The following is a 142796-nucleotide window of genomic DNA, read 5'->3' as shown; positions in this document are numbered from 1 at the left end:
AAGGAAATCGAAAAGGAAACGAAATGAAAGGAAATATTGTTGAGGACAGTCTTACTTGTTGGTCCCTGCCCTGCGTGCCGCGGCTCGCTACAAGCGACGTGCGCCGTGGCCCCCACGGCTGACGGCGCTGCAGCTGCAGGGGCCCACGCAACGGGTTAGAGATACGGCGCGGCGGGCGGTATGGCGTCCCCGTAGCACGTCACGTACGCAGGTTGGTAGCTACTAGCCCGAAGCGCGCGCGCGCCCATCCGTGTTGGTGATGGTGTCGCAGCCCCAGCGTCGCGCCAGACTAAAGATGGTCAACTGGGCCGGGCCTAACGGGCCAGCTCGCGGCACGAGAAAATTGGCCCGGCCCAGGCACGGCACGGCACGAAAGTAAATGGGCCGTGCCGGCACGGCACGGTTAGGCGGGCCGTGCCTGGGCGGGAGCCGCGGCACGCCGGGCCGGCACGGCACGGCCCATTTAAGTTTTTCTATTTTTTTAAGGTTTTATATAATTTATTTATCCCTAATACATAAAGAGATCCTTAACAGGGTGGTAGAGTCATTGCTTCCCATGTATGAGGTCTTGAGTTCGATCCCTGCATTCGGCGGTTTTTTGATGTTTTTCGGGATTTTCACGTGTTAACAGGCCGCCAGGTCAGAAAAATACTAATGGGCCTATCGTGCCACGGGCCGGCACGGCACGACCCGATCTTAAATGGGCCGTGCCTGGGCTGCAACCACAGCACGTGGGCCGGCACGGCACGACCCGTTTAGCTAACGGGCTGTAACGGGCCGTGTCGAACCGGGCCGCCCATTTGGACATCTTTACTCCAGACAACCCGAGTCGTGCGCGTTCGCAACTCCTGCCGCCGCGCTGACGCCGAATCGCTTCCGCTGTGCCTGCCGCGGCGTGGCAGCACAACGCGTGTGGTACGGACGGGTGCGCGGGCCTTTTCGTTGTGGCGCCGGTTTCCTGAGCTCATTCGTATTGGGGCGTGGGCGTGGGCGTCGTCCTCTTGCTGTCTGTCTTGCTACGCAGTTAAAAAAGCTTGGGTGTCTAGCACTCGTTGGGTACACGATCTTAGTTCCTGCGCTCATTACTGTTGGAGTATGACATAGTGTGTTGCGCTTCGTTCTAAGTTTGGTGCTAGATGGCTATTTGCCTCATGTATTTTGTATTTTTCTCCAGATCAAAATTTTTACACGGAAGACTATAACTATTGTTATATACTAGTCCAACCGCAATGATTTAATTTAACTAATAACTACCATATCAACTTGTTCACACCTACCGGATGTACGGTCTGGCCCCTCCATATATTCATCTCTCTTCCACGATTCATTTCCGCCAATTAATTGTTGTAACCCAAATTTAGCTGTTTTATGGAATGCTTGAGTTGGCTGTTGGTTCTTGATTTGTTCATTTCATACAGGATGAATGATAGAAAACTTCTGAAGATAAAGAATAACAAGAAATTTATTTGCACTGTTGGATCTTTGGACGCGCGACTAAACAGACATCTTAAGTAATCATTATTCTATAAACGTGAATTTCACAGGGAAGCTAGCTGGTCTACACCAAATGAGTAAGTTTTTCGGCCCACCGAGCAGTGCTCAAGATGCCTAATTGCATGGAACCACCATGGTTCAACCCGTGTTGTGTGAGGTTGAGGTGTGTTAGGACACATTCACTTGGGTTCATGCGGAGGGTATGGTGTGTGCATCGTTCCTATATTGAGTTAAAAAATATATTTAGTTGCAGTCGCATATTTTGAATTTCTGATAGCGTTTGGAATATCATTCGAGTCTATCCAAGAAGTCCTCCGCTGAAAGTGGTACTCAGTTTACTAGTTGACTGTTCGTGTCTTGATCTTCCTGATCAATCGGCGCATGAACAGGGTTGAACTCTGGCCATTGACTTGCCGATATCAATTACTCCAACAGGCAACCAGATGCATTGATGTTAAACTACTCAAGCAATCATGTCCTGTCTCAATCAAATTCAGGCAACAGTTAGCATTAACCCTCAAGAGAGCAAGTCAGCGCCTGTGCCATGCGACCAATGAATAATGATATGGAAAATTTATATTACGCGGCAAAACACCAGTCAAGGGGTTTGGCATCAGTTCTACTTCTACCAACTAGCAACCAAGAGTCTATTTGCATGTAGTCTATTTGCATCTGTACAAAGTCAAGAGAAACAGAGAGTCCAACATGGACATATCTCAGGACAATCAGTACGAGTATCAGTATGTCAAGCATGGAAGTATTGCACTTGTTGGACCGTTATTGTTCAAGTTTTGACGTTGAATTTGTCAAAAAATCGTACGAGTTGGATGAGAGGCAGATTCGGGGGTTATAAAACTTTGACTTAAACCTGAAGTCCATAAACTTTGACTTGCATCCGGGGTGTTAAATTCTTTGGTGTGGTCTGTCGGGTTTTATTTTTCTTAATATAATGGACAATTTTCCTTCTAGTTTTCTAAAAAAACTCTGACTGATAAAATGCGTACGGTATGTCACTATTATCTTCGACAGTCTGCAGAGTTCAACACGTCTAAATTCCACACGGCGACATAGATACGCAGTAGAGTCATTTTTTTTTTTTTTTGACGATCAGAAGAGAGCAGAGACCACTTGTATCAATATGAGAAAAACAGAAAGAACAAAGACAAATTCCAGCAACACAAGAGTACTATAACATGCTGTAAGCAGATATTTACAGGCTAAAAACTCTACATACGTGTAGAGACAAGTAGCATCATATCGAAGTCTTCGATTCGAGCTTCTGGTCTCTGGTGTGACTACGCGAAGATCTTCGTGCCGTGTCCTCTGCTGATTCGATCTGGGGCACCCTCTCGGCCCTACATTCTCTCTAGACACTGACACAGCCTTGGCCCATGGTCACTAAAGCTTGTCTTAACCCCGCCCCAAACAGACCACGATCGTGCATACCCATGAACGCCAACACGGAGGGGCATGCGAGCACGCACATGATATCGAGTCAAATCTGGTGAGCTGCACGCGAGCACCGTCCTTCCGTGGCCGCACCGATCGCGAGGTACCGCGAGGCCGGCCGGCCTGCTTGGCGACCGTATGATCAACTTGGGCCCTCGCCGAAGGGTTGTCCACTTGTCCTGTGCAAAGTGGACACTCGCCGCCGAGACCGGGCGTTACGACTTACGAGAAGTCGTCGCGAACCATGTGGGTTCTGGCTGCAACATGCAATGCCAGTGTGGGCGTTGTTCCGTAGGGCCTCGCTCCGGGATCGTGCAGGAACACACGGCGTCATGTCATGCACGGCCGGGCGCTCCTTTGATAAGCCTCGTTGGATCAACGCTTGATGGTACGTACGACGGTCAGTCTGAACACGTATGCGCGTATCGGAAGCAATTACTGTGCCAATGCGACGGCCGGCGGCCGGGTCGGTTGGTTAGTTACGACGCGGGGACCATGCCGGGCACATAGGGCCGGCCGTGCCGTGATGGTGGCCTCCGCATGGCCAATGATGAGGCGTGGCAGCGTGACACCCAACGTGGTGCTGCGGCTCTCGTCGCTCACCCATGGAGGCTGTTCCACGGCCGGCCCGGCCGGGTGGCGGGGTGATATGGACCGTGCAAGCGGCGTCGGGAACATGGGGTTTCACGGTGTTCGGAGGGTAGGGACGTCGCGCGGCGCTGTTCGTCCGTCCACGGACAGGCTCAGGTGCGTGGCTCTCCTGCGTTGCATGTTACACCGCTCGCACGGTGAGTTCTGACGTGCGCCAGCCACATGTGCCGTTGCGTTGCTCGATCCTCGCCGGTGGAGAAAGTTTTTGTTGACACCCGGTGATCCACTCTTACATTTCAGTATTTCACCTCTTCGATGCCTGAGTATCTGACTTTCTGAGTAACCAAGTTTGGGTCATTCCTCTATTCGAAATTCTTCAGATCAACTGATTTGGTCATTTGGCCAGGGGTGCGCTTGTTGCTCCATTTTCCTCCTAGAGTTGCACAAAGTATTTATTGGTTTCATTATGGTATTTCTTTTCTCACGGAGGTGAAATCCGACATTTACAAATTTTCTCATGACACAACACAAATGTGTTGGTGGCTTGTGAGCAACTCCTAGCTAAATAGGAGTCACTAATCTCTAAGAGAAACAAATGCAAATGAAGAAGCTTGAAAATAATACATAGTGCTTAAAGATCTACTTTTTTTTTTCTTTCTAGCACTTAAACTCTCTTTTCAAATCACTCTCTAAAGATGAAACACTTTCTAGGAAGAGGAGAGTGGCTTTTGCTTCAGAGATGTGCTTATATTCGAAATAGGTAAGCTGAGGGAGTGGAGGGGAAGGGGTGCATAAATAAACCCCTTAAAAAACTAGTTGTTGGACATCTTTTCAGCCCCTATCGGAACATCCGATCTATACAATCGGAACATCCAATGCATTCAAAATGATAGGTTTGAACTTCATTCCTCAAACTAAACCTTGAAAAAAAAAACAACACATCAACACATTCGATGTAAATGGATCAGAACATCTGATCCAGGAATTAATTCAAAATAGAGAGTACTATGTTCGCGAAAACCGGATGTTCTGACCTTGATCGTAACATTCGATCCACCTATTAGAACTTCTGATGTAGGATTTTAAATCAAACCTGAGAACTCCAAGTTTTTGAAAATTGGAAGTTTCAACCTACATCGGAACATCTGATGTTAAATTAAAGCAACCCGAGAACCCAGGGTTCTCAAATTTTGGACTATCCGACTTGATCAGAACATCCAATTTCACTAAGAAGTATTGACTTAGTGGCCGTGTTGTGAACTTTATCTCGCACTTTAAAATGAGTGTAGATCTTTTTAGCATTAAGTTTATGACTAAACTACTGCGTTGCACCCATCTTAATAATATGATAGTCCTATACTCAATTTCAAAGACAAAAGAGTACTTTATAAAGATAAAACCGTTCGATGTCTTCTTTCTTCAATTTTTAGGGGTCGCTAGCGTCATGATGCTTTCATCAATAGGACTTTCACCTATTCAAATACTTATTGAATACATTAGTCCCTTAATTTCTTGTCGTCAATCATCAAAACTCACATAAGGAGATTAGATGCACTTTCAAAGACATGCACCACCGGATGAATACAACACTTAGCTGGTAGCAACAACTTGTATGCCACCTTCCCGACACCTTGAGTCACCTGAAAATGCAAAATATTGAAACGCCAACTTATGATTAGATTAACGACCAACTGAACTCTGTATATACGGCTGAATTGTGAGGAACTATCCAAATAGTACTCCAATTAATTATCAGTATGATTATTTGTTTAATTATGACCATGATGATTAACCGGAAAACCATCCCGGTAGTCCCGGCATGTGTTTTGTGCCTAAGATCGGAACACATATCTTTCCAACATATAGCATCACAACAAAGTTTAAGAAAGACCGAGAATTAAATTCTATTACAAGTTCTTAAGCATTCGACCACTTACAATAATTTACAACAAAAAATTAGAGAAACTACGCGATGAAAAAGTAGCATCTATCAACACCAAAAGTTAGGTGAAGCCATATACAATTAGGCTTCACCCAAAAGCAGGCCACACGAGTAGTTTGCACTACTCATTCTCGTCACCTAAATTGACGGGCGTTAAGTAGCCAAATACAAGCTCCTTCTCACCGGTAGAACCTAAAATAGCAGCGTGAGTACGAAGGTACTCTAGCCTGACTCCAAGGAGAATTCATTGAGGTATTAGCAAGGAATCGACCAAATAGTTAAGTAAATTTTATAAGTGAAATGCAACTTGACATACACATGCGAGCTTCTATATTTAACCACATGTATCATTCTATCCCATAATTATTACAAGAACATATGTAACTGGAACCGTAATAACATATCTATAAATAGAACCAGCTCAACCATATCCCAACATACCATACCACAACATCCCACATTCGTGACTCTACGACCGATACAGATGGACATAATCATCCCCATGACTGAGAGCATGGTAATTCGAATTGTTCTAACATCCTGCGGGGGTATAACTTTACCTACACAACCTGGGCCCATCCTCTTATCCCAGAGACAACCTTTCTCAAACACGGGACTGCCCACTTGCACATGTCTCTATAGCACTGGAGTTACCGCGAGCGTATCCTGGACACCTCCGACTCCCCGCCATCTTGCTTCTCTTTTATTTTTTTCTTATGCGTCATAGGGCCAGAAGGCAAGCGTCAGCACAACGTATGATACTCAGCTCATTCGTCCATTATCCGAATATGTGGTTGTACAGAATGTGCTAAAGCTAACGGCATCGACGGATGGTGCTTAAATGATGCAAGTGGTATATGGCATCCAAGCTCCTCTCCCGACCTACCCCTAGCACCACCCACATCTTACCTCATCTTTACATCTCATACAACCCACATCATTATCATTGTGTTTATAAACAATAACTAAGCCCTAAGCTCACGAACGACGGCTAAACATTGCTCGACTTCTATCGATGACCTAAGCATTGCTAAGCCTATCAAGGAAACTTGTAAGTTAGACATCAACAATGTTATCAAGGCTACAAGGATATGGATAATCAATAACTCAAGGTAGAGGTAATACAATTCATCAACATAGGTTATACCCATCTAAACCTGACAGTGGACTCACTACTCATACATAAAGTGTAATTTATCAAGTTATACAATACGAGATCCAAAGTAATAGGTTGAGTATGCTTAGATGCTTGCCTTGCTGCTCTAACAGTTGCCTGATACTCCCAGCGTAACACTCACAGAACTCCGGTAGATTGGCGTCGCTTCACTCGTTTGGACTATCGGCACAACGCTCTCTAAACAAATCAATAATGCATTGCGTAAACAAATGAACGATGGAAAAATGTGCAAATGCTGCATGCTTAGATAACAATAGAGATCCATATTTCAAAAATATTTGCAAAAGATCACCAAATAATTAGGGTTTCGAAGTCTGAAACCCCGGATAAGGCAACCTAAGTGCATATAGATTTGAGTGGCTGTCGATCAGACCAATGTTAAAGTGGCGGTCAGACCGTCGGTGTGCAGAAGGTTTTCAAACTGACCTTATCTGGCAGTCAGACTCCTGTGTGGAGTTCACTCTAGACCTTCCAGTCCTAACTAGCGGTCAAACCGACCCTATCAGAGGTCATACCGCCAGACCCTATCGGCAGCACCATTATAGGGTCACCGGCGAGGACTCCGGTGAAACCTTCGACTACGAAGTATACCAAAATGCTCTCTGGGACTAGTGGAGTGCTTCTAAAGTGATTTGGTCAACATTCACCTAGCTAAACTCAAAATACCCCGTGGATTGGATCTAGGGTAGGTGGACCTTGGGTCTAAATGATATGAGGGTCAAATTGAGCTTGGAAACAATGAGAAAAAGGTAGAGGATACCTCACCTTAGTGTATGCCAGCTTCTGAATGGATCAATCCACTCCAAAGAAGCTCCGATTTGGAGATTGAGCTCTAGGGTGGCGTGCAGGCTTGAGGTTGAATGAGCGTGCCTCCAACGAGGGAGAAGACGGGAGGAGCTCGAGGAAGTCCTCTGGAAGCTTGGGGAGGTTCCCACCGTCGATCTCTGATCATCGTGGACGTCGTGGTGGAGCTCCCTTCTCTCTCTAAGGTGGAGTGGGGAAGAGAGTGAGGGAGTGGGTGTGTGTGTGAGCGCGCAAAAGAGAAAGAGTATACGATTCACTTAAGTCGAGCCTCTGCGCTCCGACGATCAGATCGTGGGAAGTCCCGATCGGATCGTGAGAAATCTACGTGGCAAGCCTACGTGATTGCGCCCGGCGGTCAGACCGTGAGTAGCCCTAGTTAGACCACGGGAAGCAATTTCCCAATTTCCCCGGGTTTTCTTTCTTTTCTTGTCCCCAAGGTATTTAGAGTTTTCCAAAATGGGCTCTAAACTATCTCTAAGTACTTTTGAAACATGTTTACACTCAAATTATCAAACGAATACGTATAACATAATGTCATGATGACTATGAATACTTAATCACGCGGTTAGCGTTTTGGGACGTGACAAACCTCCCCCCCCCCCCCACCCTAAAAAGAATCTTGACTTGAGATTCAACAAACTCAGGGGACAAGTGATGGTGGTGAAGTGGAAGGGAATCTCCCACAAGTGGAAAATAATTTTGTTGAAATTCCTCGACGGAACAAAATGATGGTCACGTGACCTTCACATGAGCTGGCGGTCAGACTGTAGCTAGCCTCGACGGAACAAAATGATAGTCACAGGACCTTCACATGAGTTGATGGTCAGACCGTAGCTAGGCTCAGTCAGACCGCGGCTCGATTAGAAAGTGGAAACAATAGTTACACCAGAGTCTATACAGAGAACTTTAGGCTCTGGCGATCAGACTGATGTTATGCTGGCGGTCAGATTGCCGACCAATGGTCAGACCACGAGCCTGAGGCAGTCACCCGAGAATAGAGAGTTTTGGGCTCTAAAAACCTCTGACGGTTAGACTGATAGATCAACAATGATCAGACCGCCAGGAGTAAGGTTCTCCCACTTGGATAGTTTCTAAGTGCAATACTTTAGAAACAAACTTTGCATTCAACATGGTGATAACTATAGACATGTGAAACACTCCAATTCATCGCCAAACACCACGCCAACTCATAGCCACTTGGTTGGGCATCTGTTGTTGGGACGCATTCTCCTCAACCCACGCCACGGCCTGGGCTCCCCTGCTCAATCTTATGTTGTAGCCGGTTCTTGCCTTGTCATCCCATGAGCAGTGACACGTACCAAATGGTGTTTGAGGAGGCCGCGGTGATGGTGGCTACGCAAGACATCCTTCGGAAGCTTCACAATTGCTTTCAGGTATAACACATGATTTTCTCCAGAAGCAAAGTCCTAAGTGTCTCTGTGAATTCAAGAGGAAACATTTTCTAGATGTTGGTTCCTTTGGTGTAGCAATTTAATCATAGAACAACGAGTCAGATAGGTCTCGATGAATTAGCCAGCTACTGGAATGGTTCCTCGAGTAGTTTGTGAAGCCAGTTGATGACATGAGGAGAGAGGCAACACCCAATGGTTAGAACCAGCAAGAGCTGCTCAACACACAAGGCCAATGAGAGTGATCTGAGTGCAAGGATGGCCTACTCTGGGTGTAAGGCATACATGGCAGCGCACATGAGCGCTATCTACGTATTTGGGGAGGACATTGTGCACAATCTACCTCCGATGCCCCGACTGCACTCAATGAGGTGGACGGCGGCGAGCAGGTCGGCCTTTGCCAAGAGGAGGTAGTGCAGGGACTCCGAGATGGGGAGGTGGCAAAAATAGCATATGAGGAACGTGATGAGGCCCTCAAGCAAGTGTTGCGCAAGGGTCGTCCATTTCAATCTGTTGTTGTCTGTCAGCATTGGAGGGAGGTAGGAGATGCTACTGTCATCCGTGGTGATCTTGGACATTGCTGCATCCCTCCTCCTTCTCTGTGACTCTATCGGGGCCGCCACCGCCTTCTTATTCCTCTTCCTCTTCCTCCCCTTTTTGCTTCTCTTATCCTCCACCTCCTTCCCTTACGCATCGATGTTAGGATCGGGCAAGGGCTTGAAGGAGGAGACGGTGTTGGCGATGATATTGGAGATGTGGTCCAGAACGCCGAAGTAGACGTCGACATCAATTAGGCACAAGATCACCACTGGCATCTCCTTAACCAGGAGCTGGTTGAGTGTACCCATGGATATGCCTGAGCAGCACTACATGAAAAAGAGACATGGGTGATAGGTGATAACTCTCATGGGTGACGGGTCCTGCACCTCTCATCCCGAACGCGTCACTGATGAGTAGTTATGGATGACGGGTACAAACCCATCACCAATGTGGTCATAGGAGATGGGTCACAACTCACCAATGAATATCATAGGTGACGGGTCGTAACAATGACCCGTCACCTATAACTGAATATAAGTGACCGGTCGTAACAGTGATTCGTCACTTATGACTAATGAACATGTTCTGTATTTTTTAGACACAAAAAAGTCAATATATATATATATATATATATATATATGTATGTATTTCACACGAGAGCCACCTAATATAAGGCCCATCGTATATACCCAATCCATATCATTTTTAAATATATTTCGGTCTTTACATTTCGTGGGACTCAAACCCGCACCTAGGACCTCGCGCGTGACTCCCATACCACCTCAGCTATCACATGCTTGTGCTAGAAACTGGTTATGTTATCCTTTTAACCTTCGTTGTCAAAGGTCATAACTGTAACCCGTCACATATGTAAGTCATAGGTGACAGGTCACCGATGATATTTTTCCCGAAATGTTGATCCAGAGTGCTTTTAGTAAAAAAAAAAAGGTATAACTTTTGTATACAAACTATAATTTTGACATTTTTTTGACTCTGCAGACATCTATAGAAAAAGTTACATCCATTTCTCCCCCACTTTATCGAGTTCGCAGAATTTTTCAAGGCTAAAAGTAGCTTGAAATATTGAGTTCTCGCCCCCGAAAGTTTCTACACCATTTTTGAAACGTTCGTTTGTGTCCATAGCCATCACCTCTTACATCAAATTTGAGCAAAATTGTACAATAATTCCTATTCTAGTGCTGTTGAGGTGAGAAAAATAAGAGAAAAATAAAAAAATAGCATCATATACATATATATACACCCCTGATGAATAGAGAAAAATAGTATAGAATACACATATATATGAGTATATGTTTGTACTACTATACATATATACACACACATGGCATATACCTAATGCACTTTTGTACCACATGAAATGATAGTTATGTATTGATCAAGTTATTGATGATGAGTTATAACTTGACTAGTCACTAATGACTGGTTAGGATGACCTGTCACTGATGAGTTAGTCTGATCCGTCACTTAAGAGTCGTAATAGCTGACAGGCCACATCATATATGACTGACCTAGGTTGACCCGTCACTTATGATAAGTCATAAGTCATAAGTGACGGGTAACAAAGATGACCCGTCACTTTTATCATTAGTTTTTCACGTAATGCAGCTCCGATAGTACAATGCTGCGGACCGTCACCATCGACGAAGGGGTGGAAGTGGAATCGGAGCTGCCGTCGTTGATGTTCATTAGAATCCGAAACAACAAGAAGGGGGATTCAGCTGCGGTGGTGTCTGCTTTGTATAGCATGATGGATTGGATGATCTTCCCAAGGTTTGGTGCCTCGATTGGATGATCCAAGGATGATGGAGGGCCCTATTGCATGCGTGAGCATGCCAGGGTTTGCAAATTCGCTAGGTGGGGGACTCACGGTTTTCACGAATATTTGGCCGAATTCAACCGGTCAACCGTTGTTGAATCGATAATTTGGTAACCTATCGAATTCAACTGGAAACCAATCGAATTCAACAAAAACCAACAGTATTTATCACATTTCATTTGGGGTCGAAAACAGCTCGATTTTCTATGAAAACCGCTCTAATTCCATTGAAAATCGTTTGGTTTTATCAAATTTTAGTAAAGTTCAAGAAAAACCAAAAAATAGCTCAACCTTACAAAATCAATAACTAATTCATCTAGAATTCAAATCAAGTTAAACAAATTTTATTTATTTTCTTGCGACATGATCTACGTGATAAAAGTATTTATACTCACGAAAAAGTTGTATGTTTCATATAAGAAAATTTATTTGCTAAACCTAGTTAAATGCATAGTAAATTATTTGCTAATCCAAAAATCATGAAACCAATTTCTATAGTCTTCTTATATGATCCTTTATCTTCTAAATATACATGAAATCATGACAGAGTTATTGTAACATGCAGGATTAAGTAAATGTGTTGTAACTAGATTAATTCATAACTAATCCACCACAGCCCCAAAATTAGGAAACCACTTTTATTAGTTTACTTAAATAATTCTTTACGTAGGAAAAATAATGGTACATATGAAAAAAGTTTATTTTACAGTGTTTTTTAACATGTTCACTTTATGCTTGTGAACTTTGTAAAAATCTTGGAGAAATTAATAAAACTCTAAATGAAGTGAAAATAATTTTATAGATCATTTTAAGGTACACCCTGCACACAAAAATATGTGTTTGTTTGTTAATACACAAAAATATGCGTTTGTTTGTTAATATTTTCCTTAGCATGAGTTAATAAATGAGTTGCACACATTTTAAAGCATGCCTTTTCTTTTTATTTCTAAACTTCCTCTCTATGAAATGTGATGCAAAGGACATTATTTTTGAAAAAAATCACATAAGATCTCAGAATTGTCTCTAGTATTTTTTTTAAAAAAAAATTGAATTCAAATTCGAAAATGATCGAATTTAGAATTCGGTGGGGACCAAATTGATCGGTTTTCAACGCACTATGGGTTCTTTTTTTCTTTTCGGTCCGTGAATGACAAGCATGTTCCTAGTTCTTTGTCCATTGCTGTTAATGGGCATGTCTGTTAGGGGTGGAAACGAGCCGAGCCCGATGAGAGCCGAGTCGAGCTCGACTCGGTTAGATGACCAAGCTGAAAAATAGGCATCGGGAGGGCAGGCGGCTGCGCCGAACAAAGAGACAGTGACCACATGAGGGCATCGACGGGAGGGTGATGGCCATGGGTAGGTGGGAAGCGACGATGTGCAAAGAGGCAGTGGGCAGGCCGTAGCGTCAGACAGATAGACGGCAGCCACTGGTGTGCATTGACAGGAGGGCGCTGACGCTAAGCGGAGAGGAACCGGGCGGGTGGGCGGCAGCCACAGGCGAAGAGGAGGTGAGAGGGTGGCGGCACTTGGCAGTCGATGGCCACGAGCTTGTGGGGGCAGCTTCGGGTGGAGAGACGACGGCCATGGGCGGGCGACAACCACGGGCTTGCGAGCGGCGGTGCTGGGCAGAGACTCACGATGCGCCTATGGAGCGGGACTGAGAAAGTGAGAATCAATGGACTCTGGGTCTCCGGCTCTCTGCTCCCCCTTATCCACCGGATCTCCATCATACTCCTGAACGTCGATGGCAGCAAGGTTCCAACCTCATCCCTTGTTCGATTTTGATTCTGCAACTCTCCCCATGTATGATTTTGACACCGATGTCAAGGGACGAAGCTCTGAGCCAAAGGCCTGTCGATCAGAAGGGATGGAGCTCGGAGGACGACATGAGTACTACGAGGGCGCGGGACGACACCTTCGATGTATACCGCTACTAAGGCCTGAGGAGGGAGGAGAGGTCTAAGGTTGGGACTCCTTGTCCACACCACGGTCATGGCGACCGCTGAGAGGTCTACAGTAGATTGGTTCTTGCTGAGCTCGACTAGGCTAGCTCGCGATCGTAGCTAACGAGCTGTTCACGAGCTAGCTCAGACTCGACTTATTTTGAGGCCAAGTTAGAGAGGTGACTCAAGCTTAACTAGTTTAGCCTTTGAACTGAGCTGAGTCGAGCTAAGCCTTTTTTAAGTCTGAGCTGGCTCGCAAGTATGGAGTTGTATTTCCGGCTCTAATGTTCGTGGACTAGAAAAAACTGACGGCCATTCCTACTCGCGGCGCTGTTCGTCCGTCCGTGGACAAGCTTAGGTGCAAGGTTACATGTATCAATCGCAGGGCTAATTCTAGCATGCACCATATAGTCCATAATTAAATATGCACCATAGCGCCCCTATGCTACCACTCTTTGGATGTGCCAAAGAGATGACATGTGCCCGCATAGAGATACGTCCTTGTTTATCAAAATCTCGCCGTGCTCTTAGCGTCCCTGGTCTAGAAGTTTGGTTTCTGAAACAAAATCGTAGGTCTTTATGATACAAGCAGTCGAAGTGACATTAAATTTATTAAAAAATATTTTGTTGATAGTATCTATTTAATAGTCTGATCTGAATTTCTATTGATTGAATCTGTCATACGAGGAGATGTAAAAATTAAAGATTATGATTAATTATTTGTATAAAAATAATTTTATGATACGAATAAGTAGATATGTCTGTATCTGCTGTATCAGGTTGTGAAGTGAAACATTAGGCCATGATGAAATCATATGTTTACATCTATCGGATCAAACTAAAACAGTGGATGTGGATGTAGCAAACATATCCTTAGAAAAATTATAGGGAAACATCTTAGGTCATGTATGTAATTTTGGTGATTAATAATAATATAGTCAATGATACTAATATGTTTGTCAATTATATACCTTAGTTGGTCTCATAGATGCAATACACATGAAGATGACATTGCAGCCGGGATAAAGATTTATGGAATTGGAAGAAATCCCAAAGAAATTGTTCTCACCGGATGGTCTGATACTCGAAGTGTACGCACCGGATCAATTCTTTGAAAGAAGGTCGAAGCTATTGAAGATTGTAGATCAACTCATCAGATGTTCCGGTTTTAAAGGTATACACACTAGATAGTTTCACTGGAGCATTTTACATAAAGAAGTCAGGACAAAGAGATGAATGATTTGGACTTCTTCTATGAATTTTGATGTGATCAAATGGGATGGATCTCCGTATAATCATGTAGATAATCAAAATTCACAAGCTTTTCATAGAGCTTAAGATCATCAAAATCGGAGTTTGGAAAAAAAATTATGTCTATAATACATAATGTTATTCTGCTAAAATTTACCTCATCGGATAATCCGTGCTCACAACAAAAATAGTTTAGTGCTATATCGAATAGTCTGGTGCTCATAAAGTAAAACAGTCCAGTGCTCACAGAAAGTTTAGAGCGGAGTCTAATGCCTCATCGGATTATCCGGTGTTCATAAAATGAACACATTAGACTATTATTTGCAGAGGGCTCCAAAATAGACATATGCACACATGATGGTCTGGTGCATTTTTCTAGTGTTTAGAGAGTCATCATAGGATAATTCTGAGTGGGTTCCAACGGCTAGTTTCTTCTATTATACCCACCGGATGATCTGCCATTAGTACTACTGTTGTCACCAGATCATCCGGTATTCACAGTTTTTCTGAGCTGTTAGGGCCATGGCTAATTGACGGGTTTAAGACTATAAATACTCCTCCACTCAATCATTTAAAGATGTGGTATGCTGCTAGAATCCAAGGAACCTTATGTGCACTTGAGAAGATATACAAGCCATCAAAGTGTTTAAAGTGATAATCCAAGACGATTAAGTACAAGATTAGAGAGTGATTAGTCATTACATGCATAAAGAGACTTGTAGCTATGTGCTGCGATTTTGAGAGGGGATCAAGGAATGATCCTAACTTGTACTAAGAGGTACACCAGCACCTTAAAATCTTGATGATTCGTCAGGTAAGCTTGTTGACCCTCTGATTTGGTGTGGAGCGATGACAAAGCGATTGTACGAGGACGCAGAGATCCTTATCTTTGTGGTTTAAGCTTCGAAGTGATCATGGCGGTAAGTGACCGAAAGATAAGCTAGTAGTGAGATCTTACCTTGGTGGCTTAGTGGCTCATCTAGCTTGAGGTCTTGCCTTAGTGGCCTGGTAGCTCAAGAATCGTAATCAGGTGTCGATTGGGAGCATATTTTTTATGGAGCTTCAACATGGACAAGGGTAGTATTTATGTCATTGATACTACGAGAAAAAAATCTCTTATGTCAAGTTTACTCTATCTACCTTATTTATATTTTTATATTTACATATTTGTAATCTACTTTTGCGTATTTATCTTCCTAAGTAGTTTGCTATGATTGCCTATATGTTGTAAAACTCTTTTGAGCGGTAGAATACACATACTAGATAAACATTACATACTTGTAGTATAACTTTATGTATTTATCTTCCTAAGTACTTTGTTAAGATTAGCTATAGATTGTAAAACTCTTTTAATCAGTATAGTAGACATACTAGGTAAACTTATAATATAGGGTTTGATATAGACTTATCTTGTGAAGTTTTTGGAATTAATTAAATTTTAAGATGTCCTAATGCACCTTTTTCTTTGAACATCACCGATCTCTACAATAAACAACCAACATATTTTTTATTAAAACTATATATATCTACCTAACCAGACACAGAGTTTCGAGTAACCAAACACACTATAATGAACCTCACTCCTCTCGAGCAATTTCCCTTAAGCCATAGTTCCAATTTTTCCTCTATTATCACAATAAAAAAAAAAGTCCAGAACAACGTACCTCCCACTGCTATGCGGGCTCGGCTACTCTCAAGGCCCATCTGCCATGTCCGCGCCTACCAGGTAGCTAGGATGAACAGGATATAGCACAATACCGACATGGAGTCCTAGGGCATGTTGAATAAGAGAATTAATTACGAGGAGACAATTCTACAGACCACCTCTACAATGGCTTGTTTCTACTTTAATAACTTACTCCATAAATTATTATTTTAATATTTTAATGTACGGTGGAAGAGTTGTGGAAAGAGCGAACATGGGTGAGGCTTAACCCATGTTTTGGACGTCATGTACAGTCAGTCTCTAATTCAAGAGTCGAACTCTTTTATCTTCTATATTATTAGAAAATTTTGATATATTTGGTTCTATTTGTTTCAAATCGTAAAAACTAAATTGTAATTAAAATTTAAAAACTGAAATAAATAGTTGGGTTGTAAAAGTTGATTGTGATCGTAATCTAAAAGCTTAAACAAATAGCTGATTATAAAAATTAGATTGTTACTATCTAATACTTATAACAATTCAGTAATACACCTTCCACAGATTATAACAATTTATAATACAACTTTTACAATCTAAATTTTACAATCAACAATCTTCAAGATATTTTTTACAACCTTAAACTAAAATAAACATACTTTTATACTTGAAGACACCTATCGACCCTTGCTCTTATAACCCTACAAGACTTATCACATCAACTCGATAGATGCGCTTCACATTAATTTGATTGACATGGCATGTCTTGGCACCCTATACCCTCATCTCACGCTGCTGCCCCTAGGTGAAGGCCGGAGAAAACTCGATTTCTCAAGAATTGCGTGGCGTGGCCACCAACGCGAACCACCTGAATATGCTTGTTTATTTGAAAGAGAAGTTTGCAAGAGCATACACTTAAAACAATTTAACTCAGCAGATACACACAAATTGTGAAGAATTGCCACATAAAAGAAAATAGAGTAGAGTGCATTCAGAAGCTGTACATATTATTTAACAGATTGTATATAGAAACTTTCTATTACATGTACGTATATACATAGAAGAAAACTTGTTTTGTAGCTGTTCAAAATATCCTTTGAGCAAAAGAAGTTTGTAGCGGTGCAAAAATATGCTGATCAAAAGAAGTCCTTATCAGTTACCAAAAGTTATGGTCCTCGCTGGTGTTAGCAAAAGTCTTGCACCAAAACATTGTTTTGATCTTGATCTGCAGCTGCAAATAAACTACACAAGGCATAATAACTATGTTTTTCTACACGATTTTTTTTAGTATTTGCATATTCTTTTAGCAGTATAGCAAGTATAAAACAAAGTATGCTCAGTTGAACTGCACAATTTTTTATGTAAATGAATTAAGGACCGAGTCAATTTTCAATACTGATATATTTTTATGTACCACAAGTCCAAACTGGTTACTAAAATAAAGCCATGCATTTTGTAAGGACATATAAGAAATAGAAAATACGACTCATAGCTATAATTTCCATTATGCAAGAAGGTAATAGCGTTTTGACACGTATAAGGAATTGAAAATATGTACCTAACTAACCAAGTTTTGTTAGTAGCAAATATTTTCTATGATTCATTTCAGTTATAATTATAACCAGGCTTGATTAAAGAATGCAACAAAGTTGAACAGATGCTATATCAGGGAAAGAAAAGGGAACAAAACAACAAACCAAAGCCAAAGGTGCTAAATATGAACCGAGGGGCAGTGCGAGGCCACATGGCTGGCCTCGAGAGCCAAACGGAGACGTTGAGAATATAGGTGTATAATTAGACCAAATGAAGACGTTCAATCCAGTTCAATTTGGATCATGGGCTTAGCTATCTGACTTTACTTTTAGGCCGTTTCTTTTGAAAAAAATCTAAAATTAAATAACATACGTGACTGTATTTACCGAAATAAATAACATATCATCGTATTTATAATTTTAGTATCCGTATTAGACACCTCATTTACCAAAAATTAACTTTCGATACAATATACGTCGAAAAAACGCGGATCCGACTATATTCGGCACACAAGATGCCGAATATGATATTGCAGCACATATTCGACGCCTCATGTACTAAATATCAGATGTATTCGGCACATGAGGTGTGAAATATATGCTACAGTATAATATTCAACACCTCGTGTGCCGAATATAGCCTGTCACTTCGGTGCATGCGGTCACATCCTGCTTTTGTCGTGTCGCCGTCGCTTTGGTGCTTTGCTTTCAATGTGAATGGCCGACATGCATGCATGCTTGTTGCTTTCTTTTGCTCGTTAGTGCGTTGTTTTGTTGCTTTGGTGCGTCGCCTGCTATAAATTGAAGAGTGAGCAGGAGCAACAGAGGCGAGGAGCAGCAGCGTAGCGCGAGGCAAGGAGAGTAGCAACGTAGCTCGAGGAGACGGGGCGAGGAGCAACAACGCGAGGAGACGAGGTGGAGCAATACGAGATCAGTTATATTAAGTACTTAGATTATGTAGGTAATTAATATAGATTAGTAATAATAACTAGAGTAAGTAGATTCTTTAAGCCGATCAATTAGATTTGATAAATTATATTAAGTTTATAAATTAGAGTACTTAGATTATGTATGTAATTAATACTTAGATTAGTAATAGTAAGTAGAGTAAGTAGATTGATTAATTTGTTAAATTATATTAAGTTGATAAATTAGAGTATTAAGATCATTTGAATAGTTTGATTATATGAATTTAATTAGTTAGTGTAATTATATTATTAACTTAGTTTAATCAGTGTAATTAGATTATTCACTTAGTATAATTGTATGCACATCGTTAACCATTATAATTAGAGTATTTACGTAATTTAATTAGAGTTATATAATTAATCAAAAGGTCACATATTTCTACTCAACAGTCAACCATGTTCCGTGTTCCAAATGTGAAATTCTCAATCAACCATGTTACAATGTTCCGGATGTGAAATTCCCAGTCAACCATGTTCCGATGTTTCGAATGTGTAATGTCATATCAATCATGTTTCGATAATTCTGGATGCGTATTCTCCTGCTAATCATATTCTTGTGCTCCAGATGTGCAATTTAATTCTTGTGTTCATATCTCATGTGGGGAGATGCTAACCCCAATTACTCAGTTTTACCAGTAAATAAAAAGGAAAAACATATCGCCCATCTCAGACCGAAACTAATGTCATACTGCTAGTTTCAAGAAAAAGGAAAAACTTCAATATTTCTCGTTCTTCAATGATGTTGTTGATGTGTATATTCTTCTGGTTCCACACTGTACTTGCTGAGTGTTTTTACTCACTCTTGTGTTTCATTTGGTTTTTAGCTACTACTGATCAGAGCATGAGAGAAAGGGGGAAATAGCATCACATAGTAGCAATGGTCACACTTAAATCATTTCATAGTTATCCTCATAAAACTTTAGCGTCTTACTTGGTCAACTTGGTTAATTGCAGCTTGTGGCTATTTTGGTGCACTGTATTTGATCTATGAGTTGTATCGAGTATTAGTTTTAGACTATTACGATTATCTTTTGCTTAATAATATCCTACCTATGATGTTTGTGTAGTTATCGTGTGTACGGAAACTACAATTTCAAAGAAAACTCTGTCAAAATTTTGAATAATTATCCAGCTTGATAGGTTTTTAGATGAGGGTTGGTAGCACCCGAGTTTGTTGAAATCCGAAACATTATAGTTGGTATCAGAGCCAATAGTAGAACCTTGAGAAGTAGTTAATGGTTAACTTAAGCTAATTGTTATTAAAACTTGATATAGGTTGAACCCAATTAAAACTTGATACACTATGCACAATAGGGTCGGTTTGTATGTGCATGCATTGTATTTACGTTTCCATTAGGAATTTTGTTTCTCTTATGTGTTCCGTTGGGACGATAACTTTATGTTAATCATACTCTTGTTAACATTAGGTTGATTGGAGATATGCCTCCAAGGATGATAGGGGCTCGTGGAGGTGCCTGTGGTGGCTGCAATGCTAGCTATGGTTAGGGTCGCACTGGGTGTCATGGCAGCAAAGTTAAGGGGACCGAAACATGTGGTGGGAGGAGATCAGGAAAGGGAGGTTCATACAGATCACTCCGTTGTTGGAGCTGGAATCACTAGTGATGCCGTAGTGGTCCTTGCAGTTTAGAGGATGACGTACCCAAGATGGATCTCCATGTGATTAGACACCTTTGATGGGTCAGGAACCGCCAAAAGATGTTATCGATTTGCTACGCAAGATGGAGAAGGTTATGAATGGGTGTCGAATGACGCCCGAGGAGAAGGTTGAGCTCATTCCTCACCAGCTGTCTAGTCAGGCCGACATCTGATGAGATGGAGTACTTATGGCGTGGACGCCTGCTCGGGGTAACCTCGCCTAGAGGTCTTTCTACAACAGTTTATGGCCAAGTACTATCTATTCTCGTTCAGAGATAGGATGAATGATGCGCTGAACCATATCCAGCAAGGGAGCAAGGCCGTGGATGAATATGAGCAAGAATTCAGCAATATCGTTCATTTCGTGCCCAGTGTGACATGTGATGAGCGTGAGAAGGCAAGGAAGTTCTTTAGGGGACTTAATGCACGCTATCGAGAGGTGATGGGAAGAAATTCGCCCATCACCTATATTACTACCATTGAAGAGGCTAGAGGAATGGAACTGGAGATTCAGCTTACCACGGAGCAACAGAGACATACAAGGAGTACAGGTGCCCTAGGTGACGACTACAAGAGGGGTCCCCATGGGGGAGGAGAGTCATCCCAGCAACATCCTTCCAAGAAGTTTAGGCCAAATTAGCAATCCCAACAGATGGGAACCTAGTCTTTCTCGACACCACATCCTTTGGGAACCTCGTATGTGCGTCCGGTTCTAGGACAAAGCCTGATTTGCTTCAAGTGTGGTTAGACTCACCATTCCTTAGAGTGTGATTTTTCTGTAACGTGTTGTGTCTGTGGCAAAGATGGACATATGGGGTTGGTCTACAAGAGGAACCCAGAATCTCTCATTAAGTGGCAGTGGTCTAGTTCTTCCATTATGTGATCCTCAGCTGCCAGTTCCCCTCAAGAGTCAGTCCATATGATGGTCGCTTCCCCAGCACTATATCCACAGCTTCCTCCTCAGTACCCGCCTCTACCTCCAGCCTCCTACTAGCCTTTGCCCCAACTTCCTGCACCACCTGCCCCGCTCCAGTTACCGACACCACCTACTGGTTCATCACCACCAATAGGTCGGGAAAGGTGCTACTTCTTCGACTCCTGCTGGAATCTACACCATGTCTACCACTTCTTCTCTTGGTTGCGCAAACGTGGTCTCAAGTATCATTCCCTTTAATTCACATGATGCCTTGGTTTTGTTTGATTTCAGGGCTACCTTTTCGTTCGTTGCACTCAACCTTGTTAGAAGGGCTACAATATCCAGCTAGAAAATTGCTCAATTTGTTCAAGTTAGTTCTCCGGGAGATCGCCTTAATATTCCTTATTTCGTTAAATCCGAGTTCTACATGGTTCTAGTAGTGAGGCCTAGCGTAGTTACATAGTGATTAACTTTCGAGGGTGGTTACCTAATTCTGTCCTTGTGAGTGACACCATAACAAAGTTCTGTAGTGATTTTGTCTCCCCTAGCATTCAATATGTCCCCTCATCCATATCTTTCGAAGGACCTTCTCCAAGAGTATTAGAAAGAGCAATTGGATGGTTGCTACCAAGTAGTTGAAATGTCGCAGTGACTAATTGGAATCCTTATGGGCTATTCGAAGCTAAATGGTTCAATACACAGGTTGTTGTCCACCATGAGTGGAGACCTTTTGATAGTCTCGATTTGTGCTTAAATACCATGACTATGGGATGCGTGGGATTAAGTTTGATCTTTTTTTCCAACATGGTGGTTGAATAGGATGTGCAAGGGGATGGTCTGATCAACCATACCACTTGCCCATTTTATTCATCCTACATGAACATCTACATAAGTTCGTAGTGGTGTTCTCGTTCATATCAAGTTGTTTTCCCTCCATGAGTAAATGTGAATGATGAATTCAAGGATGAATTCTATTGAGGGGGAGGGGGAATGTAATGCCCCAAAATTGTAAGACCCTGATTTTCAAATTTTGTAATTTTCTAAATTGTTCTAGAATTTAATTAGGGTTTGAATAAATAGAATAGGTTAAAACCTATTTTGTAAAATAAAATCCAATTTTAACATAGGATATATTTTCATGTGATGCATTCGTGTTGAAATAGGCATTAGGGTTTATTTGATTTTATTTGGATTTGATTTGGTTTGGATTTGCTTAGTTTGAAAAGCAAAAGGAATAGCGGAATAAGAAAAGGAACCTAAACTACCCGACACAATCCCCTCTCCATCATCCGGCCTACTCTCTCCCTCCCCCCCTCTCCTTCGGTCTGGGCCGGCTAGCCTAACCAGCCTGCTTCCCCACCCACCTGCTCTCCCGCCTAGGCCACGTGCTAGCCCAGCTCGCCAATCGGCCGAGCTCGTCATGCCACTTGCGCCGAAGATGCCCCACCCCATTATGTCTTCATCCCACGCCCGCGCCTCCATCTCCCTCTCCGATTCAATCGCACCATTTTGTCCGAGTAGGAAGTCATCGTCGCCTGGAGTTCTGACCCACCCCACAACCTCTCTCCCCGCCTATATATTTTCCCCGCCGCCCTCAGGTTTTCCCCTTGCCTCAACTCACTGAAACTTGAGCTCAATCCGCTGAGATCTCTAGCGCTTCATCGGCATAACCGTTGCGTCGCTCCAGCGCCGATTAGCCTCACTCGAGCCACCCAATTGCATCGTCGCTCCTCGCTGAAGCTCCTACCACTCTCAATTTGGTTCCCCGATCACCGGAACCATCCTCCCGTCAAGCTCCAATGCTGAGCCGTCGCCCCGACCGTTGCTGACTGCCTTCCCGTGCCGCGTCGCGCGAGGTGAGCTCCCAAACGGAATCATCGAGCTTCCCTTACAGTGTTCCGCTGCTGGCGATCGCTCATCGTGCACCGGAGCACCTTCCGTCGTGTGTTTCGGCCATGCATCGTGTGTCCCACTCGAAGCCACCTTGTTTCTTATCTCCGACCACCCCCTTCTCTCTGTACCACAACCTCTATCACAGAGAAAAGGGGGTTGCCGTCAATTTGCCCCACCCGTCGCCGAGCCATCCCGGCAATATCCTGAGTTGCTTCAGTCGGAGCTCGCTATCGCCAGAGCCACTGAGCCCATGGGCTGCTGCCCCAGTGCAGAGAAGCCAGCATCGAGAGGAAGGAAGTGAAAGAAAAGAGAAAGAGGAAAGAAGGAAAAGAAAGAAAAGGGAAGGAAAAGGGGATTTTTCTGGGATTTTGTCAGGTTTGTTCCAAATTCCTGGTTCATGCTACAAGGATTTGGAAGTGTTAGTGCTAGCGGTGCGAGACCGACCTCTCACCATGGTTAAGGCAAATGCATGACGAATCATGCTTTGGCACAATTTTGCTCGTTGGTTGTTTCTACTAATTCCTTTCAATTATGTTTATCTAATATTCGACTCTTCTTATGATCATGTGATTCAATCTCAAGAATGCGTTCAAATCAAGATTTTCGTTCCAGATTGTTCTACTTTAACCGTCAACCATGTTCCAGTGTTCCAGATGTGAAATTCTCAATCAACCATGTTTCGGTGTTCCAAATGTGAAATTCCAAGTCAACCATGTTCCGGATGTAAAATTCCATATCAGCCATGTTTCGATGTTCCGGATGTCAAATTCCCAGTCAACCATGTTCCAGTGTTCCTGATGTGTAATGCCTTATCAATCATGTTATGGTAGTTTCGAATGTGTACTCTAATGCTAATCATATTTTTTCTGCTCCGGATGTGCAATCTCATGTGGGAAGGTGTTGGCCCCAATTACTCAGTTTTAAGTAAATATAAAGGAAAAACATATCATCCATCTCAGATGAAAACTAATGTCTTATTGTTAGTTTCAAGAAAATGAAAAACTTCAATATTTCTCATTCTTCAATGACATTGTTGATGCGTCTATTCTTCTGATTCCATACTATACTTGCTAAGTGTTTTTACTCACTCTCGTGTTTCATTTGGTTTTAGCTACTACTGATCACAGCATGAGAAAGGGGGAAATAGCATCATGTAGTGGCAATGGTCACACTTGAATCACTTCATAGTTATCCTTGTAATACTTTAGTATCGTACTTGGTCAACTTGATTAATTGCAGCTTGTGGCTATTTTGGTGTGCGTCTGGTCCATAAGTTATACCAGGTATTTGTTTTCAACTGTTACGGTTATCTTCCACCTATTAATATCATGCATGTGATTTTTGTGCAGTGATCATGTGCAGGAAAACTATAGTTTCAAGGGAAACTTTGTCGAAATTTCAAATAATTGTCAGAGTCAACAGGTTTTTAGATGAGGATTGGTAACACTCAGATTTGTTGAAATCCAAGGCGTTACTGATACAAATTTAGTTACTAAATTAATAATAGAGGTACCTTCTATCAAGGTACAACACCCATCAAGCATATATTTCATATAAATAGCCTAACTGATCTTCTTATTGTATCAAGAACATAACATACATATAGTATGCACATTATGAGCTTAGGAAAATAATAAAAAATAGAGTATTTTAATTCAACATACCAATTAAGCACTTACCCCAACAATAAGTGCCACATTTGTAGGGTTCGTGCAGGTTTCAATCCAGCAAGAGCAAAACTTAAGATCAAAAGAAATGAGAACATCAAGCACCAAAAAAGATGGACGTGTTGAATCATTAAGAAGGTTTGAAACAAATTTTACTAGCTAAGGTTTGAAACAAATTTTACCAGTTAAATCCTATGACCACAACATACATTGCCATTTTGAAACCGAAGAACTTGTTTTGATATCAAAGTTATCTATTTTTGTCATGTAAGTGAAATAGCCATATGTAAATAAGAATTGAATTATTAGTAAGGGTTGTTGTACATACTTATTCATCAATAGGTATTTGGCAAATTTGTGATAGTAAAAAGCAAAGTATTATTAAAGAGGATTGCATGAACATGTTCATACACAAGCAGGAGATTAATATGGAGGGCACAGGATTCCATTATCTTTCACACTTTTATGCATATTGTGCAATGAATCTTACCATGATTTATCTTTGCTATGGAAATATACAGCATATGTATACAAGTAGTTACAAAACAAATATATAGTAAGGAAAAAAAATCCAATCTTATTACTTAGAATTGTACTAAGATGGATATTGTAGTAATTTCATACACTGTACACACAAAACAACTAATTACAATCAAGAGTGTCCAATAATCTAATATTATGAGAATATAGTGAGTTCTAGTTTAAACAAGTTCTAAACCCTGATGAATATTCCATATCCAAAATCAATATCTCAAAGTATATCTAAAAGTCTTCACATATGAAACTATGTTGATCAATGCACAGCTCCATTGCATATGTGATTGTGCTTCCCAAGCATAAGGTCATCTTCAACCGAATTCTTTTGTGTTTCTTGTTTCTTTCGCGGAGGGGTTCTCGTTCATTTTAACACTAACAATTTTACTTTGTGGTCCTTATCATCAAAGAATTCCAATTGATATTCTTTTCATCCTAAGATTCTCTTTTATTTACCTTCACAAATTCACTCAAAAAAATCTATTAAAAATGGAATAAAAATAAAGAAAATAAGAATAGAAAGAGGAATAAAAAAGAGAACAAAATAAAAAATATATGGTTAGAGATGATCTAATAAGCACATTGTGCTTTCTAGATTCTTCTATATAAACCCAAATTATGTCCAAATAATTTGGATTGCATAGCCATTCAGTTAGAGAAATAGTATCTTGATAATAAATTTGATAGTTGGAATAGTAACTTATAAATCTTACAAATTCATATAGTAGAAAAAGAAAGAGCTACTAAGGTGCAAATCCCTCTAAATTTAAACTCAAATTATTAAGTTAATTGAAATACAATAATTGGATGATAATAGTTAATAAAAATACGATATTCTGCACAGCTTAAGTAGATGGAGTAACCTGATTATTTGTATAATCCTATCTCATCCCTCTTGAAAAGAGGACTGAAAAATCTTGTTGCTTCTATGTTCATACAAATCTAAATTACCAGCAAAACCAGCCACCAAAACTAAACTAAACAACTTCGAAACGAGCAATCCAGATTCCAGAACAAGTCACAAATCGATGAACTCTAATCTAATCCCCCCAAAACAATCAGACCGCTCTCCCAAAACAGAACAACCCTGACCTAAAATCCCACCAGCAAACCTAGAACCAAAACAAGATTTCGAGATTGGTAGCAAGCAAATTACCTGAATCGCAAGATCAAACCGGACCCTGCCTTTTTCTCGGCCCCTCTCGCGGGACGCCGAGAACGGCCACCGCCACATCCTCCTCGTCGCCGCGCTGGGAGCTGCAGGCGCAAGGGAACGGCGCAAGTGCCGGATCCGGGCAAGGTGGGCGGCGGCACAGAGGAGGCGGAGGTCGACGGGGTGCTTGCCACGCGTAATCGCGTCCAGCAGGCGCCCAGGCCCCGACCACAGCGTGCCGCCCCGCGCACCTCCGGCAGGGGTGGTGGCTTGCACGGGCGCGGGAGCCGGCGCGGCGGACAGACGCGATATTTTTACGCCTGCTCCTGAACGCTTGAGAATACTCCAGAGAATGCGACCTCGTCAGCTTTCCAGACGCGCCTGCTCCTGCCTGTGAATCGATCGATACAAAACTCCCGCGGGGCAAACGCGAAACTTGCGTGCATTTTCCGCTATCTCGCCACGTTCGATTTCCCTTTCCCCCCCCCCCCGCCCCCCCCCCTAAAATTCGGCGGCCCGCAAAGCCCAGCCACGTCCCACCTCCCTAGCGCTGAGCCCCGTGCGCGGCGCCGTTCGCACGCGGAAAAACACCGAAAAACCGAACCCGGAAGAGCAGCCCTGGGCAAGCCCGCGGCGCGGCAGCTTGCCAAAAATTGGGAGGCGATAGCAGGAAAACCCCAACCGCCCGCGCGGGCGAGGGAAGCCGAAAAGGCGCCGCGCCCGGCCCTTCCCCGCCGCGGCCGAAAACTCAAACCGCTCCCACCCCCCCCCCCCGCCCCAAAAAAATTTAGCTGCCGCCCTCTTGCCTACCTTAAAACCGCTGCGTCCCGAATCCCCTTCGCCCCGCGGCCGCGTTGCGTTCAATTCTTCCGCCACGCCAGTCGCCACCGCCCCGCGGTACCCCATTCTGTCCGTGCCCGCGTCTCGCCATGGCCTTCGTCGTCCGCTGTAAGCGCTCCCGATCCCCGCCGCGTGGTTTTGACTCTGCCCGGCGCACGCGCACGCGCCCGCTGGTGGAGATGGAGGAGTTCTGCGTTGGAAAGGGCAAGGCTGGGATGGCGCCGGCGCTACCCGACGACATGCTCCTGGAGGTGTTCAAGCGACTGCCACCCCCGCGGGACGTCGTTCGCTGCGGTGCGGTGTGCCGCCGCTGGCGGCGCCTCGTCTCTGGGGCCGGATGTCTCCCCACGCCGCCTCGCCACTTCGGGTTCTTCCGCAACTACGGCCCGTCGCCGCTGCCCCCGTTCGTCCCCACGGCGGGCATCGTGCTTGACATCGGCTTCCTCCCGGTTCCGCTCGCGTGCGGTGCGGTCCTCGTTGACTCCCGCGGCCGGCACCTCCTCCTGCGCGAGCTCGGCCCTGGGTTCGTCCGCGAGCTCAAGCTCCTCGTTTGCAACCCGCTCGAAAAGACGTCAGTGCGGGTGCCGTCCCTCTACATTGCCGGGCACAGGGTGGCGTGCTGCGTTCTCATCCCAGGGGAAGGCGCCGCGTTCCGCATCGTCGTCGTCCTCTTCGGCTCCGCCCCGAATCACTTTGAGGTTCTCGTCTACGCATCGGCGTCCTCCGCTTGGGAGGCAGCCACTGGGCCGATGACCCGGGCCCTGGTCGTTCGCCGAGGCCCGTCCGTCGTCGTCGGTGACGTCGTCTACAAGCTGCAGGGTGAAGAGAAGTACATCATGGCCATCGACGAGGCCAAGATGACGCTGTCGGCGGTGCCCCTGCCTGACACTGGGATGCTCCTCTACGCTGGGAACCACTGGATCGGCAAGACAGGGGATGACCGCCTCTGTTTCTTCGCGATCCGTGAGCAGCTTGCTCTTGTCAAGTGGGTTCTCGAAGCGCCTGGGAAGTGGGTGGAGCAGCAGCCGGTGGACCTGCGCTCCTTGATGCACCCAGCCTTGGTCGGCGACCTCGCCCACATGAAGCTCTCGGCGAAGATGTCGGACCAGCTACGCGGCTGCAAGCTCGTGAGCTTTGCCGCGTTCTGCGAGGGCACGGGCATGCTATTCTTCGTGATGGCCGATTGGGTCGTGGTCTTGGACCCCAAGACGTGGAGGATGGAGAGGCTGTGGCGCAACACCGACGAGTCGAGGCCGCTCGGTGACGTGTACCCGTGCGAGATGCTGCAGTGGCCGCCGGTGCTGAAGGATATCTCGGCGCGGCCTGATGAAGCGGGTGAAGGTGTTTGTTGAAATGCGGGTTGGCGCGTCGTCGTTTAGCCTGTTTTGTGATCGTGGTTACTGATGTAAGCTTTGGTGTTGAATCTCTTCTATCTAAATCCCGGACGGAGGTTTCCGGGCCGTCATCTGAGTTCATTGTTCATGGTTGATACTAATGTTGGCATGTTGTGCTTGCAAATTTCTATGTACATAAATATTTCTTCCAAGGGACTGTCCGCAGATACGCGCATATGGCGCCTTACGTTTCGACGCAGCAAGCGATGCTTCGGTTGAGTGAGGACTATGGCTCATTTTATTTCATCGTTCCTCAAGTAAGTTGATCTGCAATTGCCGAGATTAATGGACGGAATAGAATGCTGTGCTGATTTTCTGTGAATTTGAGGAGAGCTCGGTTCTCGCGACGACTATCGCCTGGGATGATTCACTTTCTTGGACATGGCAGAGCGCTGTGAACGTGCTCCAATCGACGCTGCAAAAGGTTAGGGCGTGTTTTGATGCCCTGCTGCGTGCATGCACCGGCGGATGCAGAGCGGAGCGGTGTGCGTGTGTTTGGTTGGCGCTTGTGCTTGTATCCGCTTGTGCAGCTGCATCTGTCCAGCTAGGAGGAAACGTTGGAATCGATGAAACATAATGTGTGTATAAATTTTTTTATTTAACTTTTGATTTTATTTAGAGATTCAAAAATTCTAAATATTTTTATGAGTAAATTAGAGCTCACTAACAATCTATTTTAATTAGGTTGATTTAAAAAGTCTATGTCAATATTTAATTAAAATTCTTTAAAAATTATTAAAAAAATTATTAATATTTTTATCCGGTGATGTATTAATTTATAAAAATATTTTCAACTCTAGGTTATTTTATAAAAAAATGAATTTATTTGTAATACAATATATACTCATGCAGACAATTAAATACAATATTTTCTCTATCAGACTGAGCATATATAGCCAACCAAATAGACCTTACTGCATCTTCCCAGCTTGTATCAACTCAACTTGTATAACTCATACGAGTCAGGCTGAGGATATGCGGGCAACCAAACAGTCCTGCGTTTCTCTTCATCCATTTTAGGTCATGTAGAAGATGGTAACAGTTTGTACTTTGTGCAGATACCACTTGTTCTGTTAAAGTGAACAAATCCAGCCTAGAAACAACCCTCATGAATCTCAATCATGTCCCTCCCATGCCATCTTGGGATCTTGCAGTTACCAAAGCTCTTCAGATGATCAAAGGGAGGCAAAAAGAATTGGTAAGGTAAATCACTTGTTAACTATGCTCCCGTGACATATAGAAAATAGAGAAGTATAATTGAGTTATACACCAGTTAGTACTTAGTACACAGAACAATGAAAAAATGACTAATGATGGTAACAATATTTTAAAAAATCAAGAATTAGATGCATATGTAGGTTATGGCACGTAATGGCTGGTAGTTACTAACAAAATTCATATAATTAGGTTACGAGTTTCCGTGGCTGGTATGACTAACAAACTTCATCAGGTTTAGTAACGATTGAACACACAGATAGAATGCAATATTTGTTCAGAAATTAAGAGCGCTGCTTAATGGAACACAGAAATTAAGAAGTAAATTAAACTTCGCTGGTTCATTTGAGTTCTTATCATAGTAAATTCTCTCTTGTCAACATGTTCTACTTTACTAAGTTTATGTCCTTTTTGTCTTTGCTGCCAACTGTTGTCAGCCTCTCTTGGTCATTTGTCTTTTTTCTTCTTTTGCAGGATCATAATGCCAACATTCCGATGCAGCTCTTTTGTGTATGTAATATAAAAGTACTATTTAGGTCATAGTATCAACCTAATATGTACCACTTGTTTTGGGGCTTTCTCGTATAGCAAAAGCAACGTGTGTTACTTTTCAGTTCAGATACTATAGCAGTAGCAGCAAGTAGTCAATGTAGGTTATATAGCATGCCATATTTCTAGTACTGGCTATAGCATGTTGGGAATGCAACGATAAAACTATAGGATTTGCAGTGTGATGCGTTCTTGGACTCTGGCTCTTGTGATAGTACGTTCTTGGATGGTTTGGTGAAAATTTTGAAAAATTGTTGCCTCAGTTGTTACCATCGCGGAAAGTAGTGCTCGATAACAGCAATAGCAGTAAAGGTCAAATTTAACATAACACTTATAACGGAGAGTAATACCACATTTAGTCTCTTTTACTTGTACAATTCTGCTAGAGATTTAATGCTTCCACCACTTTTTTTCTCCTGTCACAAAAGAACGTTATGTTGAAAAAGAAAAGGATTGTAGTTAATATTGGAAACTCTTGCTATGGACATCCTTCTCAATATGGTGGAGATCGAACATGTACAATGATTTATATTGATGTACACTATAAATTTAGGACATGTTTGATAGGGTTCTCAATATTTCTAGAAATATTTCGGTTCTAATTTCTTTATAGAAATGATTTTTCTGGTGAATTGAAATTACTTTGTGCAATCATTTGACTAGTTTGATGATAGTAGAAGAAAGTGATTTAGAGATAAGAGAAACTTAAATGAGAAAAAAATGATTTAGAAATGAGAGAAACCATATTTTGTTTTTTTCTCTCTCGTGTTGTAGAAAAGAGAATCATTTCTCTCATTTATGATTTGAATCACTTGCCAAAGCACCTTTTCACAAGTATTCCATTGATTCTGGTTAGAATTTGTATTGTTTCTTCTTGCCAAACGGACCCTTAAGGTGTGCTTGGTTCCCAAGCAAGCTTGACTTGCCTCGCCAAACCTTTCTAGCTCGAGCGACCCAAATTTGCTCACTCGTGGTACTAAAGTAGGGATGGCAACGGATCTACCCCCGTCGGGTTTTGCTGGAACAAATTCGAACCCGAAACCCGACTCGTCAAACCTGACCCGAACTCGAAATCAATATCGGGCGCAAAACCACCGCCGGCCCCAGCCCCGACGGGGACCCGAAACCCGATGGGGCAACTGAAACCCGGTAGTGTGATGGCGGCGGGTCAGGGCGGGGCGGGCGAGCGAGGTGGGGTGGGCGGGTGGAGCGAGCGCGGGCGCTGGGTGGGCGGAGTTTCGGGTGACACCCACAGGTGAAAAAATAAACCCGAATCTGATCCGAGTTAAAGCCCCGATCCGACCCGACCCGATGATTTTTTTTCACCCAAACCCGCCCCCGTCGGGTCTGAAACCCGCGAGGACCCGACCCGACGAGAGAAATTACCACCCTTACACCAAAGCAAAACACATCTAAACCTTGCCACGCAAGCCCTGAGGTCCCTATAGATTATATTATTTTAAGTAAAAGAGTTTACATAAATGAGAGATTAGGGAGGGGAGAAAATAAAATAAAGCTCCAAATCTTTGCTTGGCAAGGTGAGGCAAGCCTTGGTCAAGTAACCAAGCACGCCCTTAAACTCACATATTCATTTTTTTAATCATCATCTAAGGTGTAATCTGAGTCATTCACTTTCTAAGTTCTAAAGATATATGTGAACGGTTGCATGTAAAACAATGCTTTATTTAGATGGATTTTGTTCATATTATCCAAAATATGAAAATTAGAGGAAATATTTATCATTTAGAGCCCTGGCCATGCATGGCACAAAACGTGAACTTATTTCCTTCCAATTAGAGTGGATTAGGTCTAATCTTTGTATACCCAAACAAGTCTCGTATTTATTTTGATTAGGCTACATCTACCTTTATCCTCGGAAGTCATGCGCAAGCCCTTCTGTGTTTTCTGTCTCCCACTACTGGAGAATCTATTTACGTGCCAACCCAAGACATTTGGGAGAGACTTGTCTTTATTTTGATGGTAGGTAGGAGAGAGACGAGGTGTGTGATACGAGAGAAAGTTATTAAAGGTGAGCAGCTATGATGCCTCGGGATACGAGGATGGATAGATATTCAAATGACATATATCTATAGGCAAAGTATCGATCTCATGTGATTGAAATTGGTAGAGATCTCAATCGACGAGCTCAACTATTGATCGTACTTCGCGAGGCAAAAATATGATTTTGTACAGTATACGTTAGCGTATTTAAAGAAATGGATAAAAAAATTTCCGTAATTACGATTTTAGCAGTGTATTCGGCGCACGGTGTGCCGAAAATAGCTTTTCGGGACACGGTGTACTAAAAAGTTATTTTTGGTACACCGTATGCCGAATACAGGCAAAAGCGTATTTCGGCACACTGTGTGTCGAAAACCAAGTGTATTCGGTGCCAAAATACGTTTTTCCTATCACGTCGTATTACGTCGCGCTTTACCTTTTCTTTTCTTTTCGCTTTTCCTTTTTACTTTTACTTTTTCCTTTTCCTTTTCACTTTTCCCATACGCATGTCAGCTAGCATCTTGGTTTTGCATGCATGCGACCGCCGGCTAGCGCTGCTATAAATGCGCTTGTTCGCTCCATCCTCTGCAAGCGCGAGCAGAGCGACGACGCTGCATGAGCTGAGCAGCAGGTTAGCGCGAACACAAGTAACATTTGAAGCAGCAATCGAGCACGTGCAGCTGCAGTGCAGCAGCACGTGAAGGGGACAGCCTTTCGTAATAGTAAGTACGTAGATTATGTATGTATGTAATATTTAGTTGTGTAGATGTAATTAAAGGAATTAGAGTATTTATTAAGTTGATAAAATATAGTAGGTATAATATTTGCATATTTTATGATGTCGTAACATAATCATCTAGTTATTTGGATCCTAAATTATGTATGTACTTATATTTAGATTAGAAAATGTAATTATAGCAAGTAGAGTATTTATTTCGTTTGAATACATTGGTTAAATGATATTAAGTTGCTAAAATAGAGTAGGTATAATATTTGCATATTGTATGATCTCATAATAGACGGTACTATAGTGTACCAGTAATCGTAATATTTAGATTAGAAAATATAATTAAAGCAAGTAGAGTATTTATTCCGTTCGAATACATTGGTTAAATGATATTAAGTTGCTAAAATAGAGTATGTATAATATTTGTATATTGTATGATCTCGCAACAGAAGCTACGATAGTGTAACGTTAATCGTAATATTTAGATTAGAAAATGTAATTAGAGTAAGTAGAGTATTTATTCCGTTCGAATACATTGGTTAAATGATATTAAGTTGTTAAAATAGAGTAGGTATATAACATACATCTAAGTAGTTATTTGACCATTTACGTTTGTTTAGCAAAGACGCTATGACTATCCATATTTATTATGGAGAACATCCTGCTGTTTTGTATAGAAGACTCGTGTCAATTCAGAACTGCCAGCACGTAGAGAGTACGGTTGAGCTACCAATTGATCTGGAAGGCTTAAAAACACATGTTATGAGCCTTTTGCGTCTAAATCAGCAATCCTACAATGTTTTCCTAGAGGGTGTGCGGCCACGGCTTGTGCCAAACAGCTTGCTCATTGTCCATACGTTGTTCGATTTAAGAAGGAACGACGCATGGGCCTTGTACTCACGTAAGGCATTAAAGGAGAACTTTGAAAGGAGTGTACGTAAACATAGTATCACGACCGATGCATGGTGAAACGGTGCCTAGTGTGGAAGGATCAGACCATAATGTGATGCATGATGAGGCGGGAGGGAATGTCAGGGAGGGCACTTCCGGTACGGATGGACCCGAAGTGGACCATGGTGAGGTAGATGCAGGATGCATGGATGATGAAGCCGGTGGTAGTGGCGACGAAGAAGGTGCTGAAAACGATGACCCGGTGCCGGTGATCTAGTACGTTCATGGTGTTGGGCTGCTAGATTGTACCATCGTTGAGTATAACACCCTATCTAACTGGGATACCAGAATAGCGACATCCAGGTGGGACAACGGTTTTGGAACAGGGAAGAGGTCATCCACTTTATCAGCAATTATGCTGTAATCACAAAAAGGGACCACAAGTGCGCCCGGTCTAACCATACGGAGTATGAGGTCAGGTGTATCAAACACCCGACTTGTCCTTACTTCGTACGAGCCCATAAGCCAAAGCACGAGAACTATTTTGTGCTGAGTAGACACACCCTACATACATGCAGGGAAGAGGCTGTTAGGAATGTGAGCCACGCCGTTGATGCGGGGTTCATAGCCCAACTACTCATCACCCTTGTTGGCACAAATATATGTTTGTCACCAAAATCCATTATGGAGGAGGTGCAGACTAAGATGGGTATGCTGATCAATTACCACACCGCGTGGCGAGCGAAGCAGAAGGTGTTGAAGATGTTGTTTGGAAGTTTCGAAGAGTCGTACCACTACGCACCGAGGCTGCTGCAAAAGATTGCCATGACCAATCCCGGGACCCAGTGGGACATGGTGGATGAGCCGATCAGGTTGGAGGATGGGTCATGCAGCAGCACCGACCGATACCTCATTAGGTTTTTCTGGTCCTTTGGCCAATGCATCGAAGCTTTCAGACATTGCAAGCCGGTGGTATGTGTGGATGCCACATTTCTTAGCGGTAAGTACCATGGTAACCTAATGACAGCGATGGCGGAGGAGGCAAACAATCAGATCATTCCTCTCGCGTATGCAATGGTTGAGAGTGAGAACAATGATAGTTGGTTGTGGTTCCTCACCTTGGTGAGGACACGTGTCGTCGGCAATAGAGAACGAGTCTGCATCATCTCAGACCGCAACAAAGGCCTCTTGCATGAGTTGGATGTGCTGCATGACAGCACAAACCCCTCCATTGCTTGGCCTGATATGGAGAGAAGGTGGTACATGCGACACTTAGGTGTGAACCTTTACTCAAGGTACCACAACAAGGGTCTTGTAAAGAGGTTCAAAGGGTTGTGTCTTCAAAACCAGCAGGCGAAGTTCAACGAGATATGGCGAGAGTTAAATGAGATCACTCGTAAAATTATGGCAGATCAGGAAGCACAGGAGGACCATCTGCGGACGCAAATGGTGGGGGGCCAAACCATCATTAGTCGTTCAAGTGCTACGTTTAGCTAGTGGATAGTGGAAAAGCCAGCGGAGTGTTGGGCCCTAATCCATGATACTCACGGTTCCAGGTTAGAACATAGCGTTTGAAAGATCGTATTTTACTTTTGGTTACAAAAATATCGCATCTAAAATATAGCATTAACTGCCTCCTTGCAAGTTGTGCATGGAGGGAAGGATGATCCCTTCAAAGAGAGCAACATAATCCAAGCTGTGTCTAAATTGAATGCAAGACCGCCATGTTCTATATTCACCATTCCACTTCTACATGTAACAACCGATGACCTTAGGGCCCTCTTGCATGAGCGTCGCCAAATATACCTCAGGGTGTGCGAACTAGCCGACCATCCTTCTGTGTAGGGTTTCTGTATGAGGTAAAGAAGGATGGCGATGTTACCCGACCAGTATGCATCCCACATATAGGTTCGTCATTTTCTATTTGATCATCATACTTATCTTATTGCTATTGATTCGAATACCCCTCTTTTGCTTTAGGCGTTCCCAGAAGACGCGGAGTTAATTAACAAAGAAATCTCACACTTCTTGACAATGCATATGCTCTTCGGCGGGGGTGTGATACCTGGTTCGTGTAGAAGACGACAAAGATCAGCGAACCCAAGGGGTACAAGAGCTGATGACAATTTCATGCCACCAATGCCTCGACGTTCCACCAGCCATACAGGAGAAGATTCAACGAAAACTACAAGAGCACGTGCTCATACCGTGATACCTCAAGACGACGATGACGACGATGATTTCATACCTCCAATATCTCGACGTTCCACCAGCCACACAGGAGAAAGTTCAACGAACAATACAATAGCATGTGCTCGTACCGTGATACATCAAGACAACGACGACGACGACGACGACGATTTCATGCCACCTATGCCTCGACGTTCCACTAACCACACAGGAGAAGGTTCAACGAACAATAGAAGCGCACGTGCTCATACCGTGATACCTCAAGACAACGACGACGATTTCATGCCACCAATGCCTCGACGATTTCGCTAATCTACGTCATCACTTTCCGCCGCCATCTTGAAATGATCACTGATACAAGGGTTAATGTTATGCATGTTCAAATATACCTAAGTGTTAAGACTGCCCGTCGCCTTAGAGGCTATGCTTTCTTACTCATGTATTTTGAAATGTACAGTTACATTAGCAACTAATTTCTAATTTTGTTACATAAAATGAAGAGCCAAAACACATGAAATAGCAACAGATCGTTACATAAAATGAAGAGCCAAATCACGAACAGGACGCACGAAAAAAAACATGTATTTCGGCACACAATGTGTCGAATACACTTGATTTTCGGCACACTGTGTGCCGAAATACGCTTTTCCTGTATTCGGCACATGGTGTGCCGAATACAGGTGATTTTCAGCACACCGTGTGCCAAATACAGTATATTCGGCACGCGGTGTGCCGAAAATGACTTTTTCGGCACACCGCGTGACGAAAAGCCATTTTCGACACACCGTGTGCTAAATACAGGTGCTAAATTTGTAAATACAAAAAAAATTTGTCCATTTCATTAAATACGCTCACGTATATTGTACAAATTCGTATTTTTGCCTACTTCGCCATTAGTGCTTGTCGGCTGCTTTTCTTCCTCCTCACTGTTCGGGTGAACCGTGCCGCTGGGTTAGGATTGGATTGGTGGTGGTTAGGGTTTCTGAACCCTCAACTATAGAGGAAGGGAGAGAGCAATAGCAGGTTAATAATGACAGGTGGTGGTAATGGTGGTGCACTGCTTGATCGCAGGAGGGTGATGGGTGATGGCCATCGAGCGGATCCATAAAATTAGAATGGGAAGGATGTTGTCATGGCTATAGATTCGGCGACTCGCTAGCCGACGATAGGAAGAAGACGAATGAAGAGGCAGTTGTGAGCAGGCCTTATTGGTGACGGCGAGGGCGAGGGGTGGGATGGAAGAGACTTAGTGGCTGAGATCAAAACAATTTTCAATCATCAATAGAGAGTTAGTCACATATCTATATGATATTAAGGAGATAAATATCTAACACGATAAATATAATTACTTGAACTATTGCACGAGTGTACGTGTACTTATAGAGTTTTCTTCCATAAAACATCTCAGAGGCTTAGCTAATTATTTTACTCAAATACCTGCACTCAAATATTTTTTACCTCAAAACATCCATATCGACTAAATTTTGCTTCGATTTTACTCTTGTCAACCTTGAATTTTCTATTACATCCGTTGCTTTATTTTCGTCAAAACTATGTAGATTGTTTTACACGATTAAGACTAGAGATATATAACACATCCTCGACTTTAAAAGAGAACACTTCGCAAGTTTATAGTGCGGTTTCATAGTCTAAAGTACAAGAAACATTCTAGACTATTGTCTACACCAACTTCCTATTGTTTGCCACAAGCCACCTCCTTACTGCCAGCCTCGCGCCTAATTCTTATGGCGATTGTTTGAGATAAGAGACTGAAATGTGAGGGTACGTGCATTTCTTGCTTGTAGATGGCAAATATTGCATTCTTACACTAAGACTATTCTAATTATATTTCCTTTATTTTATTCCCTCTCTAGTTTTTCTTCATATTTTTATTCTCTTTATTTTCTCTTTATCTCTAATAGCTTTTGTTCGAAGTGATTCATAAAGTAGAGAGAATCTCATTAAAAAAATGATCTTAAAAATTCCTTCTTAATGAAAATAATAAAAGAAAACTGATAGAGCGCTAAAGAAAATAAAAATTATTTTGTGAAGGGATTATCATCCGCGAAAAGAATCTCTTAAAGAATGTCCTAAGTAAGCCATGAGGGGAAACATTTTCCGTACGTATATATGTACACCTATGATGCTAGTTAGGTCCACCACAAATAGCGTGCACTTAAACACTAGATATAACCTGAAACACAAAAAGAGTTCGTATTTGGTTCAGGACCTAACGATACATAGGTTTGCCAAACATTTTTTTGCATAACTAACTTGCATGTGGGACTTAGAACAAAATTTAACATACTTAGACCATGATCAAGGGTTTTTCTTCAGGAATAAAAATCTCGTTGTGAAGGGATTTTCATTCTCTTTAGTGTTCTAACAGTTTCTCTTTACGGTTCCCATTACAAAGGGATTTTCAAGATCATTTCTTTCAGGACGGGATTCTCTCTCCTTTCCCTTCGCGATTCCTCTCGAAGGAAAGCTATTGGAAATGAGAGAAAATAAGAGGAATGAGAACGGGGAAGTGAATCGAGAAAGGAACAAAATGAAAGGAATATGGTTGGAGATGGTTTTATATGTGGTTAGGGACCAAACACTTATGTTAGACTAAGCTCAAGAGATTTCCTTCATAACGCAGAATCTCATCGTGAAGAGATTTTTATTCATTTCAGCATTCTAACGGTTTCCTTTCGCGCTTCCCGTCACGAAGGGATTTCCAAGATCATTCTCTCCAGAACGGGATTTTTTATCTTTTCTCTTCACAATTTCTCTTAAAGGAAAATTGTCGAAGATGAGAGAAAATAAAAAGAATAAGAATGAGAAAAAAAATCTAAAAGAAAATAAAATAAAAGAAATATAGTTAGAGATAGTTTTATAATGGGCATAAAGCATATTGATAGAACTGGCTTGCTGGCTGTTCACACAGGTTTGAAACCAAGACAGCTTAGGCTAGTTGCTATACCTGCTAGTCTAGTGTAGTAGTGGTACGAACTCCATTCGACTTTATCAAGTAGTACTTAAATAATACTTCCTCCGATATCCCGTTTTCGAGTTCTTGTCATTTTTATCTTTTGTTATTAAATATTTGTCACTTTATGTTTTTTAACAGGTAGTTTTTAATTTTATTTTTATAAAATATTTCATTATATTCATGGTGGTTCTAAAACTTTTAGATTAGTTAAAAAATATTTTAGACATTTTCTATTTAAAATTGGTAGTGTGTTTGGTCAAATGGCAAAACGGAAAAGCAGGATAAGTAAATATCGGGAAAGATCTCGCTAAAGGACGTACACTTCGCGGTGATAGATACAGCAGTGTGTACTCAGAGTTTAGTCCCATCAATTCTTCCAAAGCACTGTTAAATCTTTTGCTACGGTAAAAGAGAATATATATTATTCTAAAAACACTGTTTCAAGCACCAGGCACATCTTTATGCTACTGGTTATACATGCCCCGAGCCATTTAATGAAGCACACCAGATTAAATAACTTATTTAATATTTATCTCCTTTTCACAATATAAAATATTAAAAATAGTCGTTTTGTTTCAAATCTATTCAGAATTGCCGTTCTACGATGTACTTCACTTATAATATAAGTTTTAGCTTACTAGTTTCGGAGCTAACTAGAACAGTGTCACGCCATGGGTGCGCCTTGTAGCACTTGGAATGAGCCATTACATTGAAAGGAAGATTGTTATTTAGACTGTCGTTAATAGATATTTTAAAAATTTATCATATAGTTATTATAATACTTTTTTTTATCTCTAATAAAAATTTTATTTTCTACCTTTCATTATTTTTCTCCTTCTTTCAAACTCATATTTCTATACTGTGAACGGTGTTGTAGCCGCTCTTGTCATCCAAAAAGTTGCCGTCTTCATCCGTCCGTCTGCATCATTGTGTGGATCCATATGCTTTCACCGGAGCTGTTGTCCGCCTACATTACTGTAGCATCACACATTATAGTGGTAGATACCGTAGCTGCTAGAGCTGTTCTTACATCACAATTGTAGGATGCTATATTAACATAAAGCAAAGATGGTATCATAGGAAAGGCAAGTAAAACTATTTGCCCCGTTCTATTTGGTACTGTAATGCTACAACCAAGAAACCATGTCATATCTTGTGGTAATATGAAACCTAATCTTTACAAACTGTTGCCAAGTCCGGTACCCAAAGATGTTGAGGCTAAAACGTTAGGTACTTCATGAAAAAATATCCTCATATCTCAATAACGCATAGCCATAAAAATCTAACTATTGAATCATCAAGTTCTATGTGGACTAAAAAAACAAAAGTCAGTTTCAAACATATCTTCCGTTACAAAGACAATGCCACTTCTTGAGTATAATTCATTAGTACATGAAAAATTTATGCTCCGTCACAATAAGCAGCGCACCTCTCATGTTCTGCTACAAAGGCCAAAATCATCTTATACAAAGCAAGGTAATTTTTCGATCCAACTGGAAGAACGGAAAATTGGCGCTTCAGTTCAATTTTCAGATTGAGTGCAACCCTTATTGCCACTAATATTTTCTTAATCAAGGACAAATGGTCGTTCTATACTTTTAAAGAAGACGAACGGTCATTCAGTAGACATGGACATAATTAGGTTTTTTTTTTAAAGCACTCACAAATTTCACATACCATGTACACATGCGGATCCCCGCGATCACCAGTGCCTGCACATTGCAAAATGCCACAATGTCACCCATTTGGAACCCGCAAATCGTCTTTTCTGAATCCAGAATCACAATGAATGATTGCAGCTGAGAGGTGTCAGAGTCGACCATCTGATTAATTCTCAAGAGCTCACGAAAGGAGCTAAAGATGATGTAGCATTATCAACAAGAACATATCAGTTGCAATATGATATTTGTTGTCACTGGAGCCCCAAAGTATATTATTTGTCCCATAATTCCTGAAAACTAACATACTCGAAAGTTTTCACATTGAGCTTCCAAAATGTTGAATTCTTGTAGTTTTATCAAAATATATTTTCTGGTCTAGAACTTGGTGTCTTCAACAGTGACTAGAAAGTGCTAACGTAGTACTATGCCTTGGTACCAATTAATGACTATATTGAATCAAAATATAGCCCCTGTATACTATACAAACATTGCCAGTCAGTGTTTCTAATGGAATTGATTGCTGACTGCATAGCAAACTCGTAATACAGAAAGCCGGTGTACTTACATAGATAATCTTCGGTCAAAGAAAATTAGTGTTGTACGATCAAAGATGATCATAGATACCATTTTGTGAATATGCCTTTTACAAACCTTGAAATGGTGGGAATACTCATTGTGCAGGGAGACATAATAAAATTAAGAGAGGTATGCGATATCCTTTCAAAACCACATCACAAAATACGAAAAATATAAAGATGCAGTGGTTTGACATAGGTGAAAATAAGGAACATTTCTCACCCATCATTTATTATGCAACTTTTCTCTGAATTCTTAGTGACATGCTCAACGCTTCAATCTTCTTTTAACCCGCGGTAATTTCTTTGCTTCAGAGAGGGTCAAGGCGTGATAAATAGATTCTGATTCTTCTAGAGAGGTAGTTAACATATAAAAGTAGACTGCTTTAAACTACATTTGTTGATTGCTGTAAGATCCATAACTGAAAACATACTGAAACTGATCAAAGAGTCTCCCATTAGTGCATGCATGAAACTATGAAAGTACCATAAATGTAGCATTTTTCGTTCCCTCATTACTCAATTCTACCAAACAGAACATTTGGTTTTCACAGTTGGTTACATGCTTTGAACTTGTTTACATTATGTATCCTTGGCCTAATAACTTGATTGTGTCTAGGGCAGTTTGTAAGAGTATTCAGAAGCAAGAAAACACAGAGCACTAACATGCTCGTGATAATAGATGGTGACAACAGCTTCTTTCGTGCAAGTTAACTTGTTTCTCATTAAAAATTTACTTCCTGAGCCTAAAAAATAGGAAGAAGTTAAGGCACGTAACGGCCTTCATGCTTGCTAGATCAAAAATACTAATTCAGCCAAAAAAATAAGAAACATGAAGCATTCATGCTACTTAATTAGTGAATTGATGATCCCAAAAGGTGCATTTGATCCCAGTGTCGAGGTGCATTTGATCCCAGTGTCGAGTTAAGCGTTGTACTGAATTTCCATGCTACAGAATTGGCTCTTTCCTTTTTCTGGCCGTTTCCGGCTTCTGTCCTGTTAATTTTTGCTACTCTTCTATATTAATATAATTGGCAAACCTCTGATTTCTTTAAAAAAAAAGAATATCCATGCTACCGCAGAGCTGTTTACATATCATAGAATTACAACAGCTTTATTTTTTCGGGTATAATACACCAAACTCTACAGCAAATTGAAGACTAGGGAAGCCTTAAAAACGGCATAATTCACCGTGTGAACAAAAAGTCCAGCAGCCCTGCTTCAGGGTCGAATGAAGAACCAAGGCCACTTAACAAAGGATGTTCAACTGTACGGCTAAAGTGTTCCTGAATTCGTCAAGGCTGGGGGCTAAGCTTCCGGCTTGACATGGCTCAAGCACACAGCATTTTGGTGTCTAGCTGCAATTAATCATTATGTGAGCACATAATCCTTAATGAAGCAGCAAGCAGCAGTGTTCCCCAAACAATCGAAACAGCCTTGCAAAAGAGATGTGCAGACATAAGAAGGCATAAAAAGCAAAGCTGAAACAGAAATGGAGAACTTGCCACAGCAACATAATTCTTTCAATACACAGAACATGATAACTTGAATTTGTTTCTTAAGGTGTCAGGATCACATTATTGATCATATAGGGTGCGTTTAGCAAGCGATGGGAGGGGCATGGAATTTAGAGGTGGGAGTTAGCGGAAGGAATTAAGATGGGAGCTGGAGTTCTAGTCTCATTCTCTTGTTTGACTTGTGATGGTAATTAAGATAGGGAGTTTAATAAGGAATTTACATCCACCGTTTGGTGTGTGGGTTTGGGAGCGGGAAATTGTAACATAAATCATGGTAAACGGTCGAGATACATCCATCTTCTACTAACGAAACAATTCCCACCCAATTACTACCCTTCTCTTTGGGTTTAAAATGGTGAGAGTTGGCCTCTCAAATTCTCTTTTTCATCCCACTGGAATTTTCATGCCCACTAACCAATCAAGAGATTTTAAAGCCCCTACCTCTAAGCTCCCATTCCCATTTGTTAAATCCCGCACAGATAGGATATTGCTTTTGGATGAGAACCATAAGCAACACAGGGGGGTCCAAAGATCTTCCTAGCTTCAGCTGATCATTAATACACTTGACCAGAACCAGAGCTAATTATGTGAATGTTTACACAATCATTAACTGGTTTATGGATGATTTTGATTTATCCTAACCAAGCCAAGAACTTCTCTTGCAGTTAAACTCGTGTTACTTTGACACAGACATAGGAGTCAGAATCCAATTAAGTTGCCTGTGTCCCATTCGGTACACTAGAATAGGAATTGGGAATCCGCTACTATAAATAAATATAGTGTTGAAAATAAAGACTAATTTATTTTCTGTTCTAAATATTATTAAATCCTTGGGTAGACTGTGTAATGCGCACTAGATCAAAGTAAAATGTTTCAAGCACACAAGATTCATATGGCTTGCCTAGGCTAGGTATGGCAGCCAGCTTTCAACGATGAAAACCCACGTGTACTGTATCTTCCGTGACCTCTTTCTCCCCTGGTTTCTTCTTTCTTCCAGTCTTTTTTCATGCTCCCTGGGCATAGCCACAGCAGTGAACAAGATGGCCATCTCACGCCATGTCTTCCAAACCCACATGTCCATCTCCTTCACTGACATGGCTATGGCATAGGTGAGGAAGGAAGAATAGGCTTTGGAAGAAGAAACAAGGGGGGACAAAGAGTCATCGGATAGGGATACACAACACCTATCTACGTGGGTTTGGAAGAGGAAGTTTCTTCCTTGTCTTCTGTTATGCGGGTGGGGCTGGAAAGCTAGAGAGCTGAAGCGTTTAGGCCTTTACTATTGCATAATGAATAACGATACACCCCCTCCCTCTACAAAGAGAGAGTTAACTTGACTCTTAAGTAATAAATTATAGATGTGATCTTATAGATATGATCCTATATTCCTATCCTTCCTAACTTACAATAGATATATTCCTAATTTAAGAGATAACTTGGCTTCCAAGTTGATGAAGCCGACTTGAGGGAGGAGGAGGTGGTGCGGGCGTGCGGCTGCCGTAGGGCTGCTGGCCGCCACCCCCTCGGCTGGATGGCAGCAGCTGGGCCTGCTGCTGCTTTAGGCCCATAACATCTTCCCTTTTAGTAGTAGTTTGAAAGTTGACTGGCATAACTAGTCAAGGCATAGATGTTCTGTTCTTATATTGTCTCCTCTAATTTCATGTGTGTAGGGTATTTACTCAACGACTAAGATGAGTTAACAATTTATTAATTTAATAATAGAGGAATCCCCAAATCTTTTTTTCTCTAGTCCATCAGATAAGGCATCCTTATCCGAATTCCTGTACTAACCAATCAACATTGTTTAATATTCTCATTTCATTTTCTACTTTCAGTACGTATTTGCCGATACTCTGAGAAGCATAAATTTAATGAAATAAATAACACATATCTTAATGGAATTTAACAACTCTGGAGTTGGGTGCATCACAACTAGAGGCAATATAAATGTATCTACAGCAACCAACAACATACATATTATATCCTATCAAATAAAAGATAACTAGCTAACAGACAGTAAACACGAGAATAAAGGTTAAAAAGATGTTCTCCAATAAATGCACCAGCAACATTCTTTACATTTACTGGTGGATTAGTTGGAACTCATCAATCTTTTAAGTGACTTGCTTTGGTCAAAATTCATATGTTCCTTCCTACAATTTCTTGTCAATCCTTCTGACTAGCCAATCGAGCAAAAGTTATACAGAAAGAATACCAAAATGCTCTATGAACAATTGTCATACATCATGAACAAGTGCATATCCAAAAGCATCGCATGATTTCCATTATTTAGAAGGAAAAAAAGGCACAACATACCTACTGTTCTGCATCCTTTTCACCATCCATAGAGGAAGAATGTCTCCATTTTCTATCAAAAGGTCCATAGCTTCTCTGCACAATCGTTTGTTGTTCAGTCAGTTTCCTATCTATCAACGCCAACAACTCTTGCAATCCTGTCCCAGTCACAGCAGATGTTTTCACATGACAAGTGGACATTGGTTGTGTCAAAGTGCATCCATTTGCATCTGGGCCAGAAAGCTCTCCAAAACATTCTTTTGATGATAATTCTGAGTTCATTGGTTTCATCTCACTAGGCTCGGCAGCGGACTCTTTAGATGACACTTCATCATCGTTACCTTCAGAATTTTCTTCTAATAAATATTCTGAATCTGCTCCATCATCTAAGGAATAGAAAGATGATTGCTCTGATGGAACATCGTCTTCAGAGAATATGTCTTCCTCCTCGTCACCTTCAGTCAGGAAGATCTCATCTTCAACCCCATCAGTTGCAGCATTCTTGTCCTCAAGATCAATCTGAAATTTCCCAACACAAAAAACATCATGATATATGCAAACCCAAATAACCAGCAAATCATTATCAAATGCCAAGAAAAACTCAAATCTCAACTGGTACCTTATTCCAAACTTCAATCATATTGTGGATCTTCTCCTGTGAAACACCTATCTGTTGCAGTACTTGCAGAACAGTAGATCGATGCTCCTCAAGATTAGGTGCACTTGAATCCAACACATGCTGCACCAATGCATATTATAATAAGCGAGATCTCATTTCTCTTCTCTTATTACAACAACAAAGCTTTTGTTCCAAGCAAGTTAAGGTAGGCTAGAGAGATGAAACCAATAAGATCCAACTAAAAAGATGATGAGAAAATAATAATGATAATAAAGATACTAGTAGTAGCAAAAAAAAAAGTATCGATGGTTAGTCCCTGACAATGATTCCAAGATGTACCGGTCAATGGACGCATGAACAATACTTGCAATGTGCGTGTGTTTGTGATGAACTCAAGAACACAGGGGTTATCCAGGTTCAGGTCTCCTAAAGGATAACAACCCTATGTTGAGGGTTAGTCCCTGACAATGATTTCGGGGTATGCTGGACGGCGGGTGCGTGAACGGCGTTTCAAGAATAGATGTGTGCGCATACGATAGACTCAAGGACGTATGGAGTTATACATGTTCAGACCTCCCAGAGGATAACCCTACGTCCTGTGTGTTGTGTTATGGAGCATCTCAATTGGTTACAGAGGTAGTTTTAGCTGGCTGTCAGACTCCATCTTTCTTTCTTTACAAACGGGGTCATCATCTCTTTATATAGTAGGGAGGAGGAGAACTTACGTGTGAGTACAAACAGAAGACCCTGCTCATCCTAATATCTAACACAAGCCATAATTACGAAGGATCGTTCCCGACCACTTGCTTGATCGGTCTGCTGACAACATCCCGTGCGTCATGCGGCGCCACATCGACCTGCAAAAGTCTCACTTCATAGCATTTAATGCTACGAGACGGGATAAGGCCTCTCTACGCCGTTTATGACTTCGTGCGCTGGAGTTGGCGCCTGGGGAAGGAAAACATTTGAGTGGATGTCAATAAATACGATTGGACAGGTTGTGTCAGATCCGACCCTGCGGCCAGTGAGACCGAGCACAGGTTTATATGATGGTGCAGGGAAACTGGTCGCGTATGCCTTGTACTGGTCATGGGAACCATACCATGGTCGTGCGACCGACCGGTTTTATGAAATATACGCATTTGGCTGTTATATCCCTCGCGGGACCCGTTTGTCAGGATATCCCTTTACTCAATACACCGACACCCTACGTCCTGTGTATTTTGTTATCAGTGTTTATAAACTAGTTACAGATGAATCCTTTTCTTTTCTAATGCTAGACCCGTTCTCTCTTAGAGAACTTACAAATAGGCCCAAATGCAGTTGACCCATCCCCTCTAAACCTTCCACCCTTAGGCTATAATAATAGGCGATGCATGTGCACATTTTGCCATGATGAAGCTACCGAGCCCGTCCCATCTGCTAGACAACTCCACGCTTACCTCACCCCGATCAGCCGGTTTGCCTTGTCCCATCATCGATCTCGCACACGCGCCTGTGAAGCAGCCTAACATGCCTGCGCGCTCGTCCCGTAGCGTTTAATGCTACAGGACGAGGCATGGCACCTCTGCGCCGGCTACAACCTGCCCGCTGGGGAGGAGTGCCTAGGAAAGGAAAAACACTTGAGTGGAAAGCATTTAATGAGAATGGACTGATTTGGTGGGTACTTGTTCCGCGACCAGCGAAAGCTGATCACGGGATCTCCCTATGTGGTAAGGATCCTGATCACAAAGGTGCGGACTGACCCCGCAGTAGGACCCTAGTCTGAGAAAAAATCTTCTGCTAACTGGTATTGGCTGGTATGGGCCCTCAGAACGGAGGACCCTCTATTCTATACACCGACAAAACGTAATAACGGTATAAAGAGATTGAAATATAAGTTGTGATTCTGACACATAGATTGCTAACTTTCACGTGCTTCTATCAGTGGACAGTTCTCTTCTATTATTATCTTAAATAATTTGTATCTTAAAATTAAAGAAGCTTCTGACAAGTAAAACACACATGGCTGAATAAAAAATTGTTGCCAAACCAGGAAGAAAAAAATAAATCAGAATTCATGTTCAGCCCTGCGACTTCCAAGAATGGACTAATGACCTAAGAAAGTAACAAAACGTACCACTAACATGTCTGCTTCAACGACTTCTTCCAGGGTGGCATGAAATGCTTTCACTAGCTGCAAAAGCAAATTAAAGAGGTTAATAATAAGCTTGACATGGTACAGTCTACAGATTAGGAAGAAAAATATGAACTTCCATGTTTCCTCCTTTGTATGGAAGGACATTGTCTAGTGCAGGGAGTGCCAAACAACGCAGAAGAAAAGGCCAAGGTTACCAAGGCAGTGAGGCAAGACGCCTACCTGCTGCGTGATGCCTTAACGCCTAGGTGTCCACACAATGACACCATATCCCTCTCATGGAGGGAAAGGGGAAAATGAGAGGTACAAGAGGAGGAAAGTGTTAGATGTATATGTATCTTTTGTATTTCCCCCCTTTTACGGGTGTTTGTTTGCATATAACCATACTTGTATACTTGTCCTTTTGGGCTATGGAATAGAGTTGAGCTGCACAATTATAACATGGTAACAGAGCTTGTGGCTCTCGATCCCCAACCCACCGCCACCACCGGTGTGCTTCCGGTGGGTCGCAGGTGAGCCACCACCGTTGGTCGCGGTGGAGGCAGCTCCATCTCCCTTTCCCCTTCCTTTTTTTTCTCCCGCTCAAGATCTGGTCAACGCCGACTCGCTTAGGCCTTCGTCTGCCCGCTCCCGTCGCTCTTCCCTTCGGGCGCCAACTTCTGGGGTCGCCCCACCGGAGCCGCCGCCTTCTCGTTGGGCACCGACTTCCGCAGTCACCCCGCCGTCCGTCTCAAGCCCGTCGGCTGTGCCTGCTGACTCCCTCCCGCCTGCCTCCGTCCGCTGCTGCCTGGACAACCCGCTTCCATCTGGATCTGCCAGCTGAATTTGACGCACCGCCGCGCTCCGCCCTCATCCTCCTGTCGCCCGGTTGCCTTGGCCTTCGCGCCTCCGCACTCCCTCACGTTGGGCCGCCCTGCTCTATTGGGCTACTCCGCCTCGCCGCCGACCAAGCCCGTGTTGCCGCCGGTCTTGCGATCTGTTGCTGTCGGGTAGGGACGACTAATTGCTCTCTGTTCTTGTCCGAACAGATAGCTACCCAGTAAAAAAAAAGAGACGAAAAAACAGAGAGAAAGACACAGAGGATGTTGTCCTTGTGGCATCCTCCGAGAGGCCAGGTACCATTCCTGTTCCGCGGTACCCGGTCTTTTTCAATGGCATCAACTGGGGGCAATTCGCATTTTACATGGAGATCCACATGGGTGGTCAATAGCTAACGGGCTACCTCACCGGCGAGCGAGCACGTTCGTCTTGTCTAGCTCTTCCGATTCCACCCACTTACCCGCCAAATGTTGATGATGATGTCAAGGCTCCTCTGATTGATGTTTTTGAGGCCGAGATGGAGACTTACCAGTTAGATCTCGCTATCTATGAGACCTGGTTACGTGAGAAGGCATATGCCAAGGCAATCTTGTTTGCGAGCATGAAGGTCGATCTCTCGATGTCCCTTAAGGGACTCACCACTACACAGCTGATGTGGGCTCACCTCCGCCGCAGCTACGAGATTCGCAACGAGACGATGTACATTGCTCTCGTGAAGGAGGCTCAATCGCTTTCACAGCTAGACTCCACTGTGGAGGAGTTCCACCGTCAGATGTCCACGGTTTGGCAGCGTCTCGACAGGTTGGGTGCAGAGTTCTGTAGTGTTGGCACCTACCGGTGTTGTGACTGCCACCGGAGCCAGAGGAAGACTCTTCGTCTTCACGAGTTCCTCTCTTGGCTTCGCCCTGAGTTTGAGACTATCAGATCACAGCTGATGACGTGTCGTCTACGCCCATCGCTTGTGAGGCGATGCCTGAGCTACAGGCTGAGACGCATCTTCGAGCGGGGGGTGTGAGCCTGGCTCAGCAGTCCACCTTTGTCATGGCTGCTCGAGTCCCTTTTCGGCTCCCACACCTCCCCAGGTGCCTCTGCCTCCTTCGACACAACAACCTTCCCCGGTGGTGGCGAGGGGCCCTTCTGGTGTTGTCTGCGACTACTGTGACAAGCCAGGGCACACTACTCAAGTGTGTTTCACGAAATAGAGTGACAAAGCACAAAATAAGACACGACACAGTGGACGGTCCTCTCAAAGCCCAGGAAGCACAGGAGGTGGTTCTAGTCAGTCGAACTCTCGTTCTATGCCTGCTGCAGAGCAGGAGCTCCTTGCGCTGTTCTGTCGTCTCACCACTGTAGCTTCTACCTCAGCACTCGGGACTACTGCTCAGCCTTCTGGTTCAATGCTTCCTCCTACCCACACAGGTATATCATCCCCATAGTTTCTTGATTCTAGTGTCTCCTTCCATATGACTCTGGATTTGACTCATCTATTTTCTGTGTCGCCTCCTAGTTTACCACTAATAGTTCAGACAACAGATGGCACCTCCCTTCCGATTGCAGGATGGGACACTCTCTCTACTTCCACCTTTTATGTTTCCTACTATCTCTCATGTTCCTAAAATCACTATGCACCTTTTGTCCGTCGGTCATGGATGTCGTATCATTCTTGAGGCTGACTCTTGTTGTGTTCAGGATCTTCGTACTGGGCTTCTGGTGGGAACTAGTCCTAGGCGTCATGACTCTCAACACCTATAGGAGATTGGCTGCGCCTTCGTTCAGCTACTTCGAATAACCAGTCATCTAGTTCTCATGCCTCCGTGTCAGTTGCTTCCTCTCCCACCGCTTTTGCACAGTGGCATTGTCATATGAGCCATCTCTTTTGTTCTAGACTTTCCACTTCGATGGGTAGTGGTGTCTTAGGTCCTGTCTCTGGTGACGCTGCTCTTCATTGTACGAGTTGCAAGCTTGGTAAACAGCTGCAGTTCTCTTATCCTTCTAGTGATTCTGTGTCTTAGCGTCCCTTTGATTAGTCCACTCTGATGTATAGAGGCGTGCTCCCTTCATTTCGAAATGGGGTCACTCCGATTATGTGATCTTTATTCATGATTATTCGAGATTTACTTGGATTTACCTTATGTTTTCTTGTGGTTAGTTTCTTTCCATTTACCAGTAGTTTGTCACTATGATTCGCACTCAGTTTGACTCAACACTTGAGCTTTTCTTGCCGACTCTGCTTAGTTTTCCTGCCCTAGTGCTCATGCTCAGAATGGTATTGCTGAGCGCAAGCATCATCATATTCTTGAGACAGTTTATGCTCTTCAAATCTACTCTAATCTTTCACCTCACTTTTGAGCTGAGGCTATCTTTACGGCTATCTTCCTCATTAACGGGCAATCATCCTCTGTCTTTCATGGTTGTACTCCCTATGAGCGCCTCTTTAGCAAGCTTGCTGGGTACAGTCACCTTTGGTGCTTTGGGTGTTTATGCTATGTTCTTCTTCCTCCTCGTGAAGCACACCAAGGTGACTGCTCGGTCTGTTGAATGTGTTTTCCTTGGATACAGTTTAGAGCACAAGGGTTATCATTGTTATAACCCTATTGCTCGTTGGATGAGGATTTCTCGGGATGTCACATTTGATCAATCTTGTTCCTACTATCCTCGTTCTTCCACAGTACTCCATCCACCACAGCTAAGTCTCTCTCTTTCTTTACTCTTCCTGATCCGTAGTTTCCGTTGCCATCCTCTCTTCTGTTGCCTTCATGTTCCACTGTCACCTCTCCTCCCAACTCCACAACCACCATATCTCCATGCTCACCACTACCTCCCGCTCCACCTCTTGTTGCTTCCCCACCTCCTCCAGAGATTTCTTCTCGTGAGATCACTCACTACTACACTCGTCGATCGCGCCATCTTCCTTCACCTAACTCCTCTTCGTCTTTTCTAGGACCTGCTCCAGAGTCTCACCCTCGGTATGATCTCTGTGATAGTCGTACTATTCAACCACCTGAGCGCCTTGGCTTCACAGCTGCTGCCCTTGTTGAGCCCACAACCTACTGAGAGGTGGTTGTCCACCATGAGTGGCAGCATGCTATGGTTGAGGAGATTGTTGTTTTGGAGCATACTGGCACTTGAGATCTTATTCCTCTGCCAGTTCATGTCACTCCTATCACTTGCAAGTGGGTCTACGAAGTCGAGACTCACTCTGATGGCTCTCTTGAGCGGTACAAAGCTCGTCTTGTGGCTCGTGGTTTTCAGCAGGAGCACGATCATGACTATGATGAGACTTTCACTGTTCGAATTCTTCTAGTTGTTGCCTCTGTTCGCCAGTGGTCCATCTTCAGATAGACGTCAAGAATGTCTTTCTAAATGGCGTGAGGTATACATGCAACCGCCTCTGGGGTACTCTATCCCTGATGGCATAGTTTGCCATCTGCGTCGTTCTCTTTACAGCCTCAAGCAGGCTCTTCGGGCTTGGTTTGAGCGTTTTTCTTCGGTTGTCACTGACGCTGGCTTTCAACCTAGTGTAACATCCTAGTTTTAGCCAAATCAAATTTCAAAATGCATTCAAATAATCTTTCAAATCTTTTTGAAAACCATTTATAAATCTTCTCCCAAAATTCCAAATCCTTTTTCCAAAATATCAAAATCTTCTCCTTTCTATAGGTCCGGCCCAACTTCCCTTCCTCTCACCGGCCAGCCCACCCATCCACCCGGCCATGTTATTCTTCTTCCTAGGCCGAACACTTCTTTTCCCAGCCCACCTCCCCTCTCCCTTCTTTCCTCCCGCGCTGCGTCAGCCCAGCCCGCGCATTCCCCCTTCTCCTTCCTCGCGCTACGCCGTGACCGAGCCAGTATGTGCGTGCGCGTAGAGCTCCATGGCCATTGTACCTCGTCGTACTCCCCACTGCCACGCGGTGTGCATGCCTCGCCACCGTGCCGTCCTCCTGTCCCTTCCCCTGCCTAGCTTGTCACCTCCCCGCTGTACCAACGACGACCGAGCGCAGAAAGCCGGCCGCCGGACACCACGTTGTCGACCGCGAGCCCCCCCCCCCCCTTCTACTTCACCCACCCGGTCTGCGCGTGCAGAGGTTCGCACGGCCGCCGTGCTATTCTCTCGCCTGCGGCCGCAATTAAGCCGCTTGTACCGAGCCCGACGAGCACGTCCTCACCGCCGTCCTTGCCGCCCGAGCTCTCGGTCCTCCCTCACCTATAAATAGCCCCGCCTGAGCCTCACCACCCCTCACCGCCTCCCTCCAAGCTAAGCCAGGCAAGTCTCGCTTCTTCCCCTCCCTCTCACTACCCCTCTTTCTCTCCGCCACTAAGCCGAGCTCACCCCCACCGTCGATCTCCCTCAACCAAGCTCCAACCGCTGCCATTCTTGGCCACCGAGCACCGCACCGAGCACCTCCACCCTCCCATACACCCCTCTCCGCCTCACCGGTCCTCACTGAGCTTCACGCCGAGCTCCCCGAGCCGCCGCTATAGCCACCAGATGCCAGCCCATCCTATTCCTTCCCTCGCCTGGATTTTCGCAAAAATGGAATCCCCACCACCTCCTCTCTCTTCCAGTGTGCTCACCGTCGTGAGATACGGCCGAGAAGGCCATTCCGGCTGTCTTTCGGCGAGCCACCGCCGCGGGCCTTCCGCGCCGCCGTCTCCAAGTCGGCCGGCCGAAACCAGCCATGGCGCCGTCTCCCCGCCGTTCCCTCCCGTCACCCCTCTCTCTCTCTCTCTTAATCCGACAGGCAGGCCTGGCTGGCTAACGATCGTTAGCCCGGCCGTTAGTTTCCCCGCCGAGCCGATATGAGCTGATCTGGCCCAAAGGCCGGTCCATAACCGAGCCCAAGCACAATACGAGCCCGCCAAAGCACACTAGACCTTCCTAATTTCCAGAAATCGGAATTTCCAAGGAATATTCCGGAAATATCCCCCGTTTTTCTTTTTCCCGAATTAAATTCCCGGCAAACTTCCAAAGCCCATAAATCCTCCGTTTCAACTCCGATTTCGACGATTCTTCCACCGATATTCTTCTAAATCCAAGCTCTATCCATTCATACCATTTTAATAATTACTACAAATTTATTCGTATTTATTTGCGTGTTGACTTGTTTGTTTGTTTGTTGCGACTAGACGCCGGAGAGTTCGTTAAGGAGGAGGACGTGCCAGGAACCCAGGAGTTCGAGAAGGACCCCCTCAAGGACTTCAACAAAGGCAAGTCTCAATCCATTTCCCTTCGACCATATTGAACCCAGTTTTATCAACACAACCCGTAGCAGTCATTTCACTCCGATATAATGCATGCAGAGTTACTAGTTGGCATATTTTAAACTGTTGATCTAGTTATAACCTAATGTAGTCTTAGCCAGCCATTTGTATTATCCTGTATGCTTAATCTTGGTAAACCTAGGATCACGCCGCAGCCTAGGCGATTATCTTGTACTAGTGTGCTTAGGAATGATAATCTTTACTGTTACTTCATGTTTATTCATATCTAGCTTTTCAAAGGTGTAAAACTTGGTGTTGGTGTTTTGTGGGTTATGGTCGGGTGATAAGGTTAATTAATGAGTTGGGGTTAGAGCTGGGGCAAATTAGAGTTCCTTCGGGAATACCTAGGGAGTCAGAGCGCTGTCGTTGAGACAGGCTCCGGGAGGAGTGCTGCCCGTGTGGCAGGCTCCATGAGGAGATGCTTGCCTTGGCTCGTTTAAGAACCGAGTCGATGTGACATCCTACCTAGTCTATACAGTACAATCACTCGACCCTGTATGGGCAGGGCTTAGTCTAAATCCTCCTAACTAGTCTACTATCGTCTGGAGGCAGGTGTGCAGCAGGGAACCATGGAGCAGGTGCAAGCGGTGCAGGCTTGGTGACCCGGTTGGAGGCCTGACTAAAGGTCATGGACCCCTAGTTAGCTCCCGTAGGCGGTTAGTGTGGTGATGCTGTGGTGGGTAATGGCTTTGTTGAGTCGCACTTTCACGACGGTGGAATGTTGTCGAACTCAGCTTATGGGTAAAGTGTACAACTCTGCAGAGGTAAAACTATTCGAATAGTCGTGTCATTGGTCATGGACGAACTATGATTCGGTCGCAGCAACTATCTGGGTTGCATGTGTTCTCCTTGTGAGTGAGTGGGTAAGGTAATGCCCTGTTTTAGAATATAGGTCCGGCTGTGTGCCGTGGACGGGGTGCCCAGCAACAATAAGATTTGGACAACCATATTTTATTATTGATGTTGTTTTCATAAACCGCTTTACATAAAATGAACCATGCATGTTTACAACTTAGCTTTCTGCAAAATTCAACCTTACAGCTTATCCTTGTCATCCTCTTAAGCATATATGCGTATCCCTGCCGTAGGGCAAAGGTTGAGACTTGTTGAGTACTCTTGTACTCACCCTTGCTTGTGTTTTCAGAGGACGATCCGGACTTCACCGAGGTAGACGGTGAGGAAGACGAGTAGGCTTGGTCGCGTCCGCACCTGAGTTGCATGTGGAGTAGCGTGATTCCCATGTTGCCTCTGTTGTGTACTTTGTTATCGTGGACCCTTATAATAATGCACTTAGGCTTAGTGTTGTTTGTTTTATTAAGATAGTGGATTATGCTCACCGTCCCTCGAGTTGTTTGGCATTGATATTACCTGTTGTAAGACTTTTATTTACCAGCGACTGATCCAGGGACTGGTATTATAATAGTTTTAAGCACCGAAGATCACCCGAGACGCTTCACCCAGTGACCATGACCATGCTCTCTTTGTTCACACTTCCTCTCGTCGTCGCACGCTTCTTCTTCTCTATGTTGATAACATGATCATCACCGATGATGATTCTCAATTCAATGACTTTGTGAAGAAGCATCTCAGTGACAAGTTCTTGATGTCTGATTTGTGCCCTCTTAAGTACTTCCATGGGATTGAGGTTTTTGCCACGCCTGACGGCATCTATCTCTCCCAGGAGAAGTATATTCAAGATCTTCTTGCTCGAGCCACTCTCACTGATCATCGTACGGTTGGTACACCGATGGAGCTTGGTGTTCATCTCCGTTTCACTAATAGTGAACCTCTTGCCGACCCCACTCGTTATCGTCATCTTGTTAGGAGTCTTGTCTACCTTGGGATCGTCCAAACATTTCTCACTCTGTTCACATCCTCAGCCAGTTTGTGTTTGCTCCTTCTCAGCTCCACTACACACACCTCCGCGTTCTGCGATATCTTTGTGGCACCATTTCTCGTCTTCTTTTCTTCCCTCCAGCTCCAAGCATATTCTGATGCGACCTGGGCTAGTGATCACTCTGATAGCTGCTCTCTCTCTGCTTATTGTGTTTTCCTTGAATCCTCCCTAATTGTCTGGAAGACCAAGAAGGAGACAAATGTTTCCTGTTCGAGTGCTGCGGCTGAATTGCAGGCTATGGCGACGTTAACAACTGAGGTCACCTGGCTCCAGTGGCTCCTTACGGATTCTGGTGTATCGGTTACAGCACCCATTCCTCTTTCATCTGACAACACTGGTGCGATCAGTATTGCTCGAGACCCAGTGAAGCATGAGCTCACCAAGCATATCAGTGTTGATGCTTCCTATATGAGATCGCAGGTGCAGGATCAAGTTGTAGCTCTTCAGTATGTGTCTTCTGAGCTATAGTTAGCTAACTTCTTTACGAAGGCCCAAACAAGGGCTCAGCATAGTTATCACCTCTCCAAACTCAGTGTAGTTAACCCACCATAAGTTTGAGGGGGGGTGTTAGATGTATATGTACTTTTTGTATCTTCCCTCTTATACAAGGGTTTCTTTACGTATAACCATACTTGTATACTTGCCCTTTGGGGCCATGGAATAGAGTTGAGCTGCACAATTCTAACAAAAAAGAGAAGCTAGTGGTGAATTGGCAGCAGTGGCACTGGCCACAATGGTGAAGCGGAGAAGGTGATGGTGGTAGTGGTGATATGGAAGAGGACAAGACAGCTGGAAGGAAGAACAGAGAAAAATAAAATAAAAGGAAGGGTCCCACAGGATCCAGTTATGGCCCATTTGGCTCCACATGAGCCATGGGCTGAGGCTTAGGGCTCGCCCCTGTACTGCCACCACCACTCCCCCACTCATCCCTCCTGTATTCGCCATGAATCACAGCAGCAGGAACTGCATGCGGCGAGCTTTCTTTGCGGGAGCTCAAATTCAACTTTCTCTCTCAAGAAAATCAGACGTATTATTATTGAAAATTGGGTTCAACCGTAAATTAAAACCAGATTCGTGCATTAGAACCACAGAAGCTTTTACATTAATACTCCCTCCGACCCAAAATATAAGTCAATTTAGGATTCTTGTTGGTCAAACTTTTTTAACTTTGACCGTCAATGTATAAATAATTTTATGGATTGACAACGTAAAATAATGACACTAGATTCATAATGAAATATACTTTCATAATATGTACTCCTTTATATTTGAAATATCATATTATCATAGAAATTACTGGTCAAAGTTTCATCAGGTTTAGCAAAAGTCGAGGCAGAAGCTCAATAGAAAACTTGCTACCTCCAAATCATGCTACCTACTCTGTTGGCTATGCGGTTATAGTTCAAAGCGCAAAGTAAAAAAATGATAAATTATAACAGAAAAACCTAGTGTGAAAAAATGGATCTCCAAAGTTCAAATGCAATCAGAGAAAACTTACCTGTACTGGCAAATCTGAGATGAAGCCAACGGTATCACTAAGAAGTGCTTTTCTCCTGAATAAGCAAATACAATGTTATGTGCTGAACAAGTGTGAACTCCAAATCAACTTTACCAATATATAATAGCAGAATGAAAAAATTCTATGTTACCCTGATGGAAGAATCACACTTCGTAACCGGGGATCTACTGTTGCGAACAGCCTGCATCAAAAAGGGAACATGATTTCACTGGGAATACCTGCTGTAAATGAGTACAAGGAGAAGCTAATTTCAGCATACCTATCATCACTGTACAGATCGGCTTCAGAAAGTGCACTCACAAGTGTAGATTTTCCCTATAAAAATAGCATCGAAGAACTCAGCTTCAGTAAAAGCTTAGTTTGTGGAAATCTCAAATATATTTTGCATACTGATATTCTGGAGGAATACAGAATTAGTTGTCTAAGATAGATTAAGTGAAAGAGTTGTCTAAGATAAATTAAGTGAAAGAACTGTTTTAGTGGATCCACATACTGCATTTGTATATCCAACGACTGCGACAGTTACAAGCTCTTGACCATACGAGCCACCATGCCTTTTCCGATTTGAACGTTGTATTGCTCGAGTTCGGCGCACCTCTTCGATTTGAGCTAACAACCTCACACGACGTTCTTGGATTCTAGATGTGTTGTGGAAAAAGAAAAAAAAGCAATTGTTGTGAGCTGAAAGTGTAGATAAGTTGCTATCTATCGACTGTCACACACCTCCTGCGTTGTAGTTGAAGTTCTGTTTCACCAGCACCACTGATGAAGCCCCGTCCCCCACTTCCTCTCCTAAAAAAACACAATATGAATGAATCAACCTACTATGTGAACTCACAAAAGTAGGATAGCATAACATTTTAAGAATAGTGTGTTCTAGATGAGAAGAGTATTGCAGAACATACCATATGGATTCTCCCGACTATATCATAGTATGTGTATTATAAAAAAAATGTGTAACAATAGATACCGTTCAAGACACCATGTTAACCAGGCACAACATTAATTAGATCAATGCAGGAATCAGAGAAGGAAATGTATGTGATCTCCCTTTTTTACATAACTTCGAATTTTTTTTCATATGCGTTAAATACAACGCTATCTAGAATATAAAAGATGAAACAAGTTACAATTCAACAAGCATGGCTGTCAGAGCTACGCGGACTTGGACTTTGTCATAATTTACAAGTACAAGAGCTAATTAATAAAGTAGCAATGCCAACTAAATATATGCAAATTGAAGATACTCCCTCCGTTCTTTTTTATCTGATGCCTTACAACCCGAACCCATGCAGGAATTCATCGATATTTTTAAAACTATCAGGAATTTACCTGCCCTCCCCCCCCCCCCCCCAAAAAAATGATAATAAAAATAAAATTATGCACAGGTGTAAATTCATTCAATGTCACCTCACAGTAGCATAATGTAAAAGAAAACTTGTGCACGAGATCGTTTATTAAACAAATTATTATCCACAGTTGGATGCAATCAAAAGGAAGCATACCCTCGTGCGCTGACAACTTCAGCCTCCCCACTTGGACCAAAAGTTAGTCGTCCACCTGGGCCACGTACACGAACAAGCCTAGTCTTCATGTACATGAGAGCTGCTAACTCTGACTGTGTAAAGCAATAAACAAAGTAAAATAATTAAACAAATATCAACTACCTTTTAAAAAATATAGTATGTCCAAGGAGAAATATACCCCACACCCCCACCCTACATAAGATCGGACAGAGTAACATTTAGTCAAATATCTAAACAAAATGCACCTGTAACTTTGCTTCTTTTGTTTCAGCATGAGCATTGAATATTTCAATTATAAGCCCAATACGATCTAAAACTGGCTTTCCCCAGGCAACCTGCCAAGCAAAATATCAACAGAAACAATAAGGCAGTATGTTCCGGGTCATAAAGTCAAATGCACGGTTATTGTAAACTTTCAAAACAAAGAGAAAACATGGGCACTTGCCTCCAAGTTCCTCTGCTGGATTCCAGAGAGAATTGCATTAACGAAAACTGCATCTACACCTTCCTGTTAGGATAAAAGTGGAGGTCACTTCATATAGCATATATGTGGGAACTGTTTGTGCATTATAACAGCAACATCAAGCAAATGAAGCAAGTGCAACCCCAACACAGAGAAGGAAAAATAATGGATGATGCATGTCTATGAATCAACTTATACACATCCATAATCATGTACAATAGGTCTGAGAAACTGCACCTCTGAATCCGATGCCCTCAGGTAGCACTTGACATTATCCACAGTTCCAGGTCCGAAATATGTATCTGTCATGATGAATTGTTAGATAAGATAGACTTTTGTGGTTCAAGTCACAAGTATGTGTAGCCTACCTAAGTGGACAGAAGAGTTTAAATGCTAGCAAAAACAGTTCAAAAAAGCTATTAAACAAGTTATGATCTGCAACAACAAATGGTTCAAGACAACTGTACAAGAGCATATGCCAACCAATTGAAGCGCGATTTTGACCATCTATCTTATCTATACAACGCCAGGATATGCATCCTCTGCGTTAGGTATGCTCAAGCATAAGATACAATGGAGCAACGCAACAAGCTGCAACCTTAAAAGAAGGGAAAGAAACCTTTGCACACTCAGAGGGATTGCTGCAAGCATCTCTGCGGTGACATCCGTATAAAACGAAAATAAGTTAATATGCAGGAGGAGCTGAATTGTGCATATATTTGTTTTTAAGGAGAATGGAGCTATGAACCCATAATATAAACTGCTAAAACCTTGTGCTCTATCTTTAGGCTATGTGGGAAGTCTCATCTCAGTCTATGTAACTTTGCTAACACAAATAGTACACCAACCCATCCAATCTTAACACTGATCAAAAGCGCTAGCAATCTCACAATACAATCATTGTGGCACTTTCGAGAAGTTCAACAGAAGAAGATGATGATATCACTTTAAAAGATGTACTGCAAGTAGATCTTCAGCTCAACAATATATTTTATGCGTTGCATTACTAAGTATTATTATTTTTTCATCATCTTTATTATTATCATTGTTTTCTCAACATCTTTTTAGTTGGATCTTGTGGGTTTCATCTCTAGTCTACCCCAACTTACCTGGGACAAAGGCTTTGTTGTTGTTACTAAGTATACTCTAAACTTAATTAGTGCAATTAGGACTACATGTCAAGCCAATATAACCAGCATTATCCCCCAGATGATCAAGACAGAAGACTGATTGATGGAAAACGATGCAGGCATTGAGTCATGACCAGCGCACATTACAGTAGTAGAGCTCAAACCCGGAATGGAACGCAATTGTTACAAAATATCACTGCATTGCACATGCAGAAAATGAAGGAACATTCGGAATGCGACAAAAACTAACCCAGCTACATATGCAACTCAACACTCCCACTTGAGCGCACTCGAGCACTCGAGCTAAGCACTGGAAATGGAGAGACGGATAGCTAAATACCGGCGTGAGAGCGGCCGCGGGAGGCCGGATTCTGGACTACGAGGTGCGGCGGCGCGCTCTTGGCGGCGAGCTCGCCGTGGTAGAAGCCGTCGCGGGGCTCCTCGAGGGAGTTGGCGAGGTTTAGTGCCTCGGCGAGCTTCGAGTCGAGGAGGCTCCCGGGGCGGAGGCGCGGCTGCACCACCATCAGCCGCGGCGGGCGCTCGGGGTCGCTGGAGAGCACGAAAAGGCCGCGCATGGGGCCCTCGTCGTCGGAGCCCGCGGGCGACACGGTGGGGGAGGAGCGCTTGCCGCGGCCGCTGGAGAGGGCGCGGAGAAGAGGGGAAGCCGGGGAGGGGTGGTGGGCTTGGGGGTGGAGGCGGGCGCCGAGGCGCGAGATGGCCGCGCGGATCATCGCGGGAGGCGGCGGTGCCGGGGGTGCGGCCGTGTTGGGTTGGGTCCACCAGCCGGGCGGGGACGAGGGAAATGCGACCCTCGCTAGTTCTGCAAAGAACGATTCTGGCAAGCTACAATAGCAGCTTCCGGTTTAAATTAGAAAAGTTCTGCTAAACAAAAAATTTTAATTTTCATTTTTTAAGTAAAATTTATAGAAGTGATTTTCTAAAATAAATTAGAAGTGAGAAGAAAAAAAATAGTTTTTTCTGATTCACTTTCCGCACAGAATCATTTACTCTATATATTTTATTTTAAAAAATCACTTTTAATTACAGAATCACTTTCTTCGTAAAATAAAAAATTTAGATTAGGAAGAACTCTATCAAATAAACCCTCAGTTGGATCGGAACCGCTAGGCATAATTAACCAAGCTTATTTGGTTTAGCTTCGCACTGTGTGCAAAATCATTTTTCCAATAGATTATATATTATAAAAATCAACTTTCTATACTGTGATTTTTTCTTTTGATTTTTTGCTAGAATCTATAAATAGAATAAAAACAAGCATAGCCTAAGACCGTATCTGTTCAGAAAGTTATTGAGACTGGATGACCGGAAAACCTGGAACAGTTATTTAGCAGCTTGGTTCACTTCAAAGACCGTCCAAGCAATTGAACCGGGAAAACCGAATGAACCAACCGGTTTTTAGCGTAAATCGGGGACGGGCTGTTAATATGGATACGCTGGAAAACTTGCGTCTTGGGCTTGGCTGGCTCGTGTCGACCTCCAACCGCCGCCTTCCCCTCGCCGCTAGTAGTAGTCTCCCTCGATGGTTCGATCTGTTGCTGGGTTGAAGAAGGTGGCCATGGCGATTAGATCTGCGAGGGAAAGCTGCTCCGGCCGTGCGCGAGATCAGCAACGAGGGCTGCACGTCTTGGCGGCTCGTGGACTCGGAGTCGGGTGGGCTGATGACCGCGCTGGTCCAACTGGGAGCCCGAGCATCGAAAATCCGTTGGCCTGCGGGGACGATGCGGCGGCGGATTGACACCTCCGGCAGCCCACGCCCAATGGTGGACAAGTGCATTCACCGATTCACTTTTTGATTTTGGATCTGAATCTAAATGCATCAGAGACAAAGCATAAAAAACAAGGACCTGAAGAAGAGTGACAATGCATCAGAGGTAAAGCATAAAAAACAAGGACATGAAGGAAGAGTGACAATGCATCAGAGACTAGTGTACTTGGATAATTATGTTGGTGTAGTCTGTGGACAAAATTACCTTGTTCTTGCTGTGCGCATGGTATTTTTATTTATTTCTAGTTTTATTTAAACCATGCATACTCTCTGACAAAAGTATGTAATGGCATTTTTTATTTTTGAGCTGCATAATTATATATTTTTAGTGCAACATTAAATAATAATATTTAAAGAACCGGCAGTATAAATGGTTGAATGAGCCAAAGGCTTGGCCGGTTCGATGATCGATCCCATCTTAATAACTATGCCGTTTGAACGCGATGCATTGGATGTTTGGACCAGGAGAATAGGTTAGAGGATGGTGTGATTTTCCTAGGAAAAACAGGGCAAAATGGGAAATCTTACTAGACCTTCTCAACTCAAAAATAGTAATTTTTCTGACCGGCAAATTTTATGTCCACATTGACTTTAGGAATGACTTAAGCTAGAAAGGTTGTGTTTGATTGTGGAGAATACGATATTAGTTAGTTTAAATTATCCATGTATTCTTTTAATCATTTTTCGTGAAATGGATGCAATTAATTTTTTGCTTTTATAGAACTCACAAATCTATATAGTATCATTGTTATCCGACATCCGATACTACTTTTTTTTTAAATATATTTTTTATAGTATCATTGTTATTCGACATTCAATGCTACTTGGACCTTGCAGTCAAATTTGTAAAACCATGGATCACTTGATCACCTTATTAGGTTTACCAAGACAACAACCCAATATAATGCACAAATTTGCAGTCTTGTCTTCACAAATATGATATAGTTCCCTTAAATAGTTGTCTAACTTTTTTGTGTTTCCAAACGAATTACAGATAGGCCAAATCGGCGTCGCTCTCCTGGTAAGAAGGTTGGTCGACCTTCACACTAACGTAGGTTCAAGTCCTTGAATGACTCAAACATTCATCTCAATTTTTGTGAATGGGATATCTCTTGTCCAACTTATTAGAAAAGGAGAGCAGTTATATAAAGATTGATAAGTTTGATTCTTCCAACATGACAATCGCATGACTTATGCGGATTGTTCAAGCAAAATATGCTCTGATGGTTGGAATTGAAGTTGTCAGACCTGGAGATAGAGATTTCTGTGTGTTTATGTAATTTAGCTATTTTTCATGTTACTTTGTGTAATATAAGGGTTGTAATCTATGTTATGTTTTAATATAATTCAAGCTCTGTTCGTAAGAGAGAGAGAGGTGGGTATCGTGATAACATCTTGCAAAGTTCCAAGGTTTAAAATTGAGCTATAACCCTAATGACACCTTTTGATCGAGCTTTCTTTTTTTAGGAAGCTTGGATCAGGCTATAGCATGTACTAGCATCCTCCAACAAAAATGTTACATACCAATATCTCATTCAGCAAGGTTGTTAAGGGATTTTTTCTGTTATGTTATTCTTGTAAATTTAAGAGCCTGTTTATTTTAGTTTTTTATTCTAAAAGCAGTTTCTAGATTGTAAATTTTAAAAAATTGGATGGTAAAAAGCTCAAAATCTAAAAATTAAGAGTTGTTTGGTATCCTTGATCTATGAATGGGTTGAATTTTCTTTTTGGTTGCGTAATGTCTCAAATATCCCTAGTTTTTCTAAATGTATATTTATGTTTTTCTATTTAATACAATGAGCTTTTATCCTGCCAGTTGGTTATAAAAAAATCAGTCGATTTATTTGATCAAACACAACACATAACTTGAATAAATGAATCTGACGAAAACTTGATCACGATCATTTATTTACTCGTTATTGGCAATCACATAATGGCTTGTAAAAAAATGCATGTACTACCCTTGCCCCTTCCATGAGAGAGGCGGGCAACGTGGACACGGTTGTCAATGAAGTCCTCGTGGCCATCCAACTCGACCGATCGAACCGTGTGCCGAAACAACCCACAGATTCACTCGCCCCACCCCACGCGTCATCATCGCCACCGCGCCACGCACCGAGTCGGTTGCCTACCCTCCCTCCCCGGCCGTCCCCTTCCGCAGCCCCGCCCACCAATCCGCCCTCCTCCGCGAGGTCGCCGCGCCCAACGCAGCAACGCCGCTGAGAGGGAGCTAACGGGAAGGAGAAGGCGCTCGATCGGGGAAAGCATGAGCTTGGTCTCCGGCGCCCCTCGCCACCGAGCTCGAATCGGGAGATAAAAGAATCCGCGGGGGAGCCCCCATAGAAGATGGCCTCGCAGCCGCAGGAGGATAAATCAGACCGCCCAGGCGGCGGCGGCGGCGGCGGCGGCGGCGGCGCGTGGACGGAACAGGAGCGACGTCCGTCCAAGGCATGGGGGATCCTCATCTTCGGCCTCATCGGCGCCACCACCGCCACCTTCGCGGTGGGCACTCCCCCCCCCCCCTCCCTGTTATGCTTCTAGTTCGGTAGAATTTCTCGAGGATCTTATCCCATATGATCGTGTGGTGAATGTTTACCAGTCTAGCCCGCTTCTGTAGTTTCAGGCTTGCGCGTCTAGCTATGGCTTAGTTGCAATTTGCTCTTCCGGGCAATTCGGTATCAATTGATCCAATTTTGGTCGGTTGCATCATTGCATGCTGAGAATAATAACTTTCTATAGGATTTAGTGTTTCTTATGCTGTTTCATTGTAACCTCCCCTGACTCCCTGAGATGCTGAAGTAAGGCTGGTATATAGGCAGGTGTCTTACTCATCTGTCTCATGCTTGTGAAGTGGGTTTCTAAGATTTGTCAGTAATGTGAGGCTGTTTACAATTATTTGGCCTCTACTATATTTGTGAGCTATTCTGCAGATTTCATGTGGTTGACCTTTTTATTAATTCTTATTCCTGTGAAACTCCAGATTACTCAAGTTCGCAGAAGTATGGATTGGTTCTACACTCAGGTACCATAATAGGTTAATAGTTACTCATTTGTTGCTTGTTCAAATGCAAAACCTTGTTCTTTGAATGTGGCCTCCTAAACTAAGGAGAATTTTAGCTTGTCAACTCAAGTCGAATAGCATTAACTAGTTTCTCAAAATTATGTTTTAGACTTGTGGAATATAGGGTCATAGTCTATTTTGTTAGTTGGATGCTTTTTAGGCGAAAACAGCAGAGAAGGATTGCTAGGTGGATATAATTGACTGATGAGAACTGATAGCTTTTTCTCTTATGTACCGCAGTTCAATGCTTAATGTGATTGTACTATTTGAGGTTGTCTATACATTTTGAAAATGTACTTATACTCTCCTTTTCCTTCAAAAGTTGAATAAGATGCAGACGACATCATCTTGGAGGAATACAAGTAACAGTTCAAGTCGTGGAAGTTTCAGTGAGGAAACTAAGAAAAGATATTATCAGCGTATGCAGCAAGAATATGAGGAGGAACAAGAGAGAGTTGTGAGTTTATTCATATTTTTTATCTTTCTATTCAAGACATGTATGCTGCGGTTATCTTTAATGCGCAACTTAGAAATTTGAGATCACATATTTCTACCACCTATATGTTACTGTTAAGCTTCAGAACATTCTCTGAAGTACATTTTAATGAAGTTTAACACATCCATTAGAATAAATATTTTCTTATTCTCCCATTAAAATAATGTTTCTCAACTTTGCTTACCCTGAGATTACTTTATCATTTGATCGTACAGTATGCTGACTTTCTGCTGGTTTTAATTTTCGTCAGCAAAGGATAAGGCACATGCAAAGTGTTTTCAACAGAGAGAGGAATAAATTTAGGAGAAGTTATGAAAGTTGGAGGGAGAATGGCCCTCCTGGTGGCTACAATTACATCCCTCGGGATGACTGGTATTGGCAGGCTGATACGTCCCACTCGGATCATAAAAATAGACAGACATATACTCCGACAGGACATAGGGTTTATCCTATGTCACGCCATTATGCAGTCCTTGGTCTTGACAGGTCTTTATTTAAACCTCTAGCCATATGTTTCTGCTCATCTGTTAATCCAGATAAAAGTGGACTTTATGTGTCTATGCTCACTAGATGTATAATCTCGTGCATTTATAACGACGCTTTTCCTAACAAACCCTGTTCTTTTGTAGGTCACGAGCAACACCATATACAGATGCAGAAGTAAAGGTATTGCAATCTTATATCTGTCGTGCTATTGTTCCTTGAGCTCTGTATTTTATGTATGTTTTGAAATTGTTGTCTCACCTAACATGATCATCTGCAATTTACTTTAATTGATTATCATTGATGTTGATCATATTACAAATCAAAATCGAAGCTAAACTCAAGATCCTCAAATTAGCTAGCCACAAGTTTTACCAATTTAGTTGTTTTGGAACATTTGGATCATGAGGGGTATCCATACGATTCACGCTTAGAATTATGATGGAACACTTCGTTTTAAGATTGTCTTTTTGTCAAGGTTACTGCTTTTCACCAAAAATCCTGTTTTCCTCACCGAATTCTTATATAATCCTTCTCCTTCGAATTCACTAACCATTTCTAATTCTTTCCATATATGTTAATTTCTTTTTGAGAGTGGTTATGAGGAGAGATAACTAAAAGATTAACGAGAAGACTGAAAATTTTCCGTATTTTCCTGACAAATTATTCACCCACTCTGGTTTTTTCCCCCACATTTGCCTTAGATAATCATTATCACCTCAAATTCTTTGGTGCATATAGGCAGTTATGTGGTTGGTTTCATAGTCAGTTGGTGAGAAGGATTAGGTTGAATCATACTACTGATTGGAAAACGGGTGGTTACATTGGTAAAACCAAGGAACAAGGACATATACAATGAAGCAATGAACAAGGACATACATATATTGATAGTGTGCTCCAAAAGTTTGGCAGGAGTTATGGTTATATCCTCATGTATCATGCTTGATCTATATTTTCATGTTATCTGACTTCGGGAATTCACCCGCTGCAGACTGCTTTTAGAACAAAAGCAATGGAGGTCCATCCTGATCAAAATCAAGATGACAGAGGTGGTTAACATCTCCCTTTTCTTCATTGATACCACATTTCTTTTGTATTTGATTTGTGCTGTGGTCACTTATACCATGAATGCTTTGTCACGTGCAGAGGCTGCAGAAGAGAAGTTCAAGGAAGTTGTCAAATCTTACGAAGCAATAAAACTGGAGAGAAAAAATGGGGCCATTTGATTTTTTGCCACCCTACCATCTGTTAGAGTGACAAATTTGTCACTAGACCCACTGTTATAGACTCAGGAGAACTCATTTGTCATTCTCAATGAGAAATTATCACTCCTGTAGAGCGACAAAAAGTTAAATATTCCGAAAAAATGGGTAAATTAATCTAAATGTCTAATGTTGTTGGGCATGTGATGAAGGGTGGGATTAATTGTAACTTTCCCTGTATACGCAATATCAGCAGGCATTGCCATCAGCCCATCAGCCTGATGATCAATGGGATCTGCTGTTGAGGGCCTGTAGCACAAGTTCCTTTTGTGAGTTTGTGCGATGTAGACTAGGATATTGTTGATAAATAGGGGTGTAAATTGGTGAACCTAGTACCTGCCGATTACTCAATTTAAGAATAATAGTGTTATTTGTTGAATTAAAAAGTGTCGGTGGATACTCTTATGTCTATTAATTTTCACCCCTATTGACAAAGTACTATAGATGTGTTTTTGTTCACTTAGCTAGTGACTTGGCGTGCTCACGTACATAAACTGGACAAGGGCCGAGGGCGAGCATTTTTGTTGCCACTTGAGTTGGGAATATATATGCTTTGTTTTTCATTTGATGGTACAAATACCTGATCCGGAAATTTAAAATAGTGCATTGTAGAGTATTTCCTCCTGCGTCAGGAGTACTGTCTTCTTTGTTTTGTTTGCAATGATGCATCCTTGATCCAAGTGATCTTAAGGAAGCCCAGCTGATAGAGAATCTGATATACTTGTTGATTTGTAAAGGTAATCTATTATCAGATATAAAATGAAAAAGAAATGCAAAGTCTTTTACCTCTCAGCCGTTGAATCGGAGGCAGAATTTATATGTTAATTTGCAGATAAATTTGACACAAACACGTCAGGTGTACCAAAGTTCCAGCATTTCTTCATCGCTGCATCTCGTCCGCCACAGCACCCCGGCACCACCATGCGGCGCCTCCTCTCCTCTCCCCTCCGCCGCGGCATCTCCACCGCCGCCGCCGACTCCAGCCTCGGTTCCTCCGCGGAACACGCGTACCGCCTCCTCCGCCGCCATCACTCCGATCCGCAGAGGCTCTCCGCCGCGCTGTCCGCTTCGGGCCTTGACGCCTCCTCGCCGCACCTCCTCGATGCTGTCCTCCGCCGCTGCGGCGCCGCCTCGTCCCTCGCGCTGCACTTCTTCCACTGGTGCTCCCCGTCGCTGCCCTCGCCGCTCCCGTCCTCCCTCGCGCTCCTCGCCAAGTCCCTCTCCCGCGCCTCCTCCGCACTGTCGCCCTCCCTCCTTGCGCCGCTCCCCGCCCAACTCCTCGGCCCGTCCCTCCTCTCCCCCATCCTCCGCCGCCTCCCGCCCCCGCGCCTCCTGCCCTTCGCGCTGTCCCTCCTCTCCTCCCGCCCCGACCACGACCACCCCGCCCTCTTCCTCTCCCTCCTCGAGTCCCTCTCCAAGGCCGGACACGTCGTCGCCGCCGAGCAGCTCGTCGAGGATCTCCAGCCCCGGCTCCCGCTCTCGCTCCGCCACTACACGGCCCTGCTCTACGGTTGGTGCCGCCTGGGCAAGCTCGACGAGGCCAAGCACGTGCTCGCCCGGATGAAGGCCGCGGACGTAGCCCCGGACGTCGTCGCTTTCAACACCCTGCTCGCCGGCTTCGTCGCGGACGGGAGATTCGAGGACGCGTTCGAGCTGGCGCGGGAGATGGAGCGTCGGGGATGCCCGCCGAACGCGGTGTCGTACACCACCCTGATGCAGGGGCTTGGCGCGAGGGGGAGGGTTGATGAGGCCATGCGGGTGTTTGTGGAAATGCGGAGGAAGGGGTGCGCGCCAGATGCCGTCACGTACGGCACTCTGGTTAGCGCGTTTTGCAAGGCTGGCAAGATATCCCAGGGGTACGAGTTCTTGGACGCCATGTCAAGGGACAGCCTGCGGGTGGACGCCACCGTGTACCATGGGTTCTTTGTGGCGCACGAGAAGAAGGAGCAGCTGGAGGAGTGCTTGGAGCTGATGGAGAGGATGAGGGAGTGCCGATGTGACCCAGACCTCAAGGTATACAATGTGGTGATTCGGTTGGCTTGTAAGCTTGGGGAGATGAAGCAGGCCATGATATTGTGGAACGAGATGGAAAATGGCGGGCTTAGTCCAGGGGTCGACACATTTGCTATCATGGTGAGTGGGCTTGTTGGGCAGGGGGCGCTGATTGAGGCTTGTAATTATTTCAAGGACATGGTTGGGAGGGGACTCTTTGTTGCACCACAGTATGGGGTGCTGAAGGACCTCCTCAATGCGTTGGTCAGAGATGAGAAACTCGAGCTTGCGAAGGATGTTTGGGAATGTATTGTGAGCAAAGGCTGTGAACTCAATGTGAGTGCATGGACCATCTGGATCCATGCATTGTACGCAAAGAAACATGTCAAGGAGGCTTGCTTGTATTGCTTAGACATGCTTGAGGCAGGCCTGATGCCGCAGCCTGACACCTTTGCAAAGCTGATGAAGGGACTGAAGAAGCTCTACAACAGGCAGATTGCTGCTGAAATCACTGAGAAGGTGAGGAAGATGGCGGAAGAGAGACATGTTAGCTTTAAGATGTATAAGAGACGTGGCGTGAGGGATCTTGAAGAGAAGCCCAAGGCAAAGAGAAGGAGAGGGCAGAAACAGGGTCGCCGGAGGCAAGCTGGTGAAGGTCAGTCTAGTACGGATGCTGACCTTTTGGATGCTTTTGATAATGAAGAATTTCCAGGCTAAGTTAAAATAGAATTTGTAGACGGCAATCCATCTCTGCTTGATTGAATTGTTCTCAGGAGGGAAATGTTGGTGGTCATGCCTGTGCATCATTGTAATATCCTTATTTTGAAGATTGATCAGTTTTGCAGTCTTCAGCGAAGAGCCAAGTGGTACTTTATCTCTGAAGTTCATGTGCCAGTATGTACTTCACGATTCAAAACCTTTCTAGAAGTATCTGCTTTTAATGCAGAGATTGGAGGATTACTGACCCAGAGTAGGTAACTGTTTTGATCGTACATACACTAGATTTTAACTTGATTATTGTCATACACAGCATGAATTCTTAAAATTTCAATTTTGTTTTGATTTTGCATCATTTGTGTGCATTGTACTGTTTCAATTGCCATGTAGTAATTCACTTATGAAGATTGCTGAGCATCTGTGGTCTTTGGATGCACAGCATGATTATTGCGTACTGCTTCTGTCCAGTTATTACCGGCTGGCAACTGGTGGCAACCAATGTTAGGATTTTACTAATAGACGGTTAAAGGGGGCCAATGTCAGTTTTCTTTTCCAATTTTCATTCTATCTTGTAACCGGTGTTAATTATTGTACAAATACACCTCAAGCCACTTTGTTTAGGCTTCGTTTGGAACGAAGGAATGTAAAATAGAGAAAGAGCAAAAAATACAGGAATAGAATGGAGTGAAAAGTGAAAAACTATAAGAATTCAAAACACAGAAATGAAAATTTTAGGCTATTTGAATCGCAGGAAAAAATTTCCAAGAGCTTTGAATGAGATGGAAGAAATCTGCGAAGGAACAAGACTCACGGTATTCATTCATGACCCACCGACGCAGGGACCCACTAGATAACGCCACTGACTCGCCTTCGTGCGTTCAGTTGTTTCGGTCTTCATGAAGGAAGAAAAACCAAGAGCTTTGGGTGGATATTTTCTTTTCCGTGTTTTGTACAGGAAAGGGAGCCGTTCCTCAGGAATGGAAGTTGCCATTCCTTGTTTCGAACGCTAAACTGCAAGACCTTTCCACATGAATGCATTCTTTTAGAATTCCTTTGGAATTCCTCCAATCCAAACAGGATCTTACTTGTTTGTCCATTACTTATGCCGGCATTAGAATTCACTTTGTTTGGCAGACATCTGTTAGCTTATCAAGTGCTGCTAGCTAGCAAACAGTGGATGTAGACGATTCAGGCTTGAAGCCCCCCTATTCTAGAAACATCTGAAATCATAGAGGCGATCGCTCTCTCCCCGCCCCGCTCTCCTCTCCTGTATCCACAGTTATTCAGGATTTTTTAGATGTATTATTGATGGCTTTTCTTATAATTTACTAATTGTTTTTTAGATGGATATCCATACCTATTCTTGATGTTTTTTGTTCTTTGAAGTTTGAACTATTTGATGGTTGATTGAGCAGTGTGCCTTATTTTGGACGTGTTTGGATCCTTTGTCGTTCCTTGTCTAGTTGGGTAAGAAATTAGACATTTGATTGTCTTACTTGTTATCTTGGTGCCTGTATTTTTTACGACTTACTTCATCAGTCCAGACGAGCTAAAACCACTCTGATGTTGAAAGGCTTAGATGTGTTTGATTCAATTTATTCTTGTTTCTACTTCTCGAAAGTCAAAAACCAAACCAAACAACGCACCTGTTGAGTTAGTTTTTAGAAAACTAGCTTCTAAAAAAATAAACTAAAAACTAAAAAACCAGTTAATATGTGTTTTTTAAATTTTGGTGTATTAAGAAGCTAAAAATTATTAAAACTAATAACAAAAAAACAGAAAAACAGAAAAAATAACCTTTTAACAAAAAAAAAAAAACTTCAGTACAACCAAACTGACCCTTAGCCTTACCGTGCGAGGCTGACCGGAGGAAGCCAACCCTGGCGGTGGAACTGGTTGGGAGCTCCACGTCCGCCCTGGCGCTCCAATGAAAAGGCCGCACGCCCTCTCTCATGGCAAATTTGGGAATTTAGACAACATACGTGACCGTATTTACGAAAATAGACAACATGTCGACGTATTTGCAAATCTAGCACTCGTATTCGGTATCTCAAATACCGAAATTTGATTTTCGGAAACTGAAAATCCGAAAACACCGCGGGCCCACCGTATTCGGCAACTGAGGTGCCGAATACGGCACTGTGGGCCGTATTCGGCACCTCAGTTGCCGAAATATACCGGCCGACCGATTTTGCTGCGTCGCATCAATCTCTTTTACGTCACATCAATCATTTTTCCCTTCCCTCCCGTGATGCTTTCGGCCGGTGCATGCATTTGTTGTTTTGGCGCCACACGCGGAGAGATCGCTGCTCTGCTGAATAAATTGAGGTCGCAGCAGCAGCAGAGCAGAGAAGGGAGAAGAGAAGGGAGCAGAGGAATGCGAGAAGCATCAGCAGAAGAGGAGCAACGCAAGCACTTAATTAGCTTTCGTACCGGTTAGTCCTTATATTACCTATTTAATACTTAGGTTAGTAATATTATTTAGAGTAATTAGCTTATTTGGTTAGTCCGTTTCGAAGTAGATTAGTTTTTCAAGAGTAGATTGTTTAATCCGTTCAATTACATTTTTTTAATTATATTAATTTGATAAATTAGAGTACTTTGATTATATAAATTAGATTATTTAATTACGTTATTAGAGTACTTAGAGTTTAATTAGAGTACTTAGTTTATTTAATTAGAGTACTTAGATTATACAAATTAGATTATTTAATTACGTTATTAGATTAATTAATTAGAGTACTTAGTTTATTTAATTAGATTAAATGAATTAAATTATTTGATAAATTAGAGTACTTAGATTAATTAATTACGATGCTTAGTTTGATTATATGAATTTGATTAGTCTATATAATTATATTATTTAATTAGTTTGATATCATGAATTTCTTTCAACATTGTAATTAGATTGTGTCCTTAGTATAATTATATGAATATCCTTATCCGGTAAAATTAGAAAAAATTACGTGTACCTTTGTTTAGCAGATACAATATTATGAAGCTTGTAATATATTCTAATTTGTTGTTCACCTATTTGTTGAACCATGAAGCCTTAAATCATTATCATGGCTCATGGTGGTCTTTCCGAGCTTCTTCAACAGCGGTACGACGAGAACCATAGGGGAAGGATGATATTCACAGGACAACAGGTACCACGTTTATATGTGCTATTTCATTGGTACGAGAATTTTGAACTAACGCTGTACATGTATTGGATAACTCATGCAGTTGGGTCCGTTACGAGCCCGGAGTGTGCACAAGATTAAGGAGTTGGACCCTCGATTCTACGAGCCACTCGCACGGGTGGAACTACTACCTTTCGCTCTCATGATGGCCGGAGCTCCCATAGAGGTCGGTGGTAGGACACCTCTCCCGGCAATTGATGAGGCACTGCTCACAGGTCTCGTCGACCGCTGGCGTCCTGAGACACACACTTTTCACTTTCCTTTTGGTGAGATGGCAGTAACACTGCGGGACGTGGTCATGCTGACCGGGCTGCCAATCAGGGGTGCCCCGTTAATAGTTTCGTGACCCGCAAGGGAGCAGTGGAAGGGTTATGTTGCAGATAGGTAATTATTTGTTATGTAATGCATTTAAAATATTACAGTGCTATTAAAGCGTCATTGACCATCTGCATCTTATAGGTTTGGTGTGCAATACGACGGGAAGGATGCTGGCCTCTCCATGTCCTGGGTTCATGGGCTGACACAGTTCGGTCCATGCCCACTGAATGCGGACAAGAATACACTTATGCAACACTATGAGGTGTACTTATACGTCCTGCTCGGAGGCATCATGTTCTGCAACACGGCAGGCGATTATGTCGTCCTACATATTGTATGGTTAGCAGCCCACCTCGCGTCACATCCTTATGAGCCTACATCTTACAGTTGGGGATCTGCAGTATTGGCTGCAACCTACAGAGGATTGTGTGATGCAACCCAGCGAACAAAGAGGAAGGCAACCATTACAGGGTGCTTACATCTCTTACAGTTATGGAGTTGGGAGTACCTCCCGATTTCCAGACCTTGGGTGCTCAAGTGCTACTACCCAGTTCACATCTCTGATGGCATTGCAGATGACATAAGGCCAACGATGGGGTATCGGTGGATTCATGCCAGGCTAAGATGGAGTCAGCAGCAAGACTATGGTAACTACTCCAGGGTGATAAGTGACCTGGACATCCTTAGCGCTGATCTAGTGGATTGGGATCCATGGCGTATGGCACGAGTAAAAGAAATTGCAGATGGTGGACTCCTGGCATCCTCTTGTAGCCGTGACGCAGACTTATGGTTGACCACATGCTTCTTGTTGTACATGAACTGCGTGGAAGTATATTCTCCAGAACGTGTACAGAGGCAGTTCGGGTACCGACAGGTGGTGCCTGTTCCAGCACCACGAGACGCCGGACGGGCGCACGAGTAAGTGTGTTATTGTATGTTGCCTTAGTACATTGGTTATCCATGTTAACAAATTATAACTGTTTATGTCACGTACAGGTGGAGCTCAAAGGGGGGCGGAGGCACGCAGGACTGGGCATCCAAGAATGCCGAGTACATACGGAGGTGGACAGAATCAGCTGCGGTGGATGTCATCATTACTGCTGGACAATACGACGAGGCCACGTACTGGGACTACCTTGCTTGGTACCGTCCGCGCACGCGTGCCACCTTACTCAGCGGACCTGTACAGCCGGGCCCCAGACCCTTCCCCGAGGATCGTGCCCGCCTACTTCATGTTGTGGTAAGTGATGCGTTACTTATATTGGTTTTCTTTGGAAAATCTGTGTATTACTGACATGTCCCTCATCTTATACAGACTGAAGAGGCGTATGAGATGCATACGCAAGCGGATCAACCTTTTGGGGAACCAAGCAGGTCATCATCGCAGAGGGATCGTAACCCTCTCCGGGAGTACATGAGGACAAGAGGATCCCGCTTCCTAAACGCTATACGTGGTCTAGGTGGGTGTGCCCCACAATGGAGGGGGTACGACCAACATGCCATGGACCCGTCTCGTGCCTCCCACAGCAGGCGGTCCTCCCACAGCAGGCGGTCATCCAGTGCTCGTGAGGAACCCGTCCGGTCAGAATCACGACATACATCTTCAACTTCGGCGCGTCATGTCTCATGTTCCGGTGCTGAGGCCGAGGAGTGCACGCAGCCTCTTGCGCCCGAGCAGGTTACGCTGGGTTCACTAGCACCTCCGGCTACGATGACACCTCCGGCTGCAGCATCTACTCATCAGGAGGACGTCGTTGACTACACGCAGCAGACCCCTTGCTGGAGCGACCCTAATGCTTTTGACTGGGGTGCTGCAATGCATGCGACCGCCACCTTCACTGATCTACTCGGCGGACAGTCCTCCCATGATCTCAATGAACCTGGAAGTTCACATTGGTACCAGCATGGCGAGCCTTCGGCACACTGGACTCTATCGGAGCACGTTCTAGGGCCGTCCACACTTCCGCACGAGGATCCTTCGGCATGGTACATACAGAGCCGAGTAAGCGGGGCGGGATACACGTTCGGTGGGGTTCCCACAGGGCAGGCAGATGATGATGAAGACGACCAAGGGCACGCAAGGCAGGGGCCTGCGCAGGCTGCTGGGATGAGAGCCACACACCCGCCAGACGCTTACACGCCTGGAGATTGTGTGAGACATCGTCGCCGTTGAGTAGCCAGGACAATTTGTCATGACACATGTATTATTGATTTTAATGTCGAGGTCATCCTTATTATGTCTTATTCACTGTATTGTTAATTTAAGAAATTCTCAGTACAGAGGAAACAATAGTAGTTGTAAAGCATAAGTAGCATGGAACCCGGTACAGAGGTTACACATAAAGAGCGAACAACAACAAACATTATCATGTACGATACGCCTAAAGAATATAATATCATGCCTTAAGGGAATAAAATATATAGGGTTACAATAGATGCTTAGGGCGAAGGAAAGTGGCGACGCAAATTAGCGTAAGAATTCCAGGTGCGATGGTCAAAGCTATCCGGGTAAGATGGTTGTCGTCTCCGAGGTGGTTCTGGGAAGTTGTAAAAATGAGTACGAGCAAATCCATCATCATTTTCAGGGTCATCGGTGTCCTCCGGAGATGGAAGCCTCGGAGGGCGGGGTCGTTGTGTCATGAAATCATCGTCGTCGTCATCATCTTGAGGTTTCTCCGAGGTGGTACCACGTCCTATTTCCCTATCAGTTGTATGGCATCTCGATGTTGTGCGTGAACGTCCTCTTGCAGTATTCCTAGAACTTTCTCCTGTATTTCTGTTCGAACGTCTAGGCATGGGGGGCATGAAATCGTCATCGTCTTCGTCCTCGTCATTATCTGGATGATTCGTAGAGGTCGCCTCTGTACCCCTTTGATTCGCTGACTGTCGTCGTCTTCTACGCGAACTAGGCATCACACCCCCGCCGAAGAGCATATACATCGTCAAGAAGTGTGAGATTTCTTTGTTGATCAACTGTTCGTCTTCCGGGAAAGCCTGACGCAGAAGAGGACCGTTCGAATCAATGGAAATAAGATAAGTAGGGTGACCAAATGTTTATATGACATACCTGAATATGGGATGCATACTGGTCTGGCGACATTACTATCGTTCTTTGCCTCCTAGAGAAACCTATCACAGAAGGATGGTCGGCCAGTTCGCGGACCCTCAGATACATTTGACGCCGGTGATACAAGAGGGCCCTAAGGTCCTCGGTGGTTACACATTGGAGTGGCGCGGTTAACCTAGAACATATGGGTCTTGCATGCAATTTCGCCACGGCTTGGATTATGTTGTTCTCCTTTAATGGATCATCGTTTCCTTCGCGCACAACCTGTAAGGAGGCATTAAGTGCTATAGCGATCGTTGCAGGTGTCCATGGAAAGCCTGTACTAGAGGATCCCGCCATAGATTTCTTGCTCACTGACTACCTACGCTCTGTCTCTGCATCAAAACACGGATCCATGAATATTTAAGAAACACGAAATAAATAAATAAAATTACATTTACAATACAATGGTCACTTCTTGTCTAAAGGGGTACAGTGCAAACCACATAATGCACAATAAGTAGTACAACTAACAGGTGAATAACATTTTACAATACAAAGTCTCTAAGACAGTTCAGTTTGACAGTGGGCTGATAGTTTATTGACGGGTCGGGCAAGTCCTCCTGTCATGTCCAGGTTATTTGCAAAGTTTGCACCTGCGAAGGCCATCAACAGCATCTGCTTCATCCATGTCACCTTGCAGCCTCGTAGATCTAGGCCTTCCAGGATCTGTGCGTCGTGCTCGTGGATAAGGTACCCACTTAGGGCCCTCGATCGATTTGTAGTTGGTTCCGATGTTAAAGGACCGCATCTTTGGAAGCCATGTGCTCCTCAATGCATCGATCGTGAAGTACGGTGATACGTATTGTGATCCGTCATTGCCACCTATGTCCCTGCAAGCGGCTAAGACATGCGAGCACGGGATATGGTGCAGTTTTGGCTTATTGCATGTGCACTTCACCTCGTTAGGTCCAAGTTGACATTGCTGCACGGTGTCCCCGGCGCTATACCCTGAAGCATACCTACGGCGGCACATGACCTCAAAGTCATTGTTGGCCAAGTCGTAGATCCTCGACCGATGAAAGTGTGCCTTGCTCCTCCTTCTTGATATGATTTGCTCCACCTTAGGTGAAAACCGTGTGCTGCACTTCATAGCAGCATTACCACGGTCTCGAAAGTAGTCCGCCGTTCTGTAGAATGTGAGCTCAATAATGGCACACAACGGGAGGCCCCGTACTCCCTTCAGGACATTGTTGAACGCCTCCGCTATGTTCGTTGTCATGATGGAGTACCTAACATGGGATACAATAATTTTAGAATGGCTATTTGCATAAGAATCGGTACAATATGATCATTACAATTCTATGCGCTAATCTGGCACCATGAGTGTCATGGATAAGGGCCCAACGCTCCGCCGGCTTCCCCGCTATCCACTGGCTAAATGTACCACGTGAACGACTAACGATAGTTTGGCCCCCAACCATTTGCGCCCGCAGTTGATCCTCCCCTGCTTGCTGGTCTTCCATCATCTTGCGAGTGGTCTCATTTAACTCTCTCCATATCTCGTTGAACTTCGCCTGCTGGTTCTGAAGACATAGCCCTTTGAATCTCTTTACAAGCGACTTGCTGCGGTACCTTGTGTACAGGTTCGCGCCCAAGTGTCGCATGCACCATCTTCTCTCCACATCAGGCCATGCAATGGAGTAGTTTGTGCTATCATGCAGCACGTCCAACGCATGCAGAAGACCCTTGTTGCGGTCTGAGATGACGCAAACTCGTTCCCTATTTCCCACGACACGTGTCCTTACCAAGGTGAGGAACCACAGCCAACTATCATTGTTTTCACTCTCAACCATTGCAAAGGCGAGATGAATGATCTGATTATTTGCATCCCCCGCCATTGCTGTCATAAGGGTACCATGGAACTTGCCGCTTAGAAATGTGGCATCCACGCATACAACCGGCCTACAATGCCTGAATGCTTCGATGCATTGTCCAAAGGACCAGAATAACCTAATGAGGTATCGGTCAGTGATGCTATATGACCCATCATCTAGCCTGATCGGCTCATCCGCCATGGCCCACTGAGTCCCTGGATTCGTCATGGCAATCTTCTGCAGCAGTCTCGGAGCATTGTTGTATGACTCTTCGAAGCTTCCAAACAGCATCTTCAACGTCTTCTGCTTCGCTCGCCACGCGGTGTGGTAATTGATAAGCATGCCAGTCTTAGTGTGCACTTCCCCCATAATCGATTTTGGCGACAAACAAATTTCTGTGCCAATAAGCGTGATGAGGAGTTGGGCTACGAACCTCGCATCAACGGCGTGACTCACATTCCTAATAGCCTCTTCGCTGCATGTATGTGGGGTGTGTCTACTAATCACAAAATAATTCTCATATTTTGGCTGATGTGCTCGTACAAAGTAAGGGCAATTCGGGTGCTTCGTACACCTGACCTCATACTCCGTAGGGTTAGACCGGGCGCACTTGTGGTCCCTTCTTGTTATTACAGCATAGTTGCTAATAAAGTGGATGACCTCCCCTCTGTTACGAAATTGTTGCCCGACCTGAATGTCGCTATTCTGGTATCCCCAGTTAGATAAGGTGTTATACTCAACGACGACACACTCCAGGAGCCCAGTACCACGAAAGTACTGGATCGCCGGGACCGGGTCATCATTGTCAGCAGCTTCTTCATCCCCGCTACCACCGTCTTCATTATCCATGCATCCTGCATCGACCTCACCAGGGTCCACTCTACCTCCCTCTCTACTGGAACTGCCCTCCCCGACATGCCCTCCATCCTCTTCATGCATCACCTCCTGGCTTGAGCCTTCCACAGTGGTCACTGCATCACCTTGCACCAGTCGTGACACTATGTTTACGTACACCGCCATATCAAAGTTCTCCTCCAATACCTTGCGTGAGTATAAAGCCCATGCGTTGTTCCTACTCATCTCGAACAACGTATGGACAACGACCGAGCTATTTGGAACAAGCCGCGGCCGTACACCCTCTAAGACAACAGTATGGGACTGCTGGTTCACACGCAAAAGGCGCATAATATGTGATTTCAGGGCATCTAGATCAATAGGTACCTCAACCGAACTCTCTATGTGCTGGCAGTTCTGAATTGTTACAAGTCTCCCGTGCAAAACTGTGAGACGTTCTCCATAATAAATATGGAAAATCATACCGTATCTCCTAAATAAATATACATGTAATAAATAATAAGTACAAAAATAATACTAATTAAATAGTGCAATATACAACTAATATTCATCTTTGTTGCTACTAGACACTATCTTCTACGGTTCTACCAAACCTAAGTGATTAAACTAATTAATCAAGTTAATTGATTAATTATATTACTTTAATAAAACTAATTACCTAGATTAAATCACGTAAATTCATGTTACTATATTAAGTAAAGAATCTAATCACACTTACTAATAAAAATTATATAACCCAACTAAATCATTAATTTAAATACTCTAATTTACCAAAATAATATAATTAATCAAATGTACTTGAATGAATTTAACAATATACTGACAAAATGACTAATATACTTCTGAACGAACTAAGAAAAATCTAATTATAATTACTAATTAACTACGTAATCTAAAAACTTCCCTTAAGGAAATTGAGCGCGGCTGCTGCTCGCGTTGATCCTCTCCGGCTACCCCCTCTGCTCGAGCTGCTTCTCCTAGTGTTGCTCCGCTGCTGCTCTCTTCTCTCCACTGCTGCTCTCTTTTCTTCTCCCTTCTCTCCTTTGCTGCTCTCTTCTCTTCTCCCTTCTCTCCTTTGCTGCTCTCTTCTCTCTTCTGCGAGCCAGGGCTTTTTATTAAGCGCAAAAGCAGCATCCCGCTAGCACGCACACACCGAAAGCATCGACAGGACGTGAAAGTGACATGATGCACTGAATTCGGCAACTGAGGTGCCGAATACGGCACTGTGGGCCGTATTCGGCACCTCAGTTGCCGAATACAGCAGAGTACAGGGTGTATTCGGCAACTGAGGTGCCGAATACGGCCCACAGTGCCGTATTCGGCACCTCAATTGCCGAATACGGTGGGCCCGCGGTGTTTTCGGATTTTCAGTTTCCGAAAATCAAATTTCGGTATTTGAGATACCGAATACGAGTGCTATTTTTGCAAATACGTCGACATGTTGTCTAATTTCGCAAATACGGTCGCGTATATTGTCTAAATTTCCAAATTTGCCCCTCTCTCACTGCGTGCTGGACCAGCGGAGACAATATCGTCCATTCGCCCCCGGCTCCAAAATCCCAAACACACCCACACCCGGCTCCCTCCCACCGACCGCCCAAAAATTTGAAATCGTTTCGCTTCCTCTTCTCCGATCCCCCGACGCCCGCGATGGCCGATCCGCCGCCGGTGCTCACGCTGCTGGTGGAGAAGGGCCCCCGCAAGGGGCAGACCCTTCAGCGACTAGACGGCGACGTGCTCCGCGTCGGCCGCGTCGTCAAGGGCAATGACCTCGCCGTGGGCGACGCGGGCGCGTCGCAGCGCCACCTCGACCTCGTGTTCCTCCCGCCTCCCGCGGCCCGGTGGGCCATCACCGACGTCGGCTCCTCCAACGGGACCCTCCTCAACGGCGCGCCCCTCGTGCCCACCGTCCCCGCCCCGCTCTCCCACGGGGACCGCATCAAGATCGGGGAGAACACCGTGCTCGCCGTCTCCATCGCCGCCACTAGGCGCTCCGCGCGCCAGGAAGCTGCGGCTGTGGTCGAAGAGAACAAGGCCCCGGCGGCCACGTGCCAGGGCAGACGGAAGAAGGACGCGGTGGCGGCGGACCCGCCCGAAGCGGAGAAGGTGGAAGTGGTGACGCGCCGCAGCAGGCGGAAGAAGGCCGTGGAGACGGAGGAAGAGGAGGATGAGGATGCAGCGGTGTTGACACGCCGCGGCCGGCAGAAGAAGGCTGCGTTGTCGGCCGCCCTTCCGCCACAGCCGCAAAAGACGAAGTCGGAGAGAGCTGCTGCAAGGAGAGGTGACGCAGTGGGGACTGGACAGGATGAGGGGGAGGGGGAGAGGGTCGGGAGGGGCCGAAGAGGAACGGTTAGCAGGGCAAGTGCAAGGAATGCTAAGGATAATGCTCTTGAAGAGGACGACAAGGAGAAGGAGGAAGAAGGGGAGGTGGCTGCGCCCAGAGAGCAGAGGCGGAACCCACCGCGGGTGATAGCAGCCAAGGGCGGTGAGCAGGAGAAGGATAAGGTGGAAACAGGGGATGGAACTTCGAATGCGTCAGAGGAGGTGGCGGTTGCTTGCAGAGGACGGGCAGATAGGACCAGAAGAGGCCGAGGAAGGGTTACAAGGGCAAGCACAAGGAAAGCTAAGGATGCCGTTATTGAAGTGGACAACGAAAAGGAGGAAGATGTGGGGGATGTCGCTGCTGCCAGAGAATGCAGGGGGGATCCACTGAGGGTGACAGCAGCGAAGGGCGGCGGTGAGGAGGAGGATAAGGTGGCAACCGGGGATGGAGAGGTAGATGAAACCTCGAAGGCATCAGTGGACGATGAGGTGGTGGTGGAGGAGGAGAAGGATGCACTGTTGGCTCGGAGAGGGAAGACACGGAGAGCACCAAAGGGGAGGGCCACTGCTCAGCATGCTGCTGCTGACAACGGTGGTGAGGAAGAGGAGGGAAAGGATTCTGGCAAGGGAAAAGTGAATGGCATTGATCAGGAATTGGGGGAAAGGATGGTGCCAGAATCGAAGTTGAATGGCGTCGGAGAAGAGGATGAGGATGGCAAGAGGGAAGTGATTGGTGGCAGTGCGGAGGAAGGGGGCGATAGGAATGTGGAGGGGCGCACTGGGAGAAGCAGCGTGGAGAAGATGACATTGAGGGAGTGGTTTGTTCGGATTGAGAAGTACCTTCTAGCGAAGAACCATGAGGCTGCTGAAAAGGCAATAGCTGAAGTGCGCGAAAAAAATCGGCGTTTTTGCGAGTATGCTTTAACGCTAAAGTAGATTATGATCTTTCTTGAGACTCGGTATGTTCAGCTCTAAAGAAAACACTTTCCTTTTATTCCTTATGTTCTTCAAGTTAAATTTCATTGTGAAGTGAGAGATTCCAGTGGTATGTTCAGCTCTAAGGATAATGTGTTTTTTTATAAGCATAGAAAATGTGACTGAATCTTTCATGGTTATGTCCTTCATTCTTGGCCATTTTTTAGTGAATGACTTGTCTGCAAGTGCCAATTAATTGGTGATTTTGATTATTTAGATATTTAAGGATAGATACAGTGCGAAAATATGGTAAATATGCAGTGTGTTGATATCAATCAAGCATGAAACTGAAGTGTAGTATACTTTTTCAGGGACTTCTTTTGTTCATATAGAGTATTTGAATGTAAAGGTTTGCACCTCTTACAGTTTATGCCACTTGGTACATGTAAAAATTGCACATGCCACCTTATGCTGTAATTTGTATCCATACTCAAACTATGCATTCGTGCTGCTGATAATCTTTTATGGCCCTTTGCCCTGTGATTTCATGAATGTCATGGTGCACAGCTGACCTGCAATTTCGGCTTCTGCCTGACCTTTTGCTACGTTGAATGCCTTATTAACCATGACCGTTTAATTAAAAAAAAAATCTAGCATAATTCTTTTTGTGGATACTTAATTGCTGTTTGGTGCCACATCTGAATTATTCAACAAGAATGAGAATGTATAATTAATCATTCAACGTTTTGCACAGCTTCATTGCTCGCTCAAAAAGTCAAAATAAAGATGCATCTATTAGTTCAAAATTTTCTTTAGATAATCCTGCATTCATGCCCTCCATCTCCTGAATTAAACCATGATAGAAGTATGATATACTCACATTTTAACTACTAGATTGTGTATTTGCTCATTTGGCTTTATCCATAGCTTGCTTAGGAGTATGTTTGTTTGGGCTTCTGTTTTTAAGTTTTTTCTGAAAAGTTATGCTTTTGATTTGTTTGAAAAGTTACTTTTAGAAATGGGTTGTTAGCTTTTACAATAAATTTTTGGTTTCTCAGCACGTAGCTTCTCAAAAAAGTGTCTCTCAACGAGCTTCTCAGTTTTAGTTTATTTTTCTCAGAAACAGTCTTCTAGCTTCTCCAAAAGTTACTTCTTCAAAACCCTATTTTTTTGGCTTCTATCTTCTGGAAGCAATAGAAACAGAAAACAAACAGGGCCTAAACCTGTCATCACAGACAGTGGGTTTGAGGTGTAACCGTGTAACCACCATTAGCAGGTGATGATCACGGAAATTATATCCCAGACGCAGTAGCTGGTACTAGTCATGAATATGACAAGAATGTAGTACTAGTATGTATAAAGCAGTAAAATTGGAGCTCCATGTAATTCAAGATGCATCCAGTAGGGTTGCTTCTTTTAGCCTTGTTCCTCAATGATAGCCGGTTGTAATATATCGTGTTATTTTGGACCTTTGGACAATGTTGCATCTACGGGAGTTGAAAAGTAACCGGATGTAGTCTTTCCCAAGCATGCTATATTGCCATGTTCATCGTCATGAATGTGTGATCTGTATCATCTCGAGAGGTTACTCCGCTAGGACTTTCTCCTTCAGCATTTTCAGTCTTTCGCTAGCCTGATATGCATGATGACTGCTTGTTGTTCAGCGCCCAGAAAATCTGTAGCCTGCTTCCTAAACTGGTTTGGCGTTCGTATTTATACTTTCTTGGAGAATCAGCATAAACGTTGGGAAGACACTAGTTACCATGCATTGCAATGATGTAATACAGCATCAGATCATGTTTCACAATCTAAAATAAGATGCCTGACCTGCTGCATTCATCCTCTTTTTGAGTAAAAGAAAAACACTAGTGAATTTGAACTGCACTGAATGACATCAATAATTTGAGATGCAATGGATGGCCCATTTTTTGTTCTTTCAACGAAATCATATTTCAATTTTGAGTAATTTTCGTAAAACTACATATATTTTGACAAAATTATTGTAAAACTATATATTTAAGTAATAGTTTTACAAAATTACAGATTTAGTGTTAATTTTATCGTAAAATTATAGATCTTTGACAAAATTATCGTAAAACTACAGATTCTAGAGAAGCTATTCCCAACCTTGTTATCATGACGATCGAGCTCCGCTTGCAATCTTACAAACTTTCCAGTGACTCATGAAACTATAGATATTTTAGTAAAATTATCGTAAATTGTAAAATTACATATTAAAGTAACAGTTTCACAAAACTACAACTTTAGCGCCGATTTTATCGTAAAACTATAGATTCAATCATATACCTGTTAACTTGACAAATGAACCCCGCTTACAGGTATATGAACTCCTGAACAATCCGTTTCATGAACTGATAGTTGCTATGAGACTGCAAATAAGATCCGATCGTTAGGGTAAGAGAGCTGAAAATAACTTCTCTAGATTCTGTATTTTTGCGATAAAATCGACGCTACATCTATATATTGTGAAATTATTGCTTAAACCTATAGTTTTACGATAATTTTACCAAAATATCTGTAGTTTTACGATAAAATCGACACTAAATCTGTAATTTTGTGAAACTATTGCTTAAATTTGTAGTTTTGTGATAATTTTGTCAAAACATTTGTAGTTTTGTGAAATTTATTCTTCAATTTTACCAATCCAGCATCAAACCGAACAGACAAAAAAAAGTAGGCCATATCATCAGCTAGTAACAAATACCAGCAAATCAAACTCCTTCCTTCACAATTGTTTTTCAGGGCAACACCTGGTACATGGGTCTGCCCGAGGAACACACACCCCAGTTCATGCCGTGCCAATATGGTCACAAAGGCAGGCATGTGCAAAATGAAGTTTCTGTTCCAAGAGAGCAAGCAGTTCACATTCTTTTGCTGAGCCAAAAGCAACAATAAACTCACAGATTACAGAAGCTACATTGTTCAATTTAAGCTGCAGTCAGTAAACCCTTCTAGCCCTTGTACAAGCACAGCGTGAATCATCGTTTTCTCTTGCCACGCATCTTTGATTCACTCTGGGTTATCACTTGTGGGCGACTTGGACCCTACTGCTGAGCTCCATAATGCTCTCTCAACATCTGAAGGTGTGAAACTTTCTCCTCCCATGCTCAAATCCTTCAGGACAAACAGAAGATATCAACCAAATGGTAATCACAAAGAAATTATCCTTTTTATTCAATGTTCAGCTGGTACTGATAAATGTCTACAATCCACATTTGAAATGACGTCTGCAGCCTAACTAGACTAGTGTTACATGAGCCAAAGTTAGCAGTGCCGAGGTTGCCAACTTACAACATGCAAATAATAAAATGCTTCATACCATACTAATACTAGTTATCAGCCTATTGCACTATTGTGCCAATTGGAAGTTGGAATAAAAGATAAACAAGCAACTGAAACTTGCCAGGTCGTCTTGGCCTTGCACGCCCTGCAGATTTATCAGCACAACATCCTCAAATCTATTTGAAGTTATCATTAAATTGCAAATTGTGCTCTTATTTCATACAGGTAAAATGGGATCCTTTGTAGTCTATCAACAGTTCAATAATGGTTAAATACATGTGCAACAGTCTGGTAATGCACATAAACAGTTTCTTATTGTTAAGCCTTCTAAATTCCAGCACAATAAGCTATTATTCTGAACGCCTTTCAAGTAATATTGTCTGCACTAAATTAACCATGTTTGAAGTAACCCACTGAAAACCAAATCCCACTTTGGTGCATGACAAGCAATTTTTTAAAGCTCTGATTGAACTCGAAGTGATTACGATTAGAACACACGAAAACATTAGTTAGTTGCAATACCCGGCGACCCGGTTCAACCCAAGGTTACATTTTGTCATTCAGAACAGTTCAAACAACACGAAGAAGCTGCTACCTTTGTAATATCCATCTCAAATGGAGAAGCTATACCTTCGCTTCAGTCTGCAATTTGTCAGCGAATGCAAGGTACTGCTTCAGTGTGTACTCCTTTGCATTCCCCAAGGACGCCACCATCGCCTGCACATAATCCATCCAAGCTCAGAGTCACAGCATCAATCCTGCGCAGAAATGCGCAAAAAAGTTTGCACGGTAAAGCTCACCTCGTCAGACATGAACGGCGCGACATCCGGCGCGTAGGCGGCGAGAACGGCTGACGCAGTGGCGGGGCCGACCCCCTTGAGTACGGTGAGCTCGGCGATGGCCCTGCCGAGGTCGGGCAGCGCCACGGACGCCTTGCGCGACGCCGACTCAACCATCGCGTCGTCCAAGCCCCTGACGAAATACATCAGCCTCGGCCTGCCCACAAGAGCACAGTAGCACCAAGAATTTAATCGATTGCATTAGTGGATATTTCCGAAGAAATTTCAACAAGGACCAGACCATGCCCTAGGATCCGAAACATCGACTGCCAAGCAGGAAGGGAGTAGTAGCTAAGAACGTAAGAATAGCGTGAGAGCGCGACCGACCTCCACTTGCCGCGCGGGAGCTTCCACTGTAGGAGGCGCACCAGCTCGGGCTTGGCGAGGAAGGGGTCCCGGTCGCGGCGGCGCAGAAGGGCGGGGAGCGGGGAGGTCGTGGCGGTAGAAGGAGTCCACGGCCGCCAGGCGTCGGTCGTACGCGGCCAGCGCGGCGTGCCACGCCGCCACGTCGCCGCTCGCGAAGTCCACCGTCTCGGCCATCGTTGGCGCGGCACGGCTCCGCGAGGGGCGGCGCCTGCGGGGCATTTAATTTTTTTTTTCACATCCGTTAGGTGGTAAATTTACCAATATACTCACTGCTATAGACTAAGTAGAGTCTATTTGTCATTTTTAATAATAAATTATTATTTTAATAGAGTCTCTATTACTTAAAAAATATACAGTAGTTTACACACCAGATAAGACGTTATGCCTTCCACTAGCTGCCCTTCACCCAAAAAACCAAAGTACTCATCGACTTTCACGGCAAATTATCAGCCCTTGCCCCTACCTTATCCCCTCGCACCCTTCACACCCCTCATTCTCTCCCATCTCTCTCTTGTGCGGAAACCCTAGCCGCAGCCGCCGCTGAAGACCAGCCTCTGACGGTCGTGTCCTCCCTCCCCAGCGTGGCTACCCTCGCAGGCGGCGGTCACCGTCAGCGCCGAGGACGCGAACGACGCGCGGCGCATGCTCCTGTTCGGGCGCAGTGCGGGAGCCGGCGAGGTGGCTCTCCACCGAGCGAGATATCATGACATGGCGGAGGAGCCCCCCTGTCGACGCTTGCCATCGCCCATCCCCAATGCTCCTCCTCTCAAGTGCTCCACAGCATGTCCGTTCACCTCCCTCTTCAAAGCCGCCCCTCCTTCCACCAACCACCAACGACCGAACCTCTTCGCCATCGGCACTGCCTACTCTCTCTTGTCCATGTTCCTCACCTCCCCGGGGAGCTTTTTGGCATTGGTTGCCATGGAGGGGTGCAGCTGCCGGTGGCAACGGCGACGTCCAGGAGAAGAAGTCTCCCAGCACCGCGACCTCATCTTTCTCACCACGACGTCCGCCCATTCCCATCGCGATGGTCATCTGATCTCATTCCACAACCCCAGCCCTAGTCCAAGCCCTAATCTAACCCCCACTGTTGGGATTGTGGAGACAACACACCTGAGAGATACTGACATGGAGATGTTGCAGTTGTGCACGCTCCTCTCTGGATCCCGTAGGACCAGCACCGTTTTAGGAGAACGCCGATGCAACGTCATGCCGTTTAAGAGTCAGATCTGCTTGCCTTCCTCGACTCCGCTCCAGCTAAACAAGTACTTGTCTTCTATAGTCTTGAACATGTTTAGTAAAATGCTTGAATGCCTAACATATGTGCATTGCCATTCACATTCGACTCCGTGCCATTGTTCTTTGGTTAATAAATGCTTGATTGCCTATCATTTTCTTGGCTAACAAATAAATTTTTGAAAATTTGTATAGCCAATTAGCATGTTACTAGCACTATTGTTTACTCTTTTTTATAGCCACTTTAACTTTCCCATGCTTGCACAAGTTCAATGGTCATACTTAGGTTACGCGATAACTTTTCTATCTTTTTTATGTGCACTTTGGACGTTATCTATGGTCAGATATGGTCAGTGACGAATGATACTGTTCTCCACGCCATGAATTAGGCAGTTTCTAACTCCAGTGTGCTTGAGGACCATAGCCAAGGTTTCATTTTATTGATGCATATGGTCTATTTTGAGAGGCTTCAGAGAGAGGGGTGGATATATGAATGAATTTTTTTCGAGCAACTAAAGTTATGGTGCTGGCATTACAAAATGTATTCTACAAATTCTAAAAAGTATTTGGATTTGTTGTGCATTTTGTATACAATGAGCACTTATAATATACTTGTGACTTATAGCATTGTCCTCCTGTGGCGCTGAGGCACCAATACGACTACACCTATGCCGAGGCACAACCGTCCTACAAAGGTGAGAGGTTGGGGTTTGACCTCGCATAGCGGTTCTACCTGGAGACAGAGCAACGGCTCTCCCTTCCCATTTCTCATGGTCCATGCTCTTGCCCCAATTGGAAAGCTTCAGAACCACCAGTAAGGTCTGCTATTTCCCACTTCCTCTAAATTTTTTTGTTTGATCTTAATATTTATGTGTTGCACAATTTAATTTGTGTGTATGTTAAATTATAACCTCATGCCACTCTTAGAGAATTTTACAAAGCTCGAACGACAGCAAAGATACTAAGCTTTGAGATTTTGCCCTGCCCACATAATTATTTATTGATATAAATCTTTATGTGTTACATGATCTTAATTCGCGTGTAGGTATATCCTGAAACACCTTCATCTTTGACCGATCTGTACCATATCTTTGCACCCAGATAATACCAAGGTAACATGTGCTGGCTATATGCTCAATGAAATACTTCAATATCTTACCTGGTCCTTCTATTTCCAATTATACATTGTTCTTTCCCAAATTTTATCATCTAGAGTTCTTGTATGCCTTCCTCTGCTGCTAATTGGGTCTCATAGGATTATTTTTCTGCTATTATTCTTCAGATCTGCCAGTTTAATTGTCATAAAAAGAGATCTCATGGAAGCCAACTATTTTCTCGCTCCGCCGCTTGTCCAATCAAAACCCACATAAACTTAATTGATCGATAGAGTAGCTAACCTCAGTTTCGGCTTTCCATGTAACTCGCTTCCTAGCATATGTCAGGCTAATTATTTTTGAAGTGAATTTTTTTAGCTCTTCATTGCAACACATGAAGAGAAATACTGGTTTTAAAATGTTATCTTTTTTACTATGTATTCTCATCCTCTCGTTGCTACTCTTGATTTTAATCTCATGCCAACTTGCGCTATTCCGTCTATTTTAAAATGGCAAAGCTAGCACCCGGACGTCCGATATATCAGACGTTGCAACTGCCCATCGCGACATCGAAGACTAACATCTGCAGCATTTGAAATCAACGTTCACAACATCAAAAAAATGCACCAAAAAATCACACAGATCCAGACCCCCAAAATTATCTGTTTGAGTTAATTCCTATATTTCGATATGTAACATACGAAAATAACTTTTGCAACAAAATTCCATAACGTCTGAAATATTCAATTTGAACATCTGAAACATTAGAGATACGAAAATATAGGAATTAACTCGAATGAATAATTTTTTCGGGTCCGGATCTGTACACAAGAGATTCTGGGATGCAACATTTTCGAAGAATTTCCGCAGCAAATTTTCATAACGTTCGAAATATTAAATTTGAACGTCTAAAATATTAGAGGTATATAAGAATTAATTCGAATGGGTAATTTTTTTGGGTCCGAATCTATACGCAAGAGATTCCTGAGATGTAATATACGGAAATAACTAAATTTTTATAGCGTCTGAAATATTAAATTTGAACGTCTGAAATATTGTAGATGTAAAAATAATTTTAGACCGATCCAATGATACTTGGGCTTTGTGGTTCCAAGAGGCAAGCCTAGGTAGCTAAAGGGTAAACTACCAATTTTGCATCCAAAAACGCCAGCTATGTTCTCAGCTTTTTCCTGAGAGAGGTTTAAAGGAATGAGACAGGATTTACTATAATTGACTTTAAGTCATGTTGATTGTGAAAAACTTTCCAGAATGCCTTTCAAACAAAACAATTCTCTTTATGATGCCTTGAGGAATATGATTGTGTCATCAACATACTGAATTATATGGAAGCCTTCTATTTCAACTGAAGGGATTGGCAGGTTGAAAATTCCTAAGCTGTGTGCTTTGTTGATAATACTCTGAAGCAAATCTGCAGCCAGCACAAACATGAGAGGGGAGAGAGGATCCCCTTGTCTAACACTAAAAGAACTTCCTAGGAGCACTGTTTAGTAAAATAGTTGAAGACCCTGAGTTAAGAATTCTTCTAGTCCGGTCAACCCAAGTGCTATCAAAATCAAGATGATGAAGCATTTCGAGAATTGAATTATGTTCAACTGTGTCAAAAGCTTTTTCAAAGTCAAGCTTCAGAATTAATCTCTCTCTTTTGGATTGTTGGCACTGATGTATACATTCAAAAGCCAAGGCTAAGCAATCTTGTATGGATATGCTCTTAATGAAGCCATATTGATGTTGATGAATAATTGGAATAATTACTACTTGCAGTCTGTTTGCCATTAATTTTGTGAGCAGCTTCAAGACACAATTCAACAGGGAGATAGGCACCTAGTCATTAACCCTAGTTGGGTTATTGTTCTTGGGTATAAGCGTGATGAAAGAGTTATTGATAGCTTGTAAACTGATTGTTCCATTAAAGAAGTCATTACACAACTCATAGAACTCATTCTTGATTATGTGCCAACAACTCTTGAGAAATAGTCCATTAAACCCATCAGGACCTGTAGATTTTTTTTGAGAGGGGGCTAACAGTAGAGGAAACCCCTACTGTGGAAAAATATATTAAAAATAAAAGGAAAGAACTGTAGATTGTCACGAGGCATTTGGTGTATACCTTTATCAATTTCTTCTCTACTGAAGGGGGCAGAAAGATGCTCTAGATTGGCATGCATTGTCACAAGATCATCAAGATTGTAGTGCATTTTTGGGTTGGTTGTTGTTCCCATTCTTGATTTGTAAGTTTCAAAATGAGTAGCTGCTTTCTCAAAGTGATCTGTAACAATTCTTCCCTCCGGAGTTTCAAGGCTTGTGATTGTATTATGTATGTACCTTCCTGTTGCTGCAGCATGAAAAAAATTTAGTACTCTCATCTCCAAATTTTGTCCATCTGATGGTGTACCGTTTTTTCTAGTATTCCTTTTTGTACTGTAGAAGTCTGATGATACGATTCTTGAATATTATTCTGAAATTTCTTTCCTGGATGAAGAGAGGCCTTTGTTCTTCCAATTTATCAAGGATTTCAAGCACTGTATTACATTCCTTTATTAGGTTACTTAATTGAGAGATATCTTTACTCCACTTCTTCAAAGCTCTTCTCAAGAGTTTAAGTTTGACTGAGATTCTGGAAGCACTATTGCTTGCTCTAACCTCAGTGTTCCAAGTGGTTTCCACCAACTCAAAAAAACCAAGGTGATCTACCCAGAAATTTTCAAATCTGAAGATCTGAGCTTTATGAATAGAGGTGCCAATCTGAACCATGCAAGGGATGTGATCTGAGACTGGTTTTGCCATTGGAAGGAGAAGGGTGCTTGGATACTGAGAAGTCCAATTTACTGATGTAAAACACCAGTCAATTTGTTCTAAAAGAAGTTCATCCTGCATGTTACTCCATGTGTACTTTCTGCCCTTGAGAGGAATTTCAAGTAAACTCAGGTTACTTATGATTTCATTGAAAGTGGAGATGTCATTCATATTACCACCACCCCTATTTCTGTCATTCAAAGCTCTGTAGAAGTTAAAATCACCCACAAACATCCAATCTTGGTTATCCCCAATATCCAAATTGTTCATCCAGTTGACAAAGTCATCCCTATCTTGTCCATGGCAATCACCCTCTGCTCTTTGGTATTTGATGTTTTACTCTTGTGCACACTTATTAAGAAAAAGCATAGGATGAACATACAGTCGTATTGAAGTTGAGTCTCATGCTACCTCATTAAATTCGTTTCTCTTAAGCCATCTATAGGATACTGAGTCTGGCGAGTTCTGTAAAATGCAGCACAAATTAAATGGGGTAGGGACACTTTAGTAAGATGTAGGTTTTTCTCTTCTTGAAACCCTATAATATCAAATGAAGAGGAACATTTGCCCAGTCCTACAAGACTAAATAAAACTAATGGAAGGAGTAATAAACAGATCGATGCTTCATCTTCTACTACCATTTTAGGAGAGTGCTATGCAAACTCTGCTTCCACTACAATTATTTCCAGCCTTCAAGGAGGACACTGTTTGGTTCACTGCTTTTGTTTTAACATATTACTTTGTTCATAGCTGTTTGCCTCCATCTGTTTTCTATTTTTCACATATACTTCATTTGTTATAATAACCATCTTATGATTAATATGCTGCATCTTTTACAGTTTGGAATAAGATCTGCAGTGTTGAATGCTGAGTTGCCACAGAATTCTCGATTACATATTATTGAGGTAGAATTTCTCCATTGCTTGCATTAAATTATTTGTAACTTGTAACTATAAGAACTCAAATGGTTAAATGAAGTGTGTAACTCCATGATTAGGTTCTCCTCTTTTGTATGTGAATTGTGGAGCTATGGTTTATATTTGTTTCAAACTACTGGCAACTGCTATGCTTCTATAGACCGAACAGCAATATTTTTCATGTGCTCTTTTGAGTCTTGTGGCCCTTATTGTCCACAGCCCGAAAAATCCATTGAAATAATAACTCAATCACATAAAGCACTGCCTTACATTTGCAGTGGTTAATGAAGCGAAATGTTATGGAAGGCTACCAGTAAAATAGTGTTCCAGTTATTTAAAGCGTTGATATGAACCTTTTAGTTAGAAGCTTGCACAGACTACTTCCTTGCCCTTTGAAAATGATTTAAAGTATTCTTTTATTTCTCCTAGGCATTCAATGCTAGGCTATTTGATTATCTAATAGCAACGGATGACAATAAACCAAAGGAGGAGAAGCAAGCGAATAAGGAAACAAGAAAGAGTCAAGGGTTCCCCGCAAACATTTGCAACAGACTTTAGATGCCGAGTTCGGAGTTGTCAGAGGAATTGACTTAAAAAATGTACTTACAGTAAGTTAATATCTTGATCTAATCAAGCATATCACTGATTCTCATCATGGTCATCATGACACTGAATGATTTTCTTTTGAACGCCTTGGGTACAACTAAAACACTAGTTGAGAGCATATCTAAAGGAGAACTGATGGACCTAGATCGATATTTTGTTTTGTTTGGATACCAGTTTTAATGTATTTATCTTGGAGCTCATAGTTGCATATGTATTGAGAAATTGTCAACTAATGTTCTCTCTCTAAAATAAAGAACATGAGGAGTTCATTTGAATTTGGCTGTGCGGTTCATTAGAAAGATGTGTAGCAGAAGTTTTGGGATACTATCATCTTTTTCTTGCTTGTCGTCTAAATGAAATTAGGATAGAGGTCACTCAGCTAAATAAACAAAACATTGAGTTTATACTTACAAATTTGTGGTAAAAAAGGTGCATTTATTTATATAGTTCTTATTATGGCAACGAGAGGAACAATGAATACAAGTGGTAGGATAGGGCAAATTGCCCTCTAATCCCAGGCTTCTCCCGTAGACTCTGATCGAACCATCTGGGCAAAAGCCCTTTGCTGAATTCTTCTTGCTTGCTTTCAATGATGCGCAGCTGCCCCTTTATATAGAGAGGGAAATTACAATCCAAATCCAACTCCAAATCCTAACTTACCTAATTTATTTCTAACTAAATTGGAAGCTAATCAAACTCTATCTCCTTTTTTTTTCTCGAAAACGTAGGAGATCTGTGTTTCTTTGTATTATAGATAGAAGAAAAGCCTGCCCGTGATTACAAAGCCCCTTCGGGCAAGGTAACAAATAGAGGGAAGAAAAAAGGAAAAGCAAACAAAACAGATAACCGAAGGGGGAAGAGACAAAGAGTAGATCTCTAGGTGCCTAATTCTGCCATAAGGCACCAAGCCCTTTTGCTCCCGCCAAGATCCATAGCTGCGCTTCTATTGAAATTTCTTGCAGCACCACCTCCACGCATGGCGCAACTCCATTGAACACACAGCCGTTGCGATGTAACCACAACCACCATGCTCCAAGAATGATAAAAGAATTTACCCCTTTTCGCCGGTCCTTTCCTGCGTGCCGATGCACTCGGCGCCACCAATCAGTGAATATGTCATCTGAGTCTGATGGCGTGAGTCACTGCAAGTTGACTCGATTGAGGAGTCTAAACCACAGCTTGCGGGCAAACAAACATGAACACAAGATGTGCTGAACCGTCTCCTCTTGATCATAGAACTGGCATCTCTCAGGTGAGACAAGGCTTGCCGAGCTAAGCGAGCCGCTATCCAACAACGATTAAGGATTGCCAGCCAGAGGAAAAATTTGCAACGGCGTGGCGCCCACGCTTTCCAAAGCCTCCTCCACGGCTCAAAGCAAGTGTTACCGGTGAAGTAAACAAGGTAAGCCGACTTTGTGGAAAATTGGGTAGAGGTCGTATGAGACCAGATGTGTTGGTCCGGCTCCTCCGGGTTTAGCACAATGTTCTGAAGTGTATCCCATAGCTGAAGTTACCGAATTAGAGCCACCGTTGAGACATCCTTTAATGTCGCGCACCCAACTTTGACCTTCAAACGCTTGCTCAATCGTCATTTGTGATTGAACCCTCCGGGGCACTGAAGTTGCGAGATCGGGCACCAATTCTTGGATGGACTTATCATGTATCCAGTGGTCAATCCGAAATAATGTGGTGGCGCCATTTCCCACCGGCGAGAAGACAGAGATCATGAACATTGCACTGGTGTTGGTGCTCACAGCAAGGCCCAAGCCGCTCCAGGGTTGCTCTAGCTCTGTTTTCTTTTGCCAAAGCCATCGCAACGCAATGCCTAGCCTAGAATTTGTTGGTCATGAATTCTCAGTCCACCAAGTTCCAGTGGACGACAAACCCTCTGTCATGCAACGATGCAATTGCCCCATTGGTTTGCTTCCGTCCTTTCCAAAGGAAACCGCGATGTAGCTTATCAATCGCTTTGATAGCCCAATTAGGAAGGCCCAGGGCAATGAGATGATAGATGGGAATCGCAGAAAGAACCGAACTGACCAGAGTTGCACGGCCTGCCTTCGTCATTAGATCAGCCATCCACCCGGGTATATAATCAATCAGCAATCCTATCCAGTAATGGAAGGATATCATCTTTGGTCAATTTCTTCAATGAGAGAGGGAGTCCCAGGTAGCGAGCGGCAAGGGAAGGCTGCCACATTGCAAGGCACAGTCGCCATCACTTCCTCGATGTCCTGCTCTTGGCATTGTATGGGGAGTACATAACTCTTTTGTACATTGGTACACAGGCCTGAGGCTTCACCAAACTTGTCTAAGATGCTCATCACAAGGACAATCTCCGCTGCACTTGGTCTGAGAAAGAGAGCCACATCATCCGCATACAATGACACCCGGTGATTGAGGGACCGAGTTGCTAGCGGCTGCAAAAGACCATCCTCGCTGGCCTAATCAAATCCAACTTATCTCCTCATAACAACTAGATAACTTGCCTAAACTAACTTGACTCTTTCCGTAACAGTTCTGACGACTTTTAATTTGGATCTGGATGAAGGATTGACCTTTAATCTTTTTTAGGTAGTTAATTTTGACATGCATCCAGATCCTGCTGGATATGTTCACAGAATAGGACGAACAGGGAGAGCAAATGAGACTGGTGCATCCATATCGCTTGTAAGTTCAATTTTTATATGATTCAATCACATATATTATCATCATAATTAACATGTGCAGATCCTATTTGTTCTGTATATATGTCCTCATCTTTTGGTAATTGCTTCTTCAGGTTTCGCCAGAGGAGAATGATACTTTTGAAGACATTGAGAATATGTTGCATGATGTTGAAAAGAAAGATACCAACTGCATTTCACCTTTCCCATTACTTACAAAAAAATGCCGTTGAGTCTCTACGATATAGGGCTCAGGTTTTCATTATATCTACTGTGGATTATATATACTTGAATTTCTTTCTAGCATATTTCATATTGCCATTTCTGTCCATCTATCCAACATGATGCTAGAATAGACAGTAGGTATTGAACATTTGCTTTGTGAGATTATGCTGTATCAGAGTGAGGCATGGTTGCCCGGTTGATCTACTATATTGTCATTTTTTACTAGCATCCCCCCCCCTCCCCCCTCTCTTTGTCTATTCCTGTCATTAGTGAAGTAGATACTGTATGTAAACCTATCTTGCACTTAAGAGGCTGGGGCCTGGGGATGTGGGGCATTCCCTATTCAATCTATCTCTATTGGCCCTTCCTAGCCTCGTAAGGAAGACCACTTTTTTATCAATGAAATGTATGCTGCGGCTATTTGCTAAGCCAAGCTATTGGACTAAGCAGTGATCAGGTCGGTAAACAGAACAATTGATGGGAGCCATTTGTTCTGGACTAGATCTTAATCCTAGTGGTGCTAACATGCTAACTGCTAGCTCATGGGGTGCATTTTTGCAAAAATGTTTTGACTATTGTTACAACTGGCATGGTTGATAAATTTGGTTGTGTACCCCTAAAACAGTAATACTAATTTTGGATTTTTGGTAGCTTATGTTAATTGATACTTCTCTTACAGGATGTTGCGGGGGGTGTGACAACCCTGTGATATACAAGAAGCATGTCGCCAAGACATAAAGAATGAAATCCTCAATTCAGAGAGGTAAGAATTGGTTGTAAAGGAAACAGCTAAGTATTAGTATAATGCACATAGCATGACGATAATTGAATATCTTGAAAATGCTAGTTAATAAACTGTGCGCTTCATTGTTGATAAAATAAATCCTCTTCATTTGAAGTCATTTCTTCCACATAATTTTTATTCCTTATGGTGATGCCATTTTATCTTGTAGGTTGAAGTCTCATTTTGAAGAGAATCCAAGAGACCTGGGTGTATATTAAGTCTTGTGCAGAAAACTTATGTTAGTATTTAACCTGTCTAACCGAATGATGATGGATCTTTTTCTTGTCAGATATGCTCAAACACGATAAGTTGCTAAGCAACAAAGCAATTCCTGTACACCTGCGTGATGTCCCTGAGTACCTAATTGATCCCAAAACAAAAGAAGCCAGCAATGTTGTCAAACTTACCAGGGCTGCTATGTGTATTGACAAGCCCCAAAGGCGGAAAAAGACAGGGATTCAAGGGAGGATCAGGCAAAAGTAGAGACCCCCTTAAAACTCTCTGCTGAGGTATGTTGATCCCATCAATGACTTAGAAAAATCCAGATCAAAATAATATTTAAACTTGTGATGTCATATGAACAAACTTTAACTACAGTTCCTGAAACTATATATGCATGTCCTGCTTTCCTGAACCGTCCTGAAATTTTCCGCTTCTTGGTTTGTTTCTTGTTTGATCATGATATATTATTGATGCTGTGAACAGCATATTATTGATGCTGTGAACAGCAAGCCCAATGGCACATGCTCCGGGTGTGAGCCGTGCCCGCCGGGGTTCGATCCCCCGGTGTTGCATCCCGTCAAAAGCCTCCAATGAAAGCTCTGGAAAGAGGTCCAATGTTAAAAAAAAATACGAACAGGCAAGGAGCCCCGTGGCACACGCTCAGGTGTGAGCCGTGTCCACCGGGGTTCGATCCCCCAGCGTCGCATCCCGTCAAAAGCCTCCAATGAAGGATCCAGGAAGGAGCTCGGTGTTAAAAAAAAAATATTGATGCTATAGTTGCTAGATGAATGTAGCATCATTACTCCAGACGAGCTACAAGCCTATTAGATTTTTAGAGAAACAGAAAACGAATTAACATTCCCGATAGTGCACCCTGGATCTGTACCATTAGTCCGTCTGTTAAATTATGGTCACACGCAATCCTTCCCTGTTCTGATTTTCTTGTTTGCTGGCAGGGCAAATCACGGAGACGAGGGAGGAAAGACAGAGGGGGGAGAACCAGATAGAAGAAAGAGGAAGGTGGAAAGCTAATTTCTTGCAAGGAGTTTACCATCCGGTTCGCTCAGTTTTGCAGGCTTCCTGTTTTACTCTATATTAGATGTACTATCTAGAGAGACGGGTTCTTTAAACAACGGCAAGCTTTATGGAAGTCAATGTTTTTTTGTGTGTGTAACACTATAGCGGCTATGAAGTGTAGAATCTGTTCATTTTCTGATGGAAAGTCTTAATTCTTTCAATTAACAATAATCATGCTTTTCCTCTTGGATCCATTCAGGAAACATCAACATGAACTTCCAATACAAAGTTTCAAGATTTCATCGAACAAAAGAAATTCCCTTCAGCACAACTGTGAATATTTGAGACCAAAAACTGAAAGATCTAGCTAGCATTCATAGTGCCAGACGCGACTTGTTAGTAGGAGAAAAGGGATCTTGACCATCTGGTTCTGTGCACTCAAACGAGACGATTTGTTGGCGCGCTGTCATATAGCTAGAAGCCTATAAAATGTCTCGAAAGCCACGGATCTTTCTTCGCTGTTTCAGAATTTTTTAGCTAGACAGCTTCGGCTAACTCCCTACAGAGAACTCTGAACCAAAAAAAAAAAAAAATCCACTTTACAGAGAACTCTACAACCAAATGCTTTATCCTGATGAGGCAACAAAACCTCTTATTTTTCTGAATAGAATTATTCCCATTTATCAACCTCAAAATTCTTAAGAAAAGGAGCCGCATGATGGTTTCATATCAGAAACTAAGGGCTGCAGCGATTCTTCTTCAGAACTTCACTTTGTCCCGGCTGACAGCCTAGACCGCATATAAAAGGGCGATTGGCACTTCAATTTGCAAAGCTAGTGTTCGAAATCGAACGTTGTAACTGTCTATTGCAACATCGAAAACTAACATCTGTAATATTTGAAATCAACGTTCGCAACATAAAAAAATACACCAAAAAAGCACACATATCCAGAACCGAAAAATTTATCTATTTGAGTTAATTACTATATTTCGAGATGCAACATACGAAAATAACTTCTGCAATAAAATTACATAATATCTAAAACATTCAATTTGAACGTCTGAAATATTGAAGATGCAAAAATATAAAAATTAACTCAAATGGATAATTTTTTTTGTTTGAATCTGTACACGAGAGATTCCGAGATGCAATATTCTCGAAGAACTTCCGCAACAAATTTTTATAACGTCTGAAACATTAAATTTAAACGTATGAAATATTAAAAATTTATAGGAATTAACTCAAATGGATAATTTTTTTAATTCGGATCTATACGTAAGAGATTCCTAGAATGCTAACATGCGAAAATAATTACAACAACAAATTTTCATAATATGTGAAATATTAGTTTAAAACATTAAATTTGAATATCTGAAACATTATAGATACAAAAATATTTTTTTACCAACCTAATGATACTGTAAGCTAAGCAGACTGTCCGTCCGATGCACGTGTGAAGGGAAGTATTTCCGCACTTCAGTCGGCACCAGACCAAATGGAAAGTTAAATCAACCTAACGTTAAATCAACCTAACGCTCTTAATCGAGAGATTTTGCCACTTTCCAACCTAAGTACAACGGATGTTAGTCTGTTGTACTATCGAATAGGTGAGAACCAGTCATCGGTTAAGTCACCTTCAGTGCCACTACGGTTCCTCAACTTTCACTTCCTTTTTACTTTTGCAAATTCGACTTCCACCTCTTGGTCTTGAAAAGCTTTTACTATTATAATTATATATGCATAGCACAACCCTTTCCTACTGTTTTCATCAAAAAAATGATGCATATTTTTTTTTAAATGCTATTAACAATAATGAATTTCGTTGCATCGCATGACGAAACCTGCTGCAAACTGTGCATGATTAATAGAATTTCTGACACCCATTTCCTTAAAATTCTACATTTTTGTACCAACGATTCAATTCTACTACTCATTTAATACTCTTAGGCCCATCAACACTTGGTCCCAGGATTCTATCCTTGGAGTTCATGGATAATATTGGGTTCCTACTTTCCACAGGCTAAAGCACTTCAGAAATTTCCGATGGAATAGTTTTTCAGCTCCAACTGTACATGATCTTCAGATGCCATACCATAAATGATACTTATACACTATGAGCAACAGAAGGAAACTGGCAATGAATGGTTAGGCCTCCAGCGATACCAAAAACTTCAAACTGCAAGCACTTTACACGAAGATTCAGTGATTCGCAGAACAATTTCTGAGCTATACCAGCAGCTCATTGTTCAATCTTCATGGAACCTGTAGAGCACGAAGGAACATTTCTGTAAGTTGGATAGGTAACTATACCATATACTCTATATTTTTGAGAAAAAAGAGGAGCATGCATACCAGAATTGTTGGTGCTGCTATCGGCTGCCACACCAGGGTTGAAGTTCATATGAGGCCCGTTCTGAAGTCCTTCCCACATTGCAGGTATCTGGATTCAAGGCTCAGAAATCCATTACATGTACTTCAGATGCTATAAGGTATGTTCATAAATCCATTACATGTACTTCAGATGATATAAGGTATATGCATGTCATGAAATGGGTGGGAATTAGGGTTTAGGGTGGGAATTGCCTGGTTCATTGTGGAGACCTCATGAATTGTTCCCTGAAAAACATTGAGAGGATTGGAAATATTGCACATCATTTCTGGCTGCATGATTCCTTGGTTAAACTGAGCAACAAGGCTGCTTGATCCTACGTCGTCTCCATAGAAAGCAAGATGCCTGTCTTGTGAAAGCATCATCTACAAACAAGAATTCACATTGAACAAAGCGGATCTAAAACGGCGTCTGGAGAAATGTATAACGATAGGGAGTGGTTTTACTTGTTTGGATAGAATCTGCTCAATGTCAAAGCCAAGCTCAGGGTTCACAGTTGCAAGTTTCATTGACAAGAACTGCAGATTCCAAGTTGCATTAGAGTACTGGATGATATACTAACAAGACACCAGCATACTCCAAAACAATTCAACTCAGATGCACTAACACTACCTCGACTTGTCGTTGTAATGACTGCACATAGTTGATTATCTCGTCAAGCATGACTGCCTTGCCAGTGATCTGTGAGAAGATATAAGGTAATGTGCGGAGTACAGGTCTTCGAGAAGTTGCTTGCACCAAATAAAAAAAGGTTACCTTACTGCATCCTGGAACAAGATCTTGAAGAAGCTTCATTCTCTCGCTTATCTTTTTCCTCCTCAGCTGCAAAGAGTTTCATCAACTTCAAGCATGAGTAAAGAGCACAAAGGAAACTGAACTGGTATATCTTTATTACTAGCGAGAAGTTTACTCTTTCTGCAAGGCTGTGGTTATTAGTGGCTTGGCCTCGCTTTGCGCGGACATGAACATAATCCTCTTTAGTACCATCACCATCAGAAGAATCTTCCTTGCTTTGCATTTTCAGCAAAATCTTTCTGTTCCCCTCCTCCATCGAATTCCTTTCTAGCTGAGATGAACCCTCTGTTTGTTGATCGCCCGCATTCTATAACCAACAATTACAAGACAGTTGTTACCATACAAAACAATCAATGCTAATTCTACACATCTAGATTAGAGGAAGAAGTAAGCCACAAATAAAGCTTACTCGCAACAAGGCAACACCGTCATCAATTCCCTTCCTTTTCTTCACAACTCCAATATGCTCATCACTCATTTGGATGTTTTGACTGAATGTAACTGTAATAATTTTTATTATTCCCATTAACTACAGAATCATCATCTCCAAAAAGATCTAGCTGACGGCATGATAAAAACTACAAACCAGTAGAAGATCTATACAGCCCCGGTCTTTCTTCTAACTCCATGCTGCAGGGTCCAGATCCATACGGCCCACTGTTATAACCCATCTTCTGATGCATCGTGACAAAATTCCAATTTACCTCCGAGAATTCTTTGCCACTACTTGCACTAGGACCTTGATCAGATTGCTGGCCTGAGTACATCTCCGATTGTCCAGAAACACCAATGTTCCTTAATTTCCTGTTCAAGATAAAAGAGAAGGTGAACAAGATGAATGAAAACTACCGTAGCATTGCCCCATAAGAATACAGAAACATAAAGAACGCCTTGAAGAAAAGAGTAAAATTTGATAAAGTCTGCAACACACTTTATTTCGCATAAATACCTCAACTAGTTTGTTTGAGAGGAAAACAGTATACCTCAACTGGTAATTCTAACACTGAGATGAAAAGCAACCAGTCCCTTCAAGAAGAGCCACACTATACCTATCTACAGAGAAAAAGAAGGGCAAAAGAAGGATCCACCGTCCAGGCAAAAGGCCTACTGTAACTGTATTACAACTGGAGATACGCTTCATTCATAGCATTGAGGAACAAACTAAATCTGCCACAGATTAAAGAAGCACACAGTCCAGAAAGTGAAACTTTAAACCCAGAGCATAAAGGAAGAGGAGACACAGGAGAAATAACCCCATCATTAAGCAAACACCATTCACTAACCATGAGATGGGAGGAGAGCCTGCCCTTCCTAAAAGACGCAAAGCAGCAAAGCTAATTGGAAACAGGAAAAGGCTACCAAATCTTCAAGAACCAGGCATGTACGACAGTACCACCATGGACCTTTAAAGAAATGAGCGATGTTTCACTAGATGAAGAACTTCCAAACAAGTTAGGAAACTAACCAAGCAGTAGGGCTCCTTTAGGATATGATTAGGAAGCTGTTTGCAAGAACCTAAAAGAGCCCTAATAATGCCGGAATTTAAACTAAGGGACCTATTTGGATGAGTAAAATCACAGGACTAGCATCTTCAGGAGCACATGGCAAAGATGAAGGTGCCTCCACAAAGGATTTTATCACCCTATAAAGTCTTCATAATCTTGGAAAGAACATGAACTCTAAAATCTTGGAAAGAACAAATGCGAAACTGAGAGAAAACGTTCACATCAACAAAGCTTATAAAAGGAAGCGAGTGGGCAAGCTAGAAGTTCAAACTGAACTGGTTGGTGAGGGCATGAGGCTATTTGAATGCATAGATGGCAGGACTAGGATCTGCAAGAAATAACTAAGGCAGCGTTGAACCTTTCCCGGAGCAGGAGGAAGGAAAGCAACAACTTTTGACTACTCTCCATCGTGTAATGAGGTGGTACAAAGATCTTGAAAGGAAAATATGCTAAAATGTCCAAAACAACAACAACTGTCTGAAAATTACCTGACCGCGGAATCACATGGATCCTCCAAAGAGAAAACCAATTCACCTGAAAGCGGAGGTAAATGTGTTTAAATAATTCAAGAACTCGGGAGCGGCCAAATGATTTTTTCCTTTTTCTTTCCTTTTTTTTTTTTGCAGAATTACCTGGCATTGCTGTGCATTGGAGAGCTCCGTTTCTTGGCCCTCCCCAAGCATGGATCACAAATTCGACCGCAAGGTGAGGGGGTGGTGAAAGATTTTAAGGGCCGGAGGAGGAAACAAGACGGCAAGAAGGAGCCTGCTGCTAAGTAGTGCTTGTTACCTGCCACTGAAGTGAAATGATTCCTTCTTGCTCTCTGGCAGAGGGTTGTTAACCACTGCAACTGCCCCCCTTCCCTCTCTCATACTATATATCTCTCTAATATTTCCAAAACCATAGCGTAAGATAGCACCTAATCAAAGGTAACAGAGGACTACTGCTACTGGGAGTAGTTTACTGCTTGCTTTACTTTGGTACACAAAGATTAGCTGTAGTAAGGAGAACATAAAGTAGGGAGCTAGTATAAAATAGTGTATAATTCCCACCCGCCCAGCCTTGCATACCCTCAATGTCTTGTGGGCCCCAGTTCGCTTGTAGACTGGTACTATTGAGAATTGTTTTTCTTCTAGGTTGTTATTTTATTGATTCTGCAATAGATACATTGGACACAGCTGCAAGTTTGAAATGAAAGGAAATAATTTTTGACCAAGTAGAAGGGCTGGAGCTGAAGTAACAACAGCAGCCAAACTTCAATGTTCCATTATGTTTGAGAAGAATTTGCACAAATGTCAGATCATTCTATGGTTTATGGCTTTATGGTATGCTTGCTTTTGTAGGTGTAGTCGTAGCAGCACTGTTTCTAGTACTTTAGAAGGGTAAATTATGATGGCATTTTTAGATCTAAATTATGATGGCTTTGTTTATAAGGGTAGGGTAGGGAGGGTGCTTCTCTTCCACACCAAGCTTTGAATGAGCATGGCATATCTCCAGATCTCCTTCTATAACTGACATGCTGCCATCTATTTGTACACTTGCTTTTTTCTCACCCTGCCAGCCTACCTATAGCCATCCCCTCCTCTCTCTTTTATCTAACCCAGTGCCAGGGAAAAAGAAAGAAGAACAGAGCGAGAGGGAGAGGGTAAGCAAAAACATAAGGAATCTTGTAATCTTTTCACCTTCTTGTCCTCTACAGTCTGAAATGCTGGACTAGCTGGATTTGGAGGGATATGGTCAAAGCAATCACTGTAAGGCATCTTGCTACTTGCTTTCTTGATAGAACCCCTCAAAAAACTCACCTTGGAATGACTTCAGCATCATCAAATCGACACAGCTCTGAAAGTTCCATCAGCCTCCATGTCAAACAAAAAAAAGAGAAGAGTTTAATCGACCAGTCAGACGGGAGAGAGTGATGAGATGCAGTATGTATGTATGCATGCGTTTGTTTGTTTGGTTTTCTAAATCTCCACGTCTGTATGGCTGGATATGAATAATCTTTAAAAAAATATAATTAGTTGTATGTATTTCTATTTCCGTTTATATGAGCGGATAAAAAAATATGTCTTTATCCTGGCTGAGTGGAGCTCACTCTCTATTTTGGCTTAGAAGTGAAGCTCGGCCCTCAGCCAGTGGAGCTCACTCTCTATTTTGGCTTAGGAAAGCTCGGCTCTCAGCCTCACCTGACAGATGCATGTATAATGTATTATATCTACAGGTGATGCATGTATTATATCTACTCATATAAGCAGATTTATTTGTTAGTATTATAAAATTATTTTTATATTAGTAATTAATTATAATTTTAACTTTTACATCCTTTCATGCGATCTCAGATTCAGTCAAACAAATAAAAAATCAACTCATTACATCTGCCCATACAATCTTAAATACAATAAACTAAATATTTTTCTTTTCAATATATACAACTTTACTGAATTTATTTCTTCTCAACCTAATTATACAGTACAGTTCTACAAAATATCCTAGCAACCAAACAAACCCCATATTGCCCTCAACTTGTACAGAATTCTGCATCCCAATGAGAGAATCTGGGACTTGTACCATGTGTCGGTGTGATTGGCTGTTTACATGCTTGCTTGCAGTAGCCATACTTAATTCAATAGTTAAGTCCAAATTGTCTGTTTTTAATATTGGAAATTAGCTGTTACTGTTCGCCTGTTCCTTTGTTCTTCTTGCAATGGACTCTTGAGTATGCTTTGAGGGCCCCACAAGATCTCAATTAGGTATCTGATTTTTTTTTAGAAATGATTGTTTGGATGGATAGGATTAGACACAATCAAATTGGATTAAGTGAAAATTTGAACTAATCTCTCTGCCAATTAGAATAGATTTGGTCAAATATGTGAATATCCCAGTGGAAGAGAAAAAAGGATTAGAACTAAAGCAAAGTAGTCATGGTCTAGTTCACGCGGACCAAGCGTGCTAGACTGCTAGTGCAGTGCAAAAGGCTTAGTGACATCATGCTTGTAGTAGGCAGAGCTCACACGTCGTTTTTTTAAATCAAGCTCTTGTTCCACCAGTGTGAACCTATAGATTCAACGGATTTTGTGGTGCTCCTACACCCTAGGCTACTTGAAATACCTATGAATTTTTTTTGTGTTATGAACATGTACAATTTATTGCTTCAAAGAAATTCATCAATACAAGATCCATTTTATTTGCCTCCAACCATGAAGAGGGCTAGGTTCTCAAAACCTGCGAGAACTGTCTTCGGTTTAGAACTTCAATCTCAATTCGATTTTCCTGAGCTGCAAGGAGGCCTTCATGCTTGTTGAATCACCTAGATGCTGTTTGGCTGAACTTTCAGCTTCTCTAAAAGTCTAAGGGCTTCTTTGAAACAAAAGATTTTTTAAGAAATTTATAGGATTTGAATCCTATTGTCACACCCTCTGATCTCTCTCTCTATGTTCTCTCTTTGCCATGTGGATCCCGCCTGTCATCCCTCTCCTCTCCTCTGAATACTCTCTTTCCATCTTCAGAGTCCGCCCATTTGAATCCCGTCGATTCTGCGCTTAAGTAAAGGAAGGAGGCCACGTTCGTTTGGAAACCGATGTCGCAATGAAGAAGGCCATCACGCTAGATTGATTTCGCGATGGAAAGTAGACGGGAGAAAGGATGAGGCCCGATTTCTCGCCGTCGCGTTTAGTCTCCAATCAGCTGATTCAATCTGCTCTTTCCCACCATAAAACCCAAATCAAATCTCTGACCGAGCCTCCTTTTGCTCCACCACGTCCAAAACCGCAACTCTCATCGACTTTATGCCACAAGAGAACTTGCACACCGCCGCCATAGCACCTCCGCTCCCCGCCACTGTCGTTGTGCCACTTCAGCCCTCCCCGACCTCGTTCGAGTGCACGCCGGTGTTCTTCGTCCACATCTCGTCATCCTCGACCACCTGTTGTCAAGTTTCGCCATCATAGCCGAGCTCTCGAGGCCGCCGAACCTCCGCCGTTGAAGCCCACAGTCGCTGAGCCTCTCCAGTCTTCCCGATTCCGTCCAAACCCTCAGACGAGCTCGTCATCGTCTTTCGGTCGCGCTCCGCCGATCGCCATGAACTCCTGAGCATCGCAACGCCATCTCCGTCCGTCTCTGGTCGTCCTTTGTCATCCCAAGCTCATCGCTAGGATTATAAGTTAGATACTCATTCGCGTTAGTTAGATCTCGGCCATCCAATCCGTAGTGTGTGGTATAGATTTAATGAAGTGCCCAGTCAGCTCTTTTGGCCACCTCAGAGTGTTGTGTGCGCGCTTTTGTCCGACATGGCAGTACAGTCAGCATGCCTAGTCAGCCGTTGACGTCAGCGTTGCGCAATAATTTGAGTTTCCTTTAGAAAATAATTCGTGACGATCCGAATATTCCGAAAATAGGTTTTTATGTTTAGAAAAATTCTAGAAATTAGAAAATACTTTATATAAATGTTTTAATATATTTTTAATAGGTTCTTAATTATGTTTTAATTCTAAAAAATAGTTTTAAGGTTAGAATAAATGTTTTTATTATGGAAAATAGTTAAGAAAATATAGATTAATTTTGATAATGTTTTAAATATGTTTTTAGTAAAATAAATTATTTTAACATGTTTTGCTGCATATAAATTAGCTTTATTTCCAAAAAAATGTAAATAAATACTATAAAATTGCTTTAATCAATTTTATGCTATAAAATAATTCTAGAAAATTTTGAATAAATGTTTTAAGCCTTTTAAAAATTTAGGTTTAATTGCAGAAAAATAGTTTTTGTCATTTTTAGCTGTTTAATATTCATTTAGCTGTAGTTTTCGCGTCGTTGCTTTGATTTGGACGATTTTGTGCCCAAATCTTCCTTAAATCATGCTCTATCTTGTTTTAGTGTTTGTTTATTGTGTTTGCTTTGTTTAGCACTTGTTTTAGTGTTGCTTATTTATTCGCGTGTAGAGGAGTTTGTTCCAGAGTCGTTCGAGAGCATTTAGGATCAAGACTTCGGGGACTTTGAGCAGCACTTCGCAGAAGGCAAGTGTCCTTGAATATTTTACGCCTACTTTAATAAAGTTTTATTTTTTAAATTGCATGCTCGGTAAATATGATATCCCATTGTTGGGGTTTACTAGTTTTTCTATAATATTCATTGTAGCCATAGATTGGTTATCATGTTATGTTTAGAATGCGCTCAGTTGTGCTTACTCGTGGGTAGCATAGGGAAAAATGTTTTGGTTAATAATGATGAACTTTGGTAAAAATGTTTAGGCTTGGAAAGTATGGTCTGGGCAAATTTTGGCTTGATGGTTGACCTGTGGGTGTGTTCCAGGCAAGAAATTTGGTTTTGACAAATATTGGTTATCTCCGTGTGTTGGATGTTGGCGGTCTTGCCCAGATCATGTTAAGGATCGGTTCGTGGAGCTACCACCCAGGTTAAACAGTACAACTACAAGCCTCGTATGGGACAAGCCTAGCCGATTAATTCGTTTTATCTTAGCATGGTGAAGATCATTTGGTGGTGCGAGGACGAAAGGGTATACTTCCTGAAACCGTAAGACACAAGATGGGGCTTCTGGGGTGGAGGGTGTAATCCACTTATGTACGACGGTGAATCCTCAGCGGGTTGACACGTGCTGAGAGATGCGTTGGAAAGGCTTTGCAGTGGAATCCTGGCCGCACATCTCAGAAGTGTGTAAGTGTTTGATCAACACGGGCAAGAAGGATGACACATCTTGTGGGTAAAGTGTACGATCTCTGCAGAGTAAAAATGGATATATTAGTCGTACTCACGGTTATGAGTGACCTGGACCCTCACATGATTAGTCGGGTGTTTCAAAGTTTGTTTTGGGTCAGTTTTGGTGGATAACAGTAGTGAGAACTATGATTCAAGTTAGCTTTGTTTAGAGGTGGTTGGAACCTCGGTTGTGGAGCAATGTGGTCGGAACCTTAGCTCATGTCTTAAAAGAATCATTCACATAGAAATAGGTTGTTTTTATAACTGCTGTATTACTAAAAAATGGCATTTATACAAATAAACCCCTAATTAAGCCATTCTTGTTATTGGCCCATATGTCATGCTTTTTTACACTTGTTGAGTATTCCATATACTCATACTTGCTCTCTCTCCTATAATCTTGTTGCTGCTCAGAAGGCGAACACTACGAAGACTTTCCAGAAGATGGAGCTGAGTTCTAGGTGGACAACTTTTCGGTCGATTGCCTATGGAGTTTAGCACTATGTTAAGTTTATTTTCTTTGCATTGTAATCTTCTTTTAGACCCTTGGGTCATTGATGTAATAAAGTAATACTGTAATAAAAGATATTGTGTCTGCTACTCACTTATGATATCACTATGTGCATATAACTTGATACTAGTATACATATAGTTTACATTTAGTTTGATCCTAAAACCGGGCGTGACAGAAGTGGTATCAGAGCCATATCGACCGTAGCACACAAGCCTAGATAGAAATAGTTGCATACTAAGGATTTAATTTATAAAAATTATATTTGCAAAAAAATTGTTTACCTTTGTGCTTTATTTCTGTTGTTTTATTGAAAATATTTTACTGATACTATCTTATTTTCAACCTGTAGATGGCTAACACTAGGTAGACCGTCCGCAAGGTCACCAGTGGTTACGTTCCTCGCCGTGCCCTTGCCACCTTTGAACCTAACACTTCTACTAGACCCAACCATGTTGTCACTGTTCCCCAGCATGGTGAGAAGAAGTTGTACCACTTTGAGGGATTGGATGTAGGGAAGGCACCGATGATGCTGGTAGAGGTGCTGCAGCATCTGGGGTACACCAAGGCGCCTGTCTACCACGGTCTTTGTTAGCCTCATCCAGGATGTGAGGAGTGGACTATTGAGGTGTGCATCTACAGTTCTCCAAAAGTCAACGACAGCTATGAGATCGAAGGAATCCACAAGGCAATGGCAGTCCAGGTAAGCTTCAGAGCAGGGATCCGAGACGCAGTGAGGCAGGCACTGGTTCGTGTCTGTGAGCGCCACAGGAGTACCTTGAGGGGGACTTCCTACGACTACTTTTCCTATCGGGAGTGTGGATGCAGGGACATCAAGGTGAAGTCAACCACGCACGAGGAGAGTGATGTGGCTCGTGAGCATGTATTGCTGGCTACGACACTAAATGAGGACTTGGATGAGCTTCAGGACACACGCGAGCGCCTTATGGATGCAGAATCACTGATCAAGGAGCTGCAGAAGAGCTTTAACGAGATGTGTAGCTCTTTAGACTCTAAGGACCAGTCTGTTCACTCACCTTCTTACAAGAGGCCACGCCGCAGTGACCCTTCTATCTCTGAGTCTTCGAGGGACGCCGACTAGTCAGTTGATGGACTAGTCGTCAGACCTCATGCTTAGGATACCACCATGAGATAGTTTTAATAAATCATTTAGAATCAGTTTGCTTGATATAATAAGTGATGAATTGTTTGAGTGATAAGTTTGCTTAGTTGTGTGTGCTCGATGCGAGCTGTAGGTCGCCCTTAGCACCTTGTCCACAGCCGTATCCTCTTTATCATACTTTGAGTTTAATTTAGTTGAATATTTCCCTTTCAATTCTATCTTATATCCTTATTCAGCTTTGTCACTCTTGTTTCCAACCTCTCTTTCCCATCTCCATTAGATGGTGAACACTTACGCTAGGAGGAACGCTGGCAACACCAATGCCAACAACAACAATAACAACAACTACTACAACACCAACCAGCAGTTGCCAAACCCACCTCCATGGGTCAACGTGGAGCAATTGTTGATGATGCAGACATGGATTCTGCAGGGCATGGCTCAAACTATGGCAAATATGCAGCAGGTCACTGTACAGATGCAAGCTCCTCCTCCACCGTAGAACATGTTGGGGGAATTCATGAGGACCAAGCCACCTATGTTTTCTCAGGACGTGGAACCAATAGATGTAGATGATTGATTAAAGGCTATAGAAAAGAAACTTCAGATAGCTCAATGCAATGATAGAGAAAAGGTCTTGTTCGCCTCACATCAACTCTCTGGACCAGCAACAGATTGGTGGGATGATTATACCAATGCACATGAAGATCCTCAGGCTATTACTTGGGTAAAGTTTAGAAATAGCTTCCGTACTCATCATATAACTGTTGAAGCTATGAAGATCAAGAAGAAAGAATTCTATAAGCTAAAACAAGGATCAATGTATGTGAGTGAATATGTGGCCAAATTTACTCAGCTGTCAAGGTATGCTCCAAAAGATGTGGATACAGAAAAAAAGAAGCAGGAGCACTTCCTGGAGGGACTGAATGATGGGATTCAGTATGTATTGCTTCCTTAAGACTTTGCCAGTTTCCAAGCTATGGTAAATAAAGCATTGGTTGTGGAACACAAACACCACCAGATGGAGCACAAGGGAAAGATGACTTCTCAAAGTTAGGGTTCGAGCAATCACTCTCGTCCCCGTTACAACCCGCCTCAGTAAGGACCCATCTTCCGTCAGCAGAACGAGAGTAGACCTCAAATACAAGCCCTACATCCGAGTTATCAGACCCATTGTTAGGCACCACTACCAGCACCTCAGCAGAAGAATGACAAGCAAGCTCCCATCACTAGAAAGGCATGTTTTAACTGTGGTGAAGAAGGGCACTTTACCAACAAGTGTCTGAAGAAGCGCCAGTTACCACCCAAGGGCAGAACGACAATAATAGTTTCAAGCAAGGTCAAGCTCAGAACCAGGGATGTAATGAAAATCAACTTGGGATTTGTCATGGATAAAGGACCTATAGTTATGGAAATCAAGCCTACCTTAAACGAAGATATCCGTAAAGGACAACTCGAAGATGAGAAAATCAAAGAGATCAAGCAGAATATAAAGGAAGGTAAAGCCCTGGATTTTTTGAAGATGAACAAGGTATCTTATGGTTTGGAAAACGCATTTGCATACCGGATCAAAAAGAGCTTAAGGATATGATTCTGAAGGAGGCCCACGAGTCAGGCTACTCCATCCATTCAGGCAGTACCAAGATTTAGCAAGATTTAAAAGCACACTATTGGTGGTACGGCATGAAGCGTGATGTCGCAGAATATGTAGCTCTGTGTAACACCTGTCAGAGGGTAAAGGCAAAACATCAGAGACCTGCTGGATTACTTCAACCTTTGAAGGTTTCCGAATGGAAATGGGAAGAGATTGGTATGGATTTTATCGTTGGGTTACCCGCACCTAGTCTGGCTATGATTCAATATGGGTTGTAGTAGATCGTTTGACAAAGGTTGCTCACTTCATCCCAATACCACATATACAAGTGCACAACTTGCAGAACTGTATATGCCATGGGTTGTTTGTCTTCATGGCATACCCAAGATGATTGTGATCGAGGCACTCAGTTAACTTCGCGATTCTAGCAGAAACTTCATGAGTCCCTGTATACAAAATTAAACTTTAGCTTAGCATACCATCCTCAAACCGATGGCTAAACAGAAAGGACAAATAAGATATTAGAAGATATGTTGAGGGCATGTGCTCTGAAATATAGACGCAATTGGGATAAGAGTCTTCCATATACAAAATTCTCTTATAACAACAGTTATCAAGCCAGTTTCAAGATGTCTCTGTTTGAAGTCATATATGGTAGAAAGTGCATAACTTCGTTATATTGGAATGAAACCAGAGAAAGTCAAGTGTTTGGACCGAAAGTATTACGGAATGCAGAAAAACAAGTCCAAATGATCTGAGAGAATCTAAGAATTGCAAAGTCAAGGAAAAAAAGCTACGCTGACAACAGACGTAGAGAACTGACTTTTGAAATTGGAGATCTCGTGTATCTCAAAGTCTCACCTATCAGAGGACTTCAAGGTTCAAAGTCGAGGGAAAGCTAGTACCCAGATATATTGGACCGTTCAAGGTGTTGGACAAAAGAGGAGAAGTGGCATATCAACTAAAGTTACCACCTCAACTTTCTGACGTCCATGATGTCTTTCATATACCTTAGTTGAAGAAATGCTTGCGACTTCCTAAAGAACAGTTGCCTATGGAGGAATTTGATGTCCAAGAAGATCCCACATACTCAGAACGTCCAATCAAGATTCTTAAAACAGCCTAGAGAGTTACCAGAACAAAAGTGATTCACATGTGCAAAGTACAGTGGAGTCACCATTCTGGAAACGAAACAACTTGGGAAAGAGAAGAAGATCTAAAGGCAGAATTTCCCTAGCTGTTTGGAGATCATCCTGAATCTCGAGGACGAGATTCATCCTAAGGGGGTAGGTTTGTCACGCCCGTTTTCTCCTTTCCTTTCCCTCTGATCTCTCTCTGTGTTCTCTCTTTGCCATGTGGGTCCCGCCTGTCATCTCTCTCCTCTCCCCCGAATACTCTCTTTCCATCTTCAGAGCTCGCCCATTTGAATCCCGTTGATTTTGCGCTTGAGTAAAGGAAGGAGGCCATGTTCATTTGGAAACCGACGCTGCAATGAAGAAGGCCATCACGCTGGATCGATTTCGCGATGAAAAGTGGACGGGAGAAAGGAAACAGAGCTCGATTTCTCACCTTCGCGTTAAGTCTCCAATCGACCATTCAATCCGCCCTTTCCCTCCATAAAACCCAAATCAAACCTCTGGTTGAGCCTCCTTTTGCTCCACCACATCCAACACCCCAACTCTCATCGACTTTGTGCCACCAAAGAACCTGCACACTGCCACCATAGCACCTTCGCAACCCGCCACCATCGTTGTGCCACTCCAATCCTCCGTGATGCCGTTTGAGTCTACGCCGGTGTTCTTCGTTCGCATCTCATCATCCTCGACCACCTGCCATCAAGTTCCATCGTCGTAGACAAACCTCTACCATTGAAGCCCGCTGTCGCCAAGCCTCTCCGGTCTTCCTCGACTCCGTCCAAACCCTCAAACGAGCTAGTCATCGTCTTCTGGTCGCGCTCCGCCGATCGCCGTCGACTACCGAACATCACAACGCCATCTCCATCCGTCTCCGGCCGTCCTCTGTCGTCCCAAGCTCGTTGTCGTCGCCGTCCAAGCTAGAGCCAAGGTAGCCCTCTCCTCAGTCGTTCGATCTTAGATGCATGGCTAGGATTAGAAGTTAAATATCCCTTCACGTTAGTTAGATCTCGATCGTCCAATCCGTAGTGTGTTGTATAGATTTAATGAAGTGCCTAGTCAGCTCTTTTTGCCACGTCAGCGTGCCGCGTGTGCGCTTTTGTTCGACATGGCGGTCCAGTCAGCAGATCAGAGCCGCGTCAGCATGCCTAGTTAGCCGCTGACGTTAGCATTGCGCAATAATTTGACTTTCCTTTAGAAAAATAATTCATGATAATCCAAATATTCTGAGAATAGATTTTATGTTTAGAAAAAATCCAGAAATTAGAAAATGCTTTATATAAATGTTTTAATATATTTTTAATAGGTTCTTAATTTTGTTTTAATTCTAAAAAATAGTTTTAAGGTTAGAATAAATGTTTTTATTTTGGAAAATAGTTTAGAAAATATAGATTAATTATGATAATGTTTTAAATATGTTTTTTATTAAAATAAATTCTTTTAACATGTTTTGTTGCATATAAATTAGCTTTATTTCTATAAAAATGTAAATAAATTCTATAAAATTGCTTTAATCAATTTTTTGCTATAAAATAATTAAAGAAAAAATTTGAATAAATGTTTTAGGCCTTTTAAAAATTTGTTTTAGTTGCAGAAAAATAGTTTTTATCATTTTTAGCTATTTAATATTCATTTAGCTGTAGTTTTCACGTCATTGCTCTGATTTGGACGGTTCTTGCACCCAAATCTTCCTTAAATCGTATTCTATCTTGTTCTAGTGTTTTTTTTTTTGTGTTTGCTTTGTTTAGTGTTTGTTCTTAGTGTTGCTTGTTTGTTTGCATGTAGAGGAGTTTGTTTTGAAGTTGTTTGAGAGCATTCAGGATCAAGACTTCGTGGACTTTGAGCAGCACTTCGAAGAAGGCAAGTGTTCTTAAACATTTTATGCCTACTTTTATAAAGTTTTATTTTACAAATTGCATGCTCATCAAACATGATATCACATTGTTTGGGTTTACTAGTTTTTCCACAATATATCCTTGTAGCTGTAGATTGGTTATCATGTTATGGGTAGAATGTGCTTAGTTGTGCTTACTCGTGGGTAGCATAAGGAAAAGTGTTTTGGTTAATAATGATGAACTTTGGTAAAAATGCTTAGGCTTGAAAAGTAGGGTCTGGGCAAATTTTGGCTTGATGGTTGGCCTGTGGATGTGTTCCAAGCAAGAATGTTGGTTTTGACAAATATTGGTTATCCCCTTGTGTTGAATGTTGGTGGTCTTGCTCGGATCATGTTAATGACCAGTTCGTGGAGTGACCACCCAGGTCAAACAATACAACTACAAGCCTGGTATGGGACGGGGCTAGCCGAATAATTCGTTTTCTCTCAGTATGGTGAAGATAATTTGGTGGTACGGGGTCGAAAAGGTGTACTTACTAAAACCGTAAGGTGCAAGATGGGGATTCTGGGGTGGAGGGTGTAATCCACTAATGTACGACGGTGAAACCTCAGCGGGTCGACACGTCCTGAGAGGACGTTGGAAAGGCTTTGTAGTGGAATCCTGGGCATACACCTTGAAAGTGTGTAAGTGCTTGATCGACACGGGTAAGAAGGAGGGCACATCTTGTAGGTAAAGTGTATGACCTCTGTAGAGTGAAAACTGATATATCAACTGTACTCACGGTTATGAGTGGCCTGGACCCTCACATGATTAGTCAGGTGTTTCAGAACTGGTTTTGAGTCAGTTTTGGTGGATTGCAGTGGTAGAAACTGTGATTCAAGTTAGCTTTATTTAGAGGTAGTTGGAACCTCGATTGTGGAGCAAGGTGGTCGGAACCTTGGCTCATGTCTTAAAGAATCATTCACATAGAAATATTAACTGATGTATTACTAAAAAAATGGTATTTATGTAAATAAACCCCTGAGTAAGGCATTCTTGTTATTGGCCCACATATCATACCTTTTCACACTTACTGAGTATTTCATATACTCACACTTGCTCTCTCTCCTATAATCTTGTTACTGCTCAGAAGGCGAAGATTGCGAGACTTCCCAGAAGACGGAGCTGAGTTCTAGGCGGGCGACTTTTAGGTCGATTGCTTGTAGAGTTGAGCACTATGCTGAGTTTATTTCCGCTGCATTGTAATCTTCTTTTAGACCATTGGATCATTGATGTATTAAAGTAACGTTGTAATAAAAGATACTGTGTCTGCTACTCATTTATAACTTGATACTTGTATATATGTAGTTTACATTCTGTTTGATCCTAAAATCGGTGTGACACCTATAATATTTTTTCATATATGATCCTTTGGAATAAATGATCGAGTATGGTACAATTCTATGAAGTTCCTATGGAATGCCGCAATTCATAGAAATTTTGAAGGAAATCTAATATGAGCTTCAACCTCTTGGAAAGTTTTCTCTGTATCTTTTTCTCTCCAAATTTTCATATTTTTTTTACGCTCTATCTAAACGGTTATTCTTATAATTTTTTTATTTTTTTATTTCTAAGGATTTAAGAAGCTAGGTAATTTCAGTCTTACATTTTTTTCTATTCCTATATTTTAGCAATCTTTTGTTCTCAAGAGGTCTAAAAGCAGTTTTCAGCTGCTAGTTTCGATTTGTAGTTGTTGAGTATAAGCTAAGCGAAGGGAGAAGCCTCCAAACAAAGAAGCCCCCAAACTTTGGTTAAGAAAAAAAAGAAGCTCCCAAACAGCGCATAGACGGTTGTCTCCCGTCCCTGGTTAATCAATGGTTCCCAGCCATCCAATCCTAAAACCCTTCTCGAATTGCAAATAGCAAATTCGCTAACCATATCTTAATCAAAGCTAACTGTCCCTACTTCCAGCGGACACGGAGTGAGACATCAGTGATTGATCACACTGCTAATTACGCTCAAGTAGAGCATGTTCAATGGGTTAATTCACTAATTCAGTTTTTTCTCAACTGTATCAGCATATGTACTTAGGTAGAGAGCAATATGCTTACTTAAATATGGTTGCTTATACTAAGTACTAATAAGATAGTTAACTATTTTTAAATATATGTAGTTTTTATTCATATTAGAAATTATAATTTTTATATAGGTGTTTAACACTCTCCTTTAAATATCCGATCATAAGCATCTAATATTATCCATACCCTGTACGATAAAATTAACATACGGTGAAGCGTATGGTACGGCACCGCACGCGGCACGCGTACAGGGGGCGTTATGATCGTTGCCGCCTCTTCTAGACCAATCGATCGAATGAATCGATCGTCCGGTGTGTGTGGCTTTGCTAATCAAGTGGGAGATCGTTGCGCGAATGGAAAGCGTGGTGTGGCTCGAGCTCAATGCATGTATGCTGCCCATGATGGAGACCTTGCCATCGATGGAGAGCTGGCCTGAGACCTTGTTTGCAACTAGATTAGTGTGGCAATCATCTGGTCGGGTTTAGCAAGCACAAGATGGAACAGGTTAATTGATGACACTCTTTAATTGCTAAGCTCTACCTATATTAAGAAATCAAGTTAAAATGAGTTTTAATTTATAAATAATGAGAGATCGATATGGTTGTTGATTTAGTTTGATGATTTTTTTATTGTATAAGCTTGATTATACTTGTCTAGTTTAAGACTAACTAAAGTTCGAGGGAAAAATAGAATTGGAGTTTTTTTTGTCTCTGTGCTAGGAAAAATATACTCATCAAATGGTCTAATGTGAGGAAAGTTGACCTCAACAGATAGTCTGGTGTTCAGATAAAGAGCATTTCAATTAAGAGGCAAAAATTTGAAGTGTTCATCGGATGATCCAGTGTTCAAATGAGGAGTACACCGGACTATTTTTTAGGAGGTGTTTGATGCATTTGTATACAACGAATGATCCGGTGATGAGCAGATGAGAGCACAGAACTATTTTCCAAGAGAAGTACAATTTTTAGAAAAAACAAGTTTGAACTCGTCGAATGGTCCGGTGATGAACACCGAAGGGTTCGTTAGAATGTTTTGCAGAAAGTTTTTAGAAGTGTAGAGATGTATGCACACTAGATGATCCAATGCTTGAGGATGTGCACACCGGAGGCATCACCGGAGTGTTTTCCATGAGAGGTACCTGTGGGTGGCTAAGAAGCATTCGCACAGTTTGTAGATTTTATGCAGGCGTTATAGCCTCATAGTCAAGCTACCAAGCACGAAGTGGTGACATATCACGAGGGGGGAGCCCCCGGCATTCGTGCGGCGTGACAGCCTTGGTGACGCCGCCGCCAAAGACCGGGTCCTTTGCGGTAGCTCCTGTGGGCAATTCTGTGATGGTTAAGGCTATGCCAGAGCGTCCATGTGTCCGACGCCGGTCTAGTTCCCCTCTGTGAACGTGGCCTAGGGATCATCATCGACACCCGGAATACGGGAGGCTCCGCTGCCCCTCGTTGCATGAACTGTCATGCAAACTTCCCGTTGAGCCTCAGAGCACTCGGACTCTGATTCGGTGTCCTATTTCTGGAGCACACCGGACTCATCTAGGTCATATCCTATGACGAACACCTTGTGGTGACCAGGGTCCTCGGAATGAGACTTAGTGGTTATCGTGGATCCGGTCATGGGTAGCCCAATCTAATCTTCAACACTTAACAAAACGTAGAAGCACGTGCCCCCTACCTGGGACGCCAACTGTCGAGGATTAGTTCCTGACAATGATTCCGTGGTGTACATGTCGATAGGCGCGCGAACAATGCTTGCGGTGTGCATGTGTTTGTGATGAACTCAAGAACACAGGGATTATCTAGTTTCATATCTCCCTAAGGATAACAGCCCAATGTCCTGTGTATTTTGTTATCAGAGTTTGTAAACTAGTTCTAGATGAGTTTTCATGACTCCTCCTTCTCTGTCCCTTTACAAATCGGGACCTCCTCTCTTTATATATTAGAAAGAGTGAGAACTTACAAGTGGGTCCTGCTTAGCAGACCCATGCATAGCCAGATATTCTACTTTTGGATCATCATCATGGAGAACTGGGTAAACCCAACTTGCTCTGAGAGCTCTGTATACCCATCCCATCTGTGGAACGCCACCGCCCTTGCCTCCCCCGGTCGCCCAGCCTGTCCCATCGCCGTGCGCTGCAAGTTCGTCTACCAAATCGTCCTGTCCCTGCGCTCTGTGAGTCTACCTGCATAATCATCCATTTGCTTAGTCATTTTGCAGATCCTGTCTCATCCATCGTGTGGCGTAAGTTGGTCCGCAACACCCCACTTCGTAGCAATTAATGCTACTGGATGGGGCACTACCTATCTGCGCTAGCCACGACTTTGTTCGCTGGAGGAGGTGCTTCGGGAAGGAAAAAACTTAAGTAGACCTCAATAAATACGATTAAACATGTTAGGTATCGGTGTCTCGTGACCAGTAAGGATTGATCGCGGGACCATATTATATCGTAAGGAGGCTAGTCGCGCAAGCCTCACACTGGTCATGCGAGCTAAGGGCTGGTCACGCGATAGGCCAGGATTCAGGAAATATCTCTTGTCGATTGTCACATCCCTCGTGGGGCCCGTTAGCCAGGATGCCCTCTTACTCAATACTCTGACACCGTGGATGTTGGTTGCCGCCGTCTTGTGGCTTCTTGCGTGGTCGGGTATCATGTTTTTCGTCGGGTTTTGGTGTCCTATCGGGGCTAGGGCGATGGTGGTTTTGCACCCTGTCGGTGTATCAAGAACCAGGGGTCCCTGAGTCCCGAGGCCCGGCCAGCCATCCGCCACATGACCCCATCCCACGAGGTCCCTCCTAAAGAATGAGAGAAGTTTAAGTCCCGGGAGAAGGTGCTTGGGGCCACAGTCAGTGGTTCCCGGGCACCACAGTTCCCCGATGATCCACAGAGTCTAAGTACCGGGAAGAAAGTGCTCGGGGAGATGCCCGGTCACCCCCGAGCACCCCAATCCTCCGATGTTCAGAAGAGCTGAGTTCCGGGAGAAAGTGCTCGGGGCTGCAAGCGGCGGCCCCCGAGCACTCGGTCCCCCAAGAGTCCATGCAAGAGTGCTCGGGAGAGAGTGCTCGGGGAGGTGAACAGTACCCCCGAGCGCCCGGTACCCCGAAGACAAAGATAGGCATTCTCGGGAGAGAGTGCTTGGGAGGTGAACAGTACCCCCGAGCACTTGGTTTCCCGACGACCCAGAAAGGCCCCCGAGGGGCCCACCGATGAGGTGTCCACCAGTCAGAGGTCCGAGGCCGCATTTAATGAGCGTGCGTGGCCTGACAAATCCAACTGCTCCCGCCGCAGCGTCAGTTCCTGCCATGCTTTGGTAGAGAGACGTGGGGCTATTAATTGTACGGGTCTCGTCCCGTATCATCCGTATCATCACAAGGATCAATGTGTTCCGTCTGCCGCCCTGCTGTGGCAGAGGAACAAGACAGGGCGGGCACGCCGGGTTGCTCTACGGCTGCCCGGTGGGCCCTCTCCACGGCACCCGTTGCCAGGGCGTTTATGGTGATAGGTGACTGGGCGTGCGGTGCATTTTCCACCCCCGGTCACTTCACCCAGAAGAAATGATGACGCCTTTCTCAGTGATGGCGTCTTGGAACTTGTGCCCCCCTCCTTCCCGTTCGGGGCATGTCGCAGCTGGCGAGTGCTTAAAAGAGCCGGTGGCACAGAGGAGAAGGGGATCGATAGATGAATAGAGGAATTGAAAAAAACAGAGGACGAACAACAGATAAGCCAACAAGAGACTGCAAGCACCCAAGCGTCAAGAACGGTACCACAGACGAACACAAAACACAAGACCAAAGCGTAGTTTCAGCCGAAGAACAAGGAGCCTCAAGCTCTTAGTCAGACCACAATCCTTGTAACCAGCAACATCTTTGAGGGACTTCCTCAGGACAGTTATTGTATCCATACAGGAGTAGGGTATTACGCCCCCGTGCGGCCCGAACCTGTCTAAATTCCGGTGCATTTACTTCTTTCTGCACTAGGTCATCATCCCCCACCACCGACTGTTGCATTCCTTCCTATTTATTTCTCCGACGAACTTATTCAGGATCATTCCCCCTGCCGAATCTCTAAAAAGGGATCTCTCGGGATCCCTGCGACATGAGTTAATCCTCCGACACACCCAGTATTGATTTCGGGGCCAGGTCGGGTTTGAAGGATCGAGTTTCAGGTCGGGTCTGTTCTAGGAAAACCCGATGGGGTAGACCTGTTGCCATCCTTAATGATGAAGATCTCGCATTGATCAGGAAGAAGTTCACTCGCTTCTACAATAACCGACAGGATTGGAGGAGAGGTGGCTCTCATGCTTGTTAAAGTGTTGTGACACCACTTATTTCAAGGCAGACTTCCCCAAGCTAAAGAAGAAGGAAGACCGCAACCACGACCATGACAAGCGCAACAAGAACAATAAGTCATTTTTAAGAACCGCGACAAGATGACCAAGAAAGCGGCCAAGACAGCTTCACGAGCTTTTGTGGCGGCGATCAACGACATCGATACATCTTCAAGTGAAGAGGAGGACTGCCCGTTAAGAACAGCAAAAAGAACAAGGACTTCACTGGCTTTTACTTCATGGTGGATGACAACGACAGCGACCCCGAGTTTAATCCTTCTGAGGTATCACCTTCCTATGACAAGTTTTCTGTTTAGGTTGATACCTTGAATTATGCTCTTGTTAGCTTGGATATATTACTTAAGAAAACGATTCAAGAGGTTAAGGTACTCAAGTATAGACTAGAATGTTCATTGTCTGAGCTTGTGTTGCTTAGATCTAGGGCTAAGGATGAGGATCGTGAAAGTTGTGTGGTTGTCATGATTGAGCTTGCCTAACTCCAGACTTTGCATGCTCATTCAATGTTCATGATTTTTCTAAGATGAGCATTTCTACTGGAATTGTTTATTATGACTAATTAGAGATGGAATTGAAGAAACGTGTGTGCTTATCTTGTCATGTGTAGGTGATGGATGCAACTTGATGATTGATGGATTAATTTCATGTGTGTCATTGAAATAGAACCCAGGTGGTCATAAAGTGCATGTTGCTGGTTCTCATGGTTCTCTTAATTGTCAACTCTGGTGCAAATTCTGGTCTTGGGATGGTCCGAAGTAGAGCCCTTTCTTGAAGCATTTTTTGGTGGATTCACGTGATTCGGTTTGTGATTTGTGGTTTGTGGAGAAGGTGTTCAAGTAAGCAGTGTTTATCTCGTTGTTTTTGCTTGGTATTGTAGTTGCACCTTGGCAGTAGAAGCAGCTAATGAAGTATGATGTATTTTAGTGGTTTTGCAATGTAGTTAGTACATGAAAGCACTTGATCAGTAATGCATAATGTAGTCAGTGCATGAAAGCACTTGTATCAGTTATCATGAATGAAACCCTGCATTTGTATGACAATCAATTAGATGGCTGAAATCTGATGTAAGAGAAGGATATTTTCAAAACGTAGAAGAAAAATGTAATAGTATATAGAAGTATATTTTTTTAAAACAGACAAGCAAACTGATGTTCAAATCTGAAAAAAAATTGCATCAAGTACTTGGTTCAACAAACTGCCTCATTGTTCAGTACATAAATAAATTAAATTAACATTATGATGTTTATATTTTTGCATATCTGCATGTGAATAGCTACATTTCTGCATTTAGAACATCCCCTACTGGCTACTACCCTGGAGGAAGTAAATTGGACTAACAATCAACTCCAAGTCTTGAAACTTTTCTGCTACTGTTTGCATTCACAGTTAAGCAAATCTGATTATCGAGATAGGCTACCTAAGTGTTCGGAGAAGCATTTTGCTTTTTCACACTGATCTAATTTGTCTATGGATTCAGTATGATTTGCTTACGCCTTTTAGCAAATTCTCCTATTATCCTAACATCTTTTTAACAAATAAAACACAATAGTGATTTTTTATATAAGTTTCATAGTTATGGTTTACTTCTTTTCGTTTCAATGGCAGATGGATGTCAATAGTGTTAATTGAATCATGAATGACTCCTTTTTCCATGGTGATGAACTGTTTCTATGCGATGTGCGATTCATATTTACACTCGTGATAATGAACAACTAAAACCACATGAGTATTGATCTGATTTTACTGCATTGACAATTTTATAGTATTATATAGGTAAATCTAAACTATCATGTTTATGTGGAATCCTATGTTTATGTGAAATCCGGAGCGGAGCTGAAATGACATATGTACAACATTCATATACTCACATATTATGCATTTGCTGTGAAACGATATGGTACAAATACCCTAAATCATGTATGGTTATTTTCTTTTTTTAGGACTGTGCTTGTGTTTCATGAAAAGGAACAACCGACAAAAAGGTAATTCTAGTGTCCAAGTCATTTATGTGCTCATTCTCAAACAAATCTAGTTATTAAGTCAAGCTACTTAATTATTTAAAGAAGCAAAAATTCATAAACAAGAAGTAAAAACTTGCTAATATATATAGCAGAGTGTAAATGACCAATTATTGTCCCATATGTATCTTATGATCAGTAAATCAATACTTGCTGGGGTATTATCCTCCTTTGGTATTTGATCGTTCATTTGAGTGTCCCATATGCAGCCACGTTGATCATTTTAGAACTAACAAAATCTTTCGATAGAAATTTTTAACCTAAACCAGAACCTATTAGCTAATTTTCTTCCATAATGCTTGTTACCCAAAATATAGCATCACTCACCCATCTAACTATCTAAGGAAATTTGTGTATGCCCTGTGCATTTGTGCATATGCAGTAGAGATCCAGTGGGGATAGAGCACATTTTTCTTCTGCATGCTTGTTATCCAAAATATAGGTCAGGTGATTAGTAGCTTCTATATTTTTTTTTATAAGCAGTAGGGATGAAGCTAGTAAAAGTAGTTATGAATATAGTATTTAGGGTGCTTTTTTTTCTGAAAATATGAAAGCAAGTTCTATGAAATCTGGAAGCAATCTTTAATAATCATCATGCAGTTTTTACTCAAGTGAATTGGAAGCTAAAGCTAAAAATAGAATAGGTATCAGCTACAATCTCTCAGTTTAGCTACTATCAAATTTTAATTTTATTCAATTTAACGTGTAAGAATTTTTATGAGTTACATAAGTATATATATAATGAATAAGAAGTAAAATTTCTATTGTCTAGTATATACCCTAGAGGAAGTAATATATACCTCTGCTGCTTGCATTCACTGTTAGGCTACTTAAGTGGTTCGGAGAAGCATATTTTTTGAACTAATAAGCATTTCTATCAAATATGTAGTAGAAAGTAAATAAATAGGTAGATTACAAAGTTAAATGCTCATACTCCCTTCTTTTTCTCTGTTTACGAAGCAGATACTCAAATGGTCACTATAATGCTTGTTGTATATATATTTTGTAAGAGAAGAAGAATCTACTCTTTTGGGATCAATTAAGTTGTGCAGATTTTTGGTGATATAGATATGTGATCTTTTCTGACATTGTCTGGTTATGTTTACTTTTTTTTAGTTTAAACTCTATTACGTGATCTATGCATCTGCTTTCTCATGTAGTTCGAACGATAGTGATATGTGCAGCAGATGTTAGGTATGTGAATATATGTAGATATATGGTCAGGAATATTTGTGTCAGCCTTTTGAACTTGTGCTCATGTTAGGTATGTGAATATGTGTAAATATATGGTTAGAAATATTTGAGGCAGTTTTTGAATTTGTTCTCAGATTTTTGTGTTTTAAAAACTTGTATTTTTTAAGAATATGTGATCATATCATGTTTATATGTGTGATGTATTACTGTCCGCGTGTGGGAGAAAAACAATCTAAGTTATTTTGCTTATTAGAAAACTCACTAATTAGAATTTCTTTCTAATTATAGGTGTGCGAATAGATCAACTAACGTACATGGGTTAGCCACGTCCAAACGGTAATATTTGAAGGAATTGTCGCAGTGGAGTGCTGATGTACTGTACTGCCGTTGAACTGTGATCCAACATCCAAAACCCAACTCCCAAGCATCCAACAATTCAGCCGGATCCGACTGGAATGCTTGGGTATGGAGGCTTATAGAGCCGGCCCAGTTTGTTCGGCCTACCTTTTGGTTTCGTCTATTTGGTGGGCCTGGCTCAATGACGACGTTTGAAGGCCGACAAGCAGCATCCAATCCTCTACCCCCAAAAAGAAGGCAGCGTTCAAGTGTTTTTGATGTCTCAACACTGCATTTTAATAGGATTAGCAACTGCACATGTATTTTATATATGTAGAATTAATTTAAAATATAGTAATTTAAAGAAATAAAAAATATAGTATAATAAAAAAGATATTTGTATTCATGAAATTCACTACATGATAATGCAATTTCTGAGGAAGGAGGAGACTGTATCGTCCAAAGTTGGATGTCTGTAGCAACGTAAAGTGGGCGAAGTGCAGGAGGAGACACACCAACTGAAGAAACTCGGTGGTGAATATATAGAAGATAAATATTAGATGTCTAGGTATGAGATGCAAATATAATGGAAGATTAAATGCGTTTTTGGAATATATGGAAGACAAATATTAGATGTCTATATATTTAAGATAAATAATAGGAGATTAAATATATTTTTTAAAAGAAAAATAGGATTAAACTATATATGGTAACCATTTGATCCACTCGGATGAACGGTATAAATCGATTAAATCTATCTTATCTTACATATTTAAGGAGTATAGATATAGATATCAAAATACCAAAGAGTTTCATAAGCACAATAGAGTGTAGCACAGTTTTACGTTGAAGTTGAACTTGTCTTACGTGAAACTGACGAAATTCATGCCAAATTCTCGTGTTCGTGTTGCAGGAGACACTTAATCCACTTACAACACGATTTGTACAAATCACTCGTGCCTGTTAACGATCTTGTTACGGTTCATGTCATGGCAGATCGCGACGAGGCTGACGGCAGCGAAGTATGGCGTGAAGCTGAGCCCGTCGTTGCTCGTGCCATCGAACTGGACTGGGTGCCTCGGTTTGATGAACAACTACGAGTCGTTGCCGCCCAACAAGAAGGCCCTGTTCGACATCCCGGCCGCGCGCACGGCCAGCGCGTACATCACGTCGCTCGTGCTGGCCGCCTCGGCGTTCATCGCCGACGGCAGCTTCAACGGTGGCGAGAACGCCCTGTGAGTCCGGCAACCATCTTGCCTTGTGTTGTTAACAACCATTTTGAGTCAGGGCTCGGACGACTCTGGTTTCAACGGCTGCAGGTTCGTGCGGCCGGAGTTCTTCTACAACAATCCGCTGCTGTCGTTCGTGCAGCTGGTGATCGGCCCCTACGCCGACGAGCTCGGGAACGTGCTCCCCAACGCGGTGGAGGGCGTGGGCGTCCCCCTGGACCCAGCATTCTGTTATGTTCTCTATGGGCTTGGGCCAGTTCTTGTGTTGTGCGTGAGTTTGTGGTGGGCCTCTTGCGTTCCGAGGAGCCTGCTTGTAAGCCTTAAGCAAAAACGGTGAGATATATAACACCGCTTGCTTGGACAAGAAGAACAACTCCAAAATACAATGAACAGAACTCCGAAACCGGGCTGAGTTCCCGTGGAAATTCCCCTCTCCTGTTATCCTTTCTTACCAGTTCTAGCTCTAGATAGGAAAATCTTGCCGGGTTCGTTACATCTGGCATCAGAGCCGGCTTATCTTTTTCTCCCACCACCACCCCTCTCACCACCAGCCATTCGACAGATTGCGTGATCCGAATCGCACGTTCTGGCGACCTCCAAGCAATCCGACGAGAATCCCTACACAAAACCTCGCTACACCTCACGATTCCAGCATCAGATCATGGCGCAAGAAACTCAGTTCATGGAGTTTCTAAAGCAGTACAAGGAGGACCAGAAGAAGGCGGAAGCTGATCGTCTCGAACACCGGCAGTCCTTGGAGGTGATCCAGCGCCTGGTCGAGGCTTGGAAGCCGCTGGAGTCCAAGGTGGACGATCTACAGCATGTCATCGTCGATATGCAACATCAAGTCCACCAGCTTCAACATCAAGCGACTTCAGTTCCAATCACCACGGTTCCATCACCAACCGAGGCGTTGGCACCGGCGATCGACTCCACGACGACATCCATAGCGGGGATGCACACACCATACCAGCATCTCGGGCCTGATGGCCACCACAATGATCATGAGTACCGGGGGCAGGCATTCGGGTCGGTGACAACTCTATTGCCAACCCCAGTCACAGGTACGCAGCCGCACTCCAAATTCGCTCCGTCGTCATGGACATCGTTTCCGCCCCATTCCTCTGCTCCATCCCATACTAGCCCTCTGTCACAATTTGGCAATCATATGCTAAGACTTGATTTCCCATGTTTTGATGGCGAGGCACCTCACTTTTGGAAGCAGAAATGTGAAGATTATTTTGGAGTTTATGGGATTCCAGTGGATTTCTGGGTCAAATTGGCAACATATCATTTCACTGGACAAGCTATCTTGTGGTTGCAAGCTCAGAGAGAATTCTCTTCATGGCATGATCTCTGCACCAGATTGGTTGATCGTTTTGGTCGCAATCAGTATCAGGAACTCATTTGTCATCTATTTGAGGTCAAGCAGGTCAGTTCTGTTGCTGATTATATGTCCCAATTTGAACCTCTCATGAATCAAATTCTAGCACACAACCCTGCTTATGACCCAGTTTTCTTCACCACACGTTTTGTGGATGGCCTGCGAGAGGATATTCGCAGTATGATTATTTTGCATCGTCCTCGTGATTTGGATACTGCATATTCCTTGACAACAATCCAAGAGGGAGTCCCTGTTCCTCTTCGTCTTCGTACTGATACATCCTCCAGCATAAAGGCTGGGAACAAACTCATGCTACCATTCCAGTTGCCCTCTGCTCCTGGACGGCAAATTTTGGATGGCACATCTCCTGACAGGCGTGCTGCAGAGATAAGCAGAGCAACAGACAAAATGCCTCCTGATGATAAGTTGGCCTCTCTTCGAGCATACAGGAAATCAAAGGGTCTTTGCTTCAAGTGTGGTGAAAGATGGATACCCGGGCATAAATGTGCTGCTACAGTTCAACTGCATGTTGTAGAGGAATTATGGGAATTATTTCGAGGGGGTGATCAGCATTCCAGTGACATTCAAACTGATGAAAACACTGAGGACTCTCTTATGGCCATTTCTGTTGTGGCTTTGACTGGAGTTGAAGGCCCTAAATCAATTAGACTTTGGGGGCTCATTGATGATCAAGAGGTTCTAATGTTGCTTGATTCAGGTAGCACTCATAGTTTTATCAGTGACACTGTTGCTGTTAAACTGCACAGACCCCAGATTGAGATTCCATCCTCTTCTGTCAAAGTAGCCAATGGGGAGATTCTCAAGTGCAATCAGTTGATCCCTCAATGTGACTGGTGGGTGCAGGGTCACTCCTTTCAAACTGATTTCAGAATTTTACCCTTGGACTCTTATGATCTTATTATTGGCATGGATTGGTTAGAGGCACATAGCCCCATGATCCATGAGTGGGACAAGAAGCGCGTGTCATTCTTCTACAAGGATCACATGATTTCTCTTCAAGGTGTCACACCAAATCTGAACACTTGTGCTCTTTTGTTCCCCTCACAGTTACACAAACTTTTGCAAAAGAATGCCATCCATCATGTGGTTCAACTTTGTTTGGCATCTGACCAGCTTTCAGAAAATATTCCTGCATCTATGCAAGATCTTATCACTGCATACTCTACCTTGTTTGAAGAACCTCATGATCTACCTCCACACAGACCTTGGGATCATAGCATTCCTTTACTTCCAGTTACACAGCCAGTTTATGTCAGGCCTTATCGGCACAATCCAGCTCAGAAAACTGAAATTGAGAATCAAGTGCAAGAAATGCTGCAGTCTGGCCTCATCAAACCTAGTAACAGTCCATTTTCTTCACCTGTTCTTTTGGTTAAGAAGAAAGATGGAGGGTGGAGATTTTGTGTGGATTATAGACATTTGAATGCCATCACCATTAAGAACAAATTTCCCCTCCCCATAGTAGATGAATTATTGGATGAACTAGCAGGGGCAGTTTGGTTCACCAAATTGGATCTGAGAGCAGGCTACCATCAATTTTGGCTGCAAGAATCAGATGAGCTGAAAACAGCTTTCCAAACTCACCAAGGGCATTTTGAATTTAGAGTGATGCCTTTTGGTCTATGCAATGCACCTGCTACTTTCCAATGTGCCATGAATGAGATCTTGGGACCCTTGCTAAGAAAATATGTATTGGTTTTTATAGATGATATCCTCATTTACAGTCCAACACTTCAAAGTTCCAATAGACTTATGGAACGTTCCCGTTCGCGTGCATCCAGCAGGAATTGAACCCGCAAATTTACCAATTATGAGTTGGGCGCTTTCACCATTCCGGGAGAAGAATGCCAAATCTCAGGAAATTGGAATTAGAGGCTCGAAAACAAAGTCTGCTGTCGGTATATTCAGAACCAGGGGTCCCTAAGTCCCGAGGCCAGGCCGGCTATCCACCACATGTCACCACCCTGCGAGGTAAGAAAAAGCTAAGTCCCGGGAGAAGGTGCTCGGGGCCGCCGCCTCTGGTTCCCGAGCACCCTAGTTCCCCGATGATCTGCAGGGTCCAAATAATAAGACCGAAGTGCTCGGGAGAGAGTGCTCGGGGCTGCACGTGGCAGCCCCCGAGGACTCGGTACCCCGAAGGTCCCACCGAAGTGCTCGGGGCTGCACGTGGCAGCCCCCGAGGACCCGGTGCCCCGAAGGCCCCACCAAAGTGCTCGGGAGAGAGTGCTCGGGGCTGCACGTGGCATCCCCCGAGAACTCGGTGCCCCGAAGGTCCCACCGAAGTGCTCGGGAGAGAGTGCTCGGGGCTGCACGTGGCAGCCCCCGAGGACTCGGTGCCCCGAAGGTCCCACCGAAGTGCTCGGGAGAAAGTGCTCGGGGCTGCACGTGGCAGCCCCCGAGGACTCGGTGCCCCGAAGGTCCCACCGCAGTACTCGGGAGAGAGTGTTCGGGGCTGCACGTGGCAGCCCCCGAGGACTCGGTGCCCCGAAGGTTCGCGCAAGATCATTCAACGACCCGAAGGGTCCCGTCGTCAGGGTGTCATCCAGTCAAAGGCCCAATGCCGCATTTAATAGGCACGCGCGGTCTGACATCCTGACATCCTGACATTCTCAGCTGCCCACGCCCCAGTGTCAGACCCTGCCATGCACTAGCAGGGGGCCGTGGGTCCATTAAATGCACGGGTCCCGTCCCGTTTCATCCAGGTGCCTCGGGATAACGTTGCCAGAATCGAAGCACTCCGCCTGCCACCCTGCCCTGGCAGAAGAACAAGACAGGGTGGGCGCACTGGGCACCTCTGAGGCTGACCGGTGGGCCCCTTTTAGGGCGCCCCGAGGCTTCCGCAGCGGCTGGTGGTCGAATGCGCGCCGCATTTCTCCACCGCCCCTGTCACTTCGCCAAAATGAAATGATTACGCCTTTCTCCGTGGCACCTTGGCATTCGCGTCCCCTCTTTCCCATTCAGGATATGTTGGGGTCGGCGCGCCTATAAAAGGAAAGGATGGAGAACACTAAAAGCAAGGAAAAAAAGGCCCCCGACCACCAGACGACCAACAATCTCTGACGAACCAGGCCAAAGATAGATCGACAGACACTCGAACCAGCTCAAGTTAAACTAGAACATAAGAGCCTCAAGCTCTTTGTAAACAGCTCTCCCCTTAGAACCAGATACCTCCTTGAAGAATTCCCTTCAAGGATAAATATAGTGTTCATACAGGAGTAGGGTGTTACGCCTCCGTGCGGCCCGAACCTGTCTAAAACCCGGCGTACCCACTTTTTCTTGCATTAGGGTGATCGTCTCCCGCCAGCCATCGCATTTATTTCCGTTCCCGCTTATTTCCCAAACAAGTTTTTCCAGGATCATCCCCCCGGCCGAATCTCTAAAAAGGGGTCTCTCGGGATCCCTGCGACAGGAGTTCACTCTCCGACAGCTGGCGCGCCAGGTAGGGGTCTTTCAGATTGGCGACGGAGGAAGGACAGCCACTCCCGAATCCGTGGAACATCGAGCATCTTCGACACTTCTACCCGTAGATGGTCGTGCTCGCGGTTCAGGTTTGTAAGGCCGGGGGCTTCTCCCCGCCCGAGCAGTCTGAAGGCTTCGCCCCATGGGGTAAGTCGATGTCACCCAACCTTGTAAATATTGCACATTAAGTTTTTCAATAAGCAATCGCTATATCAAAATACTTTTTCTGGATTCCGTATGTTTAATATGTCTGGTGAGGAGCTCGGTTGTGCGAGAAAAAGTTCGCTCTCTCTTTTTTCCCGCTGACAAAAGAATCCCGATCGGTATGCATGCGAGCAGTCGCCGCTGACCTACGTCCGGCATGGTAGGCTGTGGTGTTCGGTGTCGTGGCAGGCTCCCGGGCACTACCAAGTTTCGGGGTGCTCTGGGTAATCCAATCGCTCGAGCTGCTCGAGTAGTCCGGAGCTCGGGCCCTCGGAGCGGGCTGTCGGTGCTCGGTCTGGTCTGTCATACCCGGACGCCACCGAACCATAGGACCTCTAGGTTATGCCTCTGTCCGCTCTTGTTCGCCGGTTTGGGTATTCGAGAGGTCTCGGGTCAAAAACGAGAACAGTCTATAGCAAGTACCGCACTAACAGAGCGCACCAGACAAAGAAATTCTATATTCTCTCTCAAGTCACAGGCTGGCAATCACAAGCAGTTCGGCCGCGAGGGCTTCAATGCCCCGGTCTCTGGTCGGCCCCAAGGGTCTTCGGGTGGTCCTACCACTTAGGCTTGGGTGGTCGAGGCCACCCGACCCTAGGAGCCTCGTATGCCTCTGGGCCCTCGGGCGCTCCGTTGAAAGAATCAAGTCCCCGGGCCCCCGAGCTCGGAAGCACACCCCTCCTGGATCGGTTGGCCGGAAGGCCGACAGCTGTCCGGTGAGTGGTTATATTCAGACAAGTCTGCTTTCAGTAAATTTATGTTCCCGAGTCATTCTCGGGGGCTCTCGCGCTTTAATCTGTTCGGCGAGGTGGTCTCCTTGCACGCAAAAACCCTGCCGCGTGTCTACTTTTTCCCAGAACGACATAGCAGTTTGTAGAAAGGAGTACCGTGCTTGCGATAATGTCTGACCGAAGCCCTTCGTGGTCATCGTGGTGTTCGGTCTGCTTTTATGGACCCCGAGCACTACCGAGTCCTCGGGTACCCTGGGTAATCCTATCGCTCGAGCTACTCGGGTAGTCCGGAGCTCAGGTCTCGGGGGCAGGCTGTCAGTGCTCGGTCCGGCCCGTTTCAAGCCCGGGCACCACCGGACCGCGAGGACTCTTGGTCACATTCTCGCCCGCACACGTCTCCCTTCTACTAACTGAGTGGTCGCAAAGTGAAAAAGTGTTCATTAGGCACGGCGTGTTCCGAGCAGGATCGATCTATCTCCCGGGCAAGAGAGTCTGTGTCTTCGTTTCTTAACCTAGGCAGTGCGGACTCGCGAGAGCTTGAGGGCTGGCTGCGCCAACGCCAGCGACCGGAACAACTTCATTTCTCGGGGATGGGAAGGTCGGGAACGGCCCGACTGAGTACTCCCCGGGACTTCCAGGCAGAGCACCAGAAGAAACATCAAACACACAGAGAAATTGGAGTTGCGAGCCCAAGGAAAAGCTGCCATTATATTCACAAGACATATACAAGGCATTTTCTAAGGGTTCACTCCTAATATTCACTCCTACATCTACAACAAAAGAAAAGAGGGCACAGAAGGCCTAGTCGGCGGCAGAGGCGTCGGCTGAATCCTTCGAGTCGTCCCCGGGGGCTGGCGGCGGCGGCACCTCTCGCCTGAAGCCGGCCGCCACCACGGAGGCGGTACTCCTAACCGCTGCCCGGGCGGCCTCCTCCTCAGCCTCGACTACTCCCTCCCGCGCCGGCTCCAATGGAAAGTTCGGGTCCCTGCTTCGGTAGCAGGCCAGGACGTGCTCGGCCACGGCACGTGCCAAGCCACGTCCCTCCCGGGCGGCAAGTTCCTGAACTGCCCAGGGCAGGGTCTCGAGGCGCTCGCAGACCTGCTGCAGCCCCAACACTTGTCGTGCGGGGCCGTCGCCCTTCTTGTCGTCGACAAGCCGTCCGAGACCACCCTTCTCCACGGCCCGTCGCATCCGCCGGAGGATGTCCTCCAGCATATGCTCAAGGTTGACCCGCGAGACAAAGGCGGTTTCGAGCTTCTCCTTGGCGGCCCGCAGCTGTGCCTCGAGTCCCTGGTCCCTGGCCGGACCAGAAGAACCGCCAGCTGCGGCGGGGACGGCAGCCTGCTTCGCCTTGGCCACCATCTCGGACAAGGCGCGCTCACGGGCGGCCAGTTCCGCCTCGTGCTTCGCATTCTCTTCCGCCCTGGTAGCCGCGGCGGCCACCGCAGCAGCAGCTTCGCCCTCTCGGCGACTCAGTTCGCCTTCTCGGCGACTCAGCTCATTCTCCCGCCGGGCCAGCACTTCCTCCTGCTGGACCACCGAATCCTCCCGGGCACCGAGTTCAGACGCCGATAGCTCATTGTCTACTTCCCGGATGGAGACTTCCTCTTCCCAGCGCTTGATTTCTTCTCTGATCTTCCGGAGGTCGTCTTCCCAGCGCTGGATGTCGGCGCGCGTCTTCTCGGTCGCGCCCTCCCGGCGGGTCAGCTCGGCTTGCCGCTCCTCCGCAGCATGCTCCCAGGCTGCGACTGCCACCTCCCTCTCCTGCGCCTGCCCCATCCTGGCAAGGGCCTCGGCAGCTTGCTGCCTCGACGCCTCGGCCAAGCGGGCGGCGTCTTCTCGTTCCCGCGCGGCTTCTGCCCGCGCGGTCTTCAGAGTTTCTCGTTCCCGAGCGGCTTCCGCGCGGATGTCTTCTAGGAGCTTCTGCTCCCGCGCGGCTGCCGCACGGGCCTCCTCCTGGGCGCCGATGCAGGCCCCATCCGCACCAGGCGCGGCTCCAGCACCGGAAATGCCGCCGCTGCCGTCGGCGACGGCGGAGAATCCGGCACTAGGATCAAGGCCCGGGGTCGCTTTCCTCGGTCTCCCGGCGCCAACTCTTCAACAACTTCAGTGGCGCCCTCCTCTCCGGCACGGCGGCTGCTGCTTGCGGCGGCCCCATCGCCAGCCCGCGCCGAACTACCAGCGACCTCCTCGCCAAGAAGTTCCTCCAGGCCGGGGAGGTCGGAGGCCTCGGGACTCCGGCTTCGTGGCCGGTCCACGGGCCCCTGGGCATCGAACTCCGGCAGCCCCGCCATGATGGCCACCCGGTTGAGATTGGCGCAGAGCGCCATCTCCGGCCACGGGAGCTCCGCCCGGCTCATGTCCTCCGTCCCGGTGATCACTCGGGTCATCCCTCGCAGCTCCGCCTGCCCCAGATCCCAGCTCGCGCCAATCTGGGTCCTGGTGATGTCCTCCGGCCCGGTGTAGAACCAGCTTGGTCGGGCCCGCTCTCGCAAGGGTGCCAACCGACGACGCAGAAAGTCCACAACCACCATGACTGAGGTCAGCCCGGACTCGCGCAGCTCCAAGATGCGCTCCAGCACCGGCTTCAGCCTCGCGTCTTCTGGCGGCGGCGCCTCCCACGTCGATCGCCGAGGTTCCGCCGCCCTCTCTGGCAATTCGAGGCGCTCGTGGGGGTCGATGTCGACGAAGAACCAGTCCCGCCGTCACTCCTCCCACTTGCTGCGCAGCACCTGGGGAATGTAATGATCCCCCAGGCCTTCCCGGAGCCGAAGGTTGCAGCACCCCGCGACGTCCGCCGTGGAGTGCCCCCTCTTCTTCCCCACCGGCCGGAGAACGAAGAAATGGCGAAGCAGCGTCGCCGACGGCATCACCCCCACGAACATTTCGCAGAGATGCGCGAAGACCGCCAACGCCACGACGGAATTAGGGCTTAGGTGCGCCATTTGTATGCCGTACGTCTCCAAAACTTGCAGAAAGAAGGCGGAGAACGGCGGCACTAGCCCCGCCGCCACGAAAGAGGTGAAGAGAACGGTCCGCCCAGGGACGGTCGTCGCCGGCGTCAGAGTCGCCGGCCTCACCACCACGGCACCTTCCTGACCCTCCGGTACCAACAGCTTCCTAATCTTATCCGCCGCCTCCTCGTTCCTCAGACGAGACTCCGGCAAGATGCTGTCCGAAGTCCTATCCCGGCGTCCTCCTCCAACCCTCGTCATCTCAACAGGGTGGAAGGTGTTTTTTGGTGGAGAAGAGGGAGAAGGGAGAATGCTCCGGTCGCCTGGGATTTTCCTGAGGGCCTCGGAGCACCAAGAAGGCAGGAGCGCAAGTGCAAGAGAGCGTAAAAAGGGGAAACGGACCGATCCGTTCCCCCTTTTATATCTCAAAAATTCGAAAACTGCCGCCCTAGACGGTTCGCTTGGCGAAGCGTCGCCTCGATCGACGCAACTGTCAGACGAATCTCCCGCCGATCGCGCTATGTCAGCGGTTGCCAGACGTATTTTCCTCGATCTGCGCGGCGACCGCGCGTGCCGCCCGTATGGTTATCATACCCTTCGGAAGTTGTGTGGACACGCGTCCACTCATTTTCCCGTTGGAACGTACTTGAGGTCTAGGTCCGCAAGGGCCACCTCTCGAAAGCTTGCCACATGGCGTCCGCGCTAGCCTTGGCCTCGGTCGCGACGAAGGGCCCATTCGCAGTCTCCGTCCCATCGGCTACCAACGGGCCCGGGGGCTACTGTCGGTATATTCAGAACCAGGGGTCCCTAAGTCCCGAGGCCAGGCCGGCTATCCACCACCTGTCACCACCCTGCGAGGTAAGAAAAAGCTAAGTCCCGGGAGAAGGTGCTCGGGGCCGCCGCCTCTGGTTCCCGAGCACCCTAGTTCCCCGATGATCTGCAGGGTCCAAATACTAAGACCGAAGTGCTCGGGAGAGAGTGCTCGGGGCTGCACGTGGCAGCCCCCGAGGACTCGGTGCCCCGAAGGTCCCACCGAAGTGCTCGGGAGAGAGTGCTCGGGGCTGCACGTGGCAGCCCCCGAGGACCCGGTGCCCCGAAGGCCCCACCAAAGTGCTCGGGAGAGAGTGCTCGGGGCTGCACGTGGCAGCCCCCGAGGACCCGGTGCCCCGAAGGCCCCACCAAAGTGCTCGGGAGAGAGTGCTCGGGGCTGCACGTGGCATCCCCCGAGGACCCGGTGCCCCGAAGGTCCCACCGAAGTGCTCGGGAGAGAGTGCTCGGGGCTGCACGTGGCAGCCCCCGAGGACTCGGTGCCCCGAAGGTCCCACCGAAGTGCTCGGGAGAGAGTGCTCGGGGCTGCACGTGGCAGCCCCCGAGGACTCGGTGCCCCGAAGGTCCCACCGCAGTACTCGGGAGAGAGTGCTCGGGGCTGCACGTGGCAGCCCCCGAGGACTCGGTGCCCCGAAGGTTCGCGCAAGATCATTCAACGACCCGAAGGGTCCCGTCGTCAGGGTGTCATCCAGTCAAAGGCCCAATGCCGCATTTAATAGGCACGCGCGGTCTGACATCCTGACATCCTGACATTCTCAGCTGCCCACGCCCCAGTGTCAGACCCTGCCATGCACTAGCAGGGGGCCGTGGGTCCATTAAATGCACGGGTCCCGTCCCGTTTCATCCAGGTGTCTCGGGATAACGTTGCCAGAATCGAAGCACTCCGCCTGCCACCCTGCCCTGGCAGAAGAACAAGACAGGGTGGGCGCACTGGGCACCTCTGAGGCTGACCGGTGGGCCCCTTTTAGGGCGCCCCGAGGCTTCCGCAGCGGCTGGTGGTCGAATGCGCGCCGCATTTCTCCACCGCCCCTGTCACTTCGCCAAAATGAAATGATTACGCCTTTCTCCGTGGCACCTTGGCATTCGCGTCCCCTCTTTCCCATTCAGGATATGTTGGGGTCGGCGCGCCTATAAAAGGAAAGGATGGAGAACACTAAAAGCAAGGAAAAAAAGGCCCCCGACCACCAGACGACCAACAATCTCTGACGAACCAGGCCAAAGATAGATCGACAGACACTCGAACCAGCTCAAGTTAAACTAGAACATAAGAGCCTCAAGCTCTTTGTAAACAGCTCTCCCCTTAGAACCAGATACCTCCTTGAAGAATTCCCTTCAAGGATAAATATAGTGTTCATACAGGAGTAGGGTGTTACGCCTCCGTGCGGCCCGAACCTGTCTAAAACCCGGCGTACCCACTTTTTCTTGCATTAGGGTGATCGTCTCCCGCCAGCCATCGCATTTATTTCCGTTCCCGCTTATTTCCCAAACAAGTTTTTCCAGGATCATCCCCCCGGCCGAATCTCTAAAAAGGGGTCTCTCGGGATCCCTGCGACAGGAGTTCACTCTCCGACATCTGCTTTCTGAGCAAACAACACATTCAAGATGTAAAGCAAGTGTTTGATCTGTTGTTAGCTCATTCCCTTAAGGTCAAATTATCTAAGTGTTTATTTGCCAAACAACAAGTATCCTACCTGGGCCATATCATTTCAGAAAAGGGTGTATCACCAGGGGATAAAATTGCTGAGGTCCAAAAGTGGCCTAGTCCCACATCAGTGAAAGAGCTTAGAAGCTTCCTTGGACTAGCTGGTTATTATAGAAAGTTTGTCAAAGACTTTGGATTAATTAGCAAGCCACTCACTGATCTACTAAAAAAGAACACTATATTTGTATGGACGCCTGTGGTAGATCAAGCTTTTGAAGAGCTTAAACACAGACTCACATCAGCACCTGTTCTGGCTTTACCAAATTTCAGTAAACCATTTGTCCTTGAGACAGATGCTAGTGATATGGGCATTGGAGCTGTCCTAATGCAAGAGGGCCACCCAATAGTATATCTCAGCAAAGCACTCAGTGCAAAGAATCAAGGTTTGGCAGCCTATGAAAAAGAGTGCTTAGCAATTTTGCTTGTTATTGATCATTGGAGACCATATCTTCAGCAGTCTGAGTTTATTATAAGGACTGACCATAAGAGCCCCATCCACTTATCCGAACAAAGAATTCATACTCCTCTTCAACAAAGAGCTCTCACCAAATTAATGGGACTCCATTTTCAGATTCAGTATAAGCAGGGCACTTACAACAAGGTTGCTGATGCCCTTTCCAGGAAGCCTCCAACTGTTAACTCTAAAGTGGTGGCTATCTCCATGTGCAAACCATCTTGGCTGGAAATTATTGTTCAGAGCTACTCCAATGACCCTTTCTCCAAGGATCTGGTAACACAATTATCTCTTCCTGGTAGCTCTCATCCTGATTTCACTTTGCAAGATAGTGTTTTAAGATTCAAAGGGAGAATTTGGGTTGGTTCCAATTCTGAAATCCAGCAGCATATTATAACTGCATTACATGCTAGTGCCTTAGGTGGTCATTCAGGTTTCTTTGCTACTTACCATAGAGTTAAAAGGTTGTTTGCTTGGACCAATATGAAAGCACATATTAAACAGTTTGTACACCAATGCCAAATCTGCCAACAAGCAAAAACTGAGCATGTGGCCTATCTTGGACTCCTCCAACCCTTGTCCATACCAGACCAAGCTTGGTCAGTGATCACCTTGGATTTTATTGAAGGTTTACCAAAATTAGCTCAGTTTGATACTATTATGGTTGTGGTAGACAAATTCTCAAAATATGCTCATTTCATTCCATTGAAGCACCCCTTTACTGCACTCTCCATTGCCAAACTGTACATGACAAACATATTCAAATTGCATGGATTGCCTCAAGCCATAGTTTCAGATTGAGATCGAATTTTTACTAGTACTCTTTGGCAAGAGCTTTTTAAATTGGCAAATGTCCAACTCCGTATGAGTTCATCTTATCATCCTCAATCGGATGGACAAACCGAGCGGGTTAATCAATGTCTTGAGGCATATTTGCGATGCTCTGTTCATGCATGTCCAAAAAACTGGTCACATTGGCTCTATCTCGCTGAATATTGGTACAATACTTGTTATCACTCTTCTTTGGCTACAACACCTTTTGAAGTAATGTATGGCAAAAAGCCCAGAGATTTTGGGGTGATGCAGACCAGTGACTGCACTGTACCTGATCTTGCCTCCTGGCTTAAGGAACGTGAGATAATGCAACAACTTCTCCAACAGCAACTCTCCCGTGCTCAGCATAGAATGAAGCAACAAGCGGATCGCCACAGAACTGAGCGCTCATTTGAGGTGGGGGACAGTGTTTATTTGAAACTCCAACCGTATATTCAGACGTCAGTAGCAGACCGCTCCAATCAGAAGTTGGCTTTTCGTTACTTTAGCCCTTACAAGATTCTAGCCAAAGTGGGATCCGTAGCATACAAGTTACAACTACCATCATCAAGCCAGATTCACCCTATTGTGCATGTCTCACTCCTCAAGCAAGCTGTTGGGCCCAATATCCCTGTAAGTTCATCACTACCCCCTGATATCGCTATGTTGCAGGCTGCTCATATTCCAGAGGCTGTTCTGGAGCGAAAGGTGATACGCAAAGGCGCTGCTACTACTCCTCGTCTGCTCATCAAGTGGCTCGGCCTTCCGGACAATATGACCACATGGATCGATCCAGCTGAACTGCAGTGTCTATCATCTTCTTCCCCGGCTTGAGGACAAGCCGTGTCTTATGGAGGGGAGAGTGTTATGTTCTCTATGGGCTTGGGCCAGTTCTTGTGTTGTGCGTGAGTTCTGTGGTGGGCCTCTTGCGTTCCGTGGAGCTTGCTTGTAAGCCTTAGGCAAAAACGGTGGGATATATAACACCGCTTGCTTGGACAAGAAGAACAACTCAAAAATACAATGAACAGAACTCCGAAACCGGGCTGAGTTTCTGTGAAAATTCCCCTCTCCTATTATCCTTTCTTACCGGTTCTAGCTCTGGATAGGAAAATCTTGCCGGGTTCGTTACACATTCGCGGGGCTCCTGGGCATCGTCGTGACGTCACTGAACCTGCTGCCGATCGGGAGGCTGGAGGGCGGCCGGATCGCGCAGGCGCTGTTCGGGCGCGGCATGGCGGCGCTGCTGTGCCTGGCGTGGGGCCTCTTCGCCACCTTCATCCGCGGTGGGGAGGTGATACCCGCGCAGGACGAGATCACGCCGCTCGGCAACGACCGGTACGCGTGGGGGTTCGTGCTCGCCGTCGTCTGCCTCCTCACGCTCTTCCCCAACGGCGGCGGCACCTACTCCAGCTCCTTCCTCGGCGAGCCGTTCTTCAGAGGCGGCATTAGGCGCAGCGCCGTCGCATGGACGTCATGGTGTGGGAAGAAGAAACACGAAAATTTCACCAGGCATTAGAACCCATGTTTTATTACGACCGTCAATTTACATTGAGATTAGTACCAGAGTGATATGATAGAAATTATAAAATACGTCAAAAATCAACAGATATAAATATTAAATAAAAAATAAAGAAATAAGATAGACCTTACTACGTAAAAATATACAAGTTACATTTCCTTTGTATCAAGCCTGATTGCTTTCCTTCTATTCGTTTGTAGCGTCCGGATATATAATGCGCAAAATCTAAAAATAGACAATAAATAGCATCGTATTTATTAAAATAGATAATATATCGGTATATTTGTAAATTTAGCATATGTATTCGACATTTTAAACACTGAAAAATAGATTCCGGTATCTGAGGCACCGAAAAACGACATACTAGGCCTATATTCGGCATTTGAGGTGTTGAATATGGTACTGTTCACCATATTCGATACCTTAGGTACCTAAAACTCATTATATTTGGTATCTGAGGTATCAAATACGGTGCACAATATCGTATTCAGCACATCAGGTGCCGAATACAGGCCGGCGTAGTATTGTCGTCCCTTCACGCCGCATCGTGTCGCCGCTTTTAGTGCACCGGCCGCTTTCGCTTTTGTCCGTTTTGACAGCACCCCACGCGTTGCTGTCCACGCGTTCTCGCATATCTGAGCCTCCGCACAGCCGTGTTTCGCTATAATGATCGCAGGCTGATAAGGGGACACAGTGCTACGAGAAGAGAGGAGACAAGCAACGTGAGCAAATAAGGAGAGGAGAAGAAGCAGCACGAGCAAAGGAAGAGAGGAGCAGTGCGAGGAGAGCAATAACAACGCGTGGTGAGAGTAGCTGCAGCACGGGAAGAGGAGACTTAGCCTGAGGTGAGAAGAAAGAGCAGCACGAGTTACAATAATTACTTAAATTATATATTTAATTAATACTTGCAACGATAATAGTAATTAGAATAAGTAGATTGTTTAATCCGTTCAATTATATTTGTATAATTATTTGCTTAGTGTGATTATATAGATTTGATTATTTGCTTAGTCAGTGTAATAATAATTAGCGTGAATTTGTACAATAGGAATTATTTGCTTAGTGAGAGGTAGTAAATTGTATAATAGTAATTAGCATAAATTTAATTAGTTAGTGTAATTAGATAATTTAATTAGTTTAATAATATAATAACCTAGTGGTGACACCTTGTACTGGTGGTGGCATAGAGTGATGGCCTACTGCATACGTACTCTCTATAGGTGTAAGTAGGGTGTTAGTGCAACGAGAGAAAAAAAAGGAAAATAAAAAAAGTAAAAAAATTAGAAAGATTAAAAAAATTTTGGGTTGGACAAAAAGATTCGATTAAAATCATAATTTATCGAAAATTGTCAAATTGATTTTTTTAATTAATAGTGGTGTGCGCTTGTTTAATTAGTATTTTAGTTCAATCCATTAAAATAATGGTACGCATCGAACAATTGCGTATGTAGAGAGGTAGTCAGGGATGGGATGTGATGAGACGATGGATGGATAGTGGTGTAAGTCTGTTTAATTATTTCATTTGAATTCAATATTGATGATTTTATTAGCATTGTTAATTACTTAAATATTTAACATTGTTAAGAATTGCACTATTTAATTTGCATCGCTAACATATTTATTATTTAACTAGAGGCGTAATTAATTGTGTATCGTATGTATATCTAAGTAGTTATTTTATTATATTTACCTTTATTTAGCCGATACAATATGACTTTCTATATTTATTATGGAGATCTTCCCGTACTTTTACACGGGAGGCCCATGATAATTCAGAAATGTCATCACATAGAGAGTTCGAGTAAAGTACTTAATGACATAGATGACCTGAAATCACATGTTATGAACCTTTTGCGTATGAACCAGCAATTTCATATTATTGTCTTGAAGGGTGTGCAGCCACAGCTTGTTTCAAATAGCTTGGTCGTTGTCCATACGTT

The 142796-nt window shown here is 43.9% G+C and overlaps 9 protein-coding genes, 1 long non-coding RNA gene and 1 pseudogene across 15 annotated transcripts; 7 read left to right on the top strand and 4 right to left on the bottom strand.

The window, feature by feature from the left end:
* Positions 1-27162: 27162 nt before the first annotated feature.
* LOC133915533 (uncharacterized) lies at positions 27163-28823 on the top strand. The gene has a single exon (XM_062358731.1). The coding sequence runs from the start codon at positions 27328-27330 to the stop codon at positions 28588-28590; it is 1263 nt and encodes a 420-aa protein (XP_062214715.1). The 5' UTR covers positions 27163-27327; the 3' UTR covers positions 28591-28823.
* A 13651-nt stretch (positions 28824-42474) lies between these two features.
* On the bottom strand, positions 42475-61428 carry LOC133915532 (GTP-binding protein At3g49725, chloroplastic). Of its 2 annotated transcripts, XM_062358728.1 has the most exons (14): positions 60943-61428; positions 59710-59774; positions 59455-59517; positions 59255-59344; positions 58989-59101; positions 58207-58275; positions 57977-58121; positions 57743-57798; positions 57614-57664; positions 57463-57517; positions 47969-48025; positions 45850-45969; positions 45252-45749; positions 42475-42854 (listed from the first exon to the last, which is right to left on the bottom strand). In XM_062358728.1, exons 1-13 carry the CDS (start codon positions 61331-61333, stop codon positions 45252-45254), a joined length of 1773 nt encoding a protein of 590 aa, XP_062214712.1. In that variant the 5' UTR covers positions 61334-61428; the 3' UTR covers positions 42475-42854. The 2 variants fall into 2 exon arrangements, with proteins under 2 accessions (XP_062214712.1, XP_062214714.1); XM_062358730.1 differs by lacking the exon at positions 47969-48025.
* Positions 61429-64441: 3013 nt separating this feature from the next.
* Positions 64442-68101, top strand: LOC133915531 (uncharacterized). Its single transcript, XM_062358727.1, has 7 exons — positions 64442-64890; positions 65369-65410; positions 65772-65906; positions 66196-66431; positions 66575-66611; positions 67420-67477; positions 67575-68101. Exons 1-7 carry the CDS (start codon positions 64735-64737, stop codon positions 67652-67654), a joined length of 744 nt encoding a protein of 247 aa, XP_062214711.1. The 5' UTR covers positions 64442-64734; the 3' UTR covers positions 67655-68101.
* Positions 68102-68431: 330 nt separating this feature from the next.
* On the top strand, positions 68432-71749 carry LOC133915530 (pentatricopeptide repeat-containing protein At3g49730). Its single transcript, XM_062358726.1, has one exon. It carries the CDS (start codon positions 68612-68614, stop codon positions 70397-70399), a length of 1788 nt encoding a protein of 595 aa, XP_062214710.1. The 5' UTR covers positions 68432-68611; the 3' UTR covers positions 70400-71749.
* Positions 71750-74298: 2549 nt separating this feature from the next.
* On the top strand, positions 74299-76309 carry LOC133914566 (uncharacterized). Its single transcript, XM_062357651.1, has 4 exons — positions 74299-74820; positions 74899-75142; positions 75218-75362; positions 76290-76309. Exons 1-4 carry the CDS (start codon positions 74495-74497, stop codon positions 76307-76309), a joined length of 735 nt encoding a protein of 244 aa, XP_062213635.1. The 5' UTR covers positions 74299-74494.
* Positions 76310-76311: 2 nt separating this feature from the next.
* LOC133914155 (uncharacterized) lies at positions 76312-77541 on the bottom strand. Its single transcript, XM_062357295.1, has 2 exons — positions 76970-77541; positions 76312-76896 (listed from the first exon to the last, which is right to left on the bottom strand). The coding sequence occupies exons 1-2, from the start codon at positions 77306-77308 to the stop codon at positions 76342-76344; spliced, it is 894 nt and encodes a 297-aa protein (XP_062213279.1). The 5' UTR covers positions 77309-77541; the 3' UTR covers positions 76312-76341.
* A 3690-nt stretch (positions 77542-81231) lies between these two features.
* LOC133914153 (spore wall protein 2-like) lies at positions 81232-83117 on the top strand. The gene has a single exon (XM_062357294.1). The coding sequence runs from the start codon at positions 81331-81333 to the stop codon at positions 82936-82938; it is 1608 nt and encodes a 535-aa protein (XP_062213278.1). The 5' UTR covers positions 81232-81330; the 3' UTR covers positions 82939-83117.
* Positions 83118-85647: 2530 nt separating this feature from the next.
* Positions 85648-87599, bottom strand: LOC133914154 (uncharacterized; annotated as a pseudogene).
* A 5807-nt stretch (positions 87600-93406) lies between these two features.
* Positions 93407-99226, top strand: LOC133914152 (uncharacterized). The gene is made up of 7 exons (XR_009909179.1): positions 93407-93474; positions 93916-94094; positions 96667-96762; positions 96875-97013; positions 97937-97974; positions 98057-98276; positions 98946-99226. It is a non-coding gene; the product is annotated as an uncharacterized LOC133914152 (long non-coding RNA).
* A 1584-nt stretch (positions 99227-100810) lies between these two features.
* Positions 100811-104702, bottom strand: LOC133915529 (transcription factor bHLH74-like). 5 transcript variants are annotated; one of them, XM_062358723.1, is made up of 11 exons: positions 104329-104698; positions 104185-104230; positions 102778-102995; positions 102601-102692; positions 102307-102498; positions 102153-102218; positions 102009-102077; positions 101843-101914; positions 101591-101761; positions 101360-101447; positions 100811-101269 (listed from the first exon to the last, which is right to left on the bottom strand). In XM_062358723.1, the coding sequence occupies exons 1-11, from the start codon at positions 104333-104335 to the stop codon at positions 101247-101249; spliced, it is 1044 nt and encodes a 347-aa protein (XP_062214707.1). In that variant the 5' UTR covers positions 104336-104698; the 3' UTR covers positions 100811-101246. The 5 variants fall into 5 exon arrangements, with proteins under 5 accessions (XP_062214707.1, XP_062214705.1, XP_062214706.1 ...); XM_062358721.1 differs by having other exon boundaries at positions 102009-102218; positions 104329-104702; XM_062358722.1 differs by lacking the exons at positions 104185-104230; positions 104329-104698 and adding an exon at positions 104055-104172 and having other exon boundaries at positions 102009-102218.
* Positions 104703-111322: 6620 nt separating this feature from the next.
* Positions 111323-140853, top strand: LOC133914565 (probable zinc metalloprotease EGY3, chloroplastic). The gene is made up of 4 exons (XM_062357650.1): positions 111323-111514; positions 126555-126793; positions 126878-127012; positions 140469-140853. The coding sequence occupies exons 1-4, from the start codon at positions 111323-111325 to the stop codon at positions 140851-140853; spliced, it is 951 nt and encodes a 316-aa protein (XP_062213634.1).
* The last annotated feature ends 1943 nt before the right edge of the window (positions 140854-142796 follow it).

This window comes from Phragmites australis, chromosome 4 (assembly GCF_958298935.1).
Source record: "Phragmites australis chromosome 4, lpPhrAust1.1, whole genome shotgun sequence".
Classification (NCBI taxonomy): domain Eukaryota; kingdom Viridiplantae; phylum Streptophyta; class Magnoliopsida; order Poales; family Poaceae; genus Phragmites; species Phragmites australis.
The sequence above is the reverse complement of the archived record's forward strand: the minus strand, read 5'-3'. Positions and strand labels throughout refer to the sequence as shown.

Excerpts from the sequence above, each read along its gene's own strand:
- LOC133915533 (XM_062358731.1), top strand. The coding sequence starts at position 27,328 with ATGGCCTTCGTCGTCCGCTGTAAGCGCTCCCGATCCCCGCCGCGTGGT.
- LOC133915532 (XM_062358728.1), bottom strand. The coding sequence starts at position 61,333 with ATGATCCGCGCGGCCATCTCGCGCCTCGGCGCCCGCCTCCACCCCCAA. Across the intron at positions 58,122-58,206 it reads CTTCAACTACAACGCAGGAG|AATCCAAGAACGTCGTGTGA; the intron begins GTGTGTGACAGT and ends CAACACATCTAG. Across the intron at positions 57,518-57,613 it reads AGTGTGATTCTTCCATCAGG|GAGAAAAGCACTTCTTAGTG; the intron begins GTAACATAGAAT and ends TTGCTTATTCAG.
- LOC133915531 (XM_062358727.1), top strand. The coding sequence starts at position 64,735 with ATGGCCTCGCAGCCGCAGGAGGATAAATCAGACCGCCCAGGCGGCGGC. Across the intron at positions 65,907-66,195 it reads AGGAGGAACAAGAGAGAGTT|CAAAGGATAAGGCACATGCA; the intron begins GTGAGTTTATTC and ends AATTTTCGTCAG. Across the intron at positions 67,478-67,574 it reads TCAAAATCAAGATGACAGAG|AGGCTGCAGAAGAGAAGTTC; the intron begins GTGGTTAACATC and ends TGTCACGTGCAG.
- LOC133915530 (XM_062358726.1), top strand. The coding sequence starts at position 68,612 with ATGCGGCGCCTCCTCTCCTCTCCCCTCCGCCGCGGCATCTCCACCGCC.
- LOC133914566 (XM_062357651.1), top strand. The coding sequence starts at position 74,495 with ATGGGGTATCGGTGGATTCATGCCAGGCTAAGATGGAGTCAGCAGCAA. Across the intron at positions 75,143-75,217 it reads CCCGCCTACTTCATGTTGTG|ACTGAAGAGGCGTATGAGAT; the intron begins GTAAGTGATGCG and ends CATCTTATACAG. Across the intron at positions 75,363-76,289 it reads AAACGCTATACGTGGTCTAG|AATATAATATCATGCCTTAA; the intron begins GTGGGTGTGCCC and ends ATACGCCTAAAG.
- LOC133914155 (XM_062357295.1), bottom strand. The coding sequence starts at position 77,308 with ATGGCGGGATCCTCTAGTACAGGCTTTCCATGGACACCTGCAACGATC. Across the intron at positions 76,897-76,969 it reads AGTATGCATCCCATATTCAG|GCTTTCCCGGAAGACGAACA; the intron begins GTATGTCATATA and ends CTTCTGCGTCAG.
- LOC133914153 (XM_062357294.1), top strand. The coding sequence starts at position 81,331 with ATGGCCGATCCGCCGCCGGTGCTCACGCTGCTGGTGGAGAAGGGCCCC.
- LOC133915529 (XM_062358721.1), bottom strand. Across the intron at positions 102,693-102,777 it reads GCTGTATAGATCTTCTACTG|TTACATTCAGTCAAAACATC; the intron begins GTTTGTAGTTTT and ends AAATTATTACAG. Across the intron at positions 101,762-101,842 it reads AGCAGATTCTATCCAAACAA|ATGATGCTTTCACAAGACAG; the intron begins GTAAAACCACTC and ends TCTTGTTTGTAG.
- LOC133914565 (XM_062357650.1), top strand. The coding sequence starts at position 111,323 with ATGGTGAACACTTACGCTAGGAGGAACGCTGGCAACACCAATGCCAAC. Across the intron at positions 111,515-126,554 it reads CAAATATGCAGCAGGTCACT|ATCGCGACGAGGCTGACGGC; the intron begins GTACAGATGCAA and ends ATGTCATGGCAG. Across the intron at positions 126,794-126,877 it reads AACGGTGGCGAGAACGCCCT|GTTCGTGCGGCCGGAGTTCT; the intron begins GTGAGTCCGGCA and ends CAACGGCTGCAG.